We start from the raw sequence: 144,179 nt of genomic DNA, 5'->3' as shown, positions 1-144,179 counted from the left end.
TGCTGAAGGGCAAGTAAAAGCTGGACTTGTCTGAATGGTAAAATTAGAAGTTAATGATCAAATTCAGACTCCAGCTGATTAGGGTCGCAGTATGGTCACTGCCACAAAACCAAACAAACAGGATTTGGATAGACCTGGAAGAGCTGAATCAGGCCTCCATCTGCGAGCACTGCTCGATAAGATCAGCAGAGATTATGTCTAGACTTCGGAATGACTATTTGGGGTTTGGATGCAAACTGAGGGTTTCGGGAGTTGCTGGGTGTCACACCCTTATTACGTTGCCCCGGCAGGGAAAGACTGTGCAGATAGCTTCACCGGCACTGTAAAAGGGGGCGGGGCGATGACACAGTAGCCTTTCTTCCACAGCAGGCTGATGATGGGGTGCAGTGACCTGTCTCCGGTGGATGGGGAAATACGGGGGTGGCGGCTACAGAAGATTCACAGGAGGGAGTTGAACTCCGTGGGAACCCTTCTCCCTGAGCTGGCTGCAGCTGGGGTACACAATGAAGGTTGTAGCAACCTGCACGGACCTTGGAGGGAAGAATTTGTAGGAAGCGCCAGGAACTTGGTCTGTGCGCGTGCGTTTTGAACGCTAGCTGCAGCTGTAGCACCTCTTGAATAAAGAGCCAGTTCAGTTTAACAAGCATTGAGTCCTCCAAAACAACGGTGGCTCTGCTGGGGCTATGGAGGGTCTGCATGGGAAAGGGAACCCTGGGGAGCCCTTCTCCTCCTTCAGGCATTGCTGGGTGTTGCGACCTGCCTTCCACTGGAGCTGCGGAGGATTGAATGGTGAGGTCTGGGGGGCAAGTATCACCCCAGAAGCCCTTTTTCCCTTGTGGGGGTGCAGCGACCTGCCAATACTACATCCTGCAGGACAGTATTTTGTGCCACACTTCCTGTTGACTCTCACTAAGGGCCAGATTGTGCACTTTGCACACTGCTCTGGGTAAGGGTGGTTAGTACACAGCTGCCCTGCCCAAGCAGTGGGAGAGATGCAGGAGCAATCTCTCCTGGGGCTGCTCAGCATGCATGGGGCAGGGTCCGCACATTGTTCCACCCACTGCTGCAATGTTTCATGCATGGATATAATCTGCGGCCACACAGCTGTACATAAGAAATAATGGTTAGTCAGAGAGAGACTCAGCCAGGGCATAGACTTTACTGGTGGCAACCTCCGTTTCTAAAAAAAAATTAAAAAAAATCAAATAACAGCTAGCCAACAACACGTCTTCAGGCTCCACCCAGTTAAAGAGAGCATGTACCTCCAGGTGGAAACCCCGTCAACTTCCGGGATGAATTTACCGAGCTGCTGCCCAGCATGGTTTTGTGATCTGTAATCCCCTAGATTCTTTGTCCTCAGTGGCCTCAGCCTTCACATTGACAACATAAAGGATACAAAAATACTTCATCTCATGGCCCACAGGATTCTTCCAGGTCATCTAGGGACCCAAATATGCAGCCAGATATATGCTGGATCCTGTCTTCTTCCCAGGGATGATACGGAGAGATCACCATCATACTGTGCCATATCCATGTCCAACCACTACATCATCCAGGCAAATCAGAGCCATTTCTCCTTCCCATAAGAGTAACAACTGTCCAAGCTCATTCCCTCACCCACCTCCCCAAAAAAAACACCTGATGATCCTTCAAAGTTTTCAACTTATCCTAGGAGAACAAGCCACCTAAATACAAGACCAAGGCACTGATGAGACAGTACAACGGTACAATTTCCTGATATCCCCTACCATCAAGGCCTTGGCCCCAAGACATCCATTCCTCCCCACCCCACCCCACCCCATATGATTAACAACATCACCATGGTCCATAAATGAACTCTGGTAGATGAAGCACACAGGCAGAGATTAGAACACCTGTGGTGCAAAAAGTGTTCTGAATCCGTGCACTAACGGCTCAGACATTTTTACAGGATTACTCCAACACAGCAAAGGAGGCAAAAAGAGTTTTCCCCTCCTCCATTCTGCCACCAGCTGGTAGGCCGATTCTGCATAGTGAACTGCATAGTGAACCCTGAAGACTGTACAGCCCAGACATTGGACAGGAGCACTGACCACTGTGAAGATAAGCTCAAGCAAATAATCATAATGGTACCTTCCAAGCTTGAAAATCTATGAATACATTAGGCACTAACTGTGAAAGAAAAATAATTGAATAATTCATTAATCTAAACTCTGACTGAGTTTGGTTGCATCACACTTGCTGAAGTTCAAGAATCGCTGAAAAATATTCGAGCCACAACCTGTGAAACAACCAATGCCCCTCCTGGCTGCTGAAAGCCACTGAAAAACTAGTATGTCCACAACTAACAGAAATTGTTAATGCCTCCTTCAGAGAAGCACACCTACCAAAGTCCTAGGAAAACTCAGTGGTCTGTCCAGTCCTCAAAAAGCCATCACTTGACTTCGAAACTTCTCCAACTACTGTTCCCGCTCCAGCCTCCCATTCCTGGACAAAATAATTGAGAAAGTAATAACCATCAATCTCCAACAAGTGACATTGGCCAACATCCTGGATCACTCATGACCAGGTCCCAGCAGAGAGGCTGCTCTAGTGGTGCTCAAAGCTGATCACCTTGTGGCTGTAGATGCAGACAAGAGCTCCTTGCTCATACCACTAGACTTTTTCTGCAGTTTTTGCCACAGTAGAACATAAGATACTGTTAATACACTTACATGACAAATAGATGGCCCAGCACTACAGTGGCGCCAACAGTTCCTTTCCAGCAAAAGACAATGTGATGATGGGTAACTGCTTCTCCTCTCCATACCCTTCACCTGTGGAATCCCACAGGGATCCATGCTATCCTCTCTCCACTTCAATACTGATATGAAAGGTGGGAAGATTCATGAGATGCCATGGGCTGCCAACAATATGCTGACAACACTCAAGTCTTTATTTTATTCATCACTGATGCAACCACTGACTCTCCTAAGATGGCAGAATGCCAACTAAAGATCTTAGATGAAAAAAACAGCTGACTCAAGTGGAACCCTCTCCTTCAGGTCTGGGAAACAGAGTGTCACAGCTAAATACAAAGTGGAACAGATTGTTTAGCCTAAGTAGTTAAGTATCTGAAGGTGAACATGAACATAGGTGCCAACTCTGTGGGGGCTCAGGGTCTGAAGCACCCCTGAGGAAAAAATGTTGGGTGCTGAGCACCCACGGGCAGCCCTCCTATCAGATCCCCCCACCTCTCCCAGCGTCTCCTGCCCGCTGGTGGATCCTGCTGATCAGCCCCTCCCTCCCCGCACCTCCGCCCACCATGAACAGCTGTTTTCTGGCGTGCAGGAGGCTGGGGGAGCAGGGGGGAGAAGCGAGGATGCAACGTGCTTGGGGGAGGGGCGGAACTGGGCAGGAAGAGGTGAGGTGGGGGCGGGGGTGGGATGGCAAGAGGTGGGGTGTGGATGGAGCCTTGGGGGGAAGGGTGGAGTGGGGGTGGAGTCCGGGGTGGAGCCAGGGGGTCAAGCATCCCCCGGCCCGTAAAAAGTCAGCACCTGTGAACATGAAGACAATGAATAGGCTCTGGCTGGCACAGAATGCAGCTGTCCTGCTTTGTTATGGTTTTGGCTGCTGTGAGCACATCAAGCCCATGCTCAAGTCCCTCCACTGGCTCCCAGTCAACTTCTGATGCCAGTTTAAAGCCTTGGTCCTAATTTTCAAAGCAATTAATGGATCAAGCCCCAGCTACATCGAAGGGTCTGTCAGCACTGCAAACAGAGGTGTGATTGCAGCAGGTGTAGACACGTCTGAGCTAGCTTTGATGTAGCCAGATTCAATAATAATAGCAGTTAAGCCAAAACAGCATAGGTGGCAGCTTGGCCTGTACAGCCCTACCCCTCAAGCCCCTCGGGGACCCGGGGTATGTACTCGCGTGGCTAGTCGGTATTGTTACTGGAGCTACCTAGATCAAAGCTAGCATGGGTAGGTCTACACATGCTGCAGTGCAGCCATACTCAAAATCTGAATTTTGATCTATGAACCACTGCAGCAGCTTTGCTTCTTTGGGACAATGCAGGTCACAGAGCCCAGTACAAAGGGTATGAGAGTGGGGGACAAAGCAGGCTCAGCCTGAGGGAGCTGGCTATGAAACAATCCCACGGTAGATTTACCCACGCCAAATTGATGTCCTACTGACCAGTACAGTCTGGTGTTGCAAGCTTCCACAGAGCAATCGCCAATCACTTCTCCACTGCCAGAGCAGTTCTCATTTTAGTACTGCTGCACTTCATGGCTGGGGAAAGCTCTTCACACAGTTCCTGGAAAGTGGCCTTACACATTCGAAAGTTCTGCAGCCACTGATTGTCATCCCATAGCTGTGTAATGACCCAGTCCCACCAGTCAGTGCTTGTTTCCCTGGACCAGAAATGGTGCTCAAAAGTATTCAGCTGATCCGTGACTGTCGCCAGCAACTGCGAATTGTTTCACTCTGTGGCTTGCAGCAGAGCTGCCTGCATGGCATCGCATTGTTCTGTGCAGCAGTTCCTGTCTCGGCTGTGGAAATACTGCAGGATAAGGTGTGAGATGTTTGTTATGCTCACAGCAACAGTGTACAGCTGAGTGACGTCCATGCTTGCCGTGCTATGGTGTCCACGCGGCTATCCCAAGCTTTCAAAAAAGGCACAAAAAAGCCTTGGGTTGTTTGCCATTGATATCAGGGAGAGAGGTAAGTGCATCATGGGAAGCTAGCGCCATGTTCCCATAACCGCCCGTGACAATGTTTTGGTCCCATCATGCATTCCAAGAACTACCCAAAATTCCATTCGGCTACGTGCACTATGGGATAGCTACCCACAATGCAGTGCTCTGTGCATTGCTGTAAGTGCTGCTAGTGAAGACGTACTTCGCCAACACAATGAGTGTGGTGTGCACACTCAAGATCGACTTGCTTAAATCAGAGGCTCGATGTTGACTTACATAGAGTCGACTTAACTTCGTAGTGTAGGCATGGCCTAAAAGTAAAATAAAGGAGGGTGTGCACTTGGAATACTATTCTAATTCATTCCGAATTTTTTAAAATTTATTACCCAGCTTTCCCCAACACTAGGAAGAACTCAGTGATGTTATTCCCACTGCCCTGCATTCTTTGAATGAGGGGGCAGGAGGGGGTAATTAAAGTTTGCATGGACAATATTGTATTTCTAAGTTTCTTTTGGCTTCAAGTCGCATAACTTCACTATCATTTCTGAAAATATACGAGGTGTCTCACAAACCCCAGCAAAAGTAATTTGTTCCCTAGACCTTATTTGCCCGATTGGAAGATTTCAGTCCAAACTATTTCTGATTTATACAGGTGCACTAAATTGCTCTGTGCTCAGATAACACACACACAGTCGGACAGATTTTTTTAAAAATGCTTTCCTGAGAGCAAGAACGAGCTCTGTAAGAATAGCTCTCCTAGCTTGTGGTAACTCACTTCACATTCCCTGTGATGAGTATTTGGCTTTGGGCTCCTGACCCAGGTCACGTGAATGGGACTGGGAAATAAAATTCAAGTGCTTGAATGTGTCTTTTTAACCATAACATCTGTACTACTAAGGCAGTGTAATAATGAGCACAATAAAATGTCTGTTTACTGGAACAGGGGTTCCTAAACTGTGATCCATATTTCAGAGTAGCAGCCGTGTTAGTCTGTATCAACAAAAAGAACAGGAGTACTTGTGGCACCGTAGAGACTAACAAATTTATTTGAGCATAAGCTTTCGTGGGCTAAAACCCACTTCATCGGATGCATACAGTGGAAGATACAGTAGGAAAATATATATACACAGAGAACATGAAAAAATGGGTGTTGCCATGCCAACTGTAATGAGGGTAATTAATTAAGGTGAGCTATTTGGTGATCTATTATCAGCAGAAGAAAAAAGTGTTTGCAGTGATAATCAGGATGGCCCATTTCCAACAGTTGACAAGGTGTGAGTTAACTTTTCCCTGCTGTTACTCACACCTTCTTGTCAACTGTTGGAAATGGGCCATCCTGATTATCACTGCAAACGTTTTTTTTTCCTTCTGCTGATAATAGATCACCAAATAGCTCACCTTAATTAATTACCCTCATTACAGTTGGCATGGCAACATCCATTTTTTCATGTTCTCTGTGTATATATATTTTCCTACTGTATCTTCCACTGCATGCATCCGATGAAGTGGGTTTTAGCCCACAAAAGCTTATGCTCAAATAAATTTGTTAGTCCCTGTGATCCATATGCATTTGTTGGTACGTGAGTTTGTTGGTAGTAAAAAAACTCTTTAAAATAAATCTTTCCGTTTCAAATGAACAGTTGATGTATGCACTACAGCATATCAGAAAATTCCCAAGAAGCAAAATGCACACTCCTGACTGCTTTCAGATCAAAGAGTCCATACACACAGCAAGCCCCTGCAGAGCAGAGCTCCCTCAGAGGGTGCAGCGTGGCCCCTGCTTGGAGAAGTGGTCAATATCTTCAAACCACAAGCATTCATCTCACACTTGTTTTCAATTTTGCACAATAGGTGTGTGTCAATTCTTCAAAAAGGGCTATATTTGTGGAGTTTAATATACTCGCCCTACGCACTCCAACATCATATATCATTTGAAAGCTGAGTTTGTGTACGTTTAGCTGAAGTATGATGTGGAGCTGTCAAGTGGTGCTGTAAGCCTGTAGATGAAGTGAAACAATGGTACCTAAAATGAGATAGTGTCATTTTTTTGCACAGTTCCAGGAACACTGCAACAGGACCATGACGACTACAGTTTTTATTGTTTACGTTAATTTCAACACCTCGATGTGGTGTTTATCGGTCAAAGCCAGCAAAAACCAAAGTATTAAAAGATTGTTATTGGTTTGGCATGGGTAAGTATTATTTTTTTTCAGATATGATGAGTCCGTTTAGTATGTGGTAAAAGGTGAATATCAGCATTTTGCAATATACTAACATGATGTTTTCACATCACATACTCTTAATTTCCAATGCATCTCCCAAGTAATTATAATAGTTTTCTATACTTTCAATAGAAATTTGCCAACCACATCAGTCTCACACTGAAGGTTGTTCACCAGTAGCAGTAGATTCCATGCCCATAGTCTGTACTGCATTGTGGGTAGACATACATATATGTGACTTCCTAATTTAATGCTTCTCCATTTATAAGCTTTTGTACATAGAGTGTAGCATCTAGTCTGCCTGGTAGAAGGTTTCAATTTGTAATTGCCTATGCATGCAGTACTACGAAATATTCTAGAAACTTTTTAATTCAGTGATGGTTATGCATCATGCACAGTCATGCATCATGCACAGGCCAATATTGGTGTCAGAGATGACAATACACAATTTCATATTGCACTTCAGTCAAATTGTCACTAAACAAAAATGGCAATTTTGATGCTAACAGATAGCTCTAATTTATATCTAATTTAGCACAAGTCTGTCTACTTGTACAAAATGAAAAATGGTGGTGGGATTGGGGTGGCAATGCTAACAATCTACTCTGGGAATTTTACCTCTATAGTGAAGTTACAGTACACGAGGACATGGAGAATGCAAGCCCCTTACAGCTTACATTAAAGACTCTCCACAAAGTTTGAGAAATGTGTTACTTGTCAAGAAAATCAAAAGAATGCCAATCTGTCAAAAGCCAACAGGGCTGGATGTAGCCTGCCCCTCACTGCAAGAACCTCTAACATTTCATGCATCCGACGAAGTGGGTATTCACCCACGAAAGCTCATGCTGCAAAACGTCTGTTAGTCTATAAGGTGCCACAGGATTCTTTGCTGCTTCTACAGAACCAGACTAACACGGCTACCCCTCTGATACTTGCAATAATAAAGACTCTTTTCAAAGCCAAGAATTCATTTATTGAAAAGAAAATTACTTTATTGACAGACACACAACTTTTTGGGAACCTAAAAGGGCAGGGGGGGTGGGGTGGGGAACTGTACAGTCACAGGTTTGAATATGTCCTGTCTGGAGTGCTGTGCAATGACTGCTGCACTTCAGGATGGCTATACTGCATGGTGAGGGGGGTTGAGTGTAGAGGGTAAGGGTTGTAGTTCTCAGGGCTGGTTGGTGAACATACAGGTGTTGGAAGCAGCTGGGTGGCGGTGGTAAGAACCTTGATGCTGGGGAAGGGGGTTTTGAGCTGACATGGGGACACAAGGGAAAGAGCTTTGGGACAAGAGCGGCGGGAGGGGGGGGCGCAGTAGTGCTCCGCCTGCATGGCTACGAGCGCCTGGACAGAGTCCGCTTGGCGCTCCAGGATGCTTATCAGCTACTTTGTGCTTTTCTTCCTGTCCGCTGCATTTCTCTGGCGGAGTCTGCTTTCCCTTTCCCTCCAGTCCTGCACTTTTTGATTCTCTGTGAGAGATATGCTGCAAGAAGTGATGCAGCATATCACTTTGCCTTTTTGCGGCTTCTTCCGGAGGTATTATAGTCTCTCAGCCGTTGATAACACGGGCAGCCAAGATCTCAAGGTTGCATCTGTAAAGGCAAAAATGCAACACTTAACAGAGGCAGCATTGTTTATACCAGACAGTTTTCCCCCCGCAGTTAAGGAGGGTAACAGTCTTCACAATAGCATAATTTTCCCATCCCAAAGAGAGCGCACATAACCCACGGGAGCCCCGAAATGGTGAGTAAGGGGGACTGATTATTTCAGGGCTGTACTGTCCTTGGGGTTTCTGTGCATTGGGGAAAGCAAACAGCTGCAGGGGGCACCTACACTGAACACTATCCCAACATTTTCCACAGGAGTTTATCCTGGAAGATATCTCGCTGCTGCGGGTCACCTGGGAAGCACGGGAGGGTCTTCTACTGCAATGCGGATTCCGCCCTGGCCCCTATGCAGCTTGCCTGTGTCTTGCAATGGTCCCCCCACCTCTCGCGGCACAGTGGCGCGGCCGCGTTAGCCTGACTGGGACAAGGACCACAGTGGCTCTCCAAAGAAACCTGCGCAAGCGCATTGCTCACGCTCTGGCTGAAACTTTTGAAGTGATTACCGAGGCCAATTACCGCGACGTGATAGACCACATCAATGTGCTGTTCCGCATCTAGGCATGCATAAATGCAGCCCTAACCCTCCCTCCTCTCCCAAAAAATTTCCATCCTGAAAATAAAAGCCGCTTACCAGGAACCCACTCCTCTGTTTGTCCTCCACCAAGTACCGGCTGCTGTGACTGGCTACCTTCCTCCTGCCTTGAGAAGAGCTCCTGGCTGCATGCCTCCAGGGACTCCGGGGTGTCTCCCTCCACCCCAATACCCTCACTCTCGCTTTCCTCCTCCTCCTCCTCTTCCCCCCGGCTCTGAAGTGTCCATCGTGGTCCTCGGAGTGGAGGTAGGGTCACCCTCAAGTATCACATCCAGCTCTTTGTAAAAATGGCAGGTCGTGGGGGCAGCGCTGGAGCGGCGGTTTCCCTCGCGGGCTTTGTAGTAGGCACTCCGCAGCTCTTTCACTTTAACCCTGCACTGCAGCGCGTCCCGGTCATGGCCCCTTTCCAGCATGGCCCTTGATATCTGCCCATAGGTATGGTAATTCCTACAGTTGGAGCGCAGCTGGGACTGCACAGCTTCCTCCCCGCAAACACTGATGAGGTCCAGCAACTCGCCATTGCTCCATGCTGGGTCTCGTTTGCCACGTGGAGCCATGGTCACCTGGAAAGAGTCACTGATTGCACTCCACACCTGGCTGAGCAAACAGGAAGGGGATTTTTAAAATTCCCGGGGCATTTAAAGGGTGGGTCTGATGCTTGGTCACCTGAGGCCAGGGCAGTAGAGTTCGAACTGATGAGCAGAGTGGCTGAACAGGCATTCTGGGATACCTCCGAATACCTCTGGAGGCCAATAACAGCGCTTTTGGTGGCCACACTGGCGGAGCAGCGCTGCATCAGCAGCACTATAGTCGTTATTCCCCAGGTCGAGGTGGAGTACAACCAGCGCTGTAGCCAGGGAGATACAGGGCTGTATGTGCCTTGCAAGTGTGGATGGTGAGTGAGTGCAGCGCTGTAAAGCCACCACCAGCGCTGCAACTCTCCAGTGTAGCCAAGCCCTATGAGGAGTTTAGGAGGAGGCTTGGCATAGAACTAACTGAGCCAGTGCCGCAACGTGAGCATAAAAAAGTCATGCGGCCTATTGTACATGTTGCTGCTTATGCTGTCCTTAATCACCACCTTAGGGAAAAGCTTTTCGAAGACTGTGAGGGCTGTGTCACAGATGCCCCAGACCAGCGGCACCATGACTGTGTGGCTTGGAATTCAATGGATATAAACTGCAAGCTCCGGGGCCTGTGTGCTGAGCTGTGTTTGGAAAACTTATTAAACACCGTTATTGCCATAAGTGATGCTATGCAATGTCTGTGCTTAACTCAAGAACGTTTAGTGCAAGGGTGACCTTGATAAATGCTGGGCAATTCAGTGGAGATCCTGACCGTGTTTTAAAGAAAATGACCAAACTGGAAGATGCCTGCTTACAGCGTTATATTGACTGTCTGCTCCGCACAAAAAGTTACAGAACCCTGCTTTAAGAAAAAGACTATTTGTAAGAAATCTAAAAGGATTAAGTTAGAGAATGGTGAGGGGATAAACATGCGATATAAAACTTGGTAGCTGTAAATAAAAACTCATCTTTTGAAAAGGGCTTTGTGACTATCTGTGTTTCTATTAGAAGGTCTCTGTGGCCCTTAAGCAAGCTAAAAGTTTTAATGGAGCATCTTGGTTTGTTTTTAAGGAGCTGTATGTCTTTTAAATAAAAAAATAGTTTGTGAGAACCTAGCTCTTATATCTTTGTGTAAAAGAGACCCATTTACAGCAAAAAGCTGAAATGCATGTTGTAGAATCTAGTGTGTGTGTGTGGGGGGGGAGGGGGGGGGGATAACAGTGTTTAAAAAGCTTTCCAAACACAGCTTAGCACACAGGCTCCAGAGCTTGCAGTTTATATTCATTGAAATTCAAGCCACACAGTCATGGTGTCGCTGATCTGGTGCCCATATAACTCACCGGCCCTGGATAGAGGGCTACAGAATCATGACTGGTGTGGAGAAAATGAATAAGGAAGTGTTATTTACCCCTTCACATAACACACGAACCAGTGGTCACCCACTGGAATTAATAGGCAGCCGGTTTAAAACAAACAAAAGGAAGTACTTCTTCATACTGTGCACAATCAACTTTATGTGAACTGTTATTTAGCTAGGAGTCCTGCTTAATAAATTTGACCTTGTTTGTGTTTTATATCCTGTTTGCTTTGTGCTATTCCCGTAACTATCACCCCCAGTGACAGCTATGAGAGGGAGTACAAGTCTGTAAGGTGGGAGCTGGTGGCTAAATTCAGTAGCTCCCTGTTGAATACCCTTTCTGGGTTAACAATAAAGTTAATGAAATTTAAGCCAACTGCTAAATATGTTCCTGAGAAAAATCTGGGAGTAGCAGACACTCTGTCATGGAGCCAATCATTATTCTCAACTACCTGTGAGCTCGAAGATAATGTAAACATGTGTGTGGATGTTATGGATGCACACAGACCAGTGTCAGAAAAAAGACTACAGCAGCTAAAGAAAGCAGCCTCAACAGATATGCAACTTCAGGAAGCTCTAAATTGTGTTTGGGTCAGCTGGCCCAAGTATCTAAAGGACACTAAGGAAGTGAGAAGAGATTACTTAGCAGTGTGTGGATAATTAGATGAGTCAACTGGATTCATGATTAAAGGCGATTGCATCTTAATTCCAAAAGAAATGAGAGGAGAAATTCTAAACCTCATCCATGAAGGACATCAAGAATTAACTAAATGCTGCAAACAGACCAACCAGTCAGTGTAATGGCCAGGCATCAGCAAGTATCTGCATGTGAAAATTGTGAAACTAACAAACCAACACAATACAAAGAACCTTTAATAACAACACCATTACCAGAGAGAATTTGAGACTAGCTGCAGATTTATGCAGATTCAGAGGACATTGTTACCTGCTCTTCGTGATCTATTTTTCCAGGTATATAGAAATAATGTACTTGAAAGACATAACATGTCACAGTGTTATTGAGAAACGGAAGTGCACTTTTGCTCACTTAAATATTCCAGAACAACTAGTGATGGACAACAGACCACAGTTCACTGCAGCAAATTTTAAATCATTCTGAATGAAATATTATTTTGATCATATTACTAAACAGCTCACATTATGCACAAGCAAACGGAGCGGCTGAGAGAGCTGTTCAGATAGCCAAGAAAATCCTACATCAGGAAGATCCATTCCTTGCTCTTCTGAATTACAGATCAACACCAACACAGCTACTGGATATAGTCCTGCACAACTTCTGACGGGAAGACAGCTCAGAACTACTGCTCCAACTTTGGAAAATAATCTATTTCCAAAGTGGCCAGACATGAAGAAAGTAGCCAAACCAAATAAAAAGGTTTAAAGAGTTTCTGAACACTTTTACAACAGAAGTGCCTCAGTAAGAGAACTGCTGGGTCTAGAATCTGGTATTTGTGTTTCATGCTGTGAAAGTTACTGGCGACCCCCCTTAACAACCAGCAGGCAGCCAGTAGGGGGAAGCAGAAGCCTCATGTACACAGTAACCTGAACTTTTGAACTGTCTTTTCTCCTCTGCCTTGAAGCAGAAGAGACTAGCTCCAAACCAGTTTTCACTGACCAGATAGCAGAAGTACGGGGTCTGGCAACCACCAATCAGGTGTGAACACGGCAAGGGTCTTTGTCTAAATGTGTATAAAGGATCTGTGAAATTGGTATAAGACAGAGTCTTCTGTATCTTATTACAGGGCTCTCCTTTTTTCTGCAGAATAAAGCAGTCTTTTCCTTATCCCTGTCAGGCTGTTATTGGCTCTCAGCTAGACGGACCCGATATTTCTGTAACAATGTCAAATTGGATGGAGAAAAAGGATGGACAACTCCAGCTGTCATAAAGAAAAAGAATTCAGTCCCCGGATCGCGAGAGATTGAGATCAACAGTGGAGATTTAAACAGAAACCATCAACAGCTATAGTTTGTGCCTCAGAAAGAATAATCAAGAGAGCAAACTCTACAGATAACTGATACAGAACAAGATGACAACTCAAGGATTCTAGACCAACCACAGCCAGTTGTTGCAACTAATGTATACCTAGATGACCAAGTTGTTATGCATTTGGATCATGTAATTAGAAAACCAGTATGATTCAGAGACACTTAACAGACTGATACATACTGAACTTCAAAGACACTGTGATAGTTTAAATACTATAAATGGTGGGAATGTAGAATTTAGAGGAGATGTAATGGATGCTAAACTGTATTATATAATTCAGTCACTAGGTGGCGCTGTAAAAAGAACGAGGAGCACTTGTGGCACCTTAGAAACTAACAAATTTATTTGAGCAATACTTTAAGCTAACCTCAGCCATACCTGGCAGACCATTAAAGAAGCTTACGATGAACACATCTGGAGTGTACCTTGCTAAAAGGGAAGCTCTGTAGCCAGTCCATATCTGGTACAGAAACATGACACTGACCGTCTTTTAGGTGTTTAATAACTGTATTTTTTGGAGAGAGAAAGAGAATTAACTGAACTAGTCTGGAGCTGCTAGTTAAAGTCAAGTCTTATTTGCTGGAAGACAAAACAAGACAAACTCACACCAACGGGGAAAGAAAAGAAAAGCAAAGATAGAAAATGCAGCCTCTGTCTTTGGTGCTGACTTTTACCTGCACCCTCTCTGACAGAGAAACACAGGCCCAGCGCATGGTTTTTATTAGCTACTCCAAGACGGGGCAAGCTCGTACCAGCAATGGACTATTTAGGGCATTGCTTGTAGCTGCCTTTTTGATCATAGGGTCACAGCAGTGTTGCAAAATATATGGTCTTGGCTGGCCAAGCTGGACTTTTATTAAGCAAAAGGCAAAAGCGAGGGATAGGCAAGAAGAAATAAGGTGGGAAACGGAGATAGCAAGTTCAAAGCTAGCTTGAGTAACAATAGCAGCAGTTAAGCCGCAGCAGCACAGGCTAACCCTGTCCACCTGGGACCCCAGGTACACACTCAAACAGCCACCACCCATGTTGCTGCAGCTTCACTGCTATTGTTACCTGAACTAACTACTTCAGGTATGTCTACACAAGGTGCAATCACATCTCCCAGCTGCAGTATAGACATGCCCCGAATAGCAGCTGGGATGCACTTTAGAGGTGTGAACTAAAGATCTGTTTCTGTCCCTTCCTCACGACTGGGATATGCATGTATAACTAAGAGTAATGGAAGGAAGAGGGTCCTTGGCACACAGTAGTGGCCATGCATGCAGTTTTTTTTACTGGTTTCAGAGTGGTAGCTGTGTTAGTCTATATCAACAAAAACAACTCCCATCTTTTCATGTACTGTGTATATATACCTGCCTACTGTATTTCCCACTCGATGCATCTGATGAAGTGGGTTTTAGCCCACGAACGCGTATGCCCAAATACATTTGTTAGTTTTTTTACTGTAAGTCTGCAAAGTAAATCAGTGCACAGCACCATCTAGTGGAAGAATGAGCATAGTCTTTGCACTCCTGGGTTCAGAAGAGTATTGACTCCGAGGTCATATCCAGTGATGGGTAATCCTAGAATTGTACAGCAAGCTGTAATTCTTGAGGAAGGCAAAAAACCTTGCTGTTGAAAAAAACCCTTCCTTGTAACAAGGGGAAAAAACACCACAAGGAGAAAATTCTTTCCTGTTTCTAGTGTGGCATTCAGTTATCTCAGGGAGTCCTTCAGTCCAGGCTAATGCCCCCTGGCTTCTTTGCTCTAGACATTGTCCTGGTCCCATCCTGTATATTAAACCTACAGAGACAATTGTAGAATCAAGAATAGTATAAGCGTATGCTGGTATTGCGACCAAACAGAGAATGTTAGCATGTAGGCCAAGGACCCTGTGTTGCCTTGACCCAGGCATAACCCTACTTTTGCCCAGGGCCCAATACCTATCCAGGCAAACAGAAGAGTGAGGAATAACATATGTATATGGAGACATAGGGCCCAAACAGTCCTTGTAACAACTGTAACTGGAGTGCAGCACTTTGCAGCTTGATGTAATTCTTGCTGTTCTGGCCAACAAGCTTGGAAGGACATATTCTGTGGCTAGCCTTCTTTTAGTTCAGTCCTCACAGATGTGGTACGTAGATACTGTAGGGAAAGTTTAAGAGTGCAGCTAGTAGTGTAAAGAGGTTTTGGTTTTTAAGGAGGAGAAGTACGCTTCTTTGAGATTAGCTAGCAGGTGCTGATTGTAATTAATGCTCTTGTCATTAGACAAGCCACCCTGCACTGCTATGAATTCATGCAATGTAATGTCCAGAATTTCTAAGAGTGCCCTTTGAGATATATGATATGTAAAATTACTAAGTTGGAAAGACTGCAAAACAAATTTCTGAATTTGGCAGGTTATTTTTTCTGTGAGACTGCCAGAAGCACAAAGAGGCATAAGCAGGCATGGAGGCGCATGACTGACATGTATGGATCATTGTACTGTCCCACCATGCTGTTGGCGCTCATCGCCAAAGGCAATAAAGCAAAACAGGGCCGCCCGGGGGGGGGGGGGGGGCAAGTGGGGCAATTTGCCCCGGGCTCCGCAGGGGCCCCCAAGAGAACAGCTGAGGCTCCTGCCTCCGCCCCTCTCCTGAAGCCTTAGCGCATCAAGCGGCATCCTCAGGCAGTGCACCTCCGGCGGGGCCCCTGAGCCCCGCCCTGCTCAGAGCCGCGTGGTGAGGGGGTGGGGCTGCGAGCTCCAGGCTGAGCTCAGCTCCCTCTGCTCAGCGTGGAGCTCGCAGCCCTGCCCATCACCACGTGGCTTTGAGCAGGGCGGAGCTCAGGCCCCGCCGGAGACACGATGCAGCTGTTCAGCGACGTGCTGAGGCTCCAGGTGAGGAGGGAGCCGGGGGTAAGAGGCTAGGGCCAGGGGGGTTGGCTAAGGGGCAGGGAGTCCCAGGGACAGTCAGGGCCCAGGGAGGGGGCAGAGGTTGGGGGGGCAGTCAGGAGACCAGGAATGAGGGGGTTGGATTGTGGGCGTTCGGGGGGGGGGCGGTGGATAGGGCTTGGGGCAGACAGGGAGCAGGGGTGGAGTCCCAGGGTGGTGGTGGTGGGGTCTCTGTGGGATGGTGAGGGGACAAGGAGCAGGATGGGTCAGGGATTCTGAGGGGGGTGGGCAGCTGGGGGACAGGAAGTGGGTGGGGGTTGGATAGGGGTAGGACCAGGCTGTTTGGGAGGCACAGCCTTCCCTACCCTAAAGCTTATTCAGCAGTTTGAGGCTTGCAGAAGAGCCAAGCTATTAGCTTTTCCATTAGGGCTACCATCCCTTTCACTTCTCAAATGCCAAGTTATAGTCTATATGTAATTTCAGTGCCATAGGGAGATTCATGTCAAGGGAGGGTAGCTTCATTTAAAATTAGCCACTGGGGGAGGGATCACATGAGAAGAGCAACCTTACCAAGGGAGACCCCCTCCCCTCCCCTGCATTCCCTGAGGCTTCAGAGGGGTTAATTCAGTGGTTCTCAAACTTTTGTCCTGGTGACCCTTTCACATAGCAAACCTCTGAGTGCGACCCCCCCCTTATAAATTGAAAACACTTTTTTATATATTTAACACTATTATAAGTGCTGGAGGCAAAGCGGGGTTTGAGGTGGAGGCTGACAGCTCACGACCCCCAGTAATAACCTCGTGACCCCCCTGAGGGGTCCTGACCTCCAGTTTGAGAACCCCTGGATTAATTTAATTTTAGCACCCTGTGTCCATTCACATGCATGTGCTATTTTGAGCATTTCAGTTTTGACAACATAGGCTCATCCCATATTCTGGAACAAGCTCAAATGCTCAGTTTGTGGAGTATGTACATAGCTATACTAAAGACAAACCCACAGTAACCGTCTCCAGTTTGTGAGGGACCCCATGGAGCCAGTCTCTAGGAAACAGATAAATGCATGACGATTAAGTCCATTAATGGCTATTAGCCAGGATGGGTAAGGAATGGTGTCCCTAGCCTCTGTTTCTCAGAGAGTGGAGATGGATGGCAGGGGAGAGATCACTTGATCATTACCTGATAGGTTCACCCCCTCTGGGGCACTTGGCATTGGCCATTGCCAGTAGACAGGATACTGGGCAGGATGGCCTTTGGTTTGACCCAGTATGGCTGTTCTTATGTTCTAACCTAAATGAACCCAAAGTTATGGAGACAGATATGAGTCAAGGAAGCCAGCAGAGTATCAGAAACCTGGAAAAATCTCTTCTTGGATGGGATCAGGTGTTTGGTTACAAGCTGAGGTGGTTCAAAAGGTTTGGATTTTTTTTTAAGCAGAATTTTTTTATTGTTTCTTTAAACAATCAAACACAGCAAGCAGCAAATATTTGGTCACACACTTCTGAAACCTCAAACCATATTCAGGTTTTAGCAGACTAATTTCAGCTTTTCAATTAAAAAAACCACAACAAATTTTGAAGGAAAGCAGACATTGTCCGTGATTTTTTTCTGCTTTTTAAAAACCCCTAGTTTTCGATCCAGAAAAATTTTTGATGGAAAATATTTGTCCAACCCTTTTAATGAGCTTTAGTGCCTTTTAGCACTAGCTGATGCTGAGAACCAGTGATACCTTGTAAAGACGTTTTCTCAAAACTGGGTTTGTGCTGAAATGCGGAAGGTTTATTTTTCCCAGGGGCGCCCGTGGAGGGGAGCAAGTAGGGCAATTTGCCGTGGGGCCCGCAAGGGCCCCCAGGAGAATATAGTATTGCAATTTTTTTGTAGCAGGGGCCCCCAAAATTTCTTTGCCCCAGGCCCCCTGAATTCTCTGGGCGGCCCTGCCAGACAGGCATTGCAGAGCACAAAGCAGAACAGTTTAAAGCAATTATCAAATAGTTTAAACCCCCAATTTAACATTTTTTCACCTATTATTTGTGGGATTTCTTGAGGATTGTCCACACATGTGGGAGAAAATGCCCTTCTGGGCCAAGAATTTAGGGACAAAAAAAACACAAGTAGTTGTTTTATGTGTATGTGAAAAACACAAAAACCAATGTATTGTGTTCCTGCTTTTCTCCAGAAGCTTTCCTCTAAGCCAGGGGTGGGCAATAATTTTCGCAAGGGGGCCACCCCAGGAATTTTGGTAAGTTGTCACAGGCCACACATTTCTACTATATTAATGGAGTCGGTGCGGGGTCTGGAAGGGAGTTTGGTGCAAGGGGGGCTCTGGGCTGGGGCAGGGGATTGAGGTGCAGGAGGGGGGTGTGAGGTTTGGGTGCAGGAGGGAGCTCTGGGCTGGTACAGAGTGTAGGGGTGCAGAAGAGGGCGAGGGGTGTGGGCCCTGGGAGGGAGTTTTGGTGCAGGAGAGGGTTCTGACCTGGGGCAGGGGGTTGGGGTGCAGGAGGGGGGGTGCGAGGGGCAGGCTCTGGCCGAGAGGTGCTTACAACAGGCGACTCCCAGCAGGCTGTGCAGAAGGGTTCAGGCAAGCTGCCTGCATGCCGTGGCCCCATGCTGCTCCTGGAAGCGGCTGCAGCCGGCTGCTGCTGGCATGTCTCTGCGCGCCCCTTGGGTGGAAGGGGCAGTGGGTCTCCGTGTGCTACCTGTGCCTGCAAGCACCGCCCCTGCAGCTCCCATTGGCTGGTTTTCAGCCAATGGGAGCTGTGAGGATGGTGCTGGCAGTGGGAGTAGTGCGCAGAGTTGCCTCCCCCACCACCCCCTGCCAGTGGTGCACAGAGACATGCCAGCAGCAGCTGGCTGTTTCCAGAAGCGGTGTGGGGCCACGGCAGGCAGGCGGCCCGCCTGAGCACCCCGCTGCGCTGTGGGAGTTTTAGTGGCCTGGAGCTCTTGAGGGGGCAGCCAAAGAGCCTGGCGGGCCAGACAGACATGTTAGATGGGCTGGAGGCTAGCTCCCCATCCCACCTTTTCCGCCCACAGGCCCATCCACACTCCAGCCGTGCTCCACTCCAGGCTCCGCCACCTCCCTTGCTCGGCTCCCATGCCACTGCTCCCTCCTCCCCCTTTTCCTGCTCGGCCCTCCCCACCGTCATCTCTCCTCCCCCACCACTCAGGCCCCTCCCTCCTCACCAGGTGCAACCCTCCCTCCTTCCCCATTCCCACTCGGCCCCCTCACCGCTGCTCACTGGTCCCTCCTCCCCCACCCTCCTCTGCTTGCTGCGTGCATCTCTCCTCCCCTTCCCGCTCGGCCCCCCTGCTGCCCCTTGCCGTGTGCGGGTCAAGTGGGGGGGAGGGACCAGCGAGCGGTGGGGTGGGGCGAGCAGGGTGGGGGACAAGCAGCGATGAGAGGAGGAACAGGTGAGTGGCAGTGGGGACCTCCAGAGAGGGGGTGGAGAGTGCTGGAGAGGAGCAGCCAGGCAGAGAACGCTGAGCTTTTATATGCGCCATGCAGGTTCCCGGGCAGCTGAGGAGGGCGGTATCTGCTACTCTGTTTCCCGGGTTCATCAGTAATGTCTCTGGGGAGCCCAAGGGACCCGGGATGCTGCGTAGCAGATACCGCCTCCTCAGCCACCCAGGAACTTGCATGGCGCATAATAAATTAGCAAAAACTTCCCGCAGAAGCCCATTCCCAGCAGGGAGGGGGAAGAGGTGAGGCTACCACAGCTCAGGTGTCCTGTGGCAGGGTCAGTGATGGCTGCACCAGGGAAGGTTTTTGCCTTTCCTGGCCTATTATACCTGCTGCCCATGCAAACCTGCATCTGTAACAGTGCCTAGCATTCCGGGCATTCACCTCACTACCAGAAAGATACTGATTAAAAAGGAGAGAATTCAGAGAAAAGCCACAAAAGAGATTAGGGAGCTGGATGGGCTGATTCATGAGGAAAGCTAAAATGATGTAAATATATTGACTGGTCAAATATCTAAGGAAAGGGACTATGATTCTGCCTGCAAGTATTTGAAAGTTACAAATGCAAAGGATGGAGGGAAATTGTTTAGGTTTGGGTGAACTGCCACCTGATGTGCCAAGACTACCTCTGTTCCTGCTTTTCTGCCTGTCAGCTTAGGACTTCAGTGCCCTGCCTGGTTTGAGCCAGACTTGCTAGCCTGCTGCAAACCCAGACCCAGGTCTGAATCACGTCCCCTAGCAGCTGTAGGCTCACCTGAAAGCAGCTAACAGAAGCGTTCTTATCTTTAACACTCAGATGCCCAACTCCCAATGGGGTTTAAACAGAAATAAATCCGTTTTACCCTGTATAAAGCTTATACAGGGTAAACTCATTAATTGTTCGCCCTCTGTAACACTGATAGAGAGATATGCACAGCTGTTTGTGTTCCCCTTCACCCCCGGTATTAATACACACACTGGGTTAATTAATAAGTAAAAAGCGATTTTATTAAATACAGAAAGTAGGATTTAAGTGGTTCCAAGTAGTAACAGACAGAACAAAGTAAGTCACCAAGCAAAATAAAATAAAACACGCAAATCTATGTCTAATCCAGGGGTCGGCAACCGGTGGCTCGCGGCTCGCCAGGGTAAGCACCCTGGCGGGCCGGCCCGGTTTGTTTATCTGCCACAGCAGATAATCACAGAGCGTTAGGGCCCCTCCTCCCCTAGGGGGACTGACTGTTACCGTGTTAGAAAAGCTCCTGCACGTAAAATAACCCCTCCAGCCCGCACCAGCTGGATTAAGGAACCACCAGCCCACACCAGCTCTGTTCCCCAGCACGCTGTGCTTAGGGTGACCAGATGTCCCGATGTTATAGGGACAGTCCTGATATCCAGGGTTTAGTCTTATATAGACACCAATTATCCCCCACCCTGTCCCGATTTTTCACACTTGCTATCTGGTCACCTTAGCTGTGCTCTCCAGCCCCTCTGGCACTGACCTGGGTAAAGGAGAGGTGCGGGTTGTGGAAATCGATCTGCAGCATGGTCCCAATGAAAGGCAGAGAGGTCGGCCCTGGTGGGTAGCAACTCCAGCTCTTCCTGCGCTTCAGGAAATCAAATAGCAGAGCGAAGACTGTGAGGGCTATGCCCAGTGCTGGGAAGTTGTTCCTGCAGGATCGAAGCTGGGACCAGAGCCACAGGAGCAGCTCCATGATCATTCTCCTCTTTGCCCCCCTCCGTATTTTTAACTCTCACCCCTGCCTCTTTTTCCTGCTCCTGTTCTCTCACTCATTGCTATTTCTATCTCCCTAGTTTCCTCCACCTTTTCCCCTTCGCGCTCTCTCTCTCTCTCTATTTCTCAAACACCTGTCCCACTCTTGATAATATCACAGCTTGGAGCTGCTTGGGCAGAATTTCTCTGTAGCCCCTCCTCTGCCTAGATAATACAAACTCGCAGGGGAGTGGTAATGAAGGGTGACCCAGCCCCTGTAAAAGGGAAAGGGCATAGCTCCATTTCCAGCATCTGTGGTATGTAACGCAGTGGTTCTCAAACTTTTGTACTGGTGACCCCTTTCACACAGCAAGCCTCTGAGTGCGACCCCCACCCTTATAAATAAAAAACATTTATTTTATTAAGTATTTAATTAATTAAAAATTATTTAATTAAAAATTTTAAAATATATTTAACACCATTATAAATGCTGGATGCAAAGCGGGGTTTGAGGTGCAGACTGACAGCTCATGACCCCCCCCCATATAACCACCTTCTGACCCCTCCAGTTTGAGAACCCCTGATGTAACATGAGGGAGAAAGGAACCTCCTGATGCCAACTGGCAGAGGTGCACAGAGTTTGACAGGAATGTATAATGTATAATAATTCACTAACAAGTGGCATGTGAGGTTCAGTGTAATGGGCATTGTGGCATCTGACTCTTTGGTATCCTACCTTTGAACTAATGTTGTTTGATGTGATTAGGATTAAAATCTCATGTCTGCTTACCAAATCTCATCTCTATACATGTATCTTTCTGCCCCCGGCTTGGTTCTATCTCTGCCACCTTCCTGCTCTCTGTGTACAGCAATTTGGAGGCATTATATATGTGACATCAAAAATACATGTAAAGAATAGGAACAGTGAGCATATTTTTCTCCACGCTTTCAAGCAAGAGCGTAAACCATAAATGTAGCAGTGATGGTAAGTAATGCCTATGCAGAAATGTAGTTTGCATGGGGGATAGCTTCCTAGTGTGGTAGAATAAGATGTGAAATCATGCTGCCTGGGAAGCTATCCCCACACGATCTACATTCCTTGTGTAAAAAGAACAGGAGTACTTGTGGCACCTTAGGCCTGGTCTACACTAGGACTTTAAATCGAATTTAGCAGCGTTAATTCGAATTAACCGCTCAACCGTCCACACCAGGAAGCCGTTTAATTCGACCTAGAGGGCTCTTTAGTTCGAATTCGGTACTCCACCCCGACGAGGGGAGTAGCGCTAAATTCGACATGGCTATCTCGAATTAGGCTATGTGTGGATGCAAATCGAACTTAGTAGCTCCGGGAGCTATCCCACAGTGCACCACTCTGTTGACGCTCTGGACAGCAGTCCAAGCTTGGATTCTCTGACCAGCCACACAGGAAACGACCCGGGAAAATTTGAATTCCTTTTCCTGTCTGGGCACTTTGAATCTGATGTCCTGGTTGGACATCGGGGCGAGCTCAGCAGCACCTGCAACGATGCAGAGCTCTCCAGCAGAGGAGTCCATGCAATCCCAGAATAGAAAGAGGTCCCCAGCATGGACAGACCGGGAAGTCCTGGATCTGATCGCTGTGTGGGGCGATGAGTCTGTGCTTTCGGAGCTGCGCTCCAACAAACGGAATGCAAAGACCTACGAGAAGGTCTCCAAAGCCATGGCACTCAGAGGATACAGCCGGGATACAACGCAGTGCCGCGTGAAAATCAAGGACCTGAGACAAGGCTACCAAAAAGTCAGAGCGGCAAACGGACGCTCCGGAGCCCAGCCCCAGACATGCCGCTTCTACGAGGCACTGCATGCCATTCTAGGTGGGTCTGCCACCACTGCCCCACCAGTGACCGTGGACTCTGAGGATGGCATAGTGTCAACGGGCAGTTCCTCGGCGATGTTCGCCGATGGGGAAGATGAGGAAGGGTTTGTGGAGGACGACGCAGGCGACAGCGCTTACAATACCGCTTTCCCCGACAGCCAGGATCTCTTCATCACCCTCACAGAGATCCCCTACCAACCCTCCCCGGCCGTTAACCCGGACTCCGAATCAGGGGAAGGATCAGTCGGTAAGTGCTATAAACATGGAAACATTTATTTTTTTAAAAAACAGGAATAAAAAAATATATAAAAACTATATAAAAACTTTTCCATATAAAACTATATAAAAAGAAGGTCCACACATATAGGGATGGAACAGAAATCCTCCTGGGACACTTCCATGAAGCTCTCGTAGAGAAGCTCAAAAAGTCTCCGCAGGAGGTTGCTGGGGAGAGGTGCCTTATTTGGTGCTCCGTGGAAGCACACTCTTCCGCGCCAGGCCATCTTAATGTACAGCGGAATCATTGCCTCCACCAGCATGGCAGCATACGGTCCTGGTCTGTGCAGGGATTCTAGCAGCATCCTCTCTCTCTCTCTCCGAGTGACCCGCCTCAGGGTAATCTCGTTCGGCGACTGCTGCATCTAATTAGGGCAATTAGTGTACTGTTACTATTGTGAATGCTTGACTTTTACTTTGCATAGCAATGACCTTCGTTTAACAGCCACGTGTTGGAGGCCGCAGAGGAAAAGCATACAGGGATCTTTCCCGGGCACAGCCGCGAGGGGCTGGAACAGGGTCAGACTTTATGCTTTCCAGATTGCCTTCAGCGGGAGGGCACAGCTATCCATTAACTGTTAAGCAGCCTATAGCGTAGTGTTTACCAGGCCTGGCTGCTACACGGATTCAGCTGTACCGCCCCGCTTGTCCGATCTCCTGTGCACGACCGCAGCCAATGAAAGCGTATTCCGAAATCTCGAACTTGTCCTGAGAGCTCGTGAGACTAGGTGCCCTGTATGGTCTTGTTCACAGAAACTGACTAGACTGTGTTCAGTGTTCGCAAACATGTATCTTTTCAAGGAAATCACTTCCTTGTTCCCATCACACAGCTGCGGCTCTTTCACGAACTGCCCCGGCTTCCCCCTCACAGAGGCTGGCGCAGATTAGGCGGCGAAAGAAAAAGACTAGGGACGACATGTTCTCGGAACTGATGGCCTGCTCCAGAGCTGAGGCGGCCGAGCAGAGACAGTGGAGGGAGACCCTATGTCAGCACCAGCGCTCACACAGCGAACGGGAGGACAGGTGGCGGCAGGAAGACCAGCAGGCGACTCAAACGCTGCTTGGGCTAATGAGGGAGCAAACGGACACGCTCCGGCGCCTTGTAGATGTTCTGCAGGACCGCAGGCAGGAGCAGAGAGCCCCCCTGAACTGTATCTGCAACCGCCCTCCCCCGCCACAAAGTTCTGTCCCCCCCTCACCCAAAATCACAAGAAGGAGGGGCGCTAGGGGCCGTGAAAACTGTCACTCCACCCCAGCAGAGCGCTCATGTACCAAACAGCTCTCATGCCATAAATTTTGAGAAGTGCTTCCCTTCCTGGATCACCCAGTCCCAAATCCAAGTTTCATCCCCCCACTGTGTAGTTGAGTATTAAGAGTAGTTTGTTGTTATTCACTGTTTCCGTCACATTTTCCTTGTCAGAAGACTTTGTGTAAAGGGGGGGGAGGGTTTTTTTAATTGCATAGGACAGCCTCCATTACCAGGGTACAGACTTGGGGGCAGGATCAACAGCAGGACACACACAGACTGCAGTCACTAGGCACCAGGGTCAGTCTGTGAGGTGTATGCTGCCCCGGGTCAGTCTGTGAGGTGTATGCTGCCCCAGGGTCCTAGCGCCTGCCATCCACAAATGGCAAGGCAGGCTGCCCTTACCATGCCCTTCCACCCTAGCCACAAGCCTCTCCGATGCCCTGAGCCCCAGCAAGAGCCCTCATCCATGGACACATACTCACCCTTCCCACACACCCCTCAGCCCTTCCTACACCCCAACCCCCAGCCCAGAGCCTGCATCCAAACTCCGTCCCAAAGACGGCACCCCTCATCCCTTCTTGCAAACCCACCCCTTCCTGCACACCCACCTGCAACCGTCCTCCCCGCAGAGACCGCTGTAGGAGCAGGAGCCTGTCATTCCTCTAGTGTAGAAGTGGTCTGTACATCAGTGCACACCGTACCCACCACAGTCTGCGTCCATGTTTCAACCCTTGAACAGGAATTAATAATTAAAGAAAACTTTGTTAATAATCAGTGTTCCATTAAATTTATTTTAAAACGTGTGTTGGAAGGGGGGGAACCTGGAGAACGGGGTATGTAACCGCAGATCGAAGTCAACAGTCACTGAAACAGGCTCAGGTTCAGCTTCTCTGTAAATCAACTGGAGAGTCATAGGTTACCCTGCTCTCCAAGGAACCTAGCTTTCAAAGCCTCCCGGATGCACAGCGCTTCCCGCTGGGATCTTCTATCGGCACGGCTGTCTGGCTGAGCGTAATCAGCAGCCAGGTGATTTGCCTCAACCTCCCATCCCGCCATAAAGGTCTCCCCCTTGCTCTCACAGAGATTGTGGAGCACACAGCAAGCAGCAATAACAACGGGGATATTTTTTTCGCTGAGGTCCGAGCGAGTCAGTAAGCTCCGCCATCTCCCCTTGAGACGTCCGAAAGCACACTCCACCACCATTCTGCACTTGCTCAGCCGGTAGTTGAAGAGTTCCTTCTCACTGTCCAAGGTGCCTGTATAGGGCTTCATGAGCCAGGGCATTAGCGGGTAGGCTGGGTCCCTGAGGATCACTGTAGGCATCTGCACATCCCCAACCGTTATTTTGTGGTCCGGGAAGAAACTACCTGCCTGGAGGCGTTTAAACAGACTAGAGTTCCTGAACACATGCGCGTCATGAACCTTGCCCGGCCACCCGACGTAGATGTTGGTAAAACGTCCCCTATGTTCCACCAGTGCTTGCAGCACCATAGAAAAGTAGCCCTTTTGGTTAATGTACTCGCTGGCCTGGTGGGCCGGTCCCAGGATAGGGATGTGACTCCCATCTATAGCCCCACCGCAGTTTGGGAATCCCATCGCGCCGAAGCCATCTCTGACGACCTGGACGTTTCCCAGGGTCACTACCTTTGAGAACAGTTGCTCAACGATTGCGTGGGCTACTTGAATCACAGCAAGCCCTACGGTAGATTTGCCCACGCCAAAGTGGTTCGCTACTGACCGGTAGCTGTCTGGCGTTGCAAGTTTCCAGAGGGCTATGGCCACTCGCTTCTGCACACTCAGGGCTGCTCGCATCCGGGTGTCCTGGCGCTTCAGGGCAGGGGACAGCAAGTCACAGAGTTCAAGGAAAGTGCCCTTACGCATCCTGAAGTTTCGCAGCCACTGTGATTCATCCCAGACCTGCAGCACTATGCGGTCCCACCAGTCCGTGCTTGTTTCCCGGGCCCAGAATCGCCGTTCCACACCATGAACTTGACCCATTGCCACCATGATCTCCACTGCGCGGTGTACCCTGCTTTGTGAGAGGTCTGCGCCACTCTGTGACTTCCTGTCCTCACCGCGCTGACGGAGCCTCCTCGCCCGATTTCTCAGCAGCTGACTGTGGAAGAGGTGGACGATAAGGTGCGAGGAGTTGACAACGGCCATAAGTGCAGCGATGATCGCAGCGGGCTCCATGCTCGCAGTGCTGTGGCGTCCGAGCTGTAACCGACCAGAGAAGGGCGCGAACAGATTTCCCGCCGGCGCTTTCAAGGAGAGAGGGCGGGAGTGACGGTTGAATTATGACAGTTACCCAAAACCACCCTCGACACATTTTTTCCCCCAGCAGGCATTGGGGGCTCTACCCAGCATTCCAATGGGCAGCGGGGACTGCGGGAACTGTGGGATAGCTTCCCACAGTGCACCGCTTCCAAAGTCGACGCTGGCCCCGTTACTGTGGACTCAGACAGTCGAATTAGTGTATTTAGTGTGGATACACAAATTCGACTTCATAAGGTCGATTCCACAAATTCGAATTAAGTAGATTCGAAATAGTCTTGTAGTGTAGATGTACCCTTAGAGACTAACAAATTTATTTGAGCATAAGCTTTCGTGGGCTACAGCCCACTTCATCGGATGCATGCAGTGGAAAATACAGTAGGAAGATATATATATATATTAGTGATAGACCCAGGCCAGTTGGGTACAGCAGAATAGCAGAAGGCAGATATACTGGCCACTGGATTAACAGTTTTCTGTTCCCTGACTGACCAGAGCAGGGGCTGCTCCAGGCTAATGAGAACACCTGACTCTAATTAAGCTGTAAAGAGTCAGGTGAGGCCATTCAGTTAATGTGACCACCTGACTCTAATTAAGGCCCTGCTGATACTATAAAAAGGGCTCACTCAGTCAGGCAGGGGAGTCAGGGAGCCAGAGGAGAGGAAGTGCGGCTGAAGGGCTGGTTACTGAAGACACCCTAAAACATCGTTAAAAGAGCCCTAAGGTAAGGGTGAAGAAGGGAGAAGCAGGAGAGCTGTGGGGAAGTGGCCCAGGGAAATGTAGCAACTCTGGCAGTGAAAGGTTGGCTGCCAACAACTGCTACCATTAGGGTCCCTGGGCTGGAACCCGGAGTAGAGGGCGGGCCCGGGTTCCCCCCAACCCACCACTACAGGAACAGCTCCTGGAAGGGGAAGTCAGGTCCCTGTCAGGACAGGAGGCTGAACAGAGACTGTGGGAGTTCTCTCACCAACCTCCTTGCAGGCCTATGATGAAAAGGGCTCAGTAGACTGTAACCCTGGCCCTAGAGAGAGAAGGGCTACGTGGAGGGTCACAATGAGCCACTGAGGCTAGCATAAACCGCCTAGAAGCGTAGGACCCACAGGAACAAGGTCAGAGCTCTGCCACAACTGGTGTCAGGGGTGGGATAGCTCAGTGATTGTTCACAGCGTGGCGGAACAAAGAGGTGTTTACTAAAAAACCAAAACAACAAACCAAAAAAAAGTGCACTGGGGTTTTTGGTTGTGGGTTTTTGTTGTTGTTGTTGTTTGTACCACCATGGAGGAGGTGGTGAGAGCACTGGTGCAAGCCACAGCGGCCCAGCAGGAGGCAACCCGGGGTCAGGCAATGGCACAACAGGAGTCCATGAGGTTACAGCAGGAAACCAACCAATTATTAATGAGCCAGGCAACCCAAGATCGAGCCCTCCTGTGCGAGGTTGTGGACCAGCTGAAGATCCTCACCACCCAGGCCCGGGGGTCCAATGGGACACGAACCCTGAGGGCCACCAGTTGTCTGCCAAAGATGACAGCAGGCGATGACATAGAGGCATATCTCCTGTCATTTGAAAGGACTGCACAGCATGAGGCATGGCCCCTGGAGCAGTGGGCCAGCATTCTCGCTCCTTTCTTGTGCGGAGAGGCCCAGAAGGCCTACCTTTGATCTGCCCACTCAGGATGCCGCTGACTATTCCCGGCTGAGGGCAGAGTTCCTAGCACGATCCAGGGTGACAGCAGCAGTACGGGCCCAGAGGTTCCAGGAGTGGAAATACAGGGAGAACAAACCTCCAAGGTCCCAACTATTCGACCTCATACACCTTGCTCGGAAGTGGTTACGGCCTGAGGCATGCAGCCCAGAGGAGATTTTAGAGACTTTGGTCATGGACCATTACATGCGGGGACTGCCGCCAGATCTCTGCAAATGGGTCTGCCAGAATGATCCATCCACCTATGACGAAATGATCACATTGGTGGAAAGACGGATAACAGCCAGGGAATTAACCCAACTACCCAAGGAAGGCCACTCACGAAACAAACATTTGACCCCGACCATGGAGGGTCGGGCGGCCAAACCCCCAGGAAGTCCTAGGTGGAAGAAGAGGGAGGTCGAAAACCAGTCGGGAACCCAGAAGGAAGGGGAAGGCCTGAGTAGGGGGAACCCAGGGACTAAATCCCCTAACCCACGTGATAGGGGAATGACTAGAAGCAATTATAGGTGTTATGGGTGCGGGGAGTTGGGGCACATAGTAAGTAGGAGAGCTGTGATGAGAAATACATTTAAAGAGCCCCAGGTCCTGAACCCCTGGAAGGCAGGAGTGGAGTCCGCTTTTGTCTAAACCTCATGTCCTCTTACTGTGTTCAGTGCCCAGATATTGCAGCAATTGGGACTCTGTAAATACTATAGGCCTGGTCTACACTAGGACTTTAATTCGAATTTAGCAGCGTTAATTTGAACTAACCGCTCAACCGTCCACACCAGGAAGCCATTTAATTCGAACTAGAGGGCTCGTTAGTTCGAATTTGGTACTCCACCCCGGCAGGTGGAGTAACGCTAAATTCGACATGGCTAGCTCGAATTAGGCTAGGTGTGGATGCAAATCAAACTTAGTAGCTCCGGGAGCTATCCCACAGTGCACCACTCTGTTGACGCTCTGGACAGCAGTCCAAGCTTGGATTCTCTGACCAGCCACACAGGAAATGACCCGGGAAAATTTGAATTCATTTTCCTGTCTGGGCACTTTGAATCTGACATCCTGGCTGGACATCGGGGCGAGCTCCGCAGCACCTGCAACGATGCAGAGCTCTCCAGCAGAGGAGTTCATGTTATCTGTGAATAGAAAGAGGGACCCAGCATAGACTGACTGGGAACTCTTCGATCTGATCGGTGTGTGGGGCGAGGAGTCTGTGCTTTCGGAGCTGCGCTCCAAAACAGGGAATGCGAAGACCTACGAGAAGGTCTCCAAAGCCATGAGAGACAGAGGATACAGGCGGGATGCAACGCAGCGCCGCGTGAAAATCAAGGACCCCAGACAAGGCTACCAAAAAATCAAAGCGGCAAACGGACGCTACGGAGTCTGCCACCACTGCCCCACCAGTGACCGTGGACTCTGACGATGGGACAGTGTCGACGGCCAGTTCCTCGGTGATGTTCGCGGACGGGGAAGATGAGGAAGGGTTTGTGGAGGACGAGGCAGGCGAGAGCGCTTACAACGCTGGTTTCCCCGACAGCCAGGATCTATTCATCACCGTCACGGAGATCCCCCAACAACCCTCCCCAGCCATTAACCCGGACCCTGAATCAGGGGAAGGAGCAGTCGGTAAGTGCTTTAACCATGTTAACTTTTATTCTTAATATAACAGGAATCTTAACTGTGTGAAAAGGAGGTCTGTCTAGATATGGGGATAGAACAGAAATCATCCTTGGAGATCTCCACGAAGCTCTCCTTGCGTTAATCGAAAAGCATCAGCAGGAGGTTCCTGAGGTGCTCCGTGGTAGCACAGTTTTCCGCGCAAGGCTTTCATGAGGTACTCAGGGAGCACTGCCTCCCCGAGCACGGCTGTATCGGGCCCTGGTTCGTGCTAGCTTTCACGCAGCATGCGCTCTCTATCTCCTTCAGTGACCCTCCTCAGGGTGATCTCGCTCGGAGACTCCTGCATCTAATTAGGGTAATTACTGTAATTTTACGCCTGGTCCAAAGTATTTTTAAAAAATCTACGGACAGACGGCATAGCACAGACTCAGCACGCAGCTGCGTGACGAGCGTAACGGAAAGCCAAAGAATATAATGGACGCTCATGGAGGGAGGGGGAATGAGGACGCAAGGTATCCCACAGTTCCTGCTGTCTCTGAAAAGTATTTGCATTCTTGGATGAGCTCCAAATGCTTCTAGGGTCAAACACAGTGTCTGCGGTGGGTCAGGGCATAGTTCGGCAATTTGCGCACACACCCCACCCACCACCAGAAGTGAAAACAATCCTCTGACTCTTTTACATGTCACCCTATCTTTACTGAATGCTGCAGATAGACGCGATGGTGCAGCACTCAACACCAACATCCTTGCTCCCCCACGCTATGGATGGCTGATGGTACAAAACGATGGAAATCCGTCCTCATCATCAGCCTATTGGCACATGGGGCAGTGCAAAAGGGCTGGTAACCATGCCGACTAGCATCAGTAAGGTCGATCAAGGGCGCCTGTCCCTAATTTTTCATGGCAGATGGTGCAATATGGCTGGTAACCGTCCTCATCATTGCAACAGGGGGCTGAGCTCCATCAGCCCCCACCCTTCATTGTAAATAAAAGATTCGATTGCCCCTGGACTAGCAGAGGGATGATGGGCTCCTTCATCCACACTCCTTAATGTCCTGCCTGGACTATCATTGCAGCTGGAGGCTTCCTTCCACTCATTTCTCACAAACAAGTCACTGTGTCTTATTCCTGCATTCTTTATTACTTCATCACACAAGTGGGGGGACAATGGTATGGTAGCCCAGGAAGGCTGGGGTAAGAACGGAATGAACAGGTGGTGTTGTTGCAGGAGCACCCCCCCTGAATAGCATACAGCTCATAATTTATGCAGGATCGGACACAGAGCAGCTGTGCTCTCTGGTTCTATGATACAGTGGTTATCTAGTACACTTGCCTATATTCTAGGCAGGACTGATTCTATTTTTAGATACCAAAAAGGAGGGATTGACTCAGGGAGTCATTCCCAATTTTTGCTTTTGCGCCCCTGGCTGCTCGGCCAGGGGCACTTATGACAGCCCCAAATGGGGCAGTGCAAAAGGACAGGTAACCATGCCCATCTTATTACCATCTTATTACCAATTTATGTTATGGTTGATGGTACAATATGGCTGGTAACCATCTCTGCTGTCATGCAAAAGCAAAAGCATGCTGCTGTGTAGCGCTGCTGGCCCGCCTCTGTCAGCGGCATCTAGTACACATACGGTGACATACACAAAAGGCAAAACAGTGTCCATGGTTGCCACACTATGGCATATGCCAGGGCAATTCTGGGAAAATGGGCTTGAAATGATTGTCTGCCGTTGCTTTCCCGGAGGAAGGAATGACTGGCGACATTTACCCAGAATCCACCGCGAAAATGATTTCTGCCCCAGCAGGCACAGGGGTCTCAACCCAGAATTCACAGAGACAGCCTAGACTCAGTTAATTGTTCGCAAAAATGTATCTTTGCAAGGAATTCACTCCCTGTTTCCCATCTCACAGCTTCCACTGTCTCCAGACCTGCCACAGCATCCCCCTCGCAGAGGCTGGCGAAGATTAGGCGGCGAAAGAAAAAGACAAGGGACAAGATGTTCGAGGAACGTATGGGCTGCTACCTAGCCGAGGCGGACCAGCAGAGCCAGTGGAGGGAGACCGTCTCTCTGGGCCAGCGCTCACACAGCGAACGGGAGGAGAGGTGGCGTGAGGAAGACAAGCAGGCGACTGAAACAATGCTTGGACTAGTGAGGGAGCAAACGGACACGCTCAGGCGCCTTGTGGATGTTCTGCAGGACCGCAGGAGGACAGAGCCCCCCTGCAGTGTATCTGCAACCGCCCTCCCCCGCCACAAAGTCCCATACCCCCCTCACCGAAAATAATCAGGAGGAGGGGCGGCCGGGGACGTGAATACTGTCACTGCACCACAGCACAGTGCTCAAGTACCCAAAAGCTCTCATACCCTACAGTTGCCGAAGTCCTTCACTTCCAGACTCACAGTAGTCCCAATCCCAGTCCCATCCCCTAACTGTCTACTTAATTAATAAAAATGATTTGCTGTTAATTACTGTTTCCGTTATGTTTTTTCAAAGAAGACTGTGTTCGAATGGGGGGCGTGGGGAAGGGGGTGGTTAATTGCATAGGACAGTCACCTTTCCCAGGGTACAGACACGGGGGCAGGATCAGCAGCGGGTCACACACACGGTGCAGTCAGTAGGCAACCTGGTCGGTTTTTGGAGGTGGTTTCCAGGATCTGTGTGGGCGGGGGAGATGTGACTTTGCAGCGGGGGAGGGCGGTTACAGATCTTATACAGCGGTCCTTGTCCTGGACCGCTGAGTCACGCAGCTGAGGAATCTGTATCCGTCCTCCTCCACCACAAGGTCACATATCCGCCCGCACACAGAATTCCATAAAGAGGGATGGCAGGCTCCGTTGAAAGAAGCCTTCCGGCACTGCGGACCGCTCTAGGAGCAGGAGCCTGTCATTCCTTGAGTTTAGAGGCGGTCTTTACATCACCGCACACCCTACCCAGCACAGCCTGCGTCCCAGTTTCAACCCTTTCACGAAAAGTCATGAATAAAGAAACCTTTGTTAAGTAATAATGGGACATGTATTTTATTTTTACACGTGTGCTGGAAGTGGGGGTAACGGGGTGAACGGGGTATGTAACCGAAGAGGAGAGTCAACAGTAACTGGGTAAAGAAACAGGGGCAGGTTCAGCTTCTCTGTAAAGAAACTGAACAGTCACAGGTCACGCTGCTCGCTGCTCGCTGGTATTTGAAGAGTTCCTTGTCGCTGTCCCAGGCGCCTATATAGGGCTTCATGAGCAAGTGCATTAGCGGGCAAGCTGGGTCCCCGAGGATGACTATAGGCATCTGCACATCCACAACAGTTATTTCGTGGTCCGGGAAGAAACTACCTTCCTGCAGGCGTCTGAGCAACCCACAGTTCCTGAAAACACACGCATCATGAACCTTGCCCGGCCACCTGACGTTGATGTTTGTAAAACGTCCCCTATGGTCCCCCAGTGCTTGCAGCACCATTGAAAAGTAGCCCAATTTCTCAGCAGCTGACTGTGGAAGAGGTGGACGATAAAGTGCGAGGAGGAGAAAACGTCGATGATCGCAGCGGGCTCCATGCTTGCAGTGCTGTGGCGTCCGCGCTGTCACTGACCAGAAAAGTGCACGAACAGATTGCCCGCAGGCGCTTTCGGGAGGGAGGGAGGTTGTGATTGACGATTCAATGACGACACTTACCCAAAACCACCCTCGACACATTTCTCCCCCCAGCAGGCATTGGGGGCTCTACCCAGCATTCCAATGGGCAGCGGGAACTGTGGGATAGCTTCCCACAGTGCACCGCTTCCAAAGTCGACGCTGGCCCCGTGAATGTGGACTCAGAAATTCGAATTAGTGTATTTAGTATGGATACACAAATTCGACTTCATAAGGTCGAATCCACAAATTCGAACTAACTTGATTCGAAATAGTCTTGTAGTGTAGACAAGGCCTTAGATAGACAGGAGTGGCAAGGTGCCTGTCCAAATTACTGATGGGCAATAAAGACACATAAGCCAGAAAAGACAAATCATCCACCTGGCAGAAAACAGGCAACACCACTTAATACAAATGTGGCAAACCGCTCCTTTGTGAAGGAGATTGTTGTCCTGCAAAAAGTGAAACATGACACATTCATGAGCAGAAATCTCTGCATCAGTGTGTTAAAGCAAGAAGGCAAGTGACACATATGTAGTCACCAGAGATCCTAGAAATCCATTTGCCATGGAAAAAAGTGGAATTTGTGTTTTTACAGAGAATATTTAGTTCTTACTATTTGTGAAAAAAATAAAAACATATACACTGGAACCCCGATTATCTGACCTAATTGGGACTGGGGCCAGATCAGATAATAAAAAATGTGGATAATCAGTAGAATGGGGGGGTTCAGGCTCTCAACTTAAAAAATTGTAAATATAATAAATAAAACATTATGGTCAACTGATACTGATACATATTGTGGCTATGGAAACTAATGTTCAACCTTTCATTTTAAATTCAGATTTTTATGATTTTTTAATCGGAGAATTTTGGGGAGGTTTTATCATGGAAAACTAGGATCCCCTGGTAATCACATTCAAACTCCAAGCCTTCAGACAAGACACAGCCCAACAGAAGCCACAGTTTCAAAAAGTTTCATTGAATAGAAGCTGACTCAGACTCTTAAGATACATCAAATGAAGATGAGGAAATTTGTGGGCTCATTTAATACAAAAATGTCAAATGGCAGGCTGCTTGGATAATCACTCCCAACATCTTGGGCCTAATTAAAAAGTGTGGGAAACACAGTGGTTGACTGAAGCACCAGGACAGTATTACCAATCTCATAGCAGAGTATGACACATAGCTTGAGTGAAATAAGGGAGTACACAAGGCTCGCCTACGTATGGATGCTACAATTATACTTGCAGTGTTGGAGCACTGAAGACTTTTCTTTCATGTGAGAAAAGTAGCAAAGAAGAAATTACAAAAAACTAGAGGAGCAAGACATACCAAGAAAGTCGTGGGATCTGCCCCACCGATATCTCCAACTGTTGCAGTCACCAAAGCACAAGAAACAGATGCAACACATTTTTGTTTTCTAGACGTCTCAATTAAATAAAACCAGCATATTACACTAACTGTGGATGTTAGGAAGGAATCTTAATGGAGCTTCATACTCCTTAAAACTAGACCTTAACACTAGCACAAGTCTATTGCTGACTAAATATGTCAGGCATTATCATTGATAAAATTCCAGAAAAACTTTAACCATAACAGAATCTGGAAACAAGTTGTTAACAGATCTGTACTGACTGCTGTGAGATAATGCATAAGACAAAATGACTGGTGGAACTGAGGAACATTTTACTTCAAAAGAAAATGGAGTTGATTAATTCTGTTCTGTGGTTTTGAAGTCAAACCACCATTCATGAGGATTTCATCTTTTTAAAAGGAAGGGAGTGATCCCCACAGGTCCCAGGAAAAGGGTCATGGTTTGAAGTAGCATTGAGGCCCAGAGTTCAGAGGTGTATCTGAAGAGGTCATCTCCCACCCTGGGGTGGGGGTGGGGGATGGGTAAAGAGGCACCTTACTCACTCTGCTGCTCGGGCACTCACTCGCTACCCCTCTCTGCGGGGCTCCGCTTTGGCCCTTTCCACCAGTCACCCTGCTGGCCGATCACTGCACCTCTCTACCAGCCACCCTGCTGGCCACTCACCAAGATGTTTTCAGGGCCCACCACTTAACACAGCTCCCAGTGATTTTAGCTTTTAGTAGGGGAGCCTCACTGCTGGTGCACACTGGGCAGTGTCTTGCATCAGAGCTATTGTTGCCAGACACTGTATGGCAACAATGTACGTAAATTATAATATTTCCCCATATGATATTATAAACACATGTTCCCAAATTCCACAGCCCTGCCCAAACTAAGGTTGGCAAACAGGTCTGTCCTGAACAAAGGAATGTGTGCTCTGCTTAATTTGCATTTAAGCCTCAAACAGAGTCATCAAGCAGGAAGGGAAACAAAGAAAGCTCAAAAAGGTGAGAAAAAACCTGCAGGGAACATCCTTCCACATAAACTCTTAGTTCCTCTCTTGAATAACACATCGAACTGGGCACTTAGAGATGGAGACTGTAAAAAGGAGGGACAAACACCCCAATGCACCCAACCCCACCAATCAAATTCATTACACCTAAAGAGATAAAGGAAGCATTCATTGGACTCTGTGGAAGGGGTCCTGACCTACAGAGTTTGGTCAGTTAGATTACTAAAAGCGTATGGTGAGACATTTTGCTCGAATCTGATATAGTTTGTTAAGTTAGGTATTAATAAAGTCGTATCTTCATTTTTCTTGTAACCATGTCTGACTTTTTATGCCACATTACTGATATTCACTTAAAATGTCTTTGTAGTTAAATAAATTCATTTTATTGTTTTAGCTAATCCAGTGTGTTTAACTTCAAGTGTCTGAATCACCATTTGAGATCATAAGCTAGCATATTAGTCCCTTTAAGGAATAATGGATTTGAAATATTTGATACTGTCAAGGAGAGGGCTGGGCAGCACAGAACATACATTTCTGGGGGGAAATCAGGGACTGGGGGTGTTGGGGTCACCCTGCAATATAACCAAGGCTGGTGAGAGCCAGAGCGTAACCCAAGTGTGGCTGGCAGGCGGCAGTTGCACAATCAGGGTGGGGCTTGCATGCTGGAAGGCTGTTTGTGAATGGCCTAAGTGGGAGCTACTTCAGCAACGCATCGTAAGGCACCCAAGCTTGCAGGGCAGGGGTGACACAGTGGCTCATTGGTCTGGACTGTACCTGGTGTGTCAGAATGGGGTATGATACATCGTGTGATAAGCAAAAACTAGAAAACCCAATGTCCCAGTTCTGGCATAGCACATTCATCTGGACCTTCTTTCATTGACCCACATGCTGTCAATCTGCAAGGCAAACTTCCCTCTCTACACTGAAGGCCTTGGGAAGCAGTGACCCTGGTTCTTTGCATTAGATTATACTAATTTCACTTGTTAGGTGCCTGTTTACCTCCCAGTTACAGTAAGCCTTCACACAATGCATCCAGACATAGCTAAAAAGTTCCTAAAGGGGAACTTCACAGTTCACCAGACATTGCACGCTTTCTCTGCAATCATCCTTGACCAAGCTCATGAGCAAAATAATGCCATAATGAAAGGGGATAGCAGTGCTTGGTCTATCACAAAGTCCAGAGGCTCTTCAGCACTGGATGAGAGCAGGACCAGAGGTGGCCAGGTTGAAAGGAATTTGGAGCCGCAGCAGAGAAAGGGTCTAACGCAAAACACCACGAGCAGGTGAAAAGTGTCCAGGATTCCTTTGCACAACACGTCAAGCTACTGGCTGAGGTCATTGAAGACATGGGCAATCCCTTCTCCAAAAAGAGTGTAGACTTTGTTAAACTAGACACCAAAGACATTGCAAACCCTTCTGTGATTGTCTCCTTGGCCTGGTCTACACTACGAGTCTATCTCAAATTTAGCAGCATTAAACCAAATTAACCTTGCACCCGTCCACACAATGAAGCCCTTTACTTCGATATAAAGGGCTCTTAATATTGATATCTGTACTCCTCCCAGACGAGGGGAGTAGCGCTGAAATCGGTATTGCCATTTCAAATTAGGGTTAGTATGGCCGCAATTCGACGGTATTGGCCTCCGGGCGCTATCTCACAGTGCACCATTGTGACCGCTCTGGACAGCGATTTGAACTCGGATGCACTGGCCAGGTAGACAGGAAAAGCCCCGTGAACTTTTGAATTTAATTTTGTGTTTGCCCAGCATGGAGAGCTGATCAGCACAGGTGACCATGCAGTCCCAGAATCAAAAAAAGAGCTCCAGCATGGACCGTACGGGAGATACTGAATCTGATCTCTGTATGGGGAGATGAATCTGTTCTATCAGAACTCCGTTCCAATAGACGAAATGCCAAAACATTTGAAAAAAATCTCCAAGGCTATGATGGACAGAGGCCACAACAGGGACTCAACACACAGTGCTGCATGAAACTTAAGGAGCTGAGACAAGCATACCAGAAAGCCAAAGAATCAAATGGATGCTCACAGAGGGAGGGGCAACTGACGCCTGTAGCTATCCCAGAGTTCCCGCACTCTCCAAAAACCATTTGAATTCTTGGCTGAGCTCCCAATGCCTGAAGGGTCAAAAACATTGTCGCGGGTGGTTCAGGGTATATGTCGTCAGCCCCATTCCCTTCCCCTCCGTGAAAGCAAAGGGGAAAAAATAGTTTCTCGCCTTTTTTCAGTGTCACCGTATGTCTACTGGATGCTGCTGGCAGACATGGCGCTGCAGCGCTACACAGCAGCATCCCCTTCCCTTCCCTTGAGGACGGCAGACGGTACAGTATGACTGGTATCCATCATTGTCATCCTGTGGGTGCTCCTGGCTGGCCTCAGTGAGGTCGGCCGGGGGCACCTGGGCAAAAATGGGAATGACTCTAGGTCATTCTCTTCTTTAAGTTTTGTCTAATGGAGAGTCAGTCCTGCCTGGAATATCATGGCAGCTGGAGGCTTCTGCATCAGGCTGCTCTCCCAGTCGGCAGCACCGCGCGGTCGCACCTACCCCAGCCTACCCCTTGCAACCAGGGAGCACAATCAGATACTTAGACCTCTACATTTTGCTGCAAATAAAAAAATTAAGCTGCCGTTTAGAACTGTCCCCCAACATACGTATCCTGGGACATTTTGTATTTTACCAGTGTCAACCAAAGGCCCACACACAATTGGAGATTCAGTCCTGCCTGTGCTTCTATCCTAGTGCTTGTCACAGATTCTCATTTTCAGCTATAGGCTGAGCAAGTGCAGAATGGTGGTTCACTCTACTTTGCTGTAAGCCAACCGCCCACCCCTCCCCCCTTTGATCTCTGCTTGCAGAGGCAATAAAGTCAGTGTTGTTTCTTATTCCTGCATTCTTTATTACTTCATCACACAAATGGGGGGATAACTGCCACGGTAGCCCAGGAGGGGTGGGGGAGGAGGGAAGCAATGGGTGGGGTTGTTGCAGGGGCACCCCCTAGAATGGCATGCAGCTCATCATTTCTGCGGGATGTCTTGGGCTCTGACCCGGAGTGGCCGTCTGGTTCTTTAGTAGGCTTGCCTGATATTCTAAGCAGGACTGACTCTGCATTAGACAAAACTTAAAGAAGAGAATGACCTGGGGAGTCATTCCCATTTTTGTCCAGGTGCCCCCGACTGACCTCACCGAGGCCAGCCAGGAGCACCCATGACAGCAGCAGATGGTACAATATGACTGGTAACCATCTTTGTCAACTTGCAAAGCAGCAGACGGTACAGTAGAGCTGGTAACCGTCTTTCCTAACTTGCAAAGGCAAGGGGATGCTGCTGTGTAGCGCTGCAGTACCGCGTCTGTCAGCAGCATCCAGTAGACATATGGTGACAGTGAAAAAAGGCTGAACGGGCTCCATGGTTGCCGTGCTATGGCGTCTGCCCGGGCAATCCTGGAAAAAGGGTGCAAAATGATTGTCTGCCATTGCTTTCACGGAGGGAGGATTGACTGATGAGATTTACCCATAACCACCCGTGACAAATTTTTGGCCCCATCAGGCATTGGGATCTCAACCCAGAATTCCAATGGGTGGGGGAGACTGCGGGAACTATGGGTTAGCTATGGGATAGCTACTCACAGTGCAACGCTCCAGATGTCGACGCTAGCCTCAGTACATGGACGCACACCGCTGAATTAATGTGCTTAGTGTGGCCGCGTGCCCTCGACTTTATACAATCTGTTTCCAAAAATCGGTTTCTGTAAAATCGGAATAATCCTGTAGTGTAGACATACCCTTAGTTATACCATATTTGTAGCAGAGATTGCAAGATAAAACTAAGCCATTAACAAAGCCCATCAAGGAAAATAAATTCCCCTTGTTCAGCAAACCTCCTGCAAGGGAGATCTCCAAGACCAAAGTGCAGCTCACCCTGAAAAATGGTGCATAATGTGTTTAAATATATTGAAGACCATGAAAGACATTTTACATAATTCATTTTGGCTACATATTTATGTAAGCTGCCCATTCAGTCTTTTTGAGACACAGCAATATCCTGTTATGCAGATGAAATATAATTTTCTGTTCCTAAATGGAAACTTGTAAACTTGTTGTGTTATTTTTCTGTGCAAATAATTCTTCACAGTATGTCACCAGGAAGAATTTACTAGAGCATGTTAATTCTTAATATTTTTATATAATCTCAAATCATCACAATTCATTGCTTTAATTGTTAGGATACCTAAAACAATGGGAATACAGAAGTACAAAAATAAAAACCCACAGGATGATTTAATACCATAAACAATCAGCATCAGAAAAACATCAGCAGACAAAAAATGGATTCTGAATTTAAAATGGCTGCCACAGCCAGCATTGCATGAGATGGCAATGGCCCCAGACCTGAAAATCTTTATTGGGTCCTGCCCTAAGATTCTGGTAAAATTCATGCTTCTCTCATAAAAGCCATCATTCTTTCACAAATCTAATCAGCTGTTACATAGTTGGTAGTGTAGCTACTCAGTATTCCATTGCCAGACTTGTGTCAATACACATCACCCCAACACAGTGAAATTAGATGACAGGACAACTGAAAAACAACAAGATACGACTGGAGGCTGAGCCAAACAGAATGCTTACCACACCTGACTCAATGACAGCAGCCAGGTACAAAACAGCAAGTGTGTTGTAATTATAACAACGCTGCTCTAAAGCCAAAATGCTTCTGAAATAAATGTAGACAAACTTTACTAATTCTGGGTCACTGAGAACGAAAATGATGCTTAAAATTGTTGATTGGCTCTAGTTTTCAAGTTATGCTACTGGGTCAGTATATATGACCCTTGACTTGGGAATAGCGGAGGATAAGTGAGTTATAAAGGGAAGGGATCTCAATTTAAACCAGAAATGACTAAAATACATCTTTGACTGGATCTATGAATAAATCTATGACTGGATTTGGACAGTACTTGCTTTTTAGGCAAAACAATGAATGATGCAATCTGAAGCTGGTATTGCGTCATACATGATATGAATTGCATCATGTTATTCCTAGAAGTCATGGATGATGCAATTATAACGAAGTTTACATCACTCTGCTGAACAAATTGCCCTATATCAGCTCTAGAAATCATACAGTGTCGTGCTCTCTTATTTGTCAGTGTTTGATTTTGCAAAGGGACACATTTCTGTTTAGCCAAAGTGAGCAGAGATGCCTCGTACTTGTGTGAACAGTGCAGATAACTGCTGCTATGTTTGTGGTGAAGTGACTTTTGCATCACAAAAGCGCAGTATAACCACTATGGTTAAGAAAGCCTATCACCTTTATTTTGGCTGCAAAATTGGAGATCAGGACAAGAGGTGGGCCCCACATATATGCTGCAACACTTGTGCAACAAATCTTCACCAGTGGTTGAACAGGAAAAGGAAATCTATGCCTTTTGCAGGGCCAATGATTTGGAGAGAGCCAACAGATCATACCAGCAATTGTTACTTCTGCATGGTGCCTCCAGTTGGGAAAGGTGTGTCAAAGAAGAAAAAGTGGACTGTGCATTATCCAAACATTCCATCAGCTATACGCCCAGTACCCCACGGAGAAGGACTGCCGGTTCCTCATGCACCAGAATCATTCTCACTTGAGTCAGACGAGGAAGAGGAAGAGGATGAAACTTCTGGTCCTGAACCATCAGTGTCACAGGACCTACATTTTCTCCCATCCTCCTCCTCTGAACCACACCTCATAATACAAGGTGAACTGAATGACCTTGTCAGGGATTTGGAACTACCCAAGAGTAAGGCAGAGCTGTTGGGCTCCAGACTACAGCAGTGGAATCTCCTGGCAGGTGATGTTAGGGTTTCCATGTTCCGTGACCGTCAAAAGGATCTTGTCCCATTCTTCTTCATGGAAGGTGATCTTGTAGCCTGCAACAACATTGATGGTGTGATGGCAGCCCTCAACATCGTTCACGATCCAAATGAGTGGAGACTGTCCATTGATTCATCGAAGACGAGTCTTAAAGCTGTTTTACTGCATAATGGCAATGTTTTGCCATCAATTCCAGTTGGTCATGCAGTCCATATGAAGGAAACCTATGACAACATGAAACAACTTTTGAGGTGCATAAACTATGACCAACATCAGTGGCAGCTTTGTGGCGATTTGAAGGTTGTTGCTCTCTTGCTTGGTCTGCAGACTGGATACACAAAGTACTGCTGTTTTCTCTGCGAATGGGATAGTCGTGCAAGAGATTCCCACTACATCAAGAAAGATTGGCCACTCCGACAGTCATTGGAGCCTGGGAGGAAAAGTGTTCAGCATCCACCACTTGTTGAATCAAGGAAGATTTTGTTACCACCCTTACACATCAAGCTGGGTCTGATGAAGAACTTTGTCAAGGCCATTGACAAAACACAAGCAGCTTTCAAGTACCTCCGTGGAAAATTTCCAAGGTTAAGTGAAGCTAAGATAAAGGAAGGTGTCTTTGTTGGTCCTCAGATTCGTGAACTTCTTCGAGATGATGCATTTGACCATGCACTGCGTGGCAAGGAAAAGACGGCATGGAAAGCCTTCCAGTTAGTGGCAATAAATTTTCTTGGAAACAACAAGGCAGAGAACTACAGGTTGTTGGTGGAAAACCTCCTCAAGGCATACAAAAGCCTTGGTTGCAACATGTCACTAAAAATACATTTTTTGCACTCTCATCTAGATTTTTTTTTCCACCGAACTGCGGAGCAGTGAGCGACGAGCACGACGAGCGATTTCACCAGGACATTGCAACAATGGAGAAACGCTATCAGGGCAAATGGAGTCCATCAATGCTTGCAGACTATTGCTGGACAGTGACAAGAGATGCTCCATTTAATGAATACAAGAGACAAGCCAAGAAGCGCCGAGTAGACACTGAATAGGACTAAACTACGTACATAATAGTTTTTGCCTTTTGTTTCATAATAAATTTTATTTATATAACCCTTTTGCTGATTTTTAAAGTGTTACATAAACAGGACAGGTGAAATATTATCATGTAAAGCAACCATAAATACATGAAAAGACCTAGGTTTACAATTTATGATTAAAACTCTACTATCTACACAATATACATAGACATAAAATGTAAAAACTTAAATATCTTAGAAACAGTAGCCAATCAGTTGTTTTAATTGTCATATTTGAATTCAGCACATCAAAATACATAATAAATAGCACATTTTATCTCTGAAGCAGACGACTTCTCAAAAATTGTAGACCAGTGTAATAGTTACATTTAATTGTGTGGCATGAAAAGGCCCCAGTTAAAGCTCAGATTCCCATTGTGTTGGGCGTTCTACAGAGAGAGAGAGAGAGACATGGTCTCCACCCCTAAGAGACCTATTGTATAATATGAAGCAAGATACAAGTGTTCCTGATAAACAGTTGCAGCTCAGGGAGGACTTGAGTAACAAAACAATGAAGTCCCATAGTCACACAGATTAACTTTTGCACAGCTTGATAACTGTGAATGGTTCCAAATCATCCAAAGTTGTTGGGTCTTTTTAATACATAAAGTTGAAGATCCAAGGCCACTTATCACGGAGAAGAAAATAAATCTGCTTTTCAGTGAGACTGATTACACCAAAATCACCCAGAACAAGAGTCACCAACCATTTCAGACCCAAGATAACATTTCCCAAGCTTTTAGTCAAATGATGCCTAACTGAGCCATGCCCGCAGAAAGCAATGCCTCTGGTGAGATCTCCGAGCATGAAAGAGACTCATCTCCGGCTGTGCAGTCTAGAAGACTCCCAAATAGACTAACTAGATTGACTTGAGCAATGCCTCTCCATCATTTTAGTGTATATGAACTATGTCTTCCAAGTTTGTTTTATTCTAAGGGTAGGTCTATACTTACCTGCCGGGTCGACGCGTAGAGTTCGACTTCTCGGAGTTCGAACTATCGCGTCTAATCTAGACGCGATAGTTCGAACTCCAAACGCGCTCCCGTTGACTCCGGAACTCCACCACCGCGAACGGCGGTGGCGGAGTCGACGGGGGAGCCATGGACTTTGATCCCGTGGCGTCTGGACGGGTGAGTACTTCGAACTAAGGTAGTTCGACTTCAGCTACGCTATTCACGTAGCTGAAGTCGCGTACCTTAGTTCGACCCCCCACCCTAGGGTAGACCAGGCCTAAGTGTATCTTTAATAACTAAGTAGTTTGCTTATTCAGTAGCACAGCATGTATAGTAGATGCCTTCTGAAGAAGTTAGAATATATTAGAAGTTGAAGTTACATATCTGCCCTCCCGCTGTTTTTACAAAAGCAGGGGAGCTATACTGTTTCCCAAAGGGTGAATGATTGGGGCGTTGTACTGGGGTACCCTCATTGCAAGGGCGGCTCCTTGTGGCTGGATCTGGGGATTGGTTCTCATCTGGTCTGGGAGCCCTTTCCGTGGGCTGCTCGCACAGTGAACTCTCTGGGACTCAGTGTTCTCCCTGTCCATGACTTGGCCCTCCAGCCAGGTCACCATTTAGTCCTCCCCTTCTGGGGTGTCAGAGTCCCACTGGACAAACTGTCCACGTGCCGTGTCAGGCAGTCTGCTGGTCCACGTCCTGCTCCAGAGCCACTTTCCCAGTGGCTGGTGGGGGAAACTGGGCCACCTTCTACTCCAGGTTCCAGCCCAGGGACCCTGTGCTCAGCAGCCAAGGTCTACACAGTCTCAGTCCCTGCTGCTCTTTCCCTGGGCTTCTTCCTGCTCTGCCTTCCACAGGCTTTCTTCCCCACAACTCCTCTGGGTAAACCCCTTCCGCTAGGGACAGGAACCCACGGCTCTTGCTTCCCCCTGGGTTTCCTCCTACCTGCCTCTCTGTGCCCCGAGAGTGATTGCAGACTCTCTCCCTGCAGTCCCCTTTCTGCTGCAAACTTCCTGGCTTTATACCTTACCTGCCTTCTCCACCAGCGGGGTTTCATCAGCAATTAGTACTTTATCAATCAAGACTAACTCCCTTGCACGGGAACTCCCTTCTGTTTCTCTCCCTCAGCCTTTCCCTTTTCCTGCCTACTTTTACCTCTTTACATGTCCTAGTTCCCGACTGGAAAAACAGGCCCCCTTTTCCTGCTAGCACAACAGGTGGGACTCTGTGGGGCTGTCCTGCTTTCCTCCCTTCAGAACAAGCCTTCTTATTACAATATAGGCAGGGGCATTCGTTTTGCAGATGTTCCCTCCTCCCACAGGCATAACACTTTCTTGGCCAGGCCTCTGATCTCCTAACCATGGAAACTCTTTTCTGTTCCTCGATACTGCGGCCTCTGCTAATTTCTGCCTGGAGGATCCTAAGCAAACATTGTTTCTGTTCTGCCAACTTTGCACAACTACATTTTCCATTGTCTCTGCTGGTTCTCTATGGGTATGTCTACACTGCAATTAAAAGCCCATGGCTGGCCCATGCCAGATGACTTGGGCTTGCAGGTCCTGGGCTAAGGGGCTGTTTAATTGTGGTGTAGATGTTGTGGCTTGGTCTGGAGCCTGGGCTCTAGGACCCTCCCCCCTTGTGGGGTCCCAGAACTCAGCTCCAGCCTGAGCCCGAACATCTACACTGCAGTGAAACAGCTCCTTAGCCCAAGTCAGCTAGCACACATCAGCCGTGGGTTTTTAATTGCAGTGTAGACATACCCTAAGACCTGCGTAAACAGTGCCTGGATCCCTTTTAGTTGTTTATCGACGGGCGAGGCTGCTCTGGGGTCCAACTTGGGGAGCTATACTTGTCTTCAGCAAAAAGGGCCTCTGCAAACTGCGGCTCCATTGTCTCTTTCCCTTCACTTTTCTCCCAGGGACAATCACCCTCCCCCTGAGTGGGGGTCTTGTAGAGTCCCTCACACTTCCCTTGTATCAGGAATGATTGTCATTGATTTAATCACTTCTGCATAGCCACTTCTCCACTGATTTGTAAGAGGGTGCACTCACTGCCAGGGCGCCCCCTTGTGGCTGGGTCTGGGGATAAGTTCTCACCCACTCTGGTGGCCCTTTCTATCAGTTGCTCACCAGTGTCCTCTCTCTCTGGAACGCAGGGTGCGCCTTCTTCGTGAGTCAGCCCTTCAGCCAGGCCACTATTTAGTCCTCCCCTTCGGGATGTCAGAGTCTCACTGGACAAACTGTCTGTATGCCACGTCAGTCCGTCTTCTGGTCTGTCCAGAGCCACTTTCCCAGTGGCTGGTGGGGGAAACTGGCCCACCTTCTACTCCAGGTTCCAGCCCTGGGACCCTGTCCTCAGCAGCCAAGGTCTACGCAGTCTCAGCTCTTGCTGCTCTTTCCCTGGGCTTCTTCCTGCTCTGCCTTCCACAGACTTTCTTCCCCACAACTCCTTTGGGTAAACCCCTTCCGCTAGGGACAGGATCCCAGGGCTCTTAGTTCCCCCTGGGTTTCCTCCTACCCACATCTCTGTGCCCAGAGAGCAACTGCAAACTCTCTCTCTGGAGCCCCCTTTCTTTCTTTTCCTTCTTCTCTTTTTTATGGTGAAGCCGACTTGACTGAATAGTTTATAGAAGCCACCAGCTATAATCCCTCATTTCTTAGAAGTTTCTATCTTCCCACTCTGCCCTGTGTCTTTCAGGTAATGTAACAGCTATCTTTGTGTCTATTTATTTGAAAAAGATTTTTAAGCCATTACGGCCGGTTAGTACCCTAAACAAAAACACTTCATTAGTCCTATCCAGGCCCTGAAGTATGTCGTAGTCCTCAATTCCAGGGCACAATTCCAAAATTCTTCTTCCTCTCTTTTCATTAATCCAAATTTTTGCCATTCGTCTTTTCCATTTTTCTGTGCTGGGCTTTTGAACTTCCGCTACTCAAGGGCATTTCTATGTCCAGCCTTCCATTTCTTACAGCATTTTTAGCTGCTTTGTCCACTATTTCATTCCCTGTCATCCCAATATCCTCTGGGATCCAAGCTAATGCTACATTTGTGCCCATCTGTGCTAACTCTATTATTAGAAATATCATTTCATTGATTTAATCACTTCTGCATAGCCAGACACTCTTTTTTTATTGCCAGCCTGAGATTGAATCTGAAAAAATTACCGCTGTTGCTGGGGATTACATCCCAGATCCCAATTCCATGCTAGCATTATTGCTACTAGTTTGGCTGTCATGACATCTACATAGTCAGATATTCTTTTAGATGTAACTAATTCCCAGTTGTGATATACAATATGCTGTCCCTACTTTTCCTATTTTTTCTTTTTTGGACCCATCTGTATATATTTGACAAAACTGACGCTACTTTTCTCCTATATACTGATAACTTAAGGGTAAAAATGAAGGGTTTTTAAATAAATCTAAAACCACATTGCACATGCAACTTTCCGTCCATAACTAATTTTCCCATGACTAAAAGTTTTGACTTCGTTCAGATTTTCCTTGTCTCTTAACTCCTGTATCCACACTTTAATTTGAATGGCATGTGGAGTTCTAACATCATGTGCTATAGTTTACTTATCAAATTGGCGACGATCCTTGTAAATTTATTTAGTACTTTCATCATTGCAGTTCCCATTAACTTTGGCCCAGAATGTTAGGTCCGGTAGTTTCCTAACTAATGTTAGTTAGGAAATGTTAGTTTCCGGTAGTATAGAATGCATATAGATGTTATAATAAATGCACCACACTAAATTTGTAGTGCCTGGGTTTGTATTAATTCTAATTTAAGTTCTGATTTTGATATGACCCAAAAGCTTGGCAGCAGAGTCAATAACTGGTCTGATTAAGGCTCTGTTTACCATCATCAGTGTCTTCTAATCCACCACCCAATTAGTTCCAGCAAGACTTTTAAGCAGGTTAATCCTTCCTGCACATTTATCTTTATCATAATGTATATGACCTTTCCAACAAAGAAAATAGCAGAACGCCACTAGCCGTCACCTTCAGCCCCCAACTAAAACCTCTCCAGCGCATCATCAAAAATCTACAACCTATCCTGAAAGATGATCCCTCACTCTCACAGATCTTGGGAGACAGACCTGTCCTCACTTACAGACAGCCCCCCAACCTGAAGCAAATACTCACCAGCAATCACATACCACAGAACAAAAACACTAACCCAGGAACCTATCCTTGCAACAAAGCCCGATGACAACTCTGTCCACATATCTATTAAAGTGACATCATCATAGGACCTAATCACATCATCCATGCCATCAGGGGCTCATTCACCTGCACATCTACCAATGTGATATATGCTATCATGTGCCAACAATGCCCCTCTGCCATGTACATTGGCCAAACCGGACAGTCTCTATGCAAAAGAATAAATGGACACAAATCTGACATCAGGAATCATAACATTCAAAAACCAGTGGGAGAACACTTCAACCTCTCTAACCACTCCGTGACAGACTTGAAGATGGCAATTTTGCAACAGAAAAGCTTCAAAAACAGACTCCAACAAGAAACTGCTGAACTTGAATTAATATGCAAATTAGACACCATCAAGTTAAGTTTGAATAGAGACTGGGAATGGCTGAGCCATTACACACATTAAATCTATTTCCCCATGTTAAGTATTTTCACACCTCTTGTCAAACTGTCTGTAATGGGCCATCTTGATTATCACTACAAATGTTTTTTCTCTTAATTAATTAGCCTCTTGGAATTGGTAGGACAACTCCCATCTTTTCATGTTCTTTGTATGTCTATATATCTCCTCACTATATGTTCCATTCTATGCATCCGATAAAGTGGGCTGTAGCCCATGAAAGCTTATGCTCAAATAAATTTGTTAGTCTCTAAGGTGCCACAAGTACTCCTGTTCTTTTTGCTGATACAGACTAACACAGCTGCTACTCTGAAAACTTACTATCAAATATTACCCCTAAGAATTTGAACCTTTTAACTATGTCTATTTGTTCTCCATGCCTATACAGTTAACATTCCTTTGTAACTTTCCTTTTTTATAAAGATCAGTCCTTTGGTTTTAGCAATGGAAAACTTGAAACCCCAGTCAATCACACATAAGGCTTTGTTGATTCTCTTTTCTGCCATCTCAGTATTCCTGTTCCTTTCCCACAACGCACAATCACCTTCAAATAGAGTGACACCTATCCCAGTACTTACTTGTTTTGTGAGATCATTTATCATACTATTAAGCAAGATTGGGCTGATAACACTTCCCTATGATGTACTATTATTTATATTATATATATTCAACATAACTTTCCCAACTCTGACCTGCATGTCTTTTTACTCAAAAATTCACTATTCCACCCATATATTTCCCCCTTATCCCCAGTGCACCTACTTTGTACAATAACCCTTCCCTCCATAGCATGTCTTATGCCTTTTCAATATCTAGAAAGACAATTCTAATGAATCATTGTGCCTCATACTTTTTGGTATTTCAGTTTCTAAGGCTATGTCTACACTACACACCTTTCAGTGACAGCAGCGCCACTACAGACACACCGCTAAAAGGTGTGCAGTGTAGCCACTCTTTGTCGGCAGGAGAGCGCTCTCCCACTGACAAAAAACAGCTCTGTGTTCTTGGGGAACCAGGGCACAGTATCCAACCTGTCTGACTCATGAAGGATCCCCTACCCCGAGCCTCTGCTTGAACCAAAGCCGATCAGAAGAAAGACTTACAAAAAGCAATGAAAAGGCAGTGGGGGAGAGACCTAAACCCCTCTGGACAAGGGTGACAGGATTAAGGAAACTCCCATAGGCTCATTTGCATCAAAGATGGGACAGGGAGGCATCTCCATTAGCATACAGAATGGAGAACAGAGATTCCAAGGCAAGAACTGCACTGAATTATGGGACCAGAAAAGCAGGGGAGCACTGCATCCTGGGGGATCTCTGCTCCAGATGTTAATGAACCTACACCTGCACACAGCCAGCTCAGTAGTTATCAGACCAGTTCTAGTAATAAATCCTTTATTGGTATCCAAAATACTAAAGTTGCCTAAATGCATTGTGAGCTCCCTCCAAGGAACACCAGCCATAGCCAGGAATGATCAGTTCCCATTGTCCAGCCTGAACAAAACAACTTTGGCATACTCCCTTGAGCCATCAGTTTACCTATAAACAAATCTAGAGTTCTCCCTTGAACCACTCTTATTTCTCTACAAAAAACCCCTACCCACACTCAAGCAAGTGTTCTGATGCCTGGATCCAAAATCTGCATCAGGTCCATTGGGACGACTTCTTCTCCTGACTGATCATGCTGGGGGCTCTGCCTGTCTCCAGCGCTCTGAACCCTCAGCTACCACCACCACCACCACCTGGGAACCCCGATGGAGTCAAACTTCACGGAGTGGTGAGAACCCAGCTCTCTCTCTCGCTCTCTCTCTCATCTTCTGACCCTGACTTATCTGATCAGTTATAGTTTTCTAAACCTGACTTTTATAACCAAATTTATTAGATTTAATATTATAACTGTTTTGTTTGTTTGGCTCCCCTTGTATGGTTATTACCTGGCAATAAATAACTTTCATGGTTAAGCTGGTTGCTTCTCTCTCTCTCTCTCTCCCCTCATGAGTGTTTTTTGGCTTCCCCATTTGCTCTGCAGCAACACTCCTTGTACCTAAGCTAAAGATCCCTCCAGCGCCCAAAAATTCTCTGGGGTTTGCTCATCAAGTGGGTTACTACCAGAACAATTGTAACATGAAAGTGGGGATAGGGACATGCTGAACCTGGGACATATGAGGGTGACAGATTGGAAATGCTGCTTGACCCAGCCTACTGAGTCCAGGGACATATAAGGGGTCAGCTTGGGAGTGCTGATTAACCCAGGGGGGGTATAGGGGGGAGAGAGAGAGAGAGAGAGAGATTCTGGGGCTGGAAGAACCCAGCTCTGGGGAACCTAGGTCCTGCAGGATAGCTCCATTGGGAGGGAATGTGCAGAAGGGAGAAGTAGAGCTCCATATGAGAACACAGGTGACACAAGCACTACGTTGATAGAATTACAGAACACCCCCCCCCCCAGCTCCCAGAAGAGTAACTCTAATAAATGAGCATACCCCAAAGTAACAGGCAAATCTGGTAACAACTCACAATGAGTAGCAGGCAGTAGCTTTGTCGGCAGGCAAGCTCTCCCAGCGACAAAGCACTGTTCACACCAGCGCTTTTCGTCTGTAAAACTTTTGTTGTTCAGGGCAGTGTTTTTTTTCCTGCGCCCCTGAATGACAAAAGTTTTACTGACAAAAGTCCACTGTAGACAAAGCAATATGATCAGTGCTGCATTTTCCTCTCCTAAAACCACTCTGGACCTCATCTATAATGCCATTGTTTCCCAGATAGGAAACCAGTCTTTAATTCACCTTCTCTCCATAATTTTACCCAGAGAGGAAGTAAGGACAACTGGTCTATATGCATCCACTTTCATGGCATAGTTTGCCTGGTTTCCATATTGGAATTACTACTGCATGTTTATGCCCTACTGGTCATGGCAGGGGGGTGGGGAACAATCAAAAGGGGAGGACACGTGATCACCCCACATGTCTCATCCCCCGCCCTGCACCCAGCCCAGGGCCATCACATTCTCCCCACCCCACACTACCATTGTGCTGGGAAAGTGCCAGGGCACCCTTCGCAGATGACTCCTCGCGTGCGGTGTGCAGGCACTGGTGTGACATTCAGGAGAACTGGGTTGCAATATGCCCTAGGGAGGCAGCCCGTGTGGGGTGCAGTGATCACTCAGTGTGTAGGGAGCTTGCTGGAGCTCTGCTTTATTCCGTGTTCAGTTCCAACCGGCTGTGCATAATGATAAGACCTTCTCAGTGCCCTGTCCATCCTGTCCAGAGCCCTCGGGCTTTGTGCATTTCTCAGACTAGAATCTCCTTCATAAGCTCTTTAAATAGGTGAGAGTCACATGGAGTAGCCCAGTACTCAGCCAGCAGTACCATTAATGGCAACGAGAATACGCACAGAGTAATGTGTTACTCAGTAAGGGTCACGGTGGCAAACTCTGCCCCCAAATGAACATTACTTCCTGTACACAGAGTCAGTGCTGTTCCTGGCACCCCGCAGAGCAATCCCATGGATGTGCAAATAGCAAAGCATGATTGTGATAGGCCTTAAAAACCTCTAAGGATGGAGACAATCTAGCCAGCTTTCTATTCACCTTATAGTCCATTCATCCAATCCATACTTGTTTAACTTGCTGGCAAGAACTTGCCCTTGGTGTTGACTGTTCCTGATCATTTTCCTCTCCTCCAAGTGCTTCAAAATGGATTCCTTGAAGACTTGCTTCATGATTTTTCCAGGGACTGAGGTGAGGCTGACTGGTCTGTAGTTCCCCGGATTCTCCTTCTTCCCTTTTTTAAAGATGAGCACTATATTTGCCTTTTTCCAGTCATCTGAGACCTCCCCTGATTGCCATGAGTTTTCAGAGATAATGGCCAATGGCTCTGCAATCACAGCAGCCAACTCCCTCAGGACCGTCAAATGCATTAGATCCAGACCCATGGATTTGTGCATGTCCAGCTTTCTAAACAGTCGTTAGCCTGTTCTTTCACCACTGAGGGCTGCTCACCTCCTTCCCATACTGTGCTGCTCAGTGCAGCAGTCTGGGAGCTGACCTCCCTCTTCCAGTAAGGGTCCCACACGTTCCCTGACCTTCTTCTTGTTGCTAACATACCTGTAGAAACCCTTCCTGTTTCCCTTCACATCTCTTGCTAGCTGCAACTCCAACTGTCCTTTGGCCTTCCTGATTACACCCCTGCATGCTCAACCAATATTTTAGTCATCTATCCAAGTGTCCACTTCCTGTAAGCTTCCTTTTTGTGTTTAAGCTCACTGAAGATTTCTCTGTTAAGCCAAGTTGGTCACCTACCATATTTGCTATTCTTTCTGCACATCGGGATGGTTTCTTCCTGCACCCTCAATAAGGCTTCTTTAAAATACAGCCAGCTCTCCTGGACTCCTTTCCCTCTCATATTAGCCTCCCAGGGGATCCTTCCCATCTGTTCCCTGAGGGAATCAAAGCCTGCATTTCTGAAGTCCAGGGTCCGTATTCTGCTGCTCTCTTTTCTTCCTTTTGTCAGGATCCTGAACTCGACCATCTCATAGTCACTGCTGCCCAGGTTGCCACCCACTTCTACTTCCCCTACTAATTCTTCCCTGTTTGTGAGCAGCAGATCAAGAGGACCACAGCCCCTAGTTGGTTCCTCCAGCACTTGCACCAGGAAGTTGTCCCCAACACTCTCCAAAAACTTTCTGGATTGTCTGTGCATAGCTGTATTGCTCTACCAGCAGATGTCAGGGTGATTGAACTCCCCCATGAGAACCAGGGCCTGTGATCTGGAAACTTCTGCTAGTTGTCCAAAGAAAGTCTCGTCTACCTCCTCCTCCTGGTCTGGTGGTCTATAGCAGACGCCCACCATGACGTCACCCTTGTTGCTCTCACCTCTAAACTTAACCCAAAGACTCTCAACAGGCTTTTCTCCAGTTTCAAACTGAAGCGCTGAGCAATCATACTGCTCTCTTACATACAATGCAACTCCTCCATGTTTTCTTCCCTGCCTGTCCTTCCTGAACAGTTTATACCCATCCATGACAGTGCTCCAGACATGTGACTTACCCCACCAAGTCTCTGTTATTCCAGTCATAGTTCCTTGACTGTGCCATGACTTCCAATTTTTCCTGCTTGTTTCTCAGGCTTCTTGCATTCATGTACAGGCACCTAAGATAACTAGCCAATTGCCCTACTTCAGGGGTGGGCAAACTTTTTGCCCTGAGGGCCACACCTGGGAATAGAAATTTTATGGCGGGCCATGAATGCTCACAAAATTGGGGTTGGGGTGGGGAGAAGGTGGGGCCAGAAATGAGGAGTCCAGGGTGCAGGAGGGGGCTCTGGGCTGGGGTTGGGGGGTGGAGTACAGGGTGGGGTGAGGGCTGCAGCTGGGGGTGAGGGCTTTGTGCTGGGGCTGGTGATGAGAATTTTGGGGTGTAGGAGGGTGCTCCGGGCTGGGATCAAGGGGTTTCGAGGGCGGAAGGGAGATCAGGGATGGGGCAGGGTTTTGAGTGCCGGAAGAGGCTCAGGGGTGCAGGCTCTGGAAGGCGCTTACCTCAAGCAGCTCCTGGAAGTAACTGCACATCTCTTCTCCGGCTCCTATGTGAAGGTGCGGCCAGGTGGCTGTGCACGCAGCTCTGTCCGCAAGCACCGCCCCTGCAGCTCCAATTGGTTGTAGTTCCTGGCCAATGGGAGCTGCTGTGTGCAGAGCTTGGGGCGGGGGCAGTGTGCAGAGTGGAGCCCCCTGGTTGCCCCTATTCATAGGAGCCAGATGACGGGCCATGCCACTACTTCCGGGAGCCGTGTGGAGTGGCCCCCCAACCCTGCTCCCCACTGGAGCGCCGGTGTGGGACAAGTCCCAGACCCTGCTCCCCCGCGGGAGCTCAAGGGCCGGACTAAAATGGCTGGCAGGCTGGATGCGAGCTGCGTGCAGTAGTTTGCCCATCCATGCCCTATTTTCTCAGTATGAATCAGGAGGCCTCCCCTGTTGCACCCTCCTTTCTGTGTTTCCTCCCGGTATCCCACTTACCTGTGGAGTTAGGTCACCATCCCCCGGCGAACCTAGTTTAAAGCCCTCCTCACTAGGTTAGCAAGCAGGGAAGTTCTATGGCCCATGATATACAGGAGATCAGATTAGATGAGTACAATGGTCCCATCTAGCTTTGGAATCTATGAACCTCTGAAAAACGGCTCTTACCTGACAGATATTCCATATTTGCAACATTGACACTGTCAAAACCAGCTACAAAAGCACTGTTAAACAGTAGCCACATGGAGGTTTTTACCAGTATAACTATACTGGTTTAACTATAGCAGTAGAGCGGAGTTAAATTTGTTGGATGAAGGCATTTTTTTCTTTTTTACAAAAAACCATAATTGGATCAATTGCAGCATCTAGCAAATTTGTGTCAAATTTGCCAAATTGTTTCAGCTGAAAAAGAAAAGAGGAAAAATTCAGGAAAAAGTCAAAATGTTTTAATTTTTTCAGTTCAAAATGACATTTCATTTAGAATTTTACTTCCATTTTATTAATAAAAAAAGTAAAAAAACGAAAAACCACACAAATGGAACAAAACATTTTGTTTTATGTCAAATAAAACATTTTGTTTGACCTGAAATGATTTTTTTTCCTGTTTTTGCTTAGGTCAACCTGAAACAAATATTTTATTTTATTTTTTTGTTAGTTTTTGCCTTGGCCACATAATTGAAAAAAAAATCAGTTATTTGCACAACTCTACATACCGGTACCAGTATCATTATATCAGTATAACTAGTAAAACTTTCCTATGTAGACAACGCCGTAGGCTGCTATTCATGTATCCAATGTTAGCTACTCTTCTTGAGGGGACAGAAGAGCCCCTCATCAAGATTACAGTGAAAAACTGAGAAAGAGGAAGGGGCTATTGGTTCCAGTTTCTCTGTGTTTTATGAACGATGCAGAGCCAATAGGGAGTGCTGTCTGGCTTTTTAATATATTTATATTTTTGAGTCACAGTTAAAGTGCAGCTTCTACAGTTAAAGTGCAGCTCGCTGAGACCCCCCTACCTCCCCTTCATTCTCCACCAGCCAGACTGCAGTGGGGAGCTCAGAACCTCTTCCTTGCAGTGGGGTTCTGGGGCAGGGGCTTCTGCCCAGTGAGAAGTGGGGTCTTGGTGCTTCTCCCCCCAGGGTGTGTCTGCTGGGGCTCGGGGCGTCAGCAGGAATGGGGCTGAAACTTCTGAAGATTGTCATATGTGGCTCAGAGGGTCGGTAAGTTTGGCCTCCCCTGGTCTATGGGTTACAGTGGCTCACAAACTGAGTATGAGTCGTAAATATGATGTAGCTGCAAAAAAGGCTAATATAATAACTCCTCACTTAGGGTAAGAGTCCTTGGACAGAAGGAGCCCAAATTCTGGAAAAAAGAGAGATTGTCTGTTCTTGGTTAATTGCTGGAAAAGCTTCCACAGGGGGTAAGAACTCTTATGGGACTGTTAGATCCCTGATTCCCCCAATACCTTAAAAAAACAAAACAAAACCGAACTGAAAGCTACAGTTGCCTGATGGGGCAGAGCTCTGCAGTGGTTCTAGTCATTGAGCAAGTGGAGGACAGAACCCCTCTGCAGTCCTGGTCACCTGGCCAGCAGTGAGTGCAGCAAAGTGGCAATCGGTCTCACCTACAGCTTGCAAGCAGACTGAGAGCTGCTGTGTGGACTATGGTGGAAGCAGAGAAGTTTACAGCATCCATCTACAGTTGCCTAAAGACTTTGGAGAGGTATCCCTGTCCTAGCTACTGAAACTGTTATAGCAGGAGGTGGTAGAGCAAGCAGGAATGGATTTGCCTATCAAAGGTGCCTAGATTGGATATAGAGGCCCAGATTACTGGGTGGGGATTTGAGCCAAAATTAAGCAAATTGTCGCGAATCGTCTAGAAATAAGGCACTGGCCCTTGCTGCTGCCGACGCCATTGGCCCAAGGGTTACAGTACTCAGTGCCATAGTTTTGGGGACGGTACACTGTACTCCTTGTACATAGCAAAGAGGCTTAGCTTTAAACTTTAAAGTTCTGCTTTAAGCATAAAACTCAATTCATTCTTAACTATGGAGTTACGACCTGGGAATCCTAGACCTACTGAAGTCAAGGTCAACCCCCCACTGATTTCGTATATGGCAGAGGGGCATTGCTGGCACACCTCTGCCATGTACATTGGCCAAACTGGGCAGTCTCTACATAAAAGAATAAATGGACACAAATCAGACGTCAAGAATTATAATATTCAAAAACCAGTCAGAGAACACTTCAATCTCCCTGGCCACTCGATTACAGACCTAAAAGTCGCAATATTACAACAAAAAAACTTCAAAACCAGACTCCAACGAGAGAGTGCTGAATTGGAATTAATTTGCAAATTGGACACCATCAAACTAGGCTTGAATAAAGACTGGGAGTGGATGGGCCATTACACAAAGTAAAACTATTTCCCCATGCTTCCCTCTCCCCCCCCGCCCCCAGCCCCACACAGTTCCTTACATCTCCTTGTCAATTGCTGGAAATGGGCCATTTTCATTACCACTACAAACAGTTCTTTTTCTCTCCTGCTGATAATAGCTCACCTTAACTGATCACTCTCCTTATAGTGCGTATGGGTAACACCCATTGTTTCATGTTCTCTGTGTGTATATATAGCTTCCTACTGTATTTTCCACTGCATGCATCTGATGAAGTGGGCTGTAGCGCACGAAAGCTTATGCTCAAATAAATTTGTTAGTCTCTAAGGTGCCACAAGTACTCCTGTTCTTTTTGCGGATACAGACTAACACGGCTGCTACTCTGAAACCTAAGTACTCTAATGCAATCTTTTTATCGTGAAAGTGCAATTTATGAATGTAGAATTTCTTTCTTACATAGCTGAACTCAAAACCAAAACAACGTAAAACTTTAGAGCAGTGGTGGGCAACCTGGGGCCCATGGGCCGCATGTGGCCCATCAGAGTAAGCTGATTGTGGGCCACGAGACATTTTGCTGACGTTGACTGGAGTCTGCAGGCATGGCCTCCTCGCTGGTCCCAGTGGCTGCGGTTCACCATTCCTGGCCAATGGGAGCTCTGGGAAGCAGCAGGCCACAGGGGATGGATCACTTGATGAGTACTTGTTCTGTTCATTTCCTCTGGGGCATCTGACATTGGCCACTGTTGGACGACTAGATACTGGGCTAGATGGATCTTTGGTCTGACCCAGTATGGCCATTCTTATGTAAATACCTTGCAACACCTGCTAAAACAGTGCTATGCGAATACCTGTTCTCACTTTCAGGTGACATTGTAAATAAAATGCGGGCATTATCATCTCCCATAAATGTAAACAAACTTGATTGTCTGAGCAATTGGCTGAACAAGAAGTAGGACTGAGTGGACTTGTAGGAGGTGAATTGAAAAATACTACTTCTTTTGTTTATCTTTTTTTTACAGTGCAAATATTTGTAATAAAAATAATAATATAAAGTGAGCACTGTACACTTTGTATTCTGTGTTGTAATTGAAATCAATATATTTGAAAATGTAGAAAAACATGCAAAATATTTATAATAAGTTTAAATTGGTGTTCTATTATTGTTTAACAGTCCAATTTCAACAGATTAATTGCGACTTTTTTTTTAATCTAGGGTATGGCTACACTGGCGATTTGCAGCGCTGGAAAGCCTCCACCAGCGCTGCAATTAGTAAGTGGCCACACCTGCAAGGCACTTCCAGTGCTGCAACTCCCTGGCTGCAGCGCTGGCCGTATACCTCACTCGGCATGGGGAATAAGGATTCCAGCGCTGGTGCTGCAGCGCTGGTCATCAAGTGTGGCCACACACCAGCGCTGTGATTGGCCTCCAGGGAATAAGGTGTATCCCAGAATGCTTTTATAAATTACTCTCTTTGTTTTGTTATGCAGCCTCTCTTTGTTTTGTTGTGAACGAGCTCCGATCGGAGCTCCGTTCTGTACCTGGCTGTAAACAATCAAATCAGGCAGGGAGAGTGAATGAAACAGAACGGAGCCGATCGCGGAGCTCCGTTTGAACTGCTTATCTATAAAAACAAACACTGATCACAGCAAACAGAAGCTATCTGTAGCTGGCTGTGAACGATCAAATGAGAGGCAGGGGAAACAGTGTTGGATGCAGGCTGTTAGGGTTCGCAAACATTTTGTGATTTTTCCAATCTCTCTCTTCCCCGTTCCCTGTCACAGTACACCACAGGGAGTGAGTGAAACAGAGGGGGGGGTCTGGGTTGGAGGCAGGCTGTTTGCAATTAGAGTTAAGACTAAGGGCTCATGAACATTTTGTGATTTTTCCAATCCAGGAAGCTAACACACAGTGTTGGCTCCAAAAATCCACACTCTCTATCTTCCCCGCTCCCTGTCACAGTACACCACCCTCCACCCCCCTCTTTTGAAAAGCACGTTGGTGCACTTGAATGCTGGGATAGCTGCCCATAATGCAGCACTCCTAACAGCGCTGCAAATGCTCCAAATGTGGCCACACACCAGCGCTGGTAGCTGTGAGTGTGGCCACACACCAGCGCTGCTCCTACACAGCTGGATGACCAGCGCTGCAAACTACCAGCGCTGCAAACCGTAAGTGTAGCCATACCCCTAGTCAATTTGTTTTGTGTTAACTGCATGCATTAACTGTGATTAATTGACATCCCTAGTGTGGCAGGGTGGACTAGTTCCGGAGGCCCCCTGCTGGAGGCCTTGCGGCCGTGCATCACCCTGCCCCAGAATAGGGCAGCGAGAAGTCCTCCAGGCAGCCTAGAGTGGCTGCAGAGGAACAACCAGTCAGAGGGGCTGATGGAGCAGCTACTCTAGGGCCAGAGGGGCCCTATATAAGACAAGCAGCAGAGCAGAGAAGTCAGTTGCTGGCTAGAGCACGAGGAGAGAAGATGAGGTGAGTTGCTGGCTGGAAGAGCAGCAGTACTGAGGGCAGGTCTCCTTGGAGTGCTCACTGCAGACAGGACTGAAGCCCAGGGAAGGCTGCTGAAGACCAAGTGCCAGGCTGGTGGGAAGAGCAGCAGGACCAGCGGAAGGTCAGTGCGGGCAGGCTGAGCCCAGGGGAACTGAGCACAGAACCTGGCCATGCCAGCAAGGATACCAAGATGGGCCCCAGCTTGGTGGTTGCAGAAGGTAGTGCCTCTGGGAGAAGCCTTAGACCTACGGCCCCATACCAGGGCTGAGCTAAGAACTTGGACTTTAAACCCTGGAAGGGGAGACAGTGTATGTGGCTCGGCTGAAGGACTGAGTTGCTGAAGACTTGCTGAGAGAACCATTGGCTGGGGGCGGGGGATGGGGGAGAGGTGCTGACCCCGTTACACCGAGTTTAAAATGTTACTATATGCTGGTAAACTTTACTGCATTGGAGGCAATGTGTTCCATTCGTGGAGCAGGAAGTCCTCTGCATTAGTCAGTAGCACCCTAATGAAAGACTAGTCTTAAGGGAGTCCAAAGGGAATCCGGTCTCATCCATGACAGGAAAATGTCAGCTGCAACCAGGGAGTACCCAAAAGAGTAGGGATGAACAGAGCGATCCGTAAAAGCCCAGATGGAAACACACAACTTAAAGGGGTGAGGGAAACCACTCCTCCTGCCAAAAAGAATTTTGGGGTTTTTACATTGTGTGGGGTTTTTTGTTTTTCCAGAGTAAAATCTAAATTCTCTTTCCAGCTGAAAGCACCAACCATCCTTAGTAAGTTTTTGTGCGTCCAGAAAAAACAAAAGTTTTCTTTGCAACTAAGTTTTTACTTTAAATGTGGTAATTATTACCGTGATTTATCATTTGTATTAGGATAGTACCTGGAGGTCTCTTTGTGCTGGGCACTGTACAGATAGATACACAGTAAAAGACCGTCCTGGCCCTGAAGAGTTTACATTCTAAACAGGCAAGGCAGACACAGTGGGACAAAGGAAATATTATCATCATCTTTCATAGAATCTCAGAGTTGGAAGGGACCTCAGGAGATCATCTAGTCCAACCCCCTGCTCAAACCAGGACCAATCCCCAGACAGACTTTTGCCCCAGATCCCTAAATGGCCCCCTCAAGGATTGACCTCACAACCCTGGTTTTAGCAGGCCAATACTCAAACCACTGAGGTATCTCCATGTTACAGTTTGATAACGGTCTATTCCATTTCTCCAGGCTGTGTGGTCTGTGGGCGAACAGGTGACTTGGCTGAAGTGCTGATGTGCGCTGGCTAGTCTCTGCTTCCTGCAGCCTAGACAGGGCTATGGGAAACTAAGTGTAAATTAGCTGCTTTCCTTTGGGAACAAGAGGCTTTTAGGTTAAAAACAATTTTTTTGTCTGAACTATTCATAATATAGCCAAGCAGCGAATGTGATCTGCTCCCTACCTTACATCACAATTTACTCTGCAATTCCCCAAGCAAAATAACCACACCCTCATCCCTTGACTTCTAGTCACACAGCCCAAATCTCCTTTCTCACATTAACATAGAGCGTGTACTTGAGATGAGGCGCCAGAAGCAAGCAATTTTCAAGAACTAAAGAGACAGGAAGTAATAAACATTAAAGAATAAAAGATTCCTCTTTTTATTAACATAATTTTACTATTTTGTATACAATACACAGATTATAACAATCCTTTGCAAGGGCAAATTACAGGGTTATTGTGCACAAAACACAATATTTTGAGACAATTTAGTGGCAATTCCTCCCATAGTCGCTTGACTCTAACATAAGAGGTTTCTATTCCAAAGAAACTGTGTTAACACTTTTCTGGGCTGAAAGTGAAAGGAACGTATGTAATGGAGGAAGGAAGATGTCGTGTACAGACATAGCATAATATCTCTTTAAATAGTTTGTGAGCCTTTTTGTTCCATTCCTCGTGTTCAGGTTTTTTAGAAGTTGCCAGAACCCAACCAGAGCAGCAATGTGAACATGGAGGAATTCCTGGCATGTTGCGTATTTCCAATAAACGTGTTTGGACCCCACTGTACACATGTGGTTCCTTCATCTTACGTTTGTGTCAAGAGAAAAAGATAAGATCAGAACTGGAATTACACTAAACTATAAAGTACATATTGGGCAAGATCCTCAGCTGGCGTAAACAGGCATAGCTCCATTGAAGTCACTTTAGATCAGTGGAAGATGTGATCCATTTTTGTTTACCAAATCTCCAGAAATAATGCAAGTAAATCTCTGTCGATAACATTGTCTGCAGCATGTACAAGCAAATGTGAAGTGTTTTCCAAAACTGCTTCTCAGAGAAGGCATTGGCCTGGCCCTGAAGGGAATACACAGGAAAAGTGCTAGAAAACCAAACCACACCCTGCTGGCTCAGAGCACCGAGTTTCCCATTTGAACAGCCGCAATAAGCTCATATTGTGTGTTGCAATGACAAGTCTGCCAGGCTCTTGATACCTGCATGTAATCACACTATCTTTAGCATTCCGTTACACATTTGCTATGTGTACCGACACGTGACAGGGATCTACACAGTGCTGACGGGTAAACAGCCAATAGTGCTGATAGCATCATTTGATCTCAAGGAGACTGGTAAAGAATGAAGCAGACATAACACTAAGGCCAGGCCTAAACTACAGGCCTATATAGGTATAACTATGTCACTCAGGAGTGTGAAAAATCCACACCCCCCAGCGACATAGTTATACTGACCTAATGCCTGTGTAGACAGCACTATGTCATCAGAGCTTCTCCCACCAATACAGCTATCGCCTCTCAGGGAGGTGGATTAACTATGCCGACAGGAGAAGCTCTCCCGCCAGAAAAGGAGCATCTTTCAGTTAAGCACTACCGCCTTCCTAAAATATATGAGGAGAACTTTGCAAAACACTGTACTTATCTTGGGACAGCCTGGATCTGGTAGGGGTGTGGAGTGAGTGTCGCAGCAAAGCGTCCAACCTCTCGAGGCCTGGCCTGGCCCTCAGGGAGACGGAAGGTGAAATGCTGCAGGAGGCTGGTGAAGAAAAGGAAGAGCTCCATCCTGGCCAGTTGTTCCCCCAGGCAAACACGACGACCTGCAAGCGTGGGAGTGAGAAAAGAGGGAGGAGGCAGAGAGGAGGAGGATACACCACCACATGTAAATGACTAGTCACTGAAGGAGTAAGACCCTTACTGCACACCCACAGGTTGGAGTGAGCAGAGAATCTGCCTCCATATGCAGCAGATGGTGAGTCTCCCTATTCCCAGACCCTGTGTGAACAGGAACAACTAGGAAATATTTCTCCAGACCAATCAATGTTCTATTTAATCCAATTCCCTGTCTCTGATTGTAGCCAGCACCAGAAGCTTCAGTGGAAATTATAAAACCAAGGACTATGTCCGTTGATTTGGCCTAATGAGCCTGACTCAAAAGGGTCAGAGACACTCTAATACTAAATCCTCAGCTGGTTAAATTGCCCTAACTCCATTGACGTAAAAAGATCTATGGTAATTTACACCAGTTGAAGATCTGTCCCATATACTCTTCATGGAATTCTTCCCTTCTAGAATCGAAATAGGCAAATAAATGCCTTTAGATAGAGAAATCTGAGGTGGAACAACATGCCCATGCTACCAGGCAGGAGATTCTGGTTCAAGGGCGATCTGGCGACATTGGTTTCCTGGACTTGAGGCAAATACAAGTGGTGCATCTTCACCAATGACCCATGTCAGGCTAAACCACTGCAGCAAGCCTTTGCAGTACATGTACAAACAGGATCACCTCACTGCCAGCCTGAAAGACTTCACTGGTGCCATATCTACTCCCATAGCCACTGCAAAATCCTTCTCTTGGTCGTCAGGAACCTTAATGACAACACTCCCATCTTCCTCTTTGGACTGTTCTCTTTGAAGTTAGTGAAATGAAACTTTGAAGTCTATGAGCTGATATCTGAAGTGAATGAGTTATGGGTCAGAACATGTTAGGAGCTGGGTGAAACCTTGTGCAACACAGGGCCGGAAAGGGTTACACAACTAGCCGGCTAATTGACCCAGATTCAACCTTTAGAAACATAGTAGTAGATAATGATTGTGTTTTTCTGCATTTATATATATATTGTCAACCTCTAACAATATAACTGAATGTCCTGTATTCTGTTCAGTCAGAGATCAAAAGGAGATGTTAACATATAGATGAACTGTGAATGTAGTAATAGCACTGTCTTCATTTCTCTTTGAAGTATGTAGTAAACTACCTGTAAATGGCAGGAAATGAACAGTTGCCTTCTGTTAATCCGTGCAGCTAATTACCAGCGGTGCTTAGGAAATAGAAGGTTACTCCAAGACCACTATTGGTCACCCAAGGACTGCACGCTGTCAAGAGGCTGCTGGACAACTATAAAAAGAACTCTAGGGTCCTGAGCCTGTTATCTCAGATCTGCTTAAGCTTCATCAGGGGTAGTTTGAGTCAAAACACTGAGGTCTCCAGCTCCATTCTGGATCACGCTGATATTGGATATTGGACTTTGGACTATAAACTGATGAACTGATTCTGGAAAGGACTCTGCAATTCTAGAGCCCACTCTCTCTACTATGAAACTGACCTAAGAATTTTGTTCATATCTGTATGTGTAATGATCTTTTAACCAATACACTCCCTCTTTTTTCTTTTTTAATAATTCTTAGTTTTGTTAATAAGAATGGGCTGTAAGCATGTATTTGGGTAAAATCTGAGATATTCATTAACCAGATGGTCAATGTGTCCGATCCTTTGGGATTGGTAAGCTTTTTATATGATGAACAATATTTTCAGTAATCTTCATCGTATCTGGAGACTTGGGTGTCGGGGTGGGAGCTCAAGGATGGGTTGCTTTAAGGGAACTGTATTTGGCTTCTGGGTAACCAGTAAGGTATTGCATTGTAGAAGCTGTTTTGTTGCTGGCTTGGTGAATCCGAGTATTACAATAACCATCACTTTTGGGGATTGTCTGCCCCATTCATTGCAGTTTACCCTAACTGAGCAATCTCAACATACCCCCACTCCCCTCCCAGTACCCCAGTCACACCTTGTTATGAGTTGACTCAAAACCTCATTCAAACTGATGTGTGAACGTGCCTGTCACTTAAGATAGTTGTAAGAAATACTTAAGGGGACACACCTAATACAAAGCCTAATGAAATCTGCCCAGAAACTAGCATCAGGTGGGTAGGGAGTTCCACTTGGTATTGTGACCAGGTTGGGGAGAGGGGGAGTGGAAGGGGGTTGCAAGTCTGTGAGAGAACACACAGAAACTGAGAACAGAGAAATTCACCCTTCACAATTTTTGTTGGCCTTTTCCAATCCCAATATAGCTTTTTTTGAGATGGGGTGACCACATCTGCACGTGGTATTCAAGATGTGGGCGTACCATGGATTTATATAGAGGCAATATGATATTTTCTGTTTTATTATCTATCCCTTTCTTAATGATTCCCAACATTGTTTGCTTTTTCTGACTGCCATAGTACATTGAGTGGAAGTTTTCAGAGAACTATCCACAATGACTCCAAGATCTTTCTTGAGTGGTAACAGCTAATTTAGACCCCATCATTTGATATGTATAGTTGGGATTATGCTTTCCAGTGTGCATTACTTTGCATTAATCAACATTAAATTTCACCTTCCATTTGGTTGCCCAGTCACCCAGTTCTGAGAGAGCCTTTGGTAGCTCTTCACAGTCTGCCTGGGACTTAACTATCTTGAGTAGTTTTGTCTTATCTGCAGATCTGGAGTCTGTTTACCCCTTTTTCCAGATCATTTATGAATATGTTGAATAGGACTGGTCCCCGTACAGACCCCTGGGAGACATCACTATTTACCTCTCTTCATTCTGAAAACTGACCATTTATTCCTCCCCTTTGTTTCCTATCTTTTAACCAGTTACCGAGCCTTTGGTGAGGGACCTTTTCCACATGCTTGTTGACCTCCTCAAAGAATTCTAGTTTCAACTAGCCATTGAGATTGGAAAGGGGCAACACTATTATCTAGTGTAGCTGTGGAGCAAATAGGAAAGGTAGAGTGTTGTGCTTTGTGCTGCTAAGGTACAAATACAGAGCTAGCTAACAAAAGTCCATTCTTGAATTACGTGAGGCTCCCGGTGGGTGTGACTCTGTTTTAATGCATAGAGGAGCAAAGGATTGCCTTGATCCCATGTGCTGATGGCACCGCCCCATTTGGGGTTGTGAGCCATATTTTGGGAACCGCTGCTCCACACAGAGTGAAAGTCAGGCACTGACAAAGTGCAGGGAAGACTGATTGCACTGCAGTTTGGCACAAATGGAGGGTAGCTGCTCAATTACCTGTTTACCGACTAAAATAAAATCATAAAATGAAAAATAAAATTGGCTTTTAACCAAGGGTATGTCTACACTTTGAGCTGGAAGGTGCCATCTTGGACAGGATCATCCTCAGGGCGACCAGCCCCTCCCATTGCTCACGCTGCAGTGGCTACACTCCTACGTGCTATTGGCGAGTTAGTGTGGGTATGTGTACCCAACCTGGAACATAGACCCCCAGTCTGAAGTGTAGAGGTACCCGCTGAGCCAATACCTAGCTCAGCTTAGTACCAGGACACAGATAACCCCACCCCATTACTGCAGAGTATTTTGGAAATGCATTAATCGCTGCCTAACTTACCAACTCCTCTCTGTAACTGAACCATTGAAAGAAACCTAGAAAGCACCAACCACTGTGCTAAGTGTTCATGGATTTCTGGAGCTGATCTGGTCACTGGGAAAGGTCCTGTGGCAAAGCTATAACTGCTCAGTGCATAGACCCTTCTGTCTAAGCCCTCGTGTTTCCCACTGCTGGAACTCCGGGGCTGCACTGGTACTTGCCTGGCAGAGGCAGTGCCCCACCAGTTCAGGCATCCCACTACTGTTGATATGGTGACCTGAGAAGTTAGGACAGACCCTACAGCCCCTCACCAACCACAGTTGGCCTCCTTTGGTGTGTATCAGAGAATCACTATTTCCCTCTTCCCATCTCTCTGGTGAGTTGGGAGCATACGGGAGACTGGGAACATCCATCTCCCCTTTATCCCCTACTGATCCATGTACCCCAATGCAGTGGTCTCAGAGCCTCCAGTAACAAAGGGTTCCTTTGATCAGGGTGCCTTGCAACAGATAAAGTAGTATGTGCACACAACAATTTTGATCATGCTTTATGAGAAATCCTTAACTCTGATCTCATCCTTTTCTCAATAACACACACCTCACCTGTGTGCACACTGTTTCTAAACAGATTCCTGGGCTTGTAGTTAAGGTTTTCTGTTACAGTGCAGACGCGATTAATGTGTTGCATTCAGTATGTCCCTGTGTCTAATGGAGTATGAAGTAATTTCTCTGGGGAGATGCAGCCTGCTCATGAAGAACAGAGCCTAACGTGACAGATGGGTGTATCGGCTTAAGGGACAGAGGTCCTCCTTAACCTGGCAGTTCCTCGCTCCTCAGGGATTAAGTAGGTGGGTTTCTTACATAAGCAATTGGAATTGATTTTTAATAAGTTTATCTTCTATTTAAATAACTACAGCTGTAGAAGATGAGCAATGAATTAATTAAGATGAGGGTTGCCCAGCTTATTGCAGAGTATAGAATACAGGACTGCTTCCCTTTGGCCGAGTGGTTTACGTAGGTCCCTGGGGCAAGCTGCTCAGACTCTCAAGGCCTGACCCTAAATACAGTATTTCAAGGCCAGAGTTTCTGCGCTGGAGAAATAAAGAGAGGGAGTTATTATGCAGAGGTTGCGTAGAACAGGCCCAGCTCAGCACAGACTGCATTGATCTTCCCCTGGAGGAAGCTGCTCTCATGATGAGAGGGACATCTTGCTTTAGAGGAGACTCACTTTCTCATAACAGTAGTGGGTCACATCTCATGCACTGTGCCTCATTTCCACAGGGATGGCCTCTCCCAGTTGCTCCTCCCCTTGGATTTACCTGCTGAGAAAGGCAGGAAGGCCTCTCGCTTCACAAACTGCCCATCTGCATCCAGGAAGTGCTCCGGGTAGAACTGGTGCGGCTTTTCCCAAACCGTTTCATCCTTCAGCACCGAGGACAAGTTAGTGATGACTGTCGTCCCCTGACCCACCCCAGAGAAGAAACAGGGTACATAAGAATTGTCACATCAGAACAGGCCAGTCCCTCTGCATTCAATATCCCATCTCAATTAGTGGCCATTGTAGGATGCTTCAGAGGAAGGCACAGAACCCATCTCAGGTATCTAATTGTATAATCTTATAGCACAGTGGAGTGGGATGCTTTCAGGGGCCTAGGCTTCAGAGCACATGCTGTGCACTGGCTGTCGCCCTTGTACATTGCATGCTAGCTAGACTAAGAGTATGCAAGTGGTGTTTTCATGGTCTAATGAGGTTCATGAGGTGAAAATTGCTTCTACTCCCCAATTCCTTCAAATATTTTCTCAAGTTAATTTTAGCTCTAGTAAGAGTGTTCTGATTGAGAGACTCCGAACTACAGTTCTCATTGTTTTCACAGAAAAAGTAAGATCTTCCCCTTCTCACATGCCTTTGGCCTGAGCTACAGGAGCTTCCTCTAAGGGCAAAAGTGGAGTTTAGTATTGTATGGTTTTGGTCTCTTCAGTGAGACTGTCACCAGGGAAGGCAATAATTGCCCATCATTGTCTCTTGTCTACTTCGAACTGGACTGAGATGCACAGTGGCCTCTGAACAGCCTTCAGATAGAGTTTTAGTTGCTACTGTTTTGGATTTGAACTCTTGACCTAGCAGGTAGTTTCTATATCCCATTCCAAATTCCCTCCACACACTTAATCAGCATTAACTTTCTCAAAAAGAACAGGAGTACTTGTGGCATCTTAGAGACAAACAAATTTATTTGAGCATACGCCTTCGTGGACTATAGCCCACTTCATCGGATGCATAGAATGGAACATATAGTGAGCCCACGAAAGCTTATGCTGAAATAAATTTGTTAGTCTCTAAGGTGCCACAAGTACTCCTGTTCTTTTTGCGGATACAGACTAACACAGCTGCTACTCTGTCATTAACTTTCTCCACCTTCAAGCAGATGTACTGAATGTTATAAGGTGCCCAGGACAAACTTAGTCTCCCTTGTAATGATTGCAATCCTTAGTTGTATTTTAGCTCAATTCGTTGTTTTTTCAGATATCCAAAGGCTTGTTGAAGATGGAGCTAATCACATAAACAAGGCTCTCTCTGAGGCCCAAGCTCTTTCAACACTGCCCATTTGATAACTCGCCAATGGTTGTGTGATTCAGGGCCTGGTGCTCCACCCCCCTTTGCATGGAACCTTGGGGAGATTCACATATGGAATGTCTGCAGCTTTAGGACATAAGTCTACAAGGGGAGAAGATGTCTGCATCCCCTGCTGGCCACAGATACCTTTGGAATGAAGAAGCCTTGGAGCTCGGTGTCCCGGTATGTCATGTGAGGCACTCCAACAGGAAAGATATCCCCATAACGTTGAGTTTCATAGATCACAGCATTGGTATAAGGCATGTTCGCTAGGTCCTCCATCTGGGGTGACCTGTCCCTGCCAATCACCTTATCAATTTCCTCGTGGACTTTACCTGGAAAAAGACACTTTACATCCTCCTCAATATAACATAATCATGTACATCAACACTGCAGAAATGCAGAACCTGCAGATTTATCCTTAAGCTTTAAACACTGGGGGGGGCGGGGCTTGTATGTCTTTTTGTACAGCGCTGGGTTTATATTCTGTGAGTTTGTTAGCCACCTTCCTATCAATCACTGAGCAGTTTACAAGTGAATCATCTCTAGGAAGTGGGTGCTCTAAGTGTCTGGGAGGGGGCTGGTGACTGGGGCACTTGTTCAAGGGTCAGGAATGATACCCAGCAGTGGGGAGAGGGTGTGGACCAACTTCTGATTTCTCTCACCTCCACACAACCAGAAAGCCTCTTTGATACCCCAGACATGCACTGCTCTGCTTCCCAACTAATTCCTGACCTTACAATCAGGTCTTGTATGTTTCTTGAAAGTACCTGAAAGCAAGAGTGCAAGGGAGGCAGAGTTTAGCTGGTTGGGGGTGAGGGGCAAAGTGAGCCCCATAGACAGTGGGAAAGAGAGGAATGCAGAATTAGGCACTGAAGGAGAGCACTCATCTTCTGATACACAGCCCAACTTACATAGTCATCCTCTGTGCTATGGGCTAATAAGCTCATTGTTAGAGACATTCCACCTTCTTCATACTGTATTTGACCCACTTGTGCCTCCGGCATTAGCACATTTAAGCAGGTTAGCATTTATCCCTATGGAGACCCTAAGAGAAGGAAGAGTTACCAAGTAGCTACGAGGGTCTCAGAGTGCACTTGTCATGAAGAAAAGTGGTGAGCGCTCCCTCTGACACTGAAATCTTGAACAGGGGCTTGCTCTCTCCCTTCTCCCTTGCCACAGGTCTTTGCTCTCCCTCTCAGAGAGTTTTCCAGTGGAATTATTCTCCCAATCACTGCTGTGACTGCTGCCTCGGCAGCGTCATATGCCCAGAACACAAAAGTGACAGCAGATGCTAAGAAGTTCTCAGTGGAAGATGCAGGGTTGGGAGAACCGGTCACATCTCCACCAGTCCTCTTGCTTACACTGGATGTCAGGATGGAGAAGCATGTACAGCAATGCCCAGCGCAGGGTGGTGGAGGTGGTCTCAGTGCCAGCGGTAAACAAGTCAACTGTTACCATACGAAGGTTGTTGTCATTGAAACTGCTCCCCGCATGCTCTTTGGCCTGAAGGGAACAAAAGAGAGCGTGATTTGACCTTAGATTTTTGCTGGGGAGAGAGGAGCAGACGGGTAGATAGTGGTAATTCATATTCTCAGACTGAAAGGTTGAATCGTTTGCAGAGTGCAGCAAAACACATGCATATGACAACACACGCCATAAAGGCTCCTTGGTCACATACATTTCAAAGTAATAATTTGTCCCACACATCATGGACTTTAGCAGGAAAAAAGCTCAGGACCTTCTGCTCCAAAAATACAAGGTATGTCTACACTGCAATATAAGCCCAGGGTTAGCGGCACTTGACTCAGCTGACCCTGGGCTAGAGAACCCAGAGCTTGAGCATCTACACTGGGGTAGTCAATAGGTGGATGGCAGGCCAAATCTGGACTGCTAGATGCTTTTGAACAGACCCTTTTAATTTACTTATTATTATTGTTTATTTTTCTCTGCAGTTGGGACCTTGCCGATACCCTGAGCAAGAAATTTGGACCTTGACGAACAATTATCAACTACCCCTGCAGAAGTCTACGTTGATTGTCAACCCTAGGTTAAGAATATTCTAGGACAGGCGTGAACCTCTGGATCCACACTGTAGCAGACAGAGCCGAGTGAAACCAACCATATCCCAGACTCCCTAACACCCTCCCAGAATGTGGCCGCTCTAGCCTTGACTGTGGGAAAGCTTTACTGCCCACCCTGCATGTTACAGGAAGTTTGACCAGCCTGACAACACTGCCTGCCGAGCAACATGGAAGAGGCCCCTATTCAAGAACTTTTCTTGCTTGCGCTGTCCCGCCTGTGTCAGAAATGGGGCAGAGTTTCCATGAGGTGCTGGTGGACATTTCAGCCGCACTTTCTAACCCACCAAAGTCCAGGGGTTCTGGAATAATTTTTATAGTGGGGGCGCTGATGATGGAAACCATGTATTTGGTGTTTGTTATTACTAATTCAAGCCAGCGGTTGTGGCCAGTTCCAGTTCCAGCACCACTAAGGCACCTGAAAGAGCTTATGGTGGTGGAGGAAGAGTACCCGGGCGCAGCAGACTCACACTGGCTGATGGTGCTCAGTAAACTCAGCATATGCACTGGAAACTCTGCGCATAGTCTCTTACCACCAGAGTTAAAGGAGAGTCTCCAGTCAGTCTTAGAGATTTGTGCCTCTGCAACTGCAAGAGGTTAGTGTGATCACTCACACTTGATCAGCTCAGAAATTCCATGTAGTAGCATAAAGGTTTCTTATCTAGATTTTCTCAGAGCAATTTTATAAATTTGGACAAAGACTTCACATGGGCAATAACTAATATGCTATTTAAAAGCCAATTAAAATGTAATTTGCTTTGTTTGCGACTCAGAACAAGAAGTTGACATTTAGAAACTTCCCACAAAATGAACGTTTTTTAAAAAAGGTTTCAGGTTAATCAACATTTTAAAAATACTATAAAATAAAACAAACCATAAAATAAGTGAAAAATCGAAATGTGCTGTTCTGACAACCTCAAAACAGAATGTTCAAGCCTATCAAAATGTTTCATTTTGATTTTTTCTAAATGAAATTTTGTCAAAAGTGACATGTTTCATTGTTTCAATTTTGCAACCAGCTGTTCTAGAAAGATATAAAAACAGATCAGGTTTTTGTTCTGGAACATGTTTCCAGCCAGGAATTCCCAGCAGCCTGCCTTTGAACGAAGCTGTGACTTGGAAGGATGAAGGAAGTCTTCTCTGTGACCTTTGCCAAAACGATTAAAAATGTCTCTAAACTGTACATGGTCGGCTTATGACAGGGCTGTTCCATGGCCAAGAGAGCTAAGGAGCCAGGTACAGCACCCACTAGAGTGGGGCACTGCCTCAGTGCAAAGTTCCAACTATCAGCCTATTCTTCAGCTGATTTCTGAGCATGAGCTCATTAGACTCACTAGATAAGGGAAAACCAGAAGAAATAGAACTGTGAGCTGTTCATAGCAGTTCTATTAGCAAAAGGATTTTGCTTGTAAACTTTACAACAAGGGAGAAGGGAAGCTAAAAGGGAGTGTTCCCATCACTAATATCTTCACGGAGCCAACGAGATTTGCACCTGCTGTTCTCCTCCTACCTTCTCTATCTCCTGTAGAAAAGCATCAGTGAAGTCTCTCGTGTGGGTAGGATTCCAGGTCGTCCTGTGCTCCTTCACAAGCTCATCTGTGAAGTCCAGGACCTCCTTTTGGGCTCGGAAGACGCTCTGTGGCACTCCAGGGATACGCAGCAGCCAAGGTACTACGATAAGGAGCTAAGATAACACAGTGAGAGAGAGAAAACAACAGCCCATGACTCCCAGAAAAGAATCACTAAACTACAATCTTACTGATCAATCAAATGGCAGCTTCTTACCGACCAAATCATACGTGATGAGTTACCTGGGGCAGGAATCCACCTTCTTCGTTCAGGGCCTGTTCAAAGAAATGCAGCAACCTCTGAAATTTCTTATTGTCATAGTCAAAGCGCTCACCATAGACAAGGGAGCAGATCACATTGCTAACTGCGTTGTTTATAAGAAAATGTGGATCAAAAGGACGACCTGAAAAACATACAGGACCAACCAAAGACATTAGGAGGCACAACATCATTGTAGCCTGCCCCTCACTGCAAGAACCTCTAACATTTCATGCATCCGATGAAGTGGGTATTCACCCACGAAAGGTCATGCTCCAAAACATCTGTCAGGGTATGGCTACACTGGCGAGTTGCAGCGCTGGTAGTTTGCAGCGCTGGTCGTCCAGCTGTGCAGGGCCAGCGCTGCAGTGTGGCCACACTGACAGCTACCAGCGCTGCAGTGTGGCCACATTGGCAGCATTTCCAGCGCTGTACTGAGAGGTGCATTGTGGGCAGCTATCCCACAGAGCACCTCATCCCGTTTTGGCGCCGTTTTGGCGCTGAGTATTGTGGGAAGGGGAAGGAAGTGTGTGGGTCATTCCGCTTCCTGTTCCAACGCCCCGTGGTGCATCGCTTCACTTCCCAGCAGTCACACTTTCGCCGTACACGTTTCTTGCCATTGTGAGTGCAGCACGCTGTGAAATGGAGCCTGAGCTGCTGAGGAATTTGCTGCTGACTGTCGCCAGCACATCACGTTTGGCAGTTGAGCTATTCCTTCAGCTCCAAAGTGACAGTGAGGATTCCGATGATGATATGGATTTGCCTAAAGCGGGTGACATGAAATTGCTTGTGGCGGTTACGGAAATGCTCAGCACCGTGGAACGCCGCTTTTGGGCTCGTGAGACAAGCAGTGAGTGGTGGGATCACATTGTCATGGAAGTCTGGGATGACGAGCAGTGGCTGCAGAACTTTCGTATGAGAAAAGCCACTTTCATGGGACTGTGTGCTGAGCTCGCCCCCACCCTGCGGCGCAAGGACACAAGATTGAGAGCTGCCCTGACGGTGGAAAAGCGGGTGGCTATTGCAATCTGGAAGCTGGCAACTCCCGACAGCTACCGGTCGGTTGGAAACCAGTTTGGAGTGGGAAAGTCGACCGTTGGAATCGTGTTGATGCAAGTTTGCAGGGCCATTAATCGCATCCTGCTAAGGAGAACCGTGACTGTGGGGAACGTGCAGGACACTGTGGATGGCTTTGCAGAAATGGGTTTCCCTAACTGTGGAGGGGCAATAGATGGGACGCATATTCCTATTCTGGCACCACCCCACCTAGCCTACGAGTACATTAATCGCAAGGGGTATTTCTCTATGGTTCTCCAGGCGCTTGTGGATCACCGTGGGCGTTTCACTGATATTTACACAGGCTGGCCTGGAAAAGTGCATGATGCACGCATCTTTCGGAACAGTGGCCTGTTCAGGAAGATGCAGGAAGGTACATTTTTCCCAGACCGAAAGATCACAGTAGGGGACGTTGAAATGCCCATTGTGATCCTTGGGGACCCCGCTTACCCATTAATGCCTTGGCTCATGAAACCCTATACAGGGAAGCTGGACAGGAGCCAGGACCGTTTCAACTACAGGCTGAGCCGATGCCGAATGACTGTGGAGTGTGCTTTTGGCCGTTTAAAGGGGCGCTGGCGGGTGCTTTATGGGAAGCTAGACTTGGGGGAAAGCAGCATCCCTGCGGTTGTATCCGCGTGCTGTACCCTCCATAATATTTGTGAAGGGAAGGGTGAAACATTCAGCCAGGCATGGAACAACGAGGTGCAAGTCCTGGAGGCTGAATTTGCACAGCCAGACAGCAGGGCTACTAGAGACGCCCACCACAGGGCAACAAGGATTAGGGATGCCTTGAGGGAGGAATTTGAGGCAGAAAGCCAACAGTAATGTTTTTTGCCTTGACCAGGAGTGACGTGCACTGGTTACAGTGCTTTTAAGTGCCTGTGTTTTCCTTGATGTTTGTTACCTGTGTTTTCATTGGGGTTTATCATCTTTCACTTTATGCAGTAATAAAAACTGTTTCATAATCAAAGAAATCATTTATTTAAAAAAAAGGAAGTACACGGGCAGGGGGGTTGGTTGTTGAACTGTACATTCATAGTTTTGCATATGTACTGCCAGGAGTGCTGTGCACCTCAGGATTGTACTGTTGCATGGTGATGGGGGTTGAGTGCAGAGGGTAAGGGTCGTAGTTCTCTGGGCTCATAGGTGACCGTACAGGTGTCGGGGGCAGCTGGTGATGGTGTAGGTAAGAACCTGGATGCTGGGGAATGGGACTTGGAGCTGACATTGGTGCATAGGGGAAAGAGGTTTGGGAGGGTGGGGGTTTTGCATGGTAGTGCTCTGCCTGCATTGCTACCAGTGACTGCATACAGTCTGTTTGGCGCGCAATGAGGTTTATAAGCTGCCTCGTGGTTTTCTTCTGCGTCAACGCCTTTCTCCTGCTTTCTGTTTCCCTCCAGTGCTGCATCTTTTCTCTCCATTTCTGCGCATTTTTATTCTCTGCTGCACACTGGTTCATAACTGCCTTGACCAAATCTTCTTTGCTTCTGTTCGGTTTCCTTCTCAGGTTCTGAAGCTTTCTTTCAGTCACTGATAAGACCGGCCCAGGACTACTCAAGGTCACTATAAAAATACAGCAAATGATACATTTTAAGAGAGCTTGCATTGTGTATAATCTGAAGTAAAAGTCTCACACAAGCATTCCTCAGACATTTCAGCAACTGCTAGAGAATTCACAGCCTCCCAGAAATGGTAATGGTAATTAACCCTGGGGTTCCTGCCTGCCGCGGTATGCTCGGGCAGGGGGCTTCAAGCTTCATGGCTACACTGCCTAGTTTTGGGCTTTGTTAAAGGCAGCACTGCCATGTCCCTCAGGAATTAACCCTGGGGTTCCTGCCTGCCGCGGTCTGCTCGAGCAGGGTGCTTCTTGCTTCATGGCTAGACTGCCTTGTGGAGGCCAAGAATTAATTAATAAAGGTTTGAAGGGATCTTAATGTATGTTAGCTAATTAGCAGAGGTTAAGCTGTTACCCTGTATCTGGTGCAGAGTGAATTGTGTGAAAAGTCGTTACGACCTTGTGAATTGCAGTCTTGTTTTCTGTTCTGGTATTGCAGACAAATAAGATAATGAATAGGCTTATGTATAAACAAATGCAAATGTTTACTTTTACTGTCTGCAAGTATGCTAACCATGGTCTGCTAGAAAGGTATAAAGATTGTTATGATTGTTTACTAATTGAGAGAGATCTGTCCAGGACAAGGGGCAACCCAGTTCCTGACACTCTCTCCCTCTTGTGTTCACTAGAGTATTATAATAAAGTATTTGTTTTTGCTGCACCTAAACCTAAACATAAGCGAGAACTGAGTTTTCTTCGACAATTTGGGGGCTCGTCCGGGATGGCAACGCCCACGGACACACAGACGGCTGCTACGGATCGTTCCCCTTCGAACCCCATGGCGCCACAATAGAGGTAAGAGACCTTTTGAAATCTCTATTGGGGTATCGGAGGAGGACTGTCTGTGGGGGACGTCTGTTTCTGTTGGGCTCACGCCATCTGAACTTTTGACTGTGCAGCAGGATCAAATGCAGAGTGGTATTGGGGAGAGGCCCCAATAAGGTTAGTTTATAGCAGTACTGGGAACTGCTGAGTTGGCCAACAGGTAATGCATAAGGTAATGCATTAGAATGCACCGGTGCTGAGGGGTTTTTACCGCCTCAAGAGGGGTTGTCATACCGCCTCATGGTATTGGTCCGGACCAGGTAACGATGCATCTTGGTTAAAAAAAATAAAAAAATAAAAGAAAAAAGAAAAAAAATTTTAAAAAGGTTAAAAAAGGGTTAAATAGAGGAAAGAGGCCTTGGTGTGTGTGTGTGTGTATACCGGTGTGAGTGTTTGTTGCTGGAAGACGCCCAGATTGCCCTGTGAAGCGATTGCTAATGATCAGGAGTAGTCTAACGCAAGCCCAGTAACTAGTGGATCTTTAGGAGATCCGACCCATGGTGGGCTGACTCAGCTTGGCATAGTCCGGCGAGGAAGCTGCCTGGGTCTAGGAGTGTGTGAACCCATCTTCCCTCCCTTTCCCTTCTGTGTGGGCTACTGACAATCTGATCGTCTCCCTGGAAGCAATTAGAGTATGTGGCTTTCTCTCCCAGAGATTAGCTGACGCTCTTTGCTGAAAGGGGGTGTACGAGGGTCGTAGTCTTTCTTGTGAGTCTCTCCTGTACGTGAGTGCCCTGTAGGGAGGGATTCTTAGATTCTGGTCCGCTAGCGTGGACAGGGACCCCTTCAGTTGGTGTGACTGGAACATGGGGGGGGAACAGTCTAAACTTTCCACTTTACCCCCTAAGGGTACCCCAGCATATTACATGTACGTACATTATGGTCCTAAAACCTGCAGGTATTTAAATGATTGGAATCTGTACACGCGTGAAAATTCATTTAAACAATGCCCATTAGAAGGTACCTTTGAGTTAGATAAACTTACATACCTCAAAGAATCCCTTAAATCACACACCTCTGCTGCGCAGTGCGAGCAGTTTCTGTCTTGGTGGGAGGAAGCAACAAAGAGACTCCATGAGTCTCGGGTGCGGAGTCTGAAGGACTCCCAGGAGAAATTAAAAACTGAAGTACAGGATTTAAAACTTAAATGTCAGACATCCAAATGTCTTCCTGCTTCAGTGCAGCCCTCTGCTTCTCTTTATCCTCAATTAGTTAAACCTGAAAGTGAGGAGGAGACTACAGAAGATATAGTGGATTTTTTTAGCAGCATTCCACAGCCGCAGCAGGTTTCCCCCTCGGCCCCCCCTTCTCGGGCTGTGCAGGCAGTAATTGTTTCGTCGCCGCAATTATCAACTGCACAAGTTGTTCATTCTCCTTCTTCGGAAGAATTATCTTCTTCCCTACTGACTGACACCAGTAGTCCGGTTAACCCTACTTCTGCTGATAACCATGCCGGCTACTTTCTTAGAAGCACGACACAGGCACTCCAGGCTCCTTTAAGGGACTTGCCTGGAGCTGGAGCGATAGGGGGGTTAGTTAAGGTACATGCCCCGTGGACACCTGGAGATCTTAGAAACTTGGTGAAAGAATTTCCTAAAATCAGGGAGGAGCCAGTAAAGTTTAGAGAAGAGCTCCAGACAGTGATTCAGTGCTATAATCCATCTTGGGCAGATATTAATCAACTTTTACGAGCTGTACTGCCCACCGAAGTTCAACAACGGCTTAACAGACAGGCAGCTTGGCCTGATACCGACCCTGGTATTGGGGATGCTTTGACAGAGGCTAGGAATCGTCTCTTGACCTCTATTTCAGAAGTTTGTCCTAAGAAAACAGATTGGACCAAGATTGCAAATTGTAAACAAAATAAGGGAGAATCACCTGCTGATTATCTTGATAGACTGACTAAGGTCTTTGAACAGCATTCGGGAATTACTGATCCAGCTGATAATGCCAGGGAAGCGGTAGGAGCTGCTTTTGTTCAGGGACTCTTGCCAAGAGTTCAGCAACCATTGAGAACTATTTGTATTGGCTGGCAAACTAAACCCCTTTCAGAATTGGTGACAGTTGCAAATCATTGTACAGCTTGCATAGACCAGAAGAAAGAAACTGGTGAAACAAAACTTATGGCTTTACAGTTACAAACTTATCAGAACAGGGGTCGTGGGGGAATGAGAAGAGGACGGGGAAGAGGTCGTGGGAGAGGTATGGGACGGGGTTCCTCATATCCTGCCCAGAATCCTGCCCCGACTGGGAGCACTGCATGCCACTTGTGTGGTCAGGAGGGACACTGGAGAAATGAGTGTCCAAATCGATTTGCTCAAAATCCTACTCAGTTCCCCAATCCTGAAGCACCTGTATTCTCCCCACAAGGAACCCCTTACTAGGACAGCCTGAGGGAACGTAACTGCATCATGAATCCTTTAATTTCTATTAATCAAGAAGGCCCATTTGTTGATTGTAATATTGCTGGTAAATCTGTTACTTGTCTTGTAGACACTGGGGCTAGTAGGTCTGCTCTGAGATCCTCGGAGTTTCCCTCTGTTCCTTTGTCCGCTTTGTCTGTTAATGCTGTGGGCATTTCAAACTGTCCTGTTTCGCATCCTGTCTCAGTACCCCTCGATATTTGTCTTGGCCCTCTAGAGGATAAACATTCCTTTCTACTCAGTTCTACTTCTCCTGTGAATTTGCTGGGAAGAGATCTGTTGTGTAAATTAGGTTGTACCATTTACTGTACACCAGATGGCGTATTCTTACAGGTTCCTGATGAGAATACTAACCTGGTGTTGGCTACACTCCATATATCCGAGCCAGCTGCGTCGAAGTCTCCACTCAGCCCTGACCTTGTGCATTTGTTGTCACAAGTGCCCCCCCATCTCTGGTCTCGTCATGCAAATGAAGTGGGACAGATTAGAACAGCCGAGCTGGTTAAGATTTTTGTGGACCCTGCTAAGCTTTTGCCAAGGATTCCACAGTACCCACTGCGTCCTGAAGCAGTGGCAGGCATAGCTCCGGTTATAGAATCTTTATTGCAACAGGGTATTATTGTTCCCACTATTAGTTCTTGTAATACTCCTATCTTTCCTGTAAAGAAGCCAGGAAGGAATACCTATCAGTTTGTTCAAGACCTTCGCGCTATTAATGCTGTGGTTTTGCCTTCTTTTCCAGTGGTTCCAAATCCAGCTACAATTCTTTCTTGTATTCCACCGTCAGCCACTTATTTCTCTGTTGTAGATTTGTGTTCAGCATTTTTTTCCATTCCAATTCACCCAGATAGTCAGTATTTGTTTGCCTTTACTTATAAAGGATGTCAGTATACCTGGACCAGGTTACCCCAAGGGTATACTGAATCTCCCTCCCTGTTTTCTCAGATCCTGAAGAAGGATCTGGATGATGTGGTTTTCCCTGGAAAATCAGTACTTATACAATATGTGGATGACCTTTTACTGGCGTCTTTCTCTTTTGACTCTTCTAAAACTGATACTCTGACTCTTTTAACTGCTTTAGCTGCCAAAGGTCACAAAGCATCCCGAGAAAAACTCCAACTATGTCAACCCAAGGTTCATTATCTTGGTCATGATATTTCTCATGGCAAGCGTCATTTATCAGACTCTCGTATTTCAGCTATTTTAAATATGCCTAGGCCTAGTACTGTTTCTCAAATGCGTACTTTTCTGGGCATGACTGGATATTGCAGGCAGTGGATTTTAGGTTATGCAACAGTGATTAAACCCTTACAGGATCTGACTAAGTCTGGTACCCCTGAACCTCTTCCTTGGCCCCCAGAGGCTGAGAGTGCTTTTGTTGCTATTAAACAGAGACTATCTACTGCTCCGGCCCTGGGACTTCCTGATTATACTAAACCGTTTACTCTTTTCTGTCATGAGCGTAATGGGTTTGCTTTGGCTGTACTAACGCAAAAGCACGGGGACAAACACCGTCCAATTGCCTACTACAGTACTGCCCTAGACGCTGTGGCTGTAGGATTTTCCCCTTGTTTACGGGCTGTAGCGGCAACGGCCCTTGCTGTTCAGTTATCTGAATCTATTGTATTGGGTTCTCCTTTGAGTGTGTGTGTTCCGCATGCTGTGGCTGCACTCTTGTTGAAATCTAGGACGCAGCATTTATCCGCTTCTCGTCTTATCAAATATGAACTGGTTTTGCTTTCTTCCTCTCATATTACTTTGGCTCGTTGCCCTGTTCTTAATCCAGCCTCTTTGTTGCCTGGGCCTGAAGATGGAACCCCACATGATTGTGTGTTTGTAACGTCTGTTCTTACTCGTCCTAGAGATGATTTACTGGATGTGCCTTTGCAGAATCCTGATCTCCTTTATTTTGTGGATGGCTCGTGCTTGCGAGATTCTAAGGGTAAATTAGTTGCTGGTTATGCTGTCTGCACTACCTGTGCTGTTGTTGAGAGTGCTTTCCTTTCTTCAGTGTTTTCCTCTCAAGTAGCTGAACTTGTGGCTTTGACTCGAGCTTGTGTTCTGGCTCGAGATCAAACGGTCACTATCTATACGGATTCTCGTTATGCTTTTGGAGTGGTTCATGATTTTGGATTGCTTTGGAAATATAGAGGCTTCCTTACATCCACTGGTTCTCCTATTAAGAATGGTTTTTATGTTTCTGCTCTTTTGGATGCTCTTTTGTTGCCTAAAGCTATAGCTGTTGTTAAATGTACTGCTCACAAGACCCCTCATGATGAAGTTACCCGTGGGAATGCTCTAGCTGACTCTGCAGCTAGGACAGCAGCTCTTTCTGCACCTCAGGCTGTACATTCCTGTGTACTGATAGAGCAGCCTTCACTGGCCTCCCTTGACGATCTGGCTAAGATCCAGGAGGCAGCATCAAGAACTGAGAAGCACTCTTGGAGTGCTGCTGGCTGCATTTTACATTCTGATAATCTTTGGCGTGCCCCGGATGGTCGCCTGGTGGCACCAAAGATGTTATTGCCCTATCTTGCTCGCATATACCATGGGATGGCACACGTGAGCAAAGGGGGGATGGTTGCTGCAGTTGCCCGAGATTGGTTTGCACCCATTTTCCCTTCTGTTGCCCATTCCTACTGTCAACACTGTGTGATTTGTCAACAACACAACATTGGTAAAGCTGTTAAAGCTATGCGAGCAGCCCACCCTCCTCCTTGGGGACCTTTTGTAAATATTCAGATTGATTTTATTCAAATGTCTAAATGTTGTGGTTATGAATATGTATTAGTTTTAGTTGATGTATTTACCAATTGGGTTGAAGCTTTTCCCTGCAGGAAGGCAGATGCCAGGACTGTTGTGAAACTTCTGCTTAAGGATTTTGTCCCTCGTTTTGGCATTCCTGTGAGTATCAACAGTGATCGTGGAACTCACTTTACTGGACAGATTGTAAAGGAGTTATGTACAACTTTGCAGATCCAACACAACCTTCACTGCCCCCATCACCCACAATCTGCTGGGACAGTGGAACGCCAGAACGGGATTTTAAAAAATAAACTGGCCAAGATTTGTGCTGAAACGAACTTAAAGTGGCCAGATGCCCTTCCATTGGCACTGATGAGTATGAGAGCCATTCCCCATCGAAAGACTGGACTCAGCCCTCATGAGATTTTGACGGGGCGCCCAATGCGACTACCAACTGCACCCCCACTGACCTTAGCTCAGATGGACATTCATTTGATGGATGATATAATGCTTAAGTATTGTCAGGCACTAATGAAATGTGTTAAGTCTTTTTATACACAGGTGAAGGAAGCCTTACCGAAGGATCCTGTGCAACCTTGCCACTCATTGGAACCGGGAGACTGGGTCTACATAAAGGTCCATCAACGAAAGACTGCCCTGGCTCCACGCTGGAAAGGCCCTTTCCAAGTCCTGTTGACTACCAACACTGCTGTGAAGTGTCAAGGACTACCTGCCTGGACCCATGCATCGCACTGCAAAAAGACCCCTCCACCTCGGGAGGCCACACCTACTGATGATCAACGTGCTCCTTCTTCTAGCCCTGCTGCACCTGCTGGACAGCGGAAGAAGAGGACAAGGTGACGTGCTAGTGCCTTGGCTCATGAAACCCTATACAGGGAAGCTGGACAGGAGCCAGGACCGTTTCAACTACAGGCTGAGCCGATGCCGAATGACTGTGGAGTGTGCTTTTGGCCATTTAAAGGGGCGCTGGCGGGCGCTTTATGGGAAGCTAGACTTGGGGGAAAGCAGCATCCCTGCGGTTGTATCCGCGTGCTGTACCCTCCATAATATTTGTGAAGGGAAGGGTGAAACATTCAGCCAGGCATGGAACAACGAGGTGCAAGTCCTGGAGGCTGAATTTGCACAGCCAGACAGCAGGGCTACTAGAGACGCCCACCACAGGGCAACAAGGATTAGGGATGCCTTGAGGGAGGAATTTGAGGCAGAAAGCCAACAGTAATGTTTTTTGCCTTGACCAGGAGTGACGTGCACTGGTTACAGTGCTTTTAAGTGCCTGTGTTTTCCTTGATGTTTGTTACCTGTGTTTTCATTGGGGTTTATCATCTTTCACTTTATGCAGTAATAAAAACTGTTTCATAATCAAAGAAATCATTTATTTAAAAAAAAGGAAGTACACGGGCAGGGGGGTTGGTTGTTGAACTGTACATTCATAGTTTTGCATATGTACTGCCAGGAGTGCTGTGCACCTCAGGATTGTACTGTTGCATGGTGATGGGGGTTGAGTGCAGAGGGTAAGGGTCGTAGTTCTCTGGGCTCATAGGTGACCGTACAGGTGTCGGGGGCAGCTGGTGATGGTGTAGGTAAGAACCTGGATGCTGGGGAATGGGACTTGGAGCTGACATTGGTGCATAGGGGAAAGAGGTTTGGGAGGGTGGGGGTTTTGCATGGTAGTGCTCTGCCTGCATTGCTACCAGTGACTGCATACAGTCTGTTTGGCGCGCAATGAGGTTTATAAGCTGCCTCGTGGTTTTCTTCTGCGTCAACGCCTTTCTCCTGCTTTCTGTTTCCCTCCAGTGCTGCATCTTTTCTCTCCATTTCTGCGCATTTTTATTCTCTGCTGCACACTGGTTCATAACTGCCTTGACCAAATCTTCTTTGCTTCTGTTCGGTTTCCTTCTCAGGTTCTGAAGCTTTCTTTCAGTCACTGATAAGACCGGCCCAGGACTACTCAAGGTCACTATAAAAATACAGCAAATGATACATTTTAAGAGAGCTTGCATTGTGTATAATCTGAAGTAAAAGTCTCACACAAGCATTCCTCAGACATTTCAGCAACTGCTAGAGAATTCACAGCCTCCCAGAAATGGTAATGGTAATTAACCCTGGGGTTCCTGCCTGCCGCGGTATGCTCGGGCAGGGGGCTTCAAGCTTCATGGCTACACTGCCTGGTTTTGGGCTTTGTTAAAGGCAGCACTGCCATGTCCCTCAGGAATTAACCCTGGGGTTCCTGCCTGCCGCGGTCTGCTCGAGCAGGGTGCTTCTTGCTTCATGGCTAGACTGCCTGTTTTTGGGCTTTGTTAAACGCAGCACTGCCATGTCCCTCAGGAATTAACCCTGGGGTTCCTGCCTGCCGCGGTATGCTTGGGCAGGGGGCTTCTTGCTTCATGGCTAGACTGCCTGTTTTTGGGCTTTGTTAAAGGCAGCACTGCCATGTCCCTCAGGAATTAACCCTGGGGTTCCTGCCTGCCGCGGTCTGCTCGAGCAGGGTGCTTCTTGCTTCATGGCTAGACTGCCTGTTTTGGGGCTTTGTTAAAGGCAGCACTGCCATGTCCCTCAGGAATTAACCCTGGGGTTCCTGCCTGCCGCGGTATGCTCGGGCAGGGGGCTTCTTGCTTCATGGCTAGACTGCCTGGTTTTGGGCTTTGTTAAACGCAGCACTGCCATGTCCCTCAGGAATTAACCCTGGGGTTCCTGCCTGCCGCGGTATGCTTGGGCAGGGGGCTTCTTGCTTCATGGCTAGACTGCCTGGTTTTGGGCTTTGTTAAACGCAGCACTGCCATGTCCCTCAGGAATTAACCCTGGGGTTCCTGCCTGCCGCGGTATGCAGTTGGGGAAACCAGCACTGAAACACTCCCTCCATTTCCCACAGGAGTTAATACTTGAAGATATCTCCCTTCTGCGGGTTACCAAAGAAGCAAGGGAGGGTCTCCTACAACAATGCGGATTCCGCCCGGGTCCTTATGCAGCGTGCCTCTGTGCAAGCATGGTTCCCCCACCCCTCCTGGAACAGTGGCGCGGACGCGTTAGCCTGAATGGGACAGGGACCACAATGGCTCTCCCTTTAAACTTGGTCACGCGAATTGCCTATGCTCTTGCAGAAACTTTTGAAGAGATTACAGAGGCAGATTACTGCGACGTGATAGACCACATCAATGGGATATTCCATGTCTAGGCATGCAGGCATGCAGCCATACCATCCCCCCTCCTCTCCCAAAACCTTTGCATTGCAATAAAAGCTGCTTACCTGGGACCTGCTCCTGTGATTCTTCTGCACCAAGTTCCAGGGGCTGCAACTGGCTAGCTTCCTCCTGGCTTGAGAAGAGCTCCTGACTGCATGCCTCCTGGGACTCCAGGGTGTCTTCCCCCACCACAGTAGCCTCACTGTCTGCCTCCCCCTCCCCCTCCTCTACCGGCTCTGAACTGTCCATCGTGGTCCTTGGATTTACAGAGGGGTCACCCCCATAAATCGCATCCAGCTCCTTGTAAAACCGGCAGGTCGTGGGGGCACTGCCGGATCTGCGGTTCCCCTCACGTGCTTTGCAATAGGCACTCTGCAGCTCCTTTACTTTTACCCTGCACTGCAGCGTGTCACGCTCATGGCCCCTTTCCAGCATGGCTCTCGATACCTGGGCAAAGGTATCATAATTCTTACGGCTAGAGCGCAGCTGTGCCTGCACAGATTCCTCCCCCTAAACACTGATGAGGTCCATCAGCTCCCCATTGCTCCATGCTGGGGCTCGTTTGCCACGTGGAGGCATGGTCACCTGTAAAGATTCACTGATTGCATTCCATACCTGGCTGAGCAAACAGGAAGGGGATTTTTAAAATTCCCGGGGCATTTAAAGGGCGGGTCACCTGAGGCCAGGGAAGTAGAGTCTGACCTGATGAGCAGAGTGGCTGAACAGGCATTCTGGGATACATCCTTATACCCTGGAGGACAATCACAGCGCTGGTGTGTGGCCACACTTGATGACCAGCGCTGCAGAACCAGCGCTGGAATCCTTATTCCCCATGCCAAGTGAGGTGTACGGCCAGCGCTGCAGCCAGGGAGTTGCAGCGCTGGAAGTGCCTTGCAGGTGTGGCCACTTACTAATTGCAGCGCTGGTGGAGGCTTTCCAGCGCTGCAAATCGCCAGTGTAGCCATACCCTCAGTCTATAAGGTGCCACAGGATTCTTTGCTGCTTTAACATTTCAAGATTGCTTATGGAACAAACCAGTTTAAAGTCCATGCTCATGTAACCTGGGGTAGTTAAAGATGCCCCACATACTAACAGGGTTGGGCCTGGTCTATACTTGGAAGAAAGAGCAGCATGGAAAACTTAAGAATTTCAGGTTTGTGCTGCTGCAGATTCAGTCAGTGGTACTGACTGAAGGCCTTTGTCTGCAGCCATAGTAGGAAGCAGCAGCCATTAGCTAAGAAGTCACATCCTCACATTCCATCTAAAATACATTAAAACAATGTAACATCGGGCTGTTAAGAAGGCGATCCTGTCCTAATAGCACCCACTATCGCCAGATAAAAAAAACCAGATCTTAAGGTGGTTAAGGAAAACTTAGTTTGATAGCGTCCTGTCTGGCATGAAATCACCTATCACTAGTTGTGGTTATCAAATCCTCATTTCTTTCTTGTTTTATCTTTATGGTCCCCACTTCTCTATTGTTTGTCTGTATGATCTGTCTGGTTCTTTGTTTTTGTCTGTTACATAATTATTTTGCTAGGTGTAAATTAGTGAAGGTGGCAGGGTCTGATTGGTTAGAGAATTTTGTTACAATATGTTAGAATTGATTAGTAAAATGATTGGTTAATATAGCTAAGCAGGACCCAAGTTTCACTGTACAAACTGGGGTCCAAGAAGGAGACCAGCAGAGAAGAAACAGAAGGATAAGGAGGAAAGACCTGCAAGAAGAAAAACTCACCACTAAGACACAGCCTAGGATCAAAGCTGCAAAGAATCCTCTGCACGACCCTGACATGCAGCAACCAGAATCCAGACGAGATTGCCCTTGCATGGCCAACAGGGAAAGTCCTCCTGCTTGACCAGGACTGGTGAGCATAGCATTGTACGCTTAGCATGTGTATTCTGCTTGGTAATTGTTAATAAATAGAGGTTATTACTGTGTAAGGCTCTTTTGCTGGTAAAAGGTCTTGCAAACCCACAAACAGTATGCCCTGAGCCCTAGGAATAGGGTACGGATGGGTGTCTAAATTAAGAGGGTTACATCTTGAGCCCTAAGAACTGGGTAAAGTGGATGCCCCTAGAGTGTGCAAGTAACAGAGAACTGTGTGCCGGTAACAGTACTCATCTCTGCCTCAGTAGTGAACCCGTGGCCTGCTGTGTACAGACAGACGTTACTGGGCTGCTACAGACATTTTTAAGTTGAGGCATAAAAGTGATGTCCTTAAAGACTTCATGGCATGTTTTGGAAGCGTTTTAATGTTGATGCCTCCACCAAATTCGAGCTGAGGTAATTACATTCTACCAACCTAAAATTCCCCTTGCACATTCAGTTGGAGGTGTTGGGAAGTAAAAAAACAAAAAAACAACCCATCACAAACTCTCATGTTAAAACATCTGTCAGGCTATCATATTATCCTTTCATTTCCTTATGTATGGGAGTTACACTGGTCCCCTGCCCCATCTCCCCTGATGCTACAAACCTTTTTCAGAACAGATCGCAGAGTATAGAAATCCAGTTTCCTCGGTCACACGCTGCTCCAGGGATTTCTTTCCCATCCCAAGGTTCCTGAAGGTGGAGAGTGCAAATCTCCTTTGCTCCTTCCAGGCCTGACCATATCTTGCAGGCACAACCCCTGGAAAATATCAATAAACAAGAGCCACAATAACCTCTGGGAAGCACCATCCAACATTCATTGGCCCGCAACCAAATAGGGCTGGAGGGACTGGCTTCTGAGGAAGGATAAAAGGAACCAAGTATAGCTCGGCCAAATAGCAACTAATGGGAGCTGTTATTGCATCCTTCAGAGCTGTAGGTGATTAGTGCAGAAGGAGAGGGATTAGTCAGGGAGCTCCAAGATATAGCTAGGAGTAAGGGCATGAAATTCAGGTCCAGATCCGCAGCTGGTATAACCTTATGTAGTCAATGGAGCTAAGCCATGCTATACTCTAAGGGTATGGCTACACTTACGGTTTGCAGCGCTGGTAGTTTGCAGCGCTGGTCATCCAGCTGTGTAGGAGCAGCGCTGGTGTGTGGCCACACTCACAGCTACCAGCGCTGGTGTGTGGCCACATTTGGAGCATTTGCAGCGCTGTTGGGAGTGCTGCATTATGGGCAGCTATCCCAGCATTCAAGTGCACCAACGTGCTTTTCAAAAGAGGGGGGTGGAGGGTGGTGTACTGTGACAGGGAGCGGGGGGAAAGAGAGAGGGGATTTTTGGAGCCAACACTGTGTGTTAGCTTCCTGGATTGGAAAAATCACAAAATGTTCATGAGCCCTTAGTCTTAATTCTAATTGCAAACAGCCTGCCTCCAACACGGACTTCCCCCTGTTTCACTCACTCCCTGTGGTGTACTGTGACAGGGAGCGGGGAAGAGAGAGATTGGAAAAATCACAAAATGTTTGCGAACCCTAACAGCCTGCATCCAACACTGTTTCCCCTGCCTCTCATTTGATCGTTCACAGCCAGGTACAGAAAGTTCCTGTTTGCTGTGATCAGTGTTTGTTTTTATAGATAAGCAGTTCAAACGGAGCTCCGATCGGCTTCGTTCTGTTTCATTCACTCTCCCTGCCTCTCATTTGATTGTTTACAGCCAGGTACAGAACGGAGCTCCGATCGGAGCTCGTTCACAACAAAACAAAGAGAGGCTGCATAACAAAACAAAGAGAGTAATTTATAAAAGCATTCTGGGATACACCTTATTCCCTGGAGGCCAATCACAGCGCTGGTGTGTGGCCACACATGATGACCAGCGCTGCAGCACCAGCGCTGGAATCCTTATTCCCCATGCCGAGTGAGGTATACGGCCAGCGCTGCAGCCAGGGAGTTGCAGCGCTGGAAGTGCCCTGCAGGTGTGGCCACTTACTAATTGCAGCGCTGGTGGAGGCTTTCCAGCGCTGCAAATCGCCAGTGTAGCCATAAGGGTGTGAGCCTCAGGTTGGATGTCAGAAAAACATTTCCCAGTGATTAGATCTACTAAACTGCTCAATAGTCTCTCAAAGGAATTAATGGATGCCCCATCACAAGCCATTTAAAATTGGATTGGACAAAGCACTGGAGAACATACTATAGGGAGCATCCCTGCATTGGCCAGAGTATGGGCCAGGGTGAGGCTGAGAACACAGGCAGTGTGTGTAATGGAGGCTGGAGGAGGCTAAGCCTCCGCAAACCTCTGCTAATACTCCCCACCATGGCCCCGGGCCAGTGGGAGGACTCAGAGCTCCTCCAGCCAGCCTGGGCTTGGGGTGGCTCAGGCAGGCGATGGCTTGGGCGAGGCTTCTCCGGCCACAATAGGGGCTTGGGACAGGGCAGGGGACTAGTCTCCCCAATGGGGGGTTCACACGCTGCCCATGGCTGAAAATATGTGAATCTATAGATATTTTTCCAGCTCTAATCTTTGTTGTGTAAGTGCTTTGGGATAACCTGAGATGATTCCAGTCCGACAAGCCTCCCTCTTAGGCAGGGCCGGCTCCAGACCCCAGTGCGCCAAGCGCGCGCTTGGGGCGGTATTTTGCTGGGAGGGCGGCAGGCGGCTCCGGCGGACCTCCCGCAGGCATGACTACAAAGGGTCTGCTGGTCCCGCGGCTCCGGTGGGCCTCCTGCAGACGTGCCTGCGGAGGGGCCGCTGGTCCCGTGGCTCCGGTGGAGCATCCGCAGGCATGCCTGTGGGAGGTCCACCAGAGCCGCGGGATCAGCGGACCCTCCGCAGGCACATCTGCAAGACGTCCCCCGGAGCCACGGGACCGGCGACCGCCAGAGCGCCCCGCACGGCGCGCCGCCCTGCTTGGGGAGGCGGAATTCCTAGAGCCACCCCTGCTCTTAGGTTGAATTTCTTTCTACTCTCCCCCATTTTCACTCTTGGGTCCTGGAGGTTCCTCGGATGGAGAGTTTTTTTTGTTATTTTTTTTTAAACAAGCTGAGGAAGGTACATACATGTGGTGAGGAATAGGAAACTGCCAGTTCTGACAATGGCAGCCAATAAGTATTGATTAGCACGTACATTCTACTGAACAATTCAGAATGGCCATGGCTTAGTAGTACTTGCAGCGCTGCAGTTGAGAAGGGGAGTCCCCATTTTGATCTAACCTGACTTCCTCCTCTCAAGAGGTAGTGTCAGGGGCAGACTCCAGCAAAAACAGCAGCAGCAGAGGGACAAGAGAGGGAGGCAGCTCACTTCCTAAGTCCCCTTCAACCTCTCCAGGAGCTCAAATGATAAACCCAGCCAGTCCCCCTGCAACAGTGCCAGAGAACTATATCAGTTTCCAAGGTACTTGCCTTCAGCGTTCTCTCCAAAACCCAAGTGCTCATATATAGGAAAGTATGGTCGGTCAGCAAAGTCCTCTGATTTCTGGACCAATGCTTCCTTTACTGCTTTGAATCCATTCACTACTATCAGATTACTCCAGCAGTTCTGAAGGCTAAAGACATTTCCATATTTTTCACTCAGCTGCCAAGAAAAAAAAGGAAAAACATATTGTTGGAAGCCAGATGACACTTAATTTTGCTGGAAAGCAAGCCTGAAAAATCATCTTGCATTTCTGTACGCACTCTAAATTATAAGGATCTCAGAGCACTCTGTTGGGCTTGTTAGCTCATCACGGATGTGCAGCCACTTCTGGAGTGGAACAACTCACAGCAGTACTACACAGCCACTTACACAGGGAGAGAAGAATACCACCATTGTCAGTTGACGGTGCAGGAAGAGTTTATGTCAACAGAATGTAACTAACCAAGTTGAAATTTGTCCAGGGACCTTGTGAAAGTGTTGTGGGCTCATTAACGACCACCAGCGGTCAGGATCTCTTTTGGAGTCTTCAGGGATAACAGACCCAAGCGTACATTGTTCCTTAAAACCATGGTGTGGCACTGGTTTAACCACCGACACAGAGAACCTTCTGCACTAATTCCTGCAGCACATGACTTTGCATAGGAGATATCCCATTCAAGTACTGACCAGGCCCAACCTTGCTTAGTTTATGAAATCTGATATTATCACAGAGGGTATAGTAGTGCTGGCTACAGATACACACAAAATAAAATTACTGACATAAGGGATTGGAGGTGGGGGGGGGAGCATTTCCTGTGATGCTGACAAACGAGGTGCCAGCTCTTGCCCAGGCTGTAGGCACAGAACTAACAAACTCATCGCTGGAGACCGACCAGTTTACCTGTATGTTAGTTTGCTCAAAATAGGTATTAGTCTTACAAGAATATATTTAGTGTTTAGACTCTGTGAAATGCTTGTGAGTTGCTGCAGGCGTTAATCTCACATGCAATGTCTGTGTTCCGCCCCATAAGAAAATATGTAAGTTTTGCTTTATAACTTAGCAAATGGCTGCTCTGGACTTGTGAACCCAGGCTCAGGAATCCTCCCTCCCCCCATCGAGAAGGACTGTCAAAATCAGCTGGGTCAAGGAACATTGCAATACAAAGGATTGGCCAATGGGCCTATCCCACCTTGGAAATGCCATGTGCAAGGAGGCTTGTTCTGTGGACTTGGAAGCTGAAAGAAGGAAATAAAACAAAATCACAGGAAAATTTTCCATCTTTTTGGCTGTCTGAACTGTCAACAAGCAGATGAGAGTCCTTTTCTATAAAACACTGGTGAACATATGTCTGTTAGAGTGCCTAGCGTTCAGGGCATTCACCTCATTACCAGAAAGATACTGATTAAAACGGAGAGAATTCAGAGAAAAGCCACAAAAGAGATTAGGGAGCTGGATGGGCTGATTCATGAGGAAAGCTAAAATGATGTAAATATATTGACTGGTCAAATATCTAAGGAAGGGGACTATGATTGATGCCTGCAAGTATTTGAAAGGTGCAAATTCAAATGATGGAGGGAAATTGTTTAGGTTTGGGTGAAGGAATAATGGAATGAGACTAAATAATGGAGAATTTACTCTGGACATCAAGAAACAAATCCTCAGCAAGAGGTGTATCAGTCTGGGGAATAGTTTCCTAGGGGAAGTGATGAAAACCTCATTGCTGGTCATTAAAACTGGATAAAGCCCTCCGGGGCAGACCACTAGAAGTTAGAGGGGTGGATAAGAATAGGCCATCTCTATCTTTGATTTCCATGATTCTGTATGTAAAAGGAGCTGTTTTCATTTCAGTTCTGTGAGAAATGCAAAAAAGGAAAATGAAATTGTGTGAAATGGAAATGGGGCAGAAAAGGGAATATATGTTGTTACTAAAAATGTGGAGTTAAAACAGCTACGGGTCAAAAGTGTTGTTGGGAGCATTGTCATCATCCGATTTGATCTGGAAACTCAAAAACTCTTCCTACCACATGGTGAAAACAAGAACCAGACCCAGTTTCCCTTGACTGGAGAGTTGAAAGGTGCCAGCCTAGAAAAGGGGCCTCTGGAGTTTGGCAACTACAATCACAAAAGATAATATGATTTAGTTGCCTCAAGCTACATCAGTAGTTTCCTTGGAGACAGGACAAAGCATGCACTTGCAACAACTAACCCTGCAGCGGTGGTGTGTGCTCATTAGCGCAGACACAGCCAGCAAGCACATCCTACAGTTGTATAACTGGAGATTATAGGTTTGTTTACTTTTGCTGAGACTCTCAATCATTTCTGGTCACTTACGAGGAAGCTGTCATCCATGCATCCACATCCCCAAACCAGAGACATTTTTAATGAATGGATCTGAGCAGAGACAAATGAATTTTCATATAGAATAAATCTTTCACTAGCCCTTTTCATCCTAAAGGATATAGATGGTACATAAAGGGACCAGGTCACCCACCTCTGAGGCGGAACGCAGCTACTGTTTAACAGTGCTAATACTGTGCAACAGCCCAGCACACTACAATGTCTCCAGCTGAAATTACAGGGAGAAGGTAAAGAGTCAGTGTGTCTGGGTGTTGCTGTGTGTGTGTGCGCGTGCACAGTGGGGATCGCTCTCCTCCAGCGCTATCACATTTGCAGAGGATTCTACTGGACGTGAGGGTGGAATGTTGCCCTCTGGACCCTAGAGCCAGAGCAAAGCCACAGCAGATAATCACAGAGCGTTAGGGCCCCTCCTCCCCTAGGGGGACTGACTGTTACCGTGTTGGAAAGGCCCCTGCATGTAAAATAACCCCTCCAGCCCGCACCCAGCTGGATTAAGGAACCACCAGCCCACACCAGCTCTGTTCCCCAGCACACTGTGCTTAGGGTGACCAGATGTCCCGATGTTATAGGGACAGTCCTGATATCCAGGGTTTGTCTTATATAGACAGCAATTATCCCCCACCCTGTCCCGATTTTTCACACTTGCTATCTGGTCACCTTAGCTGTGCTCTCCAGCCCCTCTGGCACTGACCTGGGTAAAGGAGAGGTGCGGGTTGTGGAAATCGATCTGCAGCATGGTCCCAATGAAAGGCAGGGAGGTCGGCCCTGGTGGGTAGCGACTCCAGCTCTTCCTGCGCTTCAGGAAATCAAATAGCAGAGCGAAGACTGTGAGGGCTATGCCCAGTGCTGGGAGGTTGTTCCTGCAGGATCGAAGCTGGGACCAGAGCCACAGGAGCAGCTCCATGATCGTTCTCCCCTTTGCCCCCCTTCGTGTTTTTAACTCTCACCCCTGCCTCTTTTCCCTGCTCCCGTTCTCTCACTCTTTGCTATTTCTGAATCCCTAGTTTCCTCCACTCGTTCCCCTTCTCTCTCTGTTTATTTCTCAGACACCCGCCCCTCTCTTGCCAACAGTCACAGCTTGGAGCTGCCTGGCCAGAATTTCTCTGTAGCCCCTCCTCTGCCTAGATAATACAACCTCGCAGGGGAGTGGTAATGAAGGGTGGCCCAGCCCCTGTAAAAGGGAAAGGGCATAGCTCCATTTCCAGCATCTGTGGTATGTAACATGAGGGAGAAAGGAGCCTGTGTGAGCTGTAAGGTTGAGTCCATATGCAAGGATGAGTCTCTCCTAGGGCTTTAATTGCCTCTTGTATTCAGAAGTAGCAATCCTTACCTAGAGTGACTAGATGTCCCCATTTTATGTCCCGATATTCAGGACTTTTTCTTATATAGGCTCCTACTACCTTCCCCCATCCCCATCCAAATTTTTCACACTTGCTAGCTGGTCACTCTACCTTCACCATTTCTCCTCACTTGGTTGGTTCGTAACCAGCTTTTGCTGAGCCCCCAAGAGATTGCTTAAAATGGGTTTAACTAGATCTGAGTCCTTCTCTTTCTTATTGGATGATTTTTACATAGAATTGAAGGGAAAACCAGCTACTGAACACTGTCAGGGAGGAGGTGAGAGACTCTTCTCTCTCTCCACCTGGTCAGGCGTGTATTGTGTAGTGTCTATGCCCCAGTGGAGCCCTAGCCTCAGACTGAGCCAAACACTAATCAGAGATAGTGAAATCGACAAGAAAGGAGCACACAGGAAAAAACCACCCATGGCTGCTGAGCAGCATCCGGTTTACAAGTAAGGACAGTGGACTAGGGATATAACTGAGGGCACAGAGACGCACCCTCTGCATCTTTCCACTGAGGAGACAAGCTGGCAGCATGGCTTGTCTCATGGAAGATCACAACCAAGCCTGGCTGTAAGATACTGGAAGGGTTTGGGGGGGAACTTTGCTCTACAAGACAGAAAAGTATCTAGTTAAATAAGTCCAGGGTCTAGAAAGCATGTTACCATTTTATTTTATATGCAAACCATTTGCTTCCAATACTTCGACTTCCTACTTCTCAAATCACTGTACTTTGTTAAATAAATGTTTACTTGTTTTCACTACAAATGTGTCTGAGTGCTGCATGTTTCAATGGAAACTTGGTTGGGCCCTAAAATCTGAGAGTGAGATTGTTTATGTCCCAGGAGAGTTCTATGCTAGTTTCATGGGGGTTAGGTCCCTCAATGGCTATTAGCCAAGATGGTCAGGGCTGCAACCCCATGCTCTGGATGTTCCTAAACCTCTGACTGCCAGATGCTGGGACTGGATGGCCGGGGATGGAACACCTGATAATTGCCCTGTTCTTCTCACTCCTTCTGAAGCATCTGGCATTGGTCACTGTCGGAAGACAGGATACTGGGCTACATGGACCATTGGTCTGACCCTGTATGGCCATTCTTATGCTAATCAAAATAGATGCCATTCTAGATCCTTAAGTGTGCTAGGTGGAGTAATCTGATCCTGATTTGTAGAGTTGTAAGGAATAAATTACAGGTAGATTCCTCATTTATTCCAACAATGACCAATATACTAGCAACAGCACTAATATGCTTAGACATGAGACTCATAATAGTAGAGTTCTTATGGATACCATCAATTTTATCTGCCATCTGGTAGAGCATTTTGATGGTATCCGCCATCTGCTGTTTCTGCTCAGGGACTTTTTCATAAAGAATGTCATGGTTTTTTACTCTTCCATAGCTTCCTGCCTGCTAAAGAGAGGATTTCAAGGAGATGCCCATATAGACAGCAACAACACAAGCCATAGACACCGTTTTGTAAAACACACAGTTAGAGGGCCTTCCCTTCACCCTCCCACTTCCCTGGTTCTTGTCACGCAGACAGCAAGCAGCAAAAGACCAGAACCCCAAAGTGCAGACAATGCGATGTTTACTGGGGTTAGTTTCCAAGCAAACATATCCCGTAACCCTTCACACCAATCGGGCTTATCTCTATACGCCAATAGAGTCTGTTCCCCAGTGATCCCTTCCCAGCTCTGACACCGCAGACCGTTTACCCCGTGTCCCCATTCCCAGCTCTGATGCTGCAGAGCCTTTCCTATGTCCCTGTTCCCGCCGCCTGAGCAAGCATGAGTCCAATTTCCCGTCCACTTCCTGCTTGACCCCAGTTTATATAGTAATATTCTCAGCTACACCTTAACCAATCATTTTACTGAAATTTAATTAACCAATCCTAACATATTGTAACATAATTCTCTAACCAATTATATCCCAGTACCCTAATTAACTTACACCTAGCAAAACTAACTATACAGCAGACAGAAACAATTAGCGAACCAGACAGATTAACAATAGAAAAGTGGGGGCCATAAAAATAAAACAAGAAAAAAATGAGGATTTCACAACCACAACCAGTGATAAGTGATTTCTTGCCAGACAGGACGCTATCAAACTAAGTTTTCTTTAACCATCTTAAAATCTGTTTCTTTGTCTGGTGGTGATGGGCACTATCAGGACAGGATCATCTTCCTAACAGCCCAATAGCACCTTATTCAGTGTGACTGGTTTGGAATGTGAGGATATGACCATTCGCTTCCCAGCTTATGGCTGCCCCTGCTGCTTAGCCAAAGGCCTTAGCCTAAGAACAAGCCTCAGACTATCCTAGTGAGAGAAGGCTCCTACACAGGTGAACTGTGATTTTGATTCTTTGTTTCATGTCACTAGCTAAGTAATAAAAATACTCCTAAGTTCTTAAAGTATAGGTTTTACAGACAGGCCTGAATATCTATATTCTAACACACACACCAGACTGTCCAAGTGTTATCAGTTCATTACATTCATGAATTAAACAATTAGGTGCCAACATGATGTGCAGCATGGAACTGTTTACATTGTAGACTGAAGACCTGAGCCAGTCAAGCACTCAAGCATGTGTGACGATGGGACTACTCCTGGTCATTTTAATTACTGCATTTCTGAAATTTTTTGCTCGAAATTGTCCCTTAATGTTCAGATTTTAAAACTGATTAAAACAAATATACAAGGCCCAGATCTCAGGATATGGAACCACCATTTTATGACACACCATGGGTGATGTGTAAGCGTGGAGCAGGCAAAGGTGCCATAGGACCATCTTCCCTGGGGTACAGCCTACGTTGTGGCTCCTATACCATCCCTCCATCCTTGCTGCCACTGTAAGGGGCGTGGCCGGGGTGTACCAAGGCCCTTCTGATCTCCAGCTGTCATAAAGGCCCATGGTTATTTGGTGTATTAGTCTGCTCTAAATGACGTGAGGAGACAAGAACACCTCAGTCAGCCCAGGTTCGGGAGAGCACAAAGACTAGCTTTCTGTCCCCCATTCTGAACCACACTGTGCTCTCCTCAACCATAGTTGAGGACCTGGGCCATGGAGACCATTTCAAGCCCCACAGTATTTCTAAGTGATAAATATGGAAAATAAACACTCAGAATTAATGCTAAGCTAGGGACTGTAGGAATAAGGGAAGTGGGGATGGGATACAGAGCCTTTCATCCTAGGTCAGTGCTTCCAATCCTGCTTCTCAGACCATTGCTCAGTGGCTTAGGGGAGATGAATGAGTGGCCTCAGTCAAAGTGCTAGTAGGCTAGTTATCCACATCACCTAAACAGCTTCACAACCAGCAGGAACTTTGTTGGCATTGTCAGTAGCGAGGACAAGGACTGAGCAAGGCCCATGGAGACTTAATTCCCCTCTTGCGCAAACAGCAGGTTCAGATCCAGGCTGAGACACCCAGTATTGACAGGGGAAGGACAGTGATGAGTTTCCATCTTGTGAATCCCTGCTCTGTGGAGAACAGCAGACTGCTCAGTCTCCTTTCTCAACCCAAACACCTTTCTTTAGCTCTGAATTTACAACTGAAAATGCTATCATGCCCTGGAACATGGACTGACTCACCTACCATAATTCTTGCCATTGTACAAAGGAAACATTTTTGTACAAATAAAGCAGAGGTGGGCAAACTATGGCCCACGGACCACTTCCGACCTGTGGGACTATCCTGCCCGGTCCGTGAGGCTAGCCCCTGGCCCCTCCCCCGCAGCCACGCGGGCAGCGCTATGAGCAGCAGGGACCCTTGTGCGCTCCTGCCGAGCAGCATGGCAGCGTGTCTGGCTCCGGCTGGGTGGCACGGCTGCCAGACATGCTGCTCTGAGTGACATGGTAAGGGGGCCGGGCAGTTGGATAAGGGCAGGGGGTCCCAGGGGCAGTCAGAGGACGGTGGGTGTTGGATGGGGTGGAGGTTCTGGGGGGCAATCGGGGGCCGGGGGAGATGGATAAGCTTGGGAGTCCCGGGGGTTGGGGGGCTGTCATGGGGCGGGGGTGTGGATAGGGGTCAGAGCAGTCAGGGGACTGGGAGCAGGGGGGTTGGATGGGAGTGGGGTCCCGGGGGCGGTTAGGGGCGGGGGGTCCCAGGAGGGGGTGGTTAGGGGACAAGGAGTAGGGGGTGTTGGATGGGTCAGGGGTTCTGAGAGGGGCAGTCAGCGGCGAGAAGTGGGAGGGGTCAGATAGGAGGTGGGGGGTCCCGGGAGGGGTGGTTAGGGGACAAGGAGCAGGGGGAGTTAGATGGGTCGGAGGTTCTGAGGGGGGCCGTCAGCGGGTGGGAAGTGGGAGGGGGTGGATGGGGGCGGGGACTAGGCTGTTTGGGGAGGCACGGCCTTCCTTACCCGGCCCTCCATCCAGTTTTGTAACCCCAAGTGGCCCTCGAGCCAAAAAGTTTGCCCACCCCGAAATAAAGTTTATGTCACCCGTTTCTCCTGTGTCTGCTTCTAACTCCCATCCTGAAATCCAAATTGTGAACATGCAAGATTTTAATCCTTTACCACAGAGGTCATTATGGTGATGTCTAACAGAGGATTCTGACCGCACTCCAAAACAAAATTACAATTGCTGCTCATAATTTACATAGTGCCTAAAGACAAGATACAGGGACCCCTTTTATCCACCATGGAAATGCCACCACATCCGGAGTGAAATTGTTTAAACAATTGCTATGTTAGAAATGCTCAGATTCTTTTAGATTAAACTGATAGACAACAGCTTGGCGCAATTTAGGAGACACTGTCATTTTAGAGCTGTGCTGACCTCTCTTCCTCTGTCACCACAACTTTCCTCATACGTTGTTTCAGCTCTTTGCTGCCCTCGCATACAGATGTCATTTTGCTCCCCATGTGCAGAGCCATTTCCTGCTGGTGGTCACCTTGTTTTAAGTCCACTTTGGGGAAAGAAAACCAAAAATGCTGAAGAATAACACAAGAGACACATTGAGGACTAAGATTGATCTGTTTTTTTAAAAGAAGAAAATGGAGGATGGGATGAGAAGCCTTTCACCTGCAGGAGATCAGTTCCAATCCAGTCCTCCATGAGGGAGAGTAGGGCCTGGTCTACACTACAATTTTAGGGTGAATTTAGCAGCGTTACCTTGATTTAACCCTAGACCCGTCCACACGACAAGCCCTTTTTTTCGACTTAAATCGATTTCTTTACTCCACCTCCAATGAGGGGATTAGCGCTGAAATCGACCTTGCTGGGTCGAATTTGGGGTCGTATGGATGCAATTCGATGGTATTGGCCTCCGGGAGCTATCCCAGAGTGCTCTATTGTGACCGCTCTGGACAGCTTCTCTCAACTCAGATGCACTGGCCAGGTAGACAGGAAAAGCCCCATGAACTTTTGAATTTCATTTCCTGTTTGGCCAGCGTGGTGAGCTGATCTGCACAGGTGACCATGCAGAGCTCATCAGCAGAGGTGACCAAAGAGCTCCAGCATGGACCGAACGGCAGGTACAGGATCTGATCGCTGTTTGGGAGACAAATCCATGCTAGCTAAACGCCGTTCCAGTAAACGAAATGCCAAAACATTTGAAAAAGTCTCCCAGGGCATGGAGGACAGAGGCTATAACAGGGACTCGCAGCAGTGCCATGTGAAAATTAAGGAGCTCAGGCAAACTTACCAAAAAAACAGAGAGGCAAATGTCCGGTCCGGGTCACAGCCCCAAACATGTCGCTTCTATGATGAGCTGCATGCCATTCTAGGGGGTGCAGCCACCACTACCCCAACCCTGTGCTTTGACTCTGTCAATGGAGTAGGATGCAACACGGAAGCGGGTTTTGGGGATGAGGAAGATGATGATGAGGTTGAAGATAGCTCACAGCAAGGAAGCAGAGAAACTGGTTTCCCCAACAGCCAGGATCTGTTTCTCACCCTGGACCTGGAGCCAGTAACCCGCGAACCCATCCAAAGCTGCCTCTCGGACCCTGAAGGCGGAGAAGGGACCTCTGGTGAGTGTACCTTTGTAAATATTAGACATGGTTTAAAAGCAAGTGTGTTTGATGATCACTTTGCCCTGGCATTCGCCGCCAGTACAGCTACTGGAAAAGTCTGTTAACGTGTCTGGGGATGGAGCAGAAATCCTCCAGGGACATTCTCCATAAAGCTCTCCTGGATGTACTCCCAAAGCCTTTGCAAGAGGTTTCTGGGGAGGGCAGCTTTATTCCGTCCTCCATGGTAGGACACTTTACCATGCCAGGCCAGTAGCACATAGTCTGGAATCATTGCATTCAAACAACATCCATTCGTTATCTATCTGTGTTATCCTCGGTAGAGTGATATCATTCATAGTCACCTGGTTGAAATAGGGTGATTTTATTAAGGGGACATTCAGAGGTGCCCGTTCCTGCTGGGCTGTTTGCCTGTGGCTGAACAGAAATGTTCCCCACTGTTAGCCACATGGGGGGGGGGAGGGGTGAAGCGATCATCCCAGAGAATTGGGGGGTGGGGAGGTGGATTAGTTGGGTTTGTTCTGCAAGCTAACCCACAAACCTCAGCCCCTCCTTTTAAATTGCCAACCCATTTTAAATGGCCAACCCAACGGGTGCTTGGTATGGGAAATGAGGGCACTGCTGTTTGAAACCATTCCCACGTTATGAAGGTTAAAGAAGCCAAAAGACTGTGGCTTACCATGGCTGCCTGCAAGCCAAATTCTGTTGCCCAGCCCTGCGTGAGTGATCTCTCACACCACACCGGCAGGCCCTCCCTCAATAAGAGGCAAAATGCGACCTTGTAACGAAAGTACTTGTGCTATGTAATGTTAACAGCAAGGTTTACTGTGAAATAGTGTACCTATTGTTCTACAAAATGTGTCTTTTTAACTACCACCCTCCCTTTTTTTTTCTCCACCAGCTGCATGTTTCTCCTTCCCAGAGGCTAGCGAATATTAGAAGGCAAAAAAACACACTCAGGATGAAATGTTCTCTGAGTTCATTCTGTCCTCCCGCACTGACAGAGCCCAGCAGAATGCGTGGAGGGAGACAATGTCAGAGTGCAGGAAAGCACAATATGAACGAGAGGGGAGGTGGCAGGCTGAAGAGAATAAGTGGTGGGCTGAAGATGATAGGTGGTGTCAGCTTGCTGACAGAAGACAGGAATCAGGGCTCAGGCTGCTGGAGCATCAAACTCATATGCTCCAGCATATGGTTGAGCTCCACCCAGAGGAATTGCTGCTGAACTCCTGGACGGGTGCTTTTTTTTTTTTTTTTTTAAACAAAGCCCCCCCCCCTGCTGCAGTCCCGATATTTTCCCCTTAACATCTGCCACCCTACAGGAGACGTATGGTGACAGTGAGACAGTGAGCTGAGCGGGGTCCATGCTTCCCATGGTATGGCATCTGCTCAGGTAACCCAGGAAAAAAGGCACAAAATGATTGTCTGCCGTTGCTTTCATGGAGGGAGGGAGGGAGGGAAGGAGAGGGGGGCCTGACAACATGTACCCAGAACCACCCGCGACACTGTTTTTGCCCCATCAGGCATTGGGATCTCAACCCAGAATTCCAATGGGCAGCAGAGACTGTGGGAACTGTGGGATAGCTCCCCACAGCGCAACATTCTGGAAGTCAACACTAGTCTCAGTACTGTGGACTCAGTCCGCCAAGTTAACGCACTTAGAGCATTTTATGTAGGGACACACACAATCGACTGTATAAAAATAATTTCTAAAAAAACGACTTCTATAAATTTGAAGGTAACTCAAGGGAATGGGCTATAGAGCCTTTTGCATCTAAGTTTCTGGTTCAAAATCAACCCAGGACTGTAGTGATCAAACACTGTCACTCTTCAATATCTTATGTGACCATAAACTGGTGGTTTCTGCTCAGCTTCCAGTGGAACAGATGCTCACTTTACAGAACAAATCAAACAAACAAACAAACACACACACACACACACACCCCACCAGGCATATTGGTACAATCACACAGGGTGCTGACTGGATCCCACATTTGCAGTCTCTGGAGGAAAGGCAAGGACCTCAAACTCCTCTCTCCTGTTTAGAGTGGGTCTGTGTGGATTGGAGTTAGTGAGGCATGTGTTCCTGTGCAAATCTTGCATTACTGTTGCCCATTCTGCAGACAGACTTCAGTCTAAAAGGGACTGTCAATCCAACACCTTTCATTAAGTAACACTGATCAAAAAAAATAAAAGATACAACAGAGCAACAGAGACTGGGACAATGGGAGCAAGAAAACCAGCATGAGGAGAAGCAACTTGTTGACTGTGAGCAAGAGAACGGAACAGGCACATCCTGGCTCCACCAGTACCTTTGAATTAGGGATCGTGTTTCTCAAACCTCTAGAAATGCTATTCTACACAGAAAGCAAACTCTAATAGATGTGATGTGTGACACTCTCCTTAGTGAGCCCAGAACCATAAGCCATTCTGTCACCTCTCTGCCATAGCCAGAGAGATCTTTGCTGGATCTTAAACCTGTGTCCTGCCACACCAGTCTGTCTGCCTTACTAGCAAACTCCTCAAGATTCTGCCAGTGTAAACCTGGCTTTGCAGATAACATTCAGTGAACCCCAGTTCCTGGGTTCTCCAGTGACATGTCTTGGTAGTGTCTGGTCCCTGTCACTGGATAATCACAGAAGTCCACCTACCTCCCGAGACACACACCAGCTTGTTGGCTCAGCTGGGGATCCATACCCCACTTTAATATAACAGCACTCAGATGAATTTATAATAAAACATGAATAAATTTATTAATAAAGAACAGAGATTTAAGTGATATTAAGCAGAGATAATAGGAACAGAAGATGGTTACAAATAAAACAAAAGAAAAAGTGTAGACATTAGAAAGTGTGTTAACAGATTATAATCCCGGTCTGAGGCAATTTCTCCCCTACAGTCAATTCTAGGCCTCTTCAACTCACATATCTGATGGACTCACTTTCAACAGCTTTCAAGAACACTGGCCTCTTTTGCCATGTAAGTGATGGATAGCTAAGGGTCCTCTCCCTTTCTTTTTATAGAGCCAGAACCCAGCCTGTCCTTCTAATACCCTGGGACCGACATGGCTACAACTACACTGCATACTTCTTTCTGAAGCCTGCTTGTTCAGACACAGCATCAGCTGCCAGCAAGCTCTGTCCCACGTCTCACTCCCCACTCCTGAGCCCTGCAGAGATGAGGTACAGTGACGGGGCTGGGACAGACACCTTGACATCAGAGCCCCTTCATCCCCCAGCTCCTTTCTCTAGGACAACCTTGTTTACCAGTTGCCTCCACAACATATTTTAAGACTATATTACAACACACATACATAACTCTCTATACACAACCCATCACACAATGCTATCCATGACCTATACATACATCACACAATGCTATCCATGACCAGCGTGTCACCAGTTCTATAGGATACCTTACAAAACACTGTTTGGCTAAATATTTGGACATCAGTGAGTTGAGTGTGCCCTTTGCCAGTTAGCACAAAGGGGTCTTCAGGTCACATCTCCCCTCTTACAGGGCTGTAGGAGGGTCAGCCACTGGGACAATTTCCAAGTCATATTCTTGGAGCCTCATGCTCCACCGCCACAGTTTGGAATTGGTGCCTTTGGTTCTTTGTACCCAGATTAATGGAGATTGGCCAATTCAAGCCCTGAACTCTCTGCTAAAGAGAGAGGCCCTTACTTGTTTGATTGCCTACTCAACAGCATAGCATCCTTTTCCTGTAATTCTGTTCAGTGGGAGTCAGTGTTTTGCTCAAGAAAGCAAGGGGCTTTTGTTCCTTTCCCGATTGCACTGCTGCTGCACTTAAACCAATGTCTGACACATCAGTACATAGTTCAAACACTTTAACAAAATCAAGACTGGCCAGATCAGGCTTTTCGGACAGAATTTTCATTTACCTTATCAAAACCCTGTGGACAAGCCTTTGCTCACATGACTGTGTTTGGTTTTGTCTTCCTGCACAAGCCTGTGATAGCAGACACAATGTCCCTGAACCCCTGCACAAATCGGCAGTAACAATTAACCAAACCTATGAAAGACTGGAACTCCGTTTTGGTGTGGGATATAAGTAATTAACAATGGCTTCCACTTTCAAGGGGTCAGGAAAGATTTGCCTGCTCTCAACCCAGTGTTCCAAATAAGGAACTTTGGCTGCTCCAATTTCATATTTACAACACTGGATTAAGTTTCAAAGTGTGAGCAACAAGGGTGATGTCATGGTGGGAGTCTGCTATAGACCACCAGACCAGGGGAATGAGGTGGACGAGGCTTTCTTCCGGCAACTAGCAGAAGTTACTAGATCACAGGCCCTAGTTCTCATGGGAGACTTTAATCACCCTGATATCTGCTGGGAGAGCAATACAGTGGTGCACAGACAATCCAGGAAGTTTTTGGAAAGCGTAGGGGACAATTTCCTGGTGCATGTGCTGGAGGAACCAACTAGCAGAGTTCTTCTTGACCTGCTGCTCACAAACAGGGAAGAATTAGTAGGGGAAGCAAAAGTGGATGGGAACCTGGGAGGCAGTGACCATGAGATGGTCGCGTTCAGGATCCTGACACAAGGAAGAAAGGAGAGCAGCAGAATACAGACCCTGGACTTCAGAAAAGCAGACTTTGACTCCCTCAGGGAGCTGATGGGCAGGATCCCCTGGGAGAATAACATGAGGGGGAAAGGAGGCCAGGAGAGCTGACTGTATTTTATGTATCAGAGAGGTAGCCGTGTTAGTCTGGTTCTGTAAAAGCAGCAAAGAATCCTGTGGCACCTTATAGACTAACAGACGTTTTGCAGCATGAGCTTTCGTGGGTGAATGCCCACTTCGTCGGATGCAAGAGTGAAAATATCCAGGGGCAGGTAAATATAAGCAAGCAAGAAGCAAGCTAGAGATAACGAGGCCTCATCCTCCCTTATTGATCTAACCTCGTTATCTCTAGGTTGCTTCTTGCTTGCTTATATTTACCTGCCCCTGGATATTTCCACTCTTGCATCCGACGAAGTGGGCATTCACCCACGAAAGCTCATGCTGCAAAACGTCTGTTAGTCTATAAGGTGCCACAGGATTCTTTGCTGACTGTATTTTAAATAATCCTTATTGAGGTTGCAGGAACAAACCATCCTGATGTGTAGTAAATATGGCAGGTGACCAGCTCGCTTAACAGTGAAATCCTTGCTGATCTTAAACGCAAAAAAGAAGCTTACAAGAAGTGGAAGATTGGACAAATGACCAGGGAGGAGTATAAAAATATTGCTCAGGCATGCAGGAGTGAAATCAGGAAGGCCAAATCACACTTGGAGTTGCAGCTAGCAAGAGATGTTAAGAGTAACAAGAAGAGTTTCTTCAGGTATGTTAGCAACAAGAAGAAAGTCAAGGAAAGTGTAGGGCCCTTACTGAGTGAGGGAGGCAACCTAGTGACAGAGGATGTGGAAAAAGCTAATGTACTCAATGATTTTTTTGCCTCTGTCTTCACAAACAAGGTCAGCTCCCAGACTGCTGCACTGGGCAGCACAGTATGGGGAAAGGTGACCAGCCCTCTGTGGAGAAAGAAGTGGTTCGGGACTATTTAGAAAAACTGGACGAGCACAAGTCCATGGGGTCGGATACGCTGCATCCAAGGGTGCTAAAGGAGTTGGCAGATGTGATTGCAGAGCCATTGGCCATTATCTTTGAAAACTCATGGCGAACAGGGGAGGTCCCGGGTGACTGGAAAAAGGCTACTGTAGCGTCCATCTTTTAAAATAGGAAGAAGGAGGATCTGGGAAACTACAGGCCTGTCAGCCTCACCTTAGTCCCTGGAAAAATCATGGAGCAGGTCCTCAAGGAATCAATTCTGAAGCACTTAGAGGAGAGCAAAGTGATCAGGAACAGTCAGCATGGATTCACCAAGGGCAAGTCATGCCTGAATAACCTAATTGCCTTCTATGAGGAGATAACTGGGTCTGTAGATGACGGGAAAGCAGTGGATGTGTTATTCCTTGACTTTAGCAAAGCTTTTGATACAGTCTCCCACAGTATTCTTGCCAGCAAGTTAAAGTATGGGCTGGATGAATGGAGTATAAGGTGGATAGAAAGCTGGCTAGATCATCGGGCTCAACGGGTAGTGATCAACGGCTCCATGTCTAGTTGGCAGCCGGTATCAAGTGGAGGATCGGTCCTGGGGCCGGTTTTGTTCAATATCTTCATTAATGATCTGGAGGATGGCGTGGACTGCACTCTCAGCAAGTTTGCTGATGACACTAAACTGGGAGGAGTGGTAGATATGCTGAAGGGTAGGGATAGGATACAGAGGGACCTAGACAAATTAGAGGATTGGGCTAAAAGAAACCTGATGAGGTTCAACAAGGACAAGTGCAGAGTCCTGCACTTAGGATGGAAGAATCCCATTCACTGTTATAGACTAGGGACTGAATGGCTAGGAAGCAGTTCTGCAGAAAAGGACCTAGGGGTTACAGTGGACGAGAAGCTGGATATGGGTCAACAGTGTTCCCTTGTTGCCAAGAAGGCAAATGGCATTTTGGGCTGTGTAAGTAGGGGCACTGCCAGCAGATCAAGGGATGTGATCATTCCCCTCTATTCGACATTGGTGAGGTCTCATCTGGAGTACTGTGTCCAGTTTTGGGCCCCACACTACAAGAAGGATGTGGAAAAATTGGAAAGAGTCCAGCAGAGGGCAACAAAAATGTTTAGGGAGCTGGGGCACATGACTTATGAGGAGAGGCTGAGGGAACTGGGATTGTTTAGTCTGCAGAAGAAAAGAATGAAGGGGGATTTGATAGCTGCTTTCAACTACCTGAAAGAGGGTTCCAAAGAGGATGGATCTAGACTGTTCTCAGTGGTACCTGATGACAGAACAAGAAGTAATGGTCTCAAGTTGCAGTGGGGGAGGTTTAGGTTGGATATTAGGAAAAACTTTTTCACTAGGAGGGTGGTGAAGCACTGGAATGGGTTACCTAGGGAGGTGGTGGAATCTCCTTCCTTGGAGGTTTTTACGGTCAGACTTGGCAAAGCCCTGGCTGGAACGATTTAGTTGGGAATTGGTCCTGCTTTGACCAGGGGGTTGGAATAGATGACCTCCTGAGGTTCCTTCCAACCCTGAAATTCTATGATTCTATGAAAGTACTGTCTCACTGCACCAATACTCAGCTGTCCAATCGCGCTGCTCAAAACTCAATTTCCAGTCAGCGGGAAACTTTGACATTTTGAAATTTGTTTCCAGTTAGAATCAGAATGAAAACAAATTTCCCAGATATTGAAATTCCCAAAAAAGTTCTGTTCTGAAAAGTTTTTGTTTCAAAATGTAATTTTGAAATCTGGAAATTTGGATTCTAATGCTGTTTTGTTATATGGAGCGTTTTTATTTGTCTAGTTACATTTTATCCATAACATGTCAGTGGCAATAGTGCTCTGAATAGTACTGCTACTGATGTTACGAAATAATATAAAAATAATTAAAAATGAAGAACAGTGAAACAAACTTTTTCCAAAGTGAACAAATTTTCCCTTCAAAAGGCCACCCCCAGGGAATAGTCATTAAAACTATTTGTTGTCTAAAAACTGGTTCAATGAAAACATTCCCACCAGCTCTACTGTACAGCTGTGTATGGGAACCATTGCTAAAGTGATGTAATTCTCCAATTTACACACACACCTTGGGAGGGTGTGTCTAAGTCCTAGTTTAAGGGCCCAAATGAAGAATAAGGCACTTACATTGCTGCTTTCTCAACCATTAGAGTAGTGTAGTCTAGTGTCAATGCTTTCTTTATATTAACAAACTGATTTACAATCTCGATGTACACACGGTTCCATAGTGTATGACTGATCAACAATTAACCAACCACCCACACAGATTACAGTGAGAGGGGGATGTCACAAGCTCACATGATGTAAATGTAAAATGCTTTTTTGCTTTGCTCTTATTGTTTAGCTTTTTCTCCTTTTATAGATTGAAATCTTCCTGCAATGCAGTAAATAATAAATGCACTTCAGCTGCCACTCAAGAACCGGAAACTGATCTGGCATGGGTGCTATTCACCAACCCTCTCTGCCAGTCACTGAAAGGCATCTGTCCCTCCAGCACGTAAGTTAAAGCCAGGCGAGGACACTGGAAATTGAACTGCAGCAAGTTCCCAATGAAAGGGAAGGAGACAGAACCCTGGGGGTAGTTTTTCCATCTCTTTCTGTGCTTCATGTGATCAAAAAGCAGGATAAAGACAGCAAAAGAGAGGCCAGGTGTTACCTCACTCTGTCCCCCAATAAGTTTTTCCCCTTTCCCCTCCAACACTTTCCTTCTGCCTGTTTCACCTTCTCCCAGTCTGTCTTTCAGTTTCTTTCTCCTACTTTCCCTTTCTCACTCCCCCCATCCCTCTCTTCCTTTCCCTCTGTTTTAGTATCTATTTCTCTAGCTATTCTATTCTAGTCACACCCTCTCTTCTAATAACAAAGTGCCATAAGTCTGCACAGGACTTTACAAACAGCAAAGTGCCGGGCGGTGTAGTTATTGTTTCTCTTCAGCTCCTCCCCAGACCTCGTAGGAGTGGTGAGGAAGGTGTGCCTGTCCCCATTTTACACAAGCCATAAATTTACACAAAATCTGTAGGAGTCGTCGCAACTGGGAGCCAATCTCGTGACAGTTGGAGCCAAAAAATGTACTGGTGAAGGCTCTTGACACCGTCCCACTCTCTCCACCGCTCCACTTCAGCAATAGAATTATAGCAGGCAAACTAGCTAGAAAGGAAGAGGTTTGACTGGTTTTGTTACTTCTGACATCACTATCTAGGGTTTGTTTGTTTTTTAAATATATGGCTGCTCTAACTGTATCTAACCATCACAATGGCACTACTTAAGAAGGATCTGAGTTGTCCATGACTGGAATTATAACAATTAGACATCAATCATTAAGAATATAACTTAATTACAACCTAATTTCTTCAAAATCGTTTATGCATGTGTTTTCTAGGAGATTTAACCATATAGAACTGTCTGTCTTACTCTGTTATTAGGATCGTTCAGTCAAAGACAAGATGAGCCAAGTGCAGCATTTCTTAAAAGCTCACTTTTGATTGATTTTAACGCTAACTAATTAACAATGTGACTTTTAAATCCTCAGGGAAGTCAGTCAGTAGGGTAAGCCCTGTGGCCTGAAGCCTAGGAAAGAAGGAAGGTAACAGAGTCAGCTCTGCTGTCATCTGCTGGAGACCAAGGGGCATGGACTGAGCAAGGCAGCACCATATTTACATATTAACTTCAGGTAATTTTGGGACATAGGGGTATAATTTGGCTGAGTTTTGTACTTGCAGACCACATTTTGGAGATTACTCTGGTGGGAACCATCTGGGCAAAGCCTGAACAATGAGTACACGGTCACCCTGAAGAAGACTGATGTTTGCCAAGGTCTGGTAAGCGTCCTTGAACAGAAGGAGGCCAAGTTCCCGAAAAAAGAGAAATTGTCTGTTCTTGGTTAATTGCTGGAAAAGCTTCCACAGGGGGTAAGAACTCTTATAGGACTGTTAGATCCCTGATTCCCCCAATACCTTAACAAAACAAAAACAAAACTGAGCTGAAAGCTACAGTTGCCTGATAGGGGCAGAGCTCCGCAGTGGTTCTAGTCATTGAGCAAGTGGAGGACAGAACCCCTCTGCAGTTCTGGTCACCTGGCCAGCAGTGAGTGCAGCAAAGTGGCAATCGGTCTCACCTACAGCTTGCAAGCAGACTGAGAGCTGCTGTGTGGACTATGGTGGAAGCAGAGGAGTTTACAGCATCCGTCTACACTGGCCTAAAGACTTTGGTGAGGTCTCCCTGTCCTAGCTACTGAAACTGTTATAGCAGGAGGTGGTAGAGCAAGCAGGAATGGATTTGCCTATCAAAGGTGCCTAGATTAGATATAGAGGCCCAGATTACTGGGTGGGGACGTGAGCCAAAATTAAGCAAATAGTCTAGAAAGAAGGTACTGGCCCTTGCTGCTGCCAACGCCATTGGCCGAAGGGTTACAGTACTCAGTGCCATAGATTTGGGGACGGTACATTGTACTCCGTGTACATAGCAAAGAGGTTTAGCTTTAAACTTTAAAGTTCTGCTTTAAGCATAAAACTCAATTCACTCTTAACTATGGAGTTACAACCTGGGAATCCTAGACCTACTGAAGTCAAGGTCAACCCCCCATTGACTTCATAGGTCAGGGTTTTACTGCAAGCTTCCATAATAACCATAAGAGCTTCCACATGACAGTTCTGGTGAGCCTGCATTTTGTGAACTCGTGTAGCACCCATGAGGCATGACACCATAACCAGAGCTAGCACAGAAGCCAAAACACAAAACTACTCAAGGTTGTGGAGAAGGGTTTGCCTTTTGGGACCTTGCTTGCTCGACTTCTCTTGCAATATCACTGAATACAGGCTGAGGAGAATGGAATGGGCTGGACACACAGCAAAAGCATTGCAGTCAGACTTTGGGTGCATAAGGCACTTCAAGGCTGGAAGGTTTATTTGTTTATTTTCTTATTCAGTGTTCCTGGAATGCTAATTGGACCTTTAAATAACCAAAACCAGCAACAATAATAAGCAGCACTAGACGTGCACTGACCGTCTCCAGGAACGCCGGCTCCATGTGGTGCTTAAGGATGATAGTCATCACTTTTGGGTCCAGACCAGGGCCCCAAGACTGGTGGGACTGAATTTTGAGACCCAGAATATCCAGTGTTTACTGCAGAACTTCAGAATGAGACCTCCAGAGTGAGCTGTCTCCGATATCTAATCGTCATGGAAAAGCATGGACATTGGCCCATAGGAGCTGACTAACCAGGGTAGCTGCTGGACATTTGGACTGGGAAGTCCACAGTGGGTGCTGATGTAATGGAGGTGGGCGTAACTATACAGAGTGCACCCATAGGGATGTGACCAGTGTGACTGAGATCATAGAAAGATACAACTGGGCATCCACAACTGGGCCTGAGCTACTGATGGAACCCATGTGTCCATTCAGTGCTGCCTTTCCTGCATCAGAGCTGGATTTAGGAGCAGGCAACCCAGGCGATCCTAACATGCACATTTATCATCTTATATGACAGGGATAAATCATGCATGCAAATCGTGCATCCAAGCCGTGAAATGGGTTACAAGTGAAATAAAAAATAAGGTATTCAAAAGTTTAACAAATTGGGGGGAAAGCGGGGGGCGGAGGGTGCCGAAGACATTCCTCGCCTGGGACGCCATTTGATCCAGGGCTGGCCCTGCCTACAACATTACAATACATAGTTACATACCTAGTGTAGAGGCGCCTTATCCCACAATTCCTCCTCCTTCAGCTAAATTGGCTTATTGCCATATCTGAATCCTGGGACTCCCCAGACAGACCTGGAAATTCTGGAAAGGCTTTGGTTATTGCCCAGTCCAAATTCTCCCTCTGGTGCATCTGCTTCTCCTCCTTCACTACAGCAATTCACAGAGCCTCTGTGCTGCTAGTAACACTGTAGGTTGCATCCATTAGTTGCCTTCCACTGTCATTATTCTATGTTTCTTTCATCTGTTGTTTCAGCCCTGTGGCTAGCGACCATGCATAAGGCTGCGAGTCTGTCACAGATTCCATGACTTTCCATGATCTCCGTAACTTCTGCAGTGGCTGGTGCTGGTCCAGGGGCTGCCTGAGCCAGGCAGTCCCTGGGCCAGCAGCAGCAGTTTGGGTGTGTGGGAGGGGGCTAGGGATAGGGGTTGGGGAGGGCGCTTACTGGGGTGGGGGACTCCCCTGCAGATCCTAGGCAATAGAAGGGTGGGGATGGGGGTCTCTGCACCGCATGCTGCTGGCACCCGTAGGCCCCACCCCCACAACACCCATTGGCTGTGGTTCCCGGCCACAGCTGGTGCTTGTGGCGGGAGCAGTGGAGGAGCCCCTGTCCTCGCCCCTACTTCTGGTGCCTAGGAGCTGCAGGGATGCAGAGCCGGGTAGGGAGTCCCACCAACCCTCCCTCCCCCAGTACCAGTGGGGATCCTGAGTCACCTCCCCCAGCACCTGCGGCACCCCCGGACTTAAACTCGGCCAGAGGGCTGAATCACTGAAGACCCGCTGAGAGAACCATTGGCTGGGGGTAGGGGCTCACGAGAGGTGGGTGCCACCCCAAAAAAAATTGGGATCACAGGCATATTGGCCAGAGAAAAGGGAGCACTCATGAGAGGTGGGTGCTGATCCCATTACACCTAGTTAGAAATGTTAATGCATGCTGGTAAACTTTACTGCACTGGAGGCAATGTGTTCCATTCGTAGGGCAGGAAGTACTCTGCATTAGTCAGTAGCACCCTAATGAAGGACTAGTCTTAAGGGAGTCCAAAGGGAATCCTGTCTCATCCATGACAGGCAAATGTCAGCTGCAACAGGGGAGTACCCAAACGAGTAGGGATGAACAGAGGGGTCCGTAAGACTCCCAGATGGAAACACACAACTTTAAGGTGAGGGACACCACTCCTCCTGCCAAAAAAAAGTTTGGGGTTTTTACATTGTCTTTATTTTTTTTGCAGGCTAAAACCTAAATTCTCTTTCCACCTGAAAGCACCAACCATCCTTAGTAAGTGATTTTATCATTTGTATTAGGATAGTACCTGGAAGTCTCTTTGTGCTGGGCACTGTACAGATATACAGTGAGAGACCATCCCGGCCCTGAAGAGTTTACATTCTAAACAGGCAAGGCAGACATAGTGGAACAAAGGAAATATCATCATCATCATCTCCTCCTCCCTGTCACAGTTTGATAATGGTCTATTCCATTTCTCCAGGCTGTGTGGCTAGGCGGTCTGTGGGCAGACAGGTGACTTGGCTGAAGTGCTGATGTGCGCTGGCTAGTCTCTGCTTCCTGCAGCCTAGACAGGGCTATGGGAAACTAAGTGTAAATTAGCTGCTTTCCTTTGGGAACAAGAGGCTTTTAGGTTAAAAACAATTTTTTTATCTGAACTATTCATAATATAGCCAAGCAGCGAATGTGATCTGCTCCCTACCTTACATCACAATTCACTCTGCAATTCCCCAAGCAAAATAACCACACCCTCATCCCTTGACTTCTAGTCACACAGCCCAAATCTCCTTTCTCACAGTAACGTAGAGCGTGTACTTTAGATAGGCGCCAGAGGCAAGCAATTTTCAAGAACTAAAGAGACAGGAAGTAATAAACATTAAAGAATAAAAGATTCCTCTTTTTATTAACATAATTTTACTATTTTGTATACAATACACAAATTATAACTATTCTTTGCAAGGGCAAATTACAGGGTTATCTTGGAAAAAACACAATAATTTGAGACAGTTTAGTGGCAATTCCTCCTATAGTCATTTTACTCTAAGACAGGGGTCGGCAACCTTTCAGAAGTGCTGTGCAGAGTCTTCATTTATTCACTCTAATTTAAGGTTTTGTGTGCCAGTAATACATTTAACATTTTTAGAAGGTCTCTTTCTATAAGTCTATAATATATAACTAAACTATTGTTGTATGTAAAGTAAATAAGGTTTTAAAAATATTTAAGAAGCTTCATTTAAAATTAAATTAAAATGCAGAGCCCCCCGTACCAGTGGCCAGGACCCAGGCAGTGTGAGTGCCACTGAAAATCAGCTTGCATGCCGCCTTTGGCACACATGCCATAGGTTGCCTACCGCTGCTATAACATAACACAGTTTCTTTGAAATAGAAACCTCTTAACACTTTTCTGGGCTGAAAGCGAAAGGAATGTATGTAATGGAGGAAGGAAGATGTCGTGTACAGACATAGCATAATATCTCTTTAAATAGTTTGTGAGCCTTTTTGTTCCATTCCTCGTGTTCAGGTTTTTTAGAAGTTGCCAGAACCCAACCAGAGCAGCAATGTGAACATGGAGGAATTCCTGGCATGTTGCGTATTTCCAATAAACGTGTTTGGACCCCACTGTACACATGTGGTTCCTTCATCTTATGTTTGTGTCAAGAGAAAAAGAGAAGATCAAAACTGGAATTACACTAAACTATAAAGTACATATTGGGCCAGATCCTCAGCTGGCGTAAATAGGCATAGCTCCATTGAAGTCACTTTAGATCAGTGGAAGATGTGATCCATTTTTGTTTACCAAATTTCCTCAAATAATGCAGGTAAATCTCTGTCAATAGCATTGTCTGCGGCATGTAAAAGCAAATGCAAAATACACCTCTACCCTGATATAATGCTGTCCTCAGAAGCCAAAAAATCTTACCACGTTATAGGTGAAATTGTGTTGTATCAAACTTGCTTTGATCCGCCAGAGTGCACAGCCCTCCCCCCGCCCAGAGCGCTGCTTTACCGTGTTATATCCGAATTCATGTTATATCGGGTCGTGTTATATCGGGGTAGAGATGTATACTTCAAAATCACTTCTCAGAGAAGGCATTGGCCTGGCCCTGAAGGGAATACCCAGGAAAAGTTCTAGAAAACCAAACCACACCCTGCTGGCTCAGAGCACCGAGTTTCCCATTTGAACAGCCGCAATAAGCTCATATTGTGTGTTGCAGTGACAAGTCTGCCAGGCTCTTGATACCTGCATGTAATCACACTATCTTTAGCATTCCGTTACACATTTGCTATGTGTACCGACACGCGACAGGGATCTACACGGTGCTGACGGGTAAACAGCCAATAGTGCTGATAGCATCATTTGATCTCAAGAAGACTGGTAAAGAATGAAGCAGACACAACACTAAAGCCAGGCCTAAACTACAGGCCTATATAGGTATAACTACACTGCTCAGGAGTGTGAAAAATACACATCCCTGAGCAACATAGTTATACTGATCTAACCCCCCACCTCGCATAGACAGCGCTATGTCAGCAGGACAGCTTCTCCCACCAACACAGCTATCGCCTCTCAGGGAGGTGGATTAACTATGCCGAGGGGGGAAGCTCTCCCGCCAAAGTAGGAGCATCTTTCAGTTAAGCACTACCGCCTTCCTAAAATATATGAGGAGAACTTTGCAAAACACTGTACTTATCTTGGGACAGCCTGGATATGGTAGGGGTGTGGGGTGAGTGTCGCGGCAAAGCGTCCAACCTCTCGAGGCCTGGCCTGGCCCTCAGGGAGACGGAAGGTGAAATGCTGCAGGAGGCTGGTGAAGAAAAGGAAGAGCTCCATCCTGGCCAGTTGTTCCCCCAGGCAAACACGACGACCTGCAAGCGTGGGAGTGAGAAAAGAGGGAGGAGGCAGAGAGGAGGAGGATACACCACCACATGTAAATGACTAGTCACTGAAGGAGTAAGACCCTTACTGCACACCCACAGATTGGAGTTAGCAGAGAATCTGCCTCCATATGCAGCAGATGGTGAGTCTCCCTATTCCCAGACCCTGTGTGAACAGGAACAACTAGGAAATACTTCTCCAGACCAATCAATGTTCTATTTAATCCAATTCCCTGTCTCTGATTGTGGCCAGCACCAGAAGCTTCAGTGGAAATCATAAAACCAAGAACTCTGTCAGTTGATTTGGAGAGGGGAATTACTGCCTCATTAGCCTGACTCAAAAGGGTCAGACACTCTAATACACAGGGCTAAATCCTCAGCAGGTTAGATAGTAAAATGTAATTTTGAAGTCTATGTGCTGATACCTGAAGTTAATGAGTTATGGAGACCATGTTAGGAGTTGGGTGAAACCTTGTGCAACACAGGGCCAGAAAGTGTTACACAACTAGACATCTAACTGACACAGATTCAACCTTTAGAAACATAGTAGTAGATGATTGTGTTTTTATGCATTTATATGTATATATAGTCAACCTCTAACAACGTAAGTGAATGGTTCCTGTCTATAGCTGTATTCTGTTCAGTCAGAGATCAAAAGGAGATGTTAACATATAGATGAACTGTGAATGTAGTAATAGCACTGTCTTCATTTCTCTTTGAAGTATGTAGTAAACTATCTGTAAATGGCAGGAAATGAACAGTTGCCTTATATTAATCCGTGCAGCTAATTACCAGTGGTGCTTAGGAAATAGAAGGTTACTTCAAGACCACTATTGGTCACCCAAGGACTGCACGCTGTCAAGAGGCTGCTGGACAACTATAAAAAGAACTCTAGGGCCCTGAGCCTGTTATCTCAGATCTGCTTAAGCTTCATCAGGGGTAGTTTGAGTCAAAACACTGAGGTCTCCAGCTCCATTCTGGATCACGCTGATATTGGACTTTGGACTATAAACTGATGAACTGATTCTGGAAAGGACTCTGCAATTCTAGAGCTCACCCTCTCTACTATGAAACTGACCTAAGAACTTTGTTCATATCTGTATGTGTAATGATCTTTTAACCAATACACTCTCTCTTCTTTTTTAATAAATCTTAGTTTTGTTAATAAGAATGGGCTGTAACCATGTATTTGGCTAAGATCTGAGATATTCACTAACCTGATGGGCAATGTGTCCGATCCTTTGGGATTGGTAAACTTTTTAATAGGATGAACAAGATTTTCAGTAATCCTGACCATCTCTGACATGGCTGTCTGGGTGGGAGCTCAAGGATGGGTTGCTTTAAGGGAACTGTATTTGGCTTCTGGGTAACCAGTAAGGTATCGCATTGTAGAAGCTGTTTTGTTGCTGGCTTGGTGAATCCGAGTATTACAATAACCATCACTTTTGGGGATTGTCTGCCCCATTCATTGCAGTTTGCCCTAACTGAGCAATCTCAGCATACCCCCACTCCCCTCCCAGTACCCCAGTCACACCTTGTTATGGGTTGACTCAAAACCTCATTCAAACTGATGTGTGAACGTGCCTGTCACTTAAGATAGTTGTAAGAAATACTTAAGGGGCTAAACCTAATACAAAGCCTAATGAAATCCGCCCAGAAACTAGCATCAGGTGGGTAGGGAGTTCCACTTGGTATTGTGACCAGGTTGGGCGGGGGAGGGGAGGGAGGGAGGGAAAGGAGATTGCGAGTCTGTGAGAGAACACACAGAAACTGAGAACAGACAAAAACAGAGAGGGAGAGACAAAAGCAAGAGGGACAAGCAGTAATAGCCTGTGAGTGCAGTGAGACCCTAGGAAAAAAGCTTTTGGGTCTGTTGGCAAAAGAGGCTTTGGGCCATAAGCTAAGGAACGGCTCCTTTTATTACAGGTTCCTCCTGAATTCAGAGGAGCAGGACTTTGTACGTTCCTTATAAACAAACAAGATGGCAACAAAGAAAATACCTGACTCCACCAATTTCTACTTCCAACTGGAATGTCCTCAGGGCCCAGAAATTTGACAAATATAAGAACAGCCATAGTGGTTGAGACCAAAGGTCTATCTAGCCCAGCATCCTGTCTTCCAATGGTGGCCAATGCCAGGTGCCCCAGAGGGAATGAACAGAACAGGTAATCATCCAGTGATCCATTCCCTGTCGCCTATTTTCAGCTTCTGGCAAACAGAGGCTAGGGATATCATCCCTGCCCATCCTGGCTAATAGCCATTAATAGACTTATCCTCCATGAATTTAGCCAGTTCTTTTTTGAACCTTGTTATAGTCTTGGCCTTCACAACATCCTCTGGCAAAGAGTTCCACAGCTTGACTGTGCGTTATGTGAATAAATACTTCCTTTGGTTTACTTTAAACCTGCTGCCTATTAATTTCATTCAGTGACCCCTAGTTCTTGTGTTATGAGAAGGAGTAAATAACACTTCCTTATTTACTTTCTCCACACAGTCATGATTTTATAGACCTCAATCATATCCCCCCTTAGTCGTCTCTTTTCCAAGCTGAAAAGTCCCAGTCTTATTACTCTCTCCTCATATGGAAACCGTTCCATACCACTAATAATTTTTGTTGACCTTTTCTGAACCTTTTCCAATTCCAGTATAGTTTTTTTGAGATGAGGTAATCACATCTCTCCGCAGTATTCAAGATTTGGGCATACCATGGATTTATGCAAAGGCAATATGATATTTTCTGTCTTGTTATCTATCCCTTTCTTAATGATTCCAAACTTTGTTTGTTTTTTCTGACTGCCACAGTACATTGAGTGGAAGTTTTCAGAGAACTATCCACAATGACTCCAAGATCTTTCTTGAGTGGTAACAGCTAATTTAGACCCCATCATTTGATATGTATAGTTGGGATTTTGTTTTCCAATGTGCATTACTTTACATTTATCAACATTAAATTTCATCTGCCATTTTGTTGCCCAGTCACCCAGTTCTGAGAGATCCTTTTGTAGCTCTTCACAGTCTGCCTGGGACTTAACTATCTTGAGTAGTTTTGTATCATCTGCAAATTTTGCCACCTCACTGTTTACCCCTTTTTCCAGATCATTTATGAATATGTTGAATAGGACTGGTCCCTGTACAGACCCCTGTGGGACACCACTATTTACCTCTCTCCATTCTGAAAACTGACCATTTATTCCTCCCCTTTGTTTCCTATCTTTTAGCCAGTTACCAATCCATGAGAGAACCTTGCCTCTTATCTCATGACAGCTTACTAGCCATTCAGGTTGGAATGAGGCAACACTATTATCTAGTGTGGCTGTGGAGCAAATAGGAAAGGTAGAGTGTTGTGCTTTGTGCTGCTAAGGTACAAATACAGAGCTAGCTAACAAAAATCCATTCTTGAATTACGTGAGGCTCTAGATCAGCAGGTCCCAATTTTTTTTTTCCCCGAGTGACCCCGTTTGAATGAAATATTTTCATCCAGAATCCCAGAAAACATGGAGGAGCAAAATGCGTTCCTCTGCACAGCATGATCTCAGACACCCCGTAAGTGGGAGCTCACCTCATGTGGAGGACGTCTTTTTGCTCTACAAAACTGTCCTCTGCCCAGTGTATCCTCGTACATATGGTGCATGCAAGGTCAGAGCAAAATGGCGTTCTCTGCACACAAAGGATTGCCATGATCCCATGTGCTGATGGCACCGCCCCATTTGGGGTTGTGAGACATGTCTTGGGAACCGCTGCTCCACACAGAGTGAAAGTCAGGCACTGACAAAGTGAAGGGAAGACTATGATTGCACTGCAGTTTGGCACAAATGGAGGGTGGCTGCTCAATTACCTGTTTACAGACTAAACTCAAAAGATAAAACAAAAAACAAAACTGGCTTTTAACCAAGGGTACGTCCACACTTTGAGCTGGAAGGTGTAATCTCCAGCTCGAGGAGACGTGCCTCCACTAACTCTGAGCTAGCTAGTGTGCTAAAAAGCGAAGTGTAGCCATGGGGGAGCAAGCAGTGGGAGGGGCTAGCCACCTGAGTAAGAACCTACCATCTTGGACGGGATCATCCTCAGGGCGACCAGCTCCTCCCATTGCTCACGCTGCAGTGGCTACACTCCTACGTGCTATTGACGAGTTAGCGTGGGTATGTGTACCCAACCTGGAACATACACCCCCAGTCTGAAGTGTAGAGGTACCCGCTGAGCCAATACCTAGCTCAGCTTAGTACCGAGAGAACCTCTCCCCACCCTCAAGTACTGCAGAGTATTCTGGAAATGCGTTAGAAGCTGCCTAACTATGTTTGTGACACATTTTTTTTCCTTTGCTGGCACCTCAACCCCTCTCTGAACCAGTTGGCTGCATTGAAACAAACCTAGAAAGCACCAACCACCGTGCTAAGTGTTCATGGACTTTTGAAGGTGATCCAGTCACTGGGAAAGGTCCTGTGGCAAAGCTATAACTGCTCAGTGCATAGACCCTTCTGTCTAAGCCCTCGTGTTTCCCACTGCTGGAACTCCTGGGCTGCACTGGTACACGCTTGGCAGAGGCAGTGCCCCACCAGTTCAAGCATCCCACTACTGTTGATATGGTGATCTGAGGAATTAGGACAGACCCTACAGCCCCTCCACCAGCCACAGTTGGCCTCCTTTGATGTGTATCAGAGAATCACTATTTCCCTCTTCCCATCTCTCTGGTGAGTTGGGAGCATACGGGAGACTGGGAACATCCATCTCCCCTTTATCCCCTACAGATCCATGTAGTGGTCCCAGGGCCTCCAGTAACAAAGGCTTCCTTTGATCAGGGTGCCTTGCAACAGGTAAAGTAGTATGTGCACACAACAATTTTGATCATGCCTTATCAGAAATCCTTAACTCTGATCTCATCTTTTTCCCAATAACACACACCTCACCTGTGTGCACACTGTTTCTAAACAGATTCCTGGGCTTGTAGTTAAGGTTTTCTGTTACAGTGCAGACGCGATTAATGTGTTGCATTCAGTATGTCCCTGTGTCTAATGGAGTATGAAGTAATTTCTCTGGGGAGATGCAGCCTGCTCATGAAGAACAGAGCCTAACGTGACAGATGGGTGTATCGGCTTAAGGGACAGAGGTCCTCCTTAACCTGGCAGTTCCTCGCTCCTCAGGGATTAGGTAGGTGGGTTTCTTACATAAGCAATTGGAATTGATTTTTAATAAGTTTATCTTCTATTTAAATAACTACAGCTGTAGAAGATGAGCAATGAATTAATTAAGGTGAGGGTTGCCCAGCTTACTGCAGAGTATAGAATACACGACTGCTTCTCTTTGGCCGAGTGGTTTACATAGGCCCCTGGGACAAGCTGCTCAGACTCTCAAGACTTGACCCTAAATACAGTATTTTAAGGCCAGAGTTTCTGTGCTGGAGAAATAGAGAGAGGGAGTTATTATGCAGAGGTTGCATATACTGGTACCACCAGGGCACTGTAGAACAGGCCCAGCTCAGCACAGACTGCACTGATCTTCCCCTTGAGGAAGCTGCTCATGATGAGAGGGACATCTTGCTTTAGAGGAGACTCGCTTTCCCATAACAGTAGTGGGTCACATCTCATGCACTGTGCCTCAATTCCACAGGGACGGCCTCTCCCAGTTGCTCCTCCCCTTGGATTTACCTGCTGAGAAAGGCAGGAAGGCCTCTCGCTTCACAAACTGCCCATCTGCATCCAGGAAGTGCTCCGGGTAGAACTGGTGCGGCTTCTCCCAAACCGTTTCATCCTTCAGCACCGAGGACAAGTTAGTGATGACTGTCGTCCCCTGACCCACCCCAGAGAAGAAACAGGGTACATTAGAATTGTCACATCAGAACAGGCCAGTCCCTCTGCATTCAATATCCCATCTCAAGTAGTGGCCATTGTAGGATGCTTCAGAGGAAGGCACAGAACCCATCTCAGGAACCTAACTGCATAATCTTATAGCACAGTGGAGCTGGATGCTTTCAGGGCCTAGCCAGTGCACAGCATATGCTCTGAAGCCTGTCACCCTTATACACTGCATGCTAGCTAGACTAAGAGTATGAAAGTGGTGTTTTCACGGTCTAATGAGGTTTATGGGGTGAAAATTGCTTCTACTCCCCACTTTTAGCTCTGGTAAGAGTGTTCTGATTGAGAGACTCCAAACTACAATTCTCATTGTCTGCACAGAAAAGGTGATATCTTTCCCCTCTCACATGCCTTCGACCTGAGCTAGAGGAGTTTCCTCTAAGGGCGAAAGTGGAATTGAATATTGTATGGCTTTGGTCTCTCCAGTGAGACTGTCACCAGGGAAGGCAATAATTGCCCATCATTGTCTCTTCTCCACTTGGAACTGGACTGAGATGCACAGTGGTCTCTGAACAGCTACTGTTATTACTGTTCTGGATTTGAACTCTTGACCCAGCAGGTAGTTTCTATACAGTTGATCAGCATTACCTTTCTCCACCTTCAAGCAGATGTACTGAATGTTATAAGGTGCCCAAGTCTCCCTTGTAATGATTGCAGTCCTTAGTTGTGTTTTAGCACAATTCATTGTTTTTTCAGATATCCAAAGGCTTGTTGAAGATGGAGCTAATCACATAAACAAGGCTCTCTCTGAGGCCCAAGCTCTTTCAACACTGCCCATTTGATAACTCGCCAATGGTTGTGTGATTCAGGGTCTGGTGCTCCACCCCGCTTTGCATGGAACCTTGGGGAGATTCACATATGGAATGTCTGCAGCTTCAGGACATAAGTCTGCAAGGGGAGCAGATGTCTGCATCCCCTGCTGGCCACAGATACCTTTGGAATGAAGAAGCCTTGGAGCTCGGTGTCCCGGTATGTCATGTGAGGCACTCCAACAGGAACAATATCCCCATAACGTTGAGTTTCATGGATCACAGCATTGGTATAAGGCATGTTCGCTTGGTCCTCCATCTGGGGTGACCTGTCCCTGCCAATCACCTTATCAATTTCTTCATGGACTTTACCTGGAAAAAGACACTTTACATCCTCCTCAATATAACAATGATGTACATCAACACTGTAGAAATGCAGAATCTGCAGATTTACCCTTAAGCTTTAAACACTGGGGGGCAGGGCTTGTCTGTCTTTTTGTACAGCGCCGGGTTTATATTCTGTGAGTTTGTTAGCCACCTTCCTATCAATCACTGAGCAGTTTACAAGTGAGTCATCTCTAGGAAGTGGGTGCTCTAAGTGTCTGGGAGGCGTCTGGTGTCTGGTGGCACTTGTTCAAGGGTCAGGAGCGATACCCAGCAGTGGGGAGAAGGCGTGGACCAACTTCTGATTTCTCTCACCTCCACACAACCAGAAAGCCTCTTTGATACCCCAGACATGCACTGCTCTGCTTCCCAACTGCTAATTCCTGACCTCACAATCAGGTCTTGTATGTCTTTTGAAAGCACCTGAAAGCAAGAGTGCAAGGGAGGCAGAGTTTAGCTGGTTGGGGGTGAGGGGCAAAGTGAGCCCCATAGACAGTGGGAAAGAGAGGAATGCAGAATTAGGTGCTGAAGGAGAGCACTCATGTTCTGTTACTCAGCCCAACTTACATAGTCATCCTCTGTGCTATGGACTAATAAGCTCATTGTTAGAGGCATCCCACCTTCTTCGTACTGTATTTGACCCACTTGTGCCTCCGGCGTTAGCACATTTAAGCAGGTTAGCATTTATCCCTATGGAGACCCTAAGAGAAGGAAGAGTTACCAAGTAGCTACGAGGGTCTCAGAGTGCACTGGTCATGAAGAAAAATGGTGAGCGCTCCCTCTGACACTGAAATCTTTATCAGGAGCTTTCTCTCCCCCTTCTCCCTTGCCACATGTCTTTGCTCTCCCCCTCAGAGAGTTTTCCAGTGGAATTATTCCCCCAATCACTGCTGTGACTGCTGCTACGGCAGCGTCATATGCCCAGAACACAAAAGTGACAGCAGATGCTAAGAAGTTCTCAGTGTAGGGTGACCAGACGTCCCAACATTATTGGGAGTGTCCCAATTTTAGGGGACTTGTTCCGCATCCCAACCTTACATCAGTCAGCATGGTTCCTGGGGGAGCTCCCGGCGCCCACCCACTGGCAGGAGCACCACATGCTGCAGGGGCAGGGCTTACAGGCGCAGGGAGTGGGCAGAGAACCCTCCACCTGACCCGACCCACGGCCCTAGGAGCCAGAGGGACCAGCCTGCTGGATGCTTCCTGGGACGAGAGCCATCCCAGGTGAACACCACTGGGACTCCCCACCTTGCCCCCTGGCAGGCCCCTCTGACTCTTAGGGCGGTGTGTGTGTGTGTGGGGGGGGGGTCTCTTCATGCTGCCGGTGCCTGCAAGCCCGGCTCTGCAGGTCCAGCAGCTCCCATTGGCGCTTTTCCCAGCCAATGGGAGCCATGGAGCTCGCACTTGTGGCGGGTGCAGCACATGGAGAGTCTGGAGACCCCCCTTGCCGCTATGACCCTAGGAGCCAGAAACAGGGCTGGTGAGTGTCACCAGGGAAGGGGGCAGGGTGTGATGGAGTGAGTGTCTGGGCGGTGTGTGGGGGGTGCTGGACTGTGAGGGTGTGGAGAGCGCTGCGCAGTGGGGGAGGTTTGTGTGTGTCAGGGCACTGGGCAGTGCAGGTCTGTGTGGGGCATTGTGTAGTTGTGGTGGTGGTGCTGTGGGGAAGGGCACTGTGAGGGAGGGGAAATCTGTGTGTATTGGGAAACTAGCTAGTGGGGGGTTCTGTGTGGGGTGCTGGGCAGCTGTGGTGGAGCTGTGGGCAGGGGGGTGCTGGGCAGGGTGTGTGTGCACAGCACTGTGCATTTGTGGTGGAAGGGTTGTAGGGGGGCTCTGGGCATAGTGGATCTAGGTGGGCGCTGGGCAGGGGAGCTGTGTGGCATTTCACTCTTGCGATTTAGACACCCTATCTCAGTGGAAGATGCAGGGTTGGGAGAACCGGTCACATCTCCACCAGTCCTCTTGCTTACACTGGATGTCAGGATGGAGAAGCATGTACAGCAATGCCCAGCGCAGGGTGGTGGAGGTGGTCTCAGTGCCAGCGGTAAACAAGTCAACTGTTACCATACGAAGGTTGTTGTCATTGAAACTGCTCCCCGCATGCTCTTTGGCCTGAAGGGAACAAAAGAGAGCGTGATTTGACCTTAGATTTTTGTTGAGGAGAGAGGAGCAGATGAGTAGATAGTGGTGATTCATATTCTCAGACTGAAAGGTTGAATTGTTTGCAGAGTGCAGCATAACACGTGCATATGACAACACATGCCGTAAAGGCTCCTTGGTCACATACATTTCAAAGTAATAATTTATCCCACACATCATAGACTTCTCAGGAATAAAACTCAGGACCTTCTGCTCCAAAAACACAAGGTATGTCTACACTACAATATAAGCCCAGGATTAGTGGCACTTGACTCAGCTGACCTTGCTGCCATGGAAAATCAACCACACGTTGAGTTTGGATCAGATCGGCCTGAGGCTCCTTTATTTTATGTGAGCATATATGCAAGGAGAGTCAGCATAGCCCCTTGCAAGGTGGCAAGCTGCTCTGCCCTCCTTAAACTTTAACTAGCTTATAAAGGTTAAAACCACAGACAAATTACACATACTTCCAAATAAGGTAATTAATATGGAATACATTGCAAAATTAATACAGGCCAAAAGCAAAAACATGCATCTCCCCCACTAGGCCCCTCCTGTTACTCACTATCTGTTCTTTTGCGGTCAGCGACCTTTCTAACACTACTGTTGTGGTTATATCTTTCATAAGCATGGAAAATTACAAATGGTTCTGTTTGGAGATTTTCCACTGTGACTCCTTTTACCCCTTGATACACAGAAGCAACTTTCCATCACTCTTTCGCCACTCTGTCCCCCTCTCCTCTCTGCCCCTTATACACAGAGACAAGCTGAACCAAAGTTCAACACAGCCTAGAAACAAGCTTTTCCAAAGTTTAGGCCTTTAAAAGCCTAGCCAAAGTTGTAAGCCCAGCATATTTTCCTTCACACTGCATTAGAGAACCCAGAGCTTGAGCATCTACACTGGGATAGTCAATAGGTGGATGGCAGGCCAAATCTGGACTGCTAGATGCTTTTGAACAGATCCTTTTAATTTACTTATTATTATTGTTTATTTTTCTCTGCAGTTGGGACCTTGCCTATACCCTGACCAAGAAATTTGGACCTTGACAAACAATCATCAACTACCCCTGCAGAAGTCTACGCTGATTGTCAACCCTAGGTTAAGATTGAATATTCTAGGACAGGCGTGAACCTCTGGCATCCACACTGTAGCAGATAGAGCCGAGTGAAACCAACCATATCCCAGACTCCCTAACACCCTCCCAGAATGTGACCGCTCTAGCCTTGACTGTGGGAAAGCTTTACTGCCCACCCTGCACATTACAGGAAGTTTGACCAGCCTGTCAAAACTGCCTGCCGAGCAACATGGAAGAGGCCCCTATTCAAGAACTTTTCTTGCTTGCGCTGTCCCGCCTGTGTCAGAAATGGGGCAGAGTTTCCATGAGGCGCTGGTGGACATTTCAGCCGCACTTTCTAACCCACCAAAGTCCAGGGATGCTGGAATAATTTTTATAGTGGGGGCGCTGATGATGGAAACCATGTATCTGGTGTTTGTTATTACTAATTCAAGCCAGCGGTTGTGGCCAGTTCCAGTTCCAGCACCACTAAGGCACCTGAAAGAGCTTATGGTGGTGGAGGAGGAGTACCCGGGCACAGCAGACTCACACTGGCTGATGGTGCTCAGTAAACTCAGCATATGCACTGGAAACTCTGCGCACAGTCTCTTACCACCAGAGTTAAAGGAGAGTCTCCAGTCAGTCTTAGAGATTTGTGCCTCTGCAACTGCAAGAGGTTAGTGTGATCACTCACACTTGATCAGCTCAGAAATTCCATGTAGTAGCATAAAGGTTTCTTATCTAGATTTTCTCAGAGCAATTTTAAATTTGGACATAGACTTAACATGGGCAATAACTAATATGCTATTTAAAAGCCAATTAAAATGTAATTTGCTTTGTTTGCGACTCAGAACAAGAAGTTGACATTTAGAAACTTCCCACAAAATGAACGTTTTTTAAAAAAGGTTTCAGGTTAATCAACATTTTAAAAATACTATAAAATAAAACAAACCATAAAATAAGTGAAAAATCGAAATGTGTTGTTCTGACAACCTCAAAACAGAATGTTCAAGCCTATCAAAATGTTTCATTTTGATTTTTTCTAAATGAAATTCTGTCAAAAACGACATGTTTCATTGCAAAATTGAAAGAACCCGCTGTTCTAGAAAGATATAAAAACAGATCAGGTTTTTGTTCCGGAACATGTTTCCAGCCAGGAATTCCCAGCAGCCTGCCTTTGAACGAAGCTGTGACTTGGAAGGATGAAGGAAGTCTTCACTGTGACCTTTGCCAAAACGATTAAAAATGTCTCTAAACTGTACATGGTCGGCTCATGTCAGGGCTGTTCCATGGCCAAGAGAGCTAAGGAGCCAGGTACAGCACCCACTAGAGTGGGGCACTGCCTCAGTGCAAAGTTCCAACTATCAGCCTATTCTTCAGCTGATTTCTGAGCATGAGCTCATTAGACTCACTAGATAAGGGAAAACCAGAAGAAATAAAACTGTGAGCTGTTCATAGCAGTTCTATTAGCAAAAGGATTTTGCTTGTAAACTTTACAACGAGGGACAAGGGAAGCTAACAGGGAGTGTTTCCGTCACTAATATCTTCATGGAGCCAACGAGATCTACACCTGCTGTTCTCCTCCTACCTTCTCTATCTCCTGTAGAAAAGCATCAGTGAAGTCTCTCTTGTGGGTAGGATTCCAGGTCGTCCTGTGCTCCTTCACAAGCTCATCTGTATAGTCCAGGACCTTTTTTTGGGATCGGAAGACTCTCTGTGGTACTCCAGGGATACGCAGCAGCCAAGGTACTACGACAAGGAGCTAAGATAACACAGTGAGAGAGAGAAAAACCACACCCTATGGCTCCCAGAAAAGAATCACTAAACTACAATCTTACTGATCAATCAAATGGCAGCTTCTTACCGACCAAATCATACGTGCTGAGTTACCTGGGGCAGGAATCCAGCTTCTTCGTTCAAGGCCTGTTCAACCAAATGCAGCAACCTCTGAAATTTCTTATTGTCATAGTCAAAGCGCTCACCATAGACGAGGGAGCAGATCACATTGCTAACTGCGTTGTTTATAAGAAAATGTGGATCAAAAGGACGACCTGAAAAACATACAGGACCAACCAAAGACATTAGGAGGCACAACATCATTGTAGCCTGCCCCTCACTGCAAGAACCTCTAACATTTCAAGATTGCTTATGGAACAAACCAGTTTAAAGTCCATGCTCATGTAACCTGGGGTAGTTAAAGATGCCCCACATGCTAACAGGGTTGGGCCTGGTCAATACTTGGAAGAGAGACCACCATGGAAAACTTAAGAATTTCAGGTTTGTGCTGCTGCAGATTCAGTCAGTGGTACTGACTGAAGGCCTTTGTCTGCAGCCATAGTAGGAAGCAGCAGCCATTAGCTAAGAAGTCACATCCTCGCATTCCATCTAAAATACATTAAAACAATGTAATATCGGGCTGTTAAGGCGGCGATCCTGTCCTAATAGCACCCACTATCGCCAGATTAAAAAAACCAGATCTTAAGGTGGTTAAGGAAAACTTAGTTTGATAGCGTCCTGTCTGGCAATGAAATCACTTATCACTAGTTGTGGTTGTCAAATCCTCATTTCTTTCCTGTTTTATCTTTATGGTCCCCACTTCTCTATTGTTTGTCTGGATGATCTCTGTCTGGTTCTTTGTTTTTGTCTGTTACATAATTATTTTGCTAGGTGTAAATTAGTGAAGGTGGCGGGGTCTGACTGGTTAGAGAATTTTGTTACAATATCTTAGAATTGGTTAGTAAAATGATTGGTTAATATAGCTAAGCAGGACTCAAGTTTCACTGTATAAACTGGGGTCCAAGAAGGAGACCAGCAGAGAAGGAACAGAAGGATAAGAAGGAGGAAAGACTTGGAAGAAGAACTCACCGTTAAGACACAGCCTAAGATCAAAGCTGCAAAGAATCCTCTGCACAACGCTGACATGCAGCAACCAGAATCCAGACGAGATTGCCCTTGTATGGGCAACAGGGAAAGTCCTCCTGCCTGACCAGGACTGGTGAGCATTGCATTGTACGCTTAGCATGTGTATTCTGCTTGGTAATTGTTAATAAATAGAGGTTATTACTGTGTAAGGCTCTTTCGCTGGTAAAAGGTCTTGCAAATCCACAAACAGTATGCCTTGAGCCCTAGGAATAGGGTACGGGTGGGTGTCTAAGTTAAGAGGGTTACACCTTGAGCCCTAAGAACTGGGTAAAGTGGGTGCCCCTAGAGTGTGCGAGTAACAGAGAACTGTGTGCCGGTAACAGTACTCATCTCTGCCTCAGTACTGAACCCGTGGCCTGCTGTGTATAGACAGATGTTACTGGGCTGCTACAGACATTTTTAAGTTGAGGCATAAAAGTGATGTCCTTAAAGACTTCATGGCAAGTTGTGGAAGCGTTTTAATGTTGATGCCTCCACCAAATTCGAGCTGAGGTAATTACATTCTACCAACCTAAAATTCCCCTTGCACATTCAGTTGGAGGTGTTGAGTTGTTTGGTTGGTTTTTTTTTACTTCCCATCACAAACTCTCATGTTAAAACATCTGTCAGGCTATCATATTATCCTTTCATTTCCTTATGTATGGGAGTTACACTGGTCCCCTGCCCCATCTCCCTTGATGCTACAAACCTTTTTCAGAACAGATCGCAGAGCATAGAAATCCAGTTTCCTCGGTCACACGCTGCTCCAGGGATTTCTTTCCCATCCCAAAGTTCCTCAAGGTGGAGAGTGCAAATCTCCTTTGCTCCTTCCAGACCTGACCATATCTTGCAACCACCACCCCTGGAAAATATTAATAAACAAGAGACAATCACCTCTGGGAAACACCATCCAACATTCACTGGACAGCAACAAAATAGGGCTGGAGGGACTGCCTTCTGAGGAAGGATAAAAGAAACTAAATGTAGCTTGGCCAAATGGCAACTAATGGGAACTATTATTGCATCTTCAGAGGTGTAGGTGATTAGTGCAGAAGGAGAGGGATTATTCAGGGAGCTCCAAGATATAGCTAGGAGTAAGGGCATGAAATTCAGGGCCAGATCCGCAGCTGGTATAACCTGATGTAGTCAATGGAGCTAAGCCATGCTATACTCTAAGGGTGTGAGCCTCAGGTTGGATGTCAGAAAACATTTCCCAATGAGATCTACTAAACTGCTCAATAGTCTCTCAAAGGAATTAATGGATGCCCCATCACAAGCCATTTAAAATTGGATTGGACAAAGCACTGGAGAATATACTATAGGGAGCATCCCTGCATTGGCCAGAGTATGGGCCAGGGTGAGGCTGAGAACACAGGTGGTGAGTAATGGAGGCCAGGGGAGGCCTCAGAGCTCCTCCAGCCAGCCTGGGCTCGGGGTGGCTCAGGCAGGTGGTGGCTTGGGCGAGGCTTCTCCAGCCACAATAGGGGCTTTGGGCAGGGCAGGGGACTAGTCTCCCCAATGAGGGGTTCACACGCTGACATGGTTGAGAATATGTGAATCTATAGATATTTTTCCAGCTCTAATCTTTGTTGTGTAAGTGCTTTGGGATAACCTGAGATGATTCCAGCCCAACAAGCCTCCCTTTTAGGTTGCATTTCTTTCTACCCTCCTCCACTTTCACTCTTGGGTCCTCGAGGTTCCTCAGAAGGAAGTTATTTCTTTTACAAGCCAAGGAAGGTACATACATATGGTGAGGGTTAGGAAACTGCCAGTTCTGACAATGGCAGCCAATTGGTATTGATTAGCATATACCTTCTACAGAACATTTCAGAATGGCCATGGCTTAGTAGTACTTGCAGCGCTGCAGTTGAGAAGGGGAGTCCCCATTTTGATCTAACCTGACTTCCTCCTCTCGAGAGGTAGTGTCAGGGGCAGACTCCAGCAAAAGCAACATCAGCAGAGGGACAAGAGAGGGAGGCAGCTCACTTCCTAAGTCCCCTTCAACCTCTCCAGGAGCTCAAAAGATAAACCCAGCCAGTCCCCCTGCAACACTGCCAGAGAACTATGGTAGTTTCCAAGGTACTTGCCTTCGGCGTTCTCTCCGTAACCCAAGTGCTCATATATAGGAAAGTATGGTCGGTCAGCAAAGTCCTCTGATTTCTGGACCAATGCTTCCTTTACGGCTTTGAATCCATTCACTACTATCATATTACTCCAGCAGTTCTGAAGGCTAAAGACATTTCCATATATTTTACTCAGCTGCCAAGAAAAGAAAAAGGAAAAATATATTGTTGGAAGCCAGGCTGGAAAGCAAGGCTGAAAAAATCATCTTGCATTTCTGTACTCTCTCTAACTTAGAAGGATCTCAGAGCACTCTGTTGGGCTTGTTAGCTCATCACGGATGTGCAGCCACTTCTGGAGTGGAACAACTCACAGCAGTACTACACAGCCACTTACACAGGGAGAGAAGAATACCACCATTGTCAGCTGATGGTGCAGGAAGAGTTTATGTCAGCAGAACGTAAATAACCAAGTTGAAATTTGGCCAGGGACCTTGTGAAAGTGTTGTGGGCTCATTAACGACCACCAGCGGTCAGGATCTCTTTTGGTGTCTTCAGGGATAACAGACCCAAGCGTACATTGTACCTTAAAACCATGGTGTGGCACTAGTTTAACCACCAACACAGAGAGCCTTCTACAGTAAATTCCCGCAGCACATGGCTTTGCATAGGAGATATCCCATTCAAGTACTGACCAGGCCCAACCTTGCTTAGTTTATGAAATCTGATATTATCACAGAGGGTATAGTAGTGCTGGCTACAGATACACACAAAATAAAATTACTGACATAAGGGATTGGGGGGGAGGGGGCGTTTCCTGTGATGCTGGCAAACGAGGTGCCAGCTCTTGCCCAGGCTGCAGGCACTAGCTAAGAACTAACAAACTCATCGCTGGAGACCGACCAGTTTACCTGTATGTTAGTTTGCTCAAAATAGGTATTAGTCTTACAAGAATATATTTAGTGTTTAGACTCTGTGAAATGCTTGTGAGTTGCTGCAGGCGTTAATCTCACATGCAATGTCTGTGTTCCGCCCCATAAGAAAATATGTAAGTTTTGCTTTATAACTTAGCAAATGGCTGCTCTGGACTTGTGAACCCAGGCTCAGGAATCCTCCCTCCCCCCATTGAGAAGGACTGTCAAAATCAGCTGGGTCAAGGAACATTGCAATACAAAGGATTGGCTAATGGGCCTATCCCACCTTGGAAATGCCATGTGCAAGGAGACTTGTTCTGTGGACTTGGAAGCCGAATGAAGGAAATAAAACAAAGTCACAGGAAAATTTTCCATCTGTTTGGCTGTCTGAACTGTGACACGGCTAGAGATCCCCAGTGCTGCCTGCTGGGTCCGCCTTGAAAGACACTTTGAATAGACATATCACTGCAACGCAGTCACTGTTAGATTTAGATGATAACTTATTTGCGAGTATATGTTTGCTTGCTTGAACCTGCAAATAACTCTGTAATTTCTTTTTCCTAGTTAACAAACCTTCAGATCATTTATTACAGGATTGGCTACAGGTGTTGTCTTTGCTGTAAGATCTAGGGTACCAACTGATCTGGGGTAAGTGACAGGAATAACCTGAATGTGGTGTGATTTTTTTGGTGACCATTTATCAGTAAGTCCAGTTCATCTGGGTGCCAAGATAGACTGGAGATTCTAAGGGGACTGTCTGAGACTCCTGTTACAGTGATACAGGAGCAGGGGTGCTGGAACGGTGCGGGGCGGGGGGAGGGGTCAGGGGGGCGCTCCCCACAGTGGTCCGGGCTCCCTGGGTGGCTCTTACCACAGCCAGGCTTGGGCTTCCAGCCTGGCCTGGGGGCAGGGCCTCTGGGGAAAGAGAAGGAGCAGAGGGTGGAGGCACAGAGAGGGCACGGCCTCAGGGGAAGAGGAGAGGAGAGGTAGGCCACAGAGGGGGCAGATCCTCATGCCATCCCATACCCTTCTACCGGGGTTCCAGCACTCCTGTCCAGGAGTTCACATGAGATACTGGCTTGGTGCAATCTGCTTATATAACACACCTCCAGTTTGGGGTATCTGCCCTGCTTGGCAGTATGCCCTGGGCCAGGCACTCTCACTCTCGAGCCCCTCCCAACAGCGTGATCGTTTCTTTGCCCATCTCTTGACCTATGTGGGTGGTTCATGACCCCAGAAACATTAGCCAGAAGATGGCTTATTGCAGCTATGAAAGGTAATGTGACTATGAGGGCATCCTAGCCAACGCTGTTCTGAGCATTACGGCAGATGGCAATGACACTCAGGTAACGGGAAAGGTTTTTGTGTTGATTAGTGCCCTAATGCAGCTGTGATTCAACTATTTTGGTAGGGAAAAAAATCACATCCCTGACTGAAATCATTAAATCGATACAAAAGGGGAAGCATAAAAGTCCTGCCCTTTTTCCACACTCAAGGGAAACCTGAGGAGGGGGCACCTATGGGATTAAAGGTTTTCAGCTAGTGCCCAACAACTTTCAGGTCTTAGACCAAAGCAAACCAAGTAAACTTCATTGAGAATGACGTTCTTGGCTGCAAAACTGAGTTTTGTAATTACTAACCTTGATCCTTTCCTGCAGCTAACAATTGTCTGGTGCAACGCAGGAGAGGGTAGTGCAAACTTCTTTAAGATACCTCTGGACTCTCCTGATCATGTGTGCCAGTCCCGTCCCATTCCCTTGCCGTAATTTAGATTAGCCTGAAGGCCTTTCTAAATTGTGGCAGTTTTCAATGGCCATGAGAGGCAGTTACAGCAGCTGGGATTCTGCAGGGTACAGGGGAACCTTGGCCCGTGCCCCTGGGCTACAGGGGAGCATCATGTAGGAATTGCTGTTGGATTATCCCTCTGTCCTGGCTGAACATGCTGTGGCTGGCTACACTAGCTTTGAGGCTACTTTGCACCACTCCACCAGCACAGAGCGTGCCTGATGTAAGCGAGCACCAGGGCCACTGTACCCTGGTGACAGACAGGCATTGCAGAGCACAAAGCAGAACAATTTAAAGCAATTATCAAATAGTTTATGTCCAAAATTTAACCTATTTTCAGTTATTTGTGGGATTTCTTGAGGATTGTATGCACACGTGGGAGAAAATGCCCTTCTGGGCCAAGAATTTAGGGAGAGAAAAACCACAAGTAGTTTTATGTGTATGTGAAAAACACAAGAAACCAATGCATCGTGTTCAAGCTTTTCTACAGCAACTTTCCTCAAAGCCACGTGGGACACACAAAGAGGCACTGTGTGACAGGCAGATGAGAGTCCTTTTCTATAAAACACTGGCAAGCATGTGTCTGTAACAGTGCCTAGCATTCCGGGCATTCACCTCACTACCAGAAAGATACTGATTAAAAAGGAGAGAATTCAGAGAAAAGCCACAAAAGAGATTAGGGAGCTGGATGGGCTGATTCATGAGGAAAGCTAAAATGATGTAAATATATTGACTGGTCAAATATCTAAGGAAAGGGACTATGATTCTGCCTGCAAGTATTTGAAAGGTACAAATGCAAAGGATGGAGGGAAATTGTTTAGGGTTGGGTGAAGGAATAATGGAATGAGACTAAATAATGGAGAATTTACTCTGGACATCAGGAAACAAATCCTCAGTGAGAGGTGTATCAGTCTGGGGAATAGTTTCCTAGGGGAAGTGATGAAAACCTCATTGCTGGGAATTAAAACTAGATAAAGCCCTCTGGGGCACACCACTAGAAGGGAGAGGGGTGGATAAGAATAGGCCATTTCTCTCTCTAATTTCTATGATTCTGTAAGTAAAAGGAGCTGTTTTCGTTTCCATTCTGTGAGAAATGCAAGAAAGGAAAATGAAATTGTGTGAAATGGAAATGGGGCAGAAAAGGGAATATATGTTGTTACTAAAAATGTGGAGTTAAAACAGCTACAGGTCAAAAGTGTTGTTGGGAGCATTGTCATCATCCGATTTGATCTGGAAACTCAAAAACTCTTCCTACCACATGGTGAAAACAAGAACCAGACCCAGTTTCCCTGGATGGGAGAGCTGAAAGGTGCCAGCCTAGAAAAAGGGGCCTCTGGAGTTTGGCAACTACAATCACAAAAGATAATATGATTTAGTTGCCTCAAGCTACATCAGTAGTTTCTTGGAGACAGGACAAAGCATGCACTCGCAACAACTAACCCTGCAGCAGTGGTGTGTGCTCTTGTTAGCGCAGACACAGCCAGCAAGCACATCCTACAGTTGTATCACTGGAGATTACAGGTTTGTTCATTTTTGCTGAGTCAGTGTGTCTGGCTGTTCCCGTACTTGCGCGCGTGCGCAGTGGGGATCGCTCTCCTCCAGCGCTATCACATTTGCAGAGGATTCTACTGGACGTGAGGGTGGAATGTTGCCCTCTGGACCCTAGAGCCAGAGCAAAGCCACAGCAGATAATCACAGAGCGTTAGGGCCCCTCCTCCCCTAGGGGGACTGACTGTTACCGTGTTGGAAAGGCTCCTGCATGTAAAATAACCCCTCCAGCCCGCACCAGCTGGATTAAGGAACCACCAGCCCACACCAGCTCTGTTCCTCAGCACACTGTGCTTAGAGTGACCAGATGTCCCGATGTTATAGGGACAGTCCTGATATCCAGGGTTTAGTCTTATATAGACACCAATTATCCCCCACCCTGTCCCGATTTTTCACACTTGCTATCTGGTCACCTTAGCTGTGCTCTCCAGCCCCTCTGGCACTGACCTGGGTAAAGGAGCGGTGCGGGTTGTGGAAATCGATCTGCAGCATGGTCCCAATGAAAGGCAGGGAGGTCGGCCCTGGTGGGTAGCGACTCCAGCTCTTCCTGCGCTTCAGGAAATCAAATAGCAGAGCGAAGACTGTGAGGGCTATGCCCAGTGCTGGGAGGTTGTTCCCGCAGGATCGAAGCTGGGACCAGAGCCACAGGAGCAGCTCCATGATCGTTCTCCCCTTTGCCCCCCTCCGTGTTTTTAACTCTCACCCCTGCCTCTTTTCCCTGCTCCCGTTCTCTCACTCTTTGCTATTTCTGTCTCCCTAGTTTCCTCCACTCGTTCCCCTTCTCTCTCTGTTTATTTCTCAGACACCCGCCCCTCTCTTGCCAACGTCACAGCTTGGAGCTGCCTGGCCAGAATTTCTCTGTAGCCCCTCCTCTGCCTAGATAATACAACCTCGCAGGGGAGTGGTAATGAAGGGTGGCCCAGCCCCTGTAAAAGGGAAAGGGCATAGCTCCATTTCCAGCATCTGTGGTATGTCACATGAGGGAGAAAGGAGCCCCTGGAGCCTGTGTGAGCTGTAAGGTTGAGTCCATATGCAAGGATGAGTCTCTCCTAGGGCTTTAATTGCCCCTTGTATTCAGAAGTAGCAATCCTTACCTAGAGTGACTAGATGTCCCCATTTTATGTCCCGATATTCAGGACTTTTTCTTATATAGGCACCTATTACCATCCCCGCTCCCCGGCTGGATTTTTCACACTTGCTATCTGGTCACTCTACCTTCACCGTTTCTCCTCACTTGGTTGGTTAGTAACCAGCTTTTGCTGAGCCCTTGAGACGTTGCTTAAAATGGGTTTAACTAGATCTGAGGCCCTACCCACAACATTACGAAGACAAATCCTGCTTTCACTAAATCTTGAAGGCAAATGATTTACTCTTTGAGAGAGAAAAATTATCTGCTAGCCCCTGGCCAGGAGCTGAAATCCACTTCCTGCACCCACCACTGTCTAAGGATCCTGTGTGTGGAGAGAAGAGCCCCTTGCACCTTCTTTAAAAATATACTTGCTACATCCAGGGGAGGTTATTTTTTATGCTATAGAAGGCAAAACTTCTGATAATGCGATAGTAGGGTGTGAGCCAGGCACCTCCTGATGCCAACTGGCAGAGGGCACAACGGTGCACAGAGTTTGACAGGAATCCCCCGGATAAGATAGATGTATAATAATTCACTGAAAAGTGAAACATGAGGTCTGTGCCCACAGCCAGTATTGGTCTGGTTGGCATGTTCCTTGCAGGATGCATGTCTGGATGATATTTAAGAAGTTACTTATCTGTACTGAAAAATTATGTTTTTAAGGTCTGAGCGTTAAGACTGGTCACCAGAAGGTGAAAAATATGCTCCTGTCAGGGCAGAGGGAAGAGACACTTCTCTCTCTCCACCTGGTCAGGTGTGTATTGTGTCGTGTCTGTGCCCCAGTGGAGCCCTAGCCTCAGACTGAGCCAAACGCTAATCAAGAGATAGTGAAATCGACAAGAAAGGAGCACACAGGAAAAAACCACCCATGGCTGCTGAGCAGCATCCGGTTTACAAGTAAGGACAGTGGACTAGGGATATAACTAAGGGCAAAGAGACGCACCCTCTGCATCTTTCCACTGAGGAGACAAGCTGGCAGCATGGCTTGTCTCATGGAAGATCACAACCAAGCCTGGCTGTAAGATACTGGAAGGGTTTGGGGGGAACTTTGCTCTACAAGACAGAAAAGTATCTAGTTAAATAAGTCCAGGGTCTAGAAAGCATGTTACGATTTTATTTTATATGTAAACCATTTGCTTCCAATACTTCCACTTCCTACTTCTCAAATCACTGTACTTTGTTAAATAAACGTTTACTTGTTCTCCCTACCAATGTGTCCGAGTGCCGCGTGTTCAACGGATCAATGATCTGAGGTGAAAGCAGCAAGTGGGTGTGCACTGCCTGTTTGGGAGCAGCGAAGCTGTGAACATTGTGAAAGTCCAGTGGAACAGGGGCTGGACACTGCAGGGAGACACTCAGAGGGCTCGAGGGTTGGTGTACGTGGGCCTATCACGAGCCTGCAGAGAAACAGCAGAGCTTGCACAGACCTAGAGGGGAGTGCTTGTGTTGCCTGGGGCCGGTGGAGTTGGAGATAAGGCCAGATAAGGCTCCCTCACACTAAGAGCAGGTGGTAGTGAGGTGCCCTCATGCCAAGCCTGGAGAAGGGGTTGGGTGTCAGAGCCTGGGCTCAAACATCTAAGACTCCTCAAAGGAAGTGGTAGCAGCCCTGTTGCTTGATTTAGTTTCTCCTAAAGAGAGGTCCAGATTCTCTGCATCTTGAAGTTTTAAACCATGATTTGAGGACTTCAATAGCTCAGACACAGGAGTGGGTGGGTGAGATTCTGTGGCCTGTGTTGTGCAGGAGGTCAGGCTAGATGATCATAATGGTTCCTTCTGACCTTAAAGTCTATGATCTACACAGCTATTTTTAGCACTATAGCCCAAGCTCCACAAGCCTGACTCTGTAAACCCCAGCTCCAAGACTTGCTGCCTTGGCATTTTTTTTTGCCTTGTAGACATGTGCTGTGATGCTCAGAATGGGGGAATCACACCATTTTTCTTCGCAGCAGCACCTCGTATATCCCTAGAGAGTGCTTTTGGGATCATGTTTTTCATCAGTCTGGGCCATGTTTGACTTTAATCTATCTCTAGATATTGCAACACAGAGCAGACAGCTTCCCCCCCCCTCTGTTAAAATCAAGGCAATGCACCTGTTCCCACTGAAATCAATGGCAAAACACTGACTGATTTCAATGGGAACTTGGTTGGGCCCTAAAATCTGAGAGTGAGATTGTTTATGTCCCGGGAGAGTTCCATGCTAGTTTCATGGAGGTTAGGTCCCTCAATGGCTATTAGCCAAGGTGGTCAGGGCTGCAACCCCATGCTCTGGATGTCCCTAAGCCTCTGACTGCCAGATGCTGGTACTGGATGGCTGGGGATGAAACACTTGATATTTGCCCTGGTTTTTTCACTCCTTCTGAAGCATCTGGCATTGTTCACTGTCAGAAGACAGGATACTAGGCTACATGCACCATTGGTCTGACCCCGTATGGCCATTCTTATGCCAATCAGAATATATGCCACTCGAGATCCCCAGTGGGACAGGTGGAGTACTCTGATCCTGATTTGTAGAGTTGTAAGGAATAAATTACAGGTAGATTCCTCACTTATTCCAATGATGCCCAATATACTAGCAACAGCACTAATATGCTTAGACATGAGACTCATAATGGTACAGTTCTGATGGGTACCATCAATTTTATCTGCCATCTGGTAGAGCATTTTGATGGTCTCCTCTATCTGCTGTTTCTGCTCAGGAACTTCTTTACAAAGAATGTCACGTTTCTGACTCTTCCAAAGTTTTCTGCAAACGTTCTGATTTCCTCCTGCCTGTTAAAGGGTGTGTGTGTGTGGGGGGGGGGGGGTGTTCAAGGAGATGCCCATATGGACAGCAACAAAACAAGCCGTAGACACCGTTTTGTAAAACACACAGTTAGAGGGCCTTCCCTTCACCCTCCCACTTCCCTGGTTCTTGTCACGCAGACAGCAAGCAGCAAAAGACCAGAACCCCAAAGTGCAGACAATGCGATGTTTACTGGGGTTAGTTTCCAAGCAAACATATCCCGTAACCCTTCACACCAATCGGGCTTATCTCTATACGCCAATAGAGTCTGTTCCCCAGTGATCCCTTCCCAGCTCTGACGCCACAGAGCATTTACCCCGTGTCCCCATTCCCAGCTCTGACACCGCAAAACCTTGTCTGTGTCCCTGTTCCCCGTAGGGTGACCAGAAGTCCCTATTTTATAGGGACAGTCCTGATTTTGGGGTCTTTTTCTTATATAGGCTCCTATTACTCCCTACCCCCATCCCGAATTTTCACACTTGCTGTCTCGTCCCCCTAGTTCCCCATGAGACATTTTGTTTACATTGGCCGTCTGCAGGCATGGCCCCCCCCGCAGCTCTCAGTGGCTGCGGTTCGCTGTTCCCGGACAGTGGGAGCTGCGGGAAGCAGCAGCCAGCACATCCCTGCAGCCCACGCTACTTCCCACAGCCCCCATTGGCCAGGAACAGCAAAGCAACAGAAATTGGGACAATGGGAGCAAGAAAACCGGCATGAGAAGAAACAATTTGTTGACTGTGAGCAAGAGAGCGGAACAGGCACATCCTGGCCCCACCAGTACCTTTAAATTAGCGATCGTGTTTCTCAAACCTCCAGAAATGTTATTCCACACAAAAAGCACACTCGAATAGACATGATGTGTGACGCTCTCCTACAGTTAGTTCTCAGCTTCTTCAACCCACATGGCTGACGGACCTACTTCCCACAGCTTTCAAGAACACTGGCCTGTTTTGCCACGTAAGTGATGGATAGCTAAGGGGTCCTCACCCTTTCTTTTTATAGAGCCAGCACCCAGCCTGTCTCTCTAATATCCTGGGACCAACATGGCTACAACTACACTGCATGCTTCTTTTTAATAGTCCTGTGCAAAGTTCCCTCTAACTTTTTCCATCCACATGCGGAATTAATTTTGTTCTGTGCATTAATATCGAGGTAATGTGAGGATGTGTGCCACCAGTAGAAACAAAAAACCTAGATATAGTATATATTTTTTAAAAGTTACCATAGGGATAATTATTCCAGCCAGGACCGGTTAGGCATTTTAGAACCCACTACACACAGAATTAAATTTAAGCATAAGAGAGAAATATAAAATTATGAAATGCATAGACCAGTCTGTAGACAGGCGGACTCACCCCAGCGGCGCCTCCTGCTGGTGACTTCTGGGAATTAGCTCGTTCCAGCTCCGGAGCACCCTCTTCAGGCCGGTGATCCGCCTGTCCTCTGGCCCCCATGTCCCTCCCTGGACCCCAGTGCCCTTTTAGCTGGGGTGCTGCCCCCTGGCTGTAACCCCTCAGTCTTAGGGTCTCCCCTCCCCGGAGAACCCCCACCCACTATTCCCACGTCGCCTCAGTATAAGGCTACTGCCAATCATTGTCTAGCAGCCTCACACCCTGGGGCAGACTGCAGTATCAGCCTACTCATCACTGGCAAGGAAGGTTTGGACCTGCTGCCTTTGCCTACCCCTGGGCTGCCCTCTGCAACCCCCAATACCTGTTGGCCATGTGCTAGGCTGCAGCCTGGGGCTTTCCAGGCTGGAGCTCCCCAGCTCTTCTGCCTTTCCCCAGCCCTGCTCCACTCAGGTAGTCTGCTCAGGTCCCTGCAGCCAGGCCCATCGCCCTCTACAGCTAGAAAGAGGTTCTTTGGGCTTCTGGCTCACATAAGGACCAGCTGGGCCTGATTGGAGCTTGGCCACAGCTGAGCCTACCTTCCCTAATCAGCCCAGGCTTCTTACCCCAGTCTCAGCCCTCTCCTAGGGCTGTTCGAAGCCCCGAAGGGCAGGAGCAGGGGACCACCCTGCTATACAGTCAAAAAACTAAAACAACATACTTGGAAGGAAAGAATAAAATTACAGAGAATATATGTGCATTGAAGGAAATATCAAGAACTAACAACAACAACAAGTATGTGTTGGGAGGTGAGTGTAAGACAGAGACACACACAGAGGGTGCATGTGTGTCTGTGTCACATAGTGTGTGTGTCAGAGAGAGAGTCAGTCAGTCACACAGTGTGTATGTGTGTGTGAGAGAGACATTGGCACTCACCAGTCTGAAGCCTGCTTGTTCAGATACAGCAGCAGCCGCCAGCAAGCTCTGTCCCACGTCCCACTCCTGAGCGCTGCAGAGATGGGGTACAGAGGCGAGGGGGGACACCCTGACATCAGATCCTCCTCACCCCCACCCCCACTCCTTTGTCTAGGAGAAACTTGTTTAATCAGCTGCCTGCGCAACATATTTTAAGACTATATTACAACACACATACATAAACTCTCTATACACAACCCATACATACATCACACAATGTTATCTGTAACCAGCGTGTCACCAGTTCTATAGGATCCCTTACAAAATACACTGTTTGGCTAAATATTTAGACATCAGTGAGTTGAGTGTGCCCTTTGCCAGTTAGCACAAAGGGGACTTCAGGTGGTCACAGCTTCCCTCTTACAGGGCTGTAGGAGGGTCAGCCACTGGGACAATTTCCAAGTCATATTCTTGGAGCCTCATGCTCCACTGCCACAGTTTGGAATTGGTGTCTTTGGTTCTCTGTACCCAAATTAATGGAGATTGGCCAGTTCAAGCCCTGAACTCTCTGCTAAAGAGAGAGGCCCTTAATTGTTTGATTGCCTACTCAACAGCATAGCATCCTTCTCCTGTAATTCTGTTCAGTGGGAGTCAGTGTTTTGCTCAAGAAAGCAAGGGGCTTTTGTTCCTTTCCCCTGATTGCACTGCTGCTGCACTTAAACCAATGTTGACACACCAGTACATAGTTCAAACCCTTTATCAAAATCAAGACTGGCCAGAACAGGCTTTTCAGAGAGAATTTTCATTGACCTTATCAAAACCCTGTGGACAAGCCTTTGCTCACATGACTGTGTTTGGTTTTGTCTTCTTGCACAAGCCTGTGATAGCAGACACAATGTCCCTGAACCCCTGCACGAATCGGCAGTAACAATTAACCAAACCTATGAAAGACTGGAACTCCGTTTTGGTTTGAGATATAAGTCATTAACAATGGCTTCCACTTTCAAGGGGTCAGGAAAGATTTGCCTGCTCTCAACCCAGTGTCCCAAATAAGGAAGTTTGGCCACTCCAACTCCATATTTTACAATACTACTGCATCTCTGAGTTTGGGCAATACATTTCCCAAGTGATTCTTGTGCTCTGACCAAGACCTGCACAATATCGTGATAGGGTTGATATGAGCTCATCCAAAGTCCTTTGATTGGCAAGCCTCCGAGAAGTGGCTCCTGCATTAACTAACCCAAGTGGTAACATTTTGAATTCATAAAGTCCCATATCTGCAGATTTCTTCTGCATCGTTGTCTAAAGGAATCTGTCAATAACTTTTTACCAAGTCTATTGTGCTCAGATATTTTGCTTTGCCAAAAGTATCTAGCACATCATCAATTATGAACACAGGATCTGCTTCAGGAACTGTGACAGCATTAAGTTTTCCATAATCAACACAAACCCTAACAGAGTTATCTTGCTTAGGAACCAACACAACAGGTGAAGCCCAGGAGCTATCAAACTCCTTCATAATCCCCCATCCAGCATACTCTGTATTTCTTTACAAATTTGCTCCTCCACTTTGCCAGTGGTTCAGGATGCCCTGCTAGGGGGCAGGCTGGGGTCCCATTGTCGATTGCATGGACCTTCTTATTGGTCATCCCTGGCATGCTGGAAAAATACCTGCTTGTGACTTTGCAGCACAGCCAGAATTTCTGCCCTTTCAGTCTGTGTCAACTCTCCGTATGTCAATGCCCTCGAGTGATGAGTCATCCTGGCAGAGAGGTAACACGGTGGGTTATGGTTCTGGGCTCCCTGAGGCGAGCAGCACAGGATGGCTTCTGATTGATAAAAAAACCAACAAATCTATAACCAATTGATATCAAACTTTCCTAAAAAAGTGTCCCTAAATGGTCAGAGATGCAACCCCATGCTATGGGGTGTCCCTAGCTCAGTGGTTCTCCAACTTTTGTACTGGTGACCCCTTTCACACAGCAAACCTCTGAGTGTGAACCCCCCTGCAATAAATTAAAAACACTTTTTAAAGTATATTTAACACTATTATAAATGCTGGCGGGGAAGCAGGGTTTGGGGTGGAGGCTGACAGCTCATAACCCCCCACATAATAACCTTGCAACCCCGAGGGGGTCACACAAGCCCCAGTTCGAAAACCCCTGCCCTAGCTTCTGTTTACCAGAAGCTGGAAGTAGATGACTGGGGATGGATCACTTGATGATTTCCTGTTCTGTTCATTTCCTCTGAAGCACCTGGCATGGACCACTGTCAGAAGACAGGATACTGGGCTAGATGGACCATTGGTCTGACCCAGTGTGGTTGTTCTTATGTTCTTATAAATAGTTATATAAAAAATGGATCCCCTTTTGATTTGGTGCTATGAAAGACTCCAAATAATCTATTAATATTGTCTGTCCTTAATCCAACTGAAGCCAGGCATATTATTTATCTAAGTTCTGACAGTGCTCTCAGTGCTGTACATGAAGACAGATGCTACCCCAAAGAGCTTACAATCAAGAAGACGGAGAGAAAAGACTGGATCCATAAAGGAAGGAGTAAAGAAAGGTCCTGTCTAGCAAGTAGAAGGAAAGCCTTGAAGGAATGAAGTAGGGAGGATGTCTGATTCAAAGAATAACCAACAAGATAAGAGAAAGTTTCTAAAAAGAAGGCCTCTGACTAGGTGACCAGATAGCAAGTGTGAAAAATCAGGACGGGGGTTGGGGTTAATAGGAGCCTATATAAGAAAGACTCAAAAGTCGGGACGGTCTCTATAAAATCGGGACATCTGGTCATCCTACCTCTGACCGATAGGGATGACTGCAGATGGTTTAAATAAGACAAAGAGAATCTGTATGCAGGGCCGGATTTAGGGGCAGGCGACCAGGTCTGAGGTGCTGGTCTTGGGGAGTGCCGGGCTCAGGGTGCTGTTTTTGTTGTTAGTGACAAAAGAGAAAATAGAATGTTTGAAGTAACATGTTTCAGGTATTATGTATGTGGATTTATTTTTCACTAACCTCCTTGAATATTCTGGACCTTTGTAGAATCTTGGGGAACCTTCCAGACTTTCTGAGAACTGCATTTTCCTCGAACCTTCTAGAATGTTGTCAGCCATGCCCTCGAGGGTCATATAAGTCAGTCAGTGAGATATAAGGACGAACTGAAGTGACAGCCCAGCTGCAATATTGCAAGCCTTGTTTTAGTGTATAATTGTGAAAGTGTACTTGTGGTTTAAGACTTGAAGGGTGTACATAGCTACTAATAAAGGACGTATTTAATAAGATTCCAGAAAAATCTATTGAACTCCTATCTACACAATATAAAAGAAATACTGTTACTTTTTTTTGCCATGTTTAACACATAATGTTTGATGACTTTCTAAGACTGCAGAACATAGACTTTTGCTGTCCCTAATACTGTCAGTTTTCCCTCATAGAAAATAAAAGATGTCCCCAGAGATGACTTCAGGAGCTCAGTATAGGAAGACAAAAGCTCAATTGAAATCTAGTTTGCAGCAAGGGGCACATCCGATGGGAAAAATATCTGAAACAGAACAACCTAGACTGGGCTTTAGGCAGTAGTGATCATTCCAGTGCAGAAGAAATTGAGGAGAGAAGCATAAATGATAGAAGTCCTCTTGCTAAGGAATTAGCAGATTTATTGGAACAGAAGGTATGGAAATGTGAGGAAAGTGATGGAGAATCATCCAGTTTTGCTGGCGTCATAAAGGAGAGTGATGGTAAAGAAGAAAAAAGATAAAGAAGACTCAACCTTGCACGATGACAGAAACAGCACTGAGAAAAATTGCACACCACAAATTGATACATCAGATCCTGCTTTATGGCTGGCAATCCTAAACTCTGAGGAAATGACATTTCCAGTAAATGAGCAGAAACAACACTTCTCAAAGACACACTGCAAAAAAGAGTGCTCGAGAATCGTAAGAAACTGAATTGGCGTTGTCAGCTGAGTTTCAGTAAACTAGCCAAAGTGTTCTGTTCTTGTGGCAAAATATTTGACATGAATGCCAAATTGTTGCTTGTGCTTTCCAGGTACAATTACTGGCATAACTTAGCTGATGCTCTGAAGCAACATGAAAAAAGTCACCTGGCCATTTTACAGCCTAGTCCAAATGGATGGAGGTCAGGTTCAGGCTCAA

General features: G+C 46.9%; 2 protein-coding genes across 10 annotated transcripts; both read right to left on the bottom strand.

The window, feature by feature from the left end:
- Positions 1–60,985: 60,985 nt before the first annotated feature.
- LOC123346248 (cytochrome P450 2D17-like) lies at positions 60,986–112,047 on the bottom strand. Of its 9 annotated transcripts, none has more exons than XM_044983541.1 (10): positions 111,922–112,047; positions 92,715–92,819; positions 89,673–89,844; positions 86,880–87,032; positions 72,517–72,677; positions 72,216–72,389; positions 69,989–70,130; positions 68,772–68,959; positions 67,333–67,474; positions 60,986–62,457 (listed from the first exon to the last, which is right to left on the bottom strand). In XM_044983541.1, the coding sequence occupies exons 1-10, from the start codon at positions 112,045–112,047 to the stop codon at positions 62,279–62,281; spliced, it is 1,542 nt and encodes a 513-aa protein (XP_044839476.1). In that variant the 3' UTR covers positions 60,986–62,278. The 9 variants fall into 9 exon arrangements, with proteins under 9 accessions (XP_044839476.1, XP_044839533.1, XP_044839504.1 ...); XM_044983598.1 differs by having other exon boundaries at positions 92,715–92,814; positions 111,922–112,014; XM_044983569.1 differs by lacking the exon at positions 111,922–112,047 and adding an exon at positions 98,143–98,187 and having other exon boundaries at positions 92,715–92,814.
- Positions 112,048–114,300: 2,253 nt separating this feature from the next.
- On the bottom strand, positions 114,301–134,720 carry LOC123346284 (cytochrome P450 2D14-like). The gene is made up of 9 exons (XM_044983618.1): positions 134,317–134,720; positions 129,650–129,821; positions 128,272–128,424; positions 126,552–126,712; positions 126,250–126,423; positions 123,438–123,579; positions 121,271–121,458; positions 120,131–120,272; positions 114,301–114,479 (listed from the first exon to the last, which is right to left on the bottom strand). The coding sequence occupies exons 1-9, from the start codon at positions 134,527–134,529 to the stop codon at positions 114,301–114,303; spliced, it is 1,524 nt and encodes a 507-aa protein (XP_044839553.1). The 5' UTR covers positions 134,530–134,720.
- Positions 134,721–144,179: the final 9,459 nt, after the last annotated feature.

Source organism: Mauremys mutica, chromosome 1 (genome assembly GCF_020497125.1).
Source record: "Mauremys mutica isolate MM-2020 ecotype Southern chromosome 1, ASM2049712v1, whole genome shotgun sequence".
Lineage (NCBI taxonomy): Eukaryota > Metazoa > Chordata > Testudines > Geoemydidae > Mauremys > Mauremys mutica.
The sequence above is the reverse complement of the archived record's forward strand: the minus strand, read 5'-3'. Positions and strand labels throughout refer to the sequence as shown.

Bases quoted from the DNA above. Each gene is read 5' to 3' on its own strand.
- LOC123346248 (XM_044983541.1), bottom strand. From the start codon at position 112,047: ATGATGATGATGATATTTCCTTTGTTCCACTATGTCTGCCTTGCCTGT. The intron at 68,960-69,988 runs GTAAGCAAGAGG...GTCTTTTTCCAG, and splicing joins TCTCCATCCTGACATCCAGT to GTAAAGTCCACGAGGAAATT. The intron at 67,475-68,771 runs GTATCTGTGGCC...GGGGTGGGTCAG, and splicing joins AAGGCTTCTTCATTCCAAAG to GGGACGACAGTCATCACTAA.
- LOC123346284 (XM_044983618.1), bottom strand. From the start codon at position 134,529: ATGGAGCTGCTCCTGTGGCTCTGGTCCCAGCTTCGATCCTGCGGGAAC. The intron at 126,713-128,271 runs GTTTGTAGCATC...TATGTTTTTCAG, and splicing joins TGCGATCTGTTCTGAAAAAG to GTCGTCCTTTTGATCCACAT. The intron at 123,580-126,249 runs GTAGGAGGAGAA...TGTTCCCTTCAG, and splicing joins TTCTACAGGAGATAGAGAAG to GCCAAAGAGCATGCGGGGAG.